The 144,179-nt window shown below is 39.8% G+C and overlaps 2 protein-coding genes and 2 non-coding genes across 5 annotated transcripts; 1 reads left to right on the top strand and 3 right to left on the bottom strand.

The window, feature by feature from the left end:
• Positions 1 to 7,178: 7,178 nt before the first annotated feature.
• TRNAE-UUC (transfer RNA glutamic acid (anticodon UUC)) lies at positions 7,179 to 7,250 on the bottom strand. Its single transcript has one exon. It is a non-coding gene; the product is annotated as a tRNA-Glu (tRNA).
• Positions 7,251 to 8,334: 1,084 nt separating this feature from the next.
• Positions 8,335 to 8,406, bottom strand: TRNAE-UUC (transfer RNA glutamic acid (anticodon UUC)). The gene has a single exon. It is a non-coding gene; the product is annotated as a tRNA-Glu (tRNA).
• Positions 8,407 to 27,996: 19,590 nt separating this feature from the next.
• NUFIP1 (nuclear FMR1 interacting protein 1) lies at positions 27,997 to 75,211 on the bottom strand. The gene is made up of 10 exons (XM_049853132.1): positions 74,776 to 75,211; positions 71,151 to 71,233; positions 69,653 to 69,751; positions 68,714 to 68,776; positions 67,957 to 68,033; positions 54,864 to 54,956; positions 51,245 to 51,438; positions 40,333 to 40,449; positions 32,196 to 32,425; positions 27,997 to 30,713 (listed from the first exon to the last, which is right to left on the bottom strand). Exons 1-10 carry the CDS (start codon positions 75,185 to 75,187, stop codon positions 30,576 to 30,578), a joined length of 1,506 nt encoding a protein of 501 aa, XP_049709089.1. The 5' UTR covers positions 75,188 to 75,211; the 3' UTR covers positions 27,997 to 30,575.
• A 96-nt stretch (positions 75,212 to 75,307) lies between these two features.
• GPALPP1 (GPALPP motifs containing 1) lies at positions 75,308 to 112,180 on the top strand. Of its 2 annotated transcripts, none has more exons than XM_049853099.1 (9): positions 75,308 to 75,496; positions 80,006 to 80,138; positions 83,229 to 83,330; positions 85,013 to 85,097; positions 92,806 to 92,940; positions 94,235 to 94,399; positions 98,598 to 98,696; positions 108,157 to 108,375; positions 109,101 to 112,180. In XM_049853099.1, the coding sequence occupies exons 1-8, from the start codon at positions 75,409 to 75,411 to the stop codon at positions 108,373 to 108,375; spliced, it is 1,026 nt and encodes a 341-aa protein (XP_049709056.1). In that variant the 5' UTR covers positions 75,308 to 75,408; the 3' UTR covers positions 109,101 to 112,180. The 2 variants fall into 2 exon arrangements, with proteins under 2 accessions (XP_049709056.1, XP_049709055.1); XM_049853098.1 differs by having other exon boundaries at positions 85,013 to 85,118.
• Positions 112,181 to 144,179: the final 31,999 nt, after the last annotated feature.

Raw genomic sequence — 144,179 nt, 5'->3', positions numbered from 1 at the left:
TATGCATACAAAGCCCAGACAATGAATAAAGAAGGCCAAAGAAGAATTGGTACATTTGAATTATGGTGTTGATGAAGAATAGTGAATATACCATAGACTGCCAGAAGAATGAACACATCTGTCTTGGAAGAAATCCAGCCAGAATGCTCCTTAGAAGCAAGGATGGCAGGATTTTGTCTCATGTATTCTGGACAAGTTATCAGGAGGGACCCGTTCCTGGAGAAGGACATCATGCTTGGCAAAGTAGAGGGTCAGCGAAAGAGAGGAAGACTTTCAAGGAGAGGGATTGATGCAGCGGCTGCAACGATGGGCTCAAGCATAGCAACGACTGTGGGGATGGCAAAGGACCGGGCAGTGTTTCATTCTGTTGTGCATAGGGTCACTGTGAGTCGGAGGCAACTTGACCACACTTAGCAACATCAATAACATAATTCACATACCATAAAATTAAGCATTTTACAATTTAGTACAATTCAGTGGTTTCTAGTATAACTAACGAGGTTGTGCAACATCACCACTATCTAATTTCTCCAACTTAATTTTATCCCCTTAGATGAATAGCATTCTTCAACAGTAAATATTTTGCCATGGGACTTTGAAACAAAACAAAGCCTCATGGTCATGTTTCAGTTTCAGAGAGAAAGCATGTCCTATCCAGGGCAATATGTAACTAAGGCTACAGATGAGGGTGCTGCCTATTAAAATCACGCCCCAGTTAGGTCCACGTTGAGTTTAGTGGCCATAGTTTCATAGTCAGAGGACTTGAAGGAAATTCCAGAACGTACCTAGTCTCTTCCCCAAACAAGATTGATATCATGCCCACCCAAGCCAACCTTATCACCAGCTCCGATCATCTAAGTATTGCAGACAGAGGAGGATGTTATTTGTATAATACGCAGAAAATTATAATGATGATGATAAAAAGGCTAGAAAGAAATATACCACAAAGACATGGGTAATTTTTCATTTCTTCTTTATATTTTTATATTTAGTGGACACTGTTGAGTTCCTAATGGATGCTTCCTAAGCATCCATTCACTTCCTTGTATATTCTGAAAAGAACCCTGATTTTGCTGACAAATCCATTCATCCCTTCTCTTCCCTCATGGTTCAGGAAATTGACCACAATTTCAGTCCTGGGGTGGACCCTCATTAGACTAAACCAGTCAGAATAATCCCATCCCCTTTCCCAGTGACTGTTTCAGGATTGAGGTAGTGGGTGCAAATGAGCCAACAGACAGGAGGGAAGTCTGGAAAGTTCCCTCTTTGCTATTTTGGGAGCACATTTCTCTCTCCTGCTCCTAGTGGTTACAGAACCAGAACAGCATTGCCATGATCATGGTGGAGGCCATCCTCCGCCCACAAGGAGACTGGCCCTAGGACAAAGTCGGCACTTAACAGAAGAGCAGAGAGATGGGCATTTCTCAGCCACTCGATCAACCAACTCTGAAGACACCTCACATCTGGACTTACCCTTACGTGAGCTAAATATCCTTACTTTTTTTACTCATTCGAGTCCAATTGCTACAATGAACTTTACAAATTTTCCACAATGGGCAAGTATTACTTTTTTTGATCAGGAAAACATAGTAACTTTTTAATAAATAAATCCATCCATTGCACGAAGAAGGAGTCACTCTTTTCCATATGGAATTGGGCATGAGACATTGGGGCAAGAAGAACTTCCAGAACTCATCCATTCCTCCTTCATCTACACCACCCAAGGCCTAGTCATCCGTGTCAGGAAAGGCCGCATGCTCCATGAGGGTTAATTTTAAAATGTCACAGTACTTACAGAAGTACTCTGAGCTGTGGTGTTCTCAGGTACCTATGTTTGCTTACCTATCATCCCTTAATCACCATTCACCACCCCAGGCTGTGATGATGAAATAACCTCTTTATTTTCCTTTCTGAGATAAATACAACCAAACCAATTCCTCTATCCCTGAGGATAGACCCTAAGGGCCTGACCTGGAGCTTTAGTATATCTGGTATCTCAGATGGCTCTTTAAAACTGTCTTCCTTTCCGCCTTCCTTTCCTCTCTGGGCTGGGGGCGCAGACTGGGTTTAAAATGGAAACCACACTCTGGGAGGGCAGAAAGCTCTCCATAATCATCTTTCATTTCCTGGACTCCCCGCACTTGGCATGGTGTCTGGTTCATAATGGACTCTCAATAAATATTTGTTGGAAAAATGCATGTTAACTTGTACTTTATTTACTGTTATGGAATGAATTGTGTCCCCCCAAAATATGTGTTGGGATCTTAAATCTTTATACCTATGGATGTAATCCTATGTGGGAACAGAGTTTTCTTTGTTATGTTAATGAGGCTGTATCCTATAGGGTGTGATTTAAGCTGGTGGTGCCCAGATCCACTGCCATGTGGAAGCAGCTGGTCCATAGTAAATGAGAAATAATCTGACAGAGAGGGAAGACTCTCTTAACTTCTGTTCATAACGCCGGGGAGGAATGCGACCTCACCTGAGCCCCATGCCCTTCCTGTGGCTGAAACATGCGGGGTATTTTGATGGGCAGCCTCCATTAGAGCCACATGGTTCACTACAGATTAGGAAGTAAGCACAAGTAAGCCTCTGCTTACTGCACTTACCTGAGGCTCTTGTGAGAAGTACCAAGAGAAATAGCCACTGAGGCTCTGAGCTACTATATGAGACCCTCAAGGAAATATTGACTTCAATGGTTTCCGTATAGTTCCTCCAGGGTCACCACCAAATAGGATAGATTTCATGGGCTAGACTGACAGAGACAGAGCTCCCTTGAGAACACTGATCTTGGAAAATCAGAAAGCCTTTTTTTAATCCAGATCAAAACGGTCTCTCTCAGGTCTGGTGCCCAGATCCACTGCCATGTGGAAGCAGCTGGTCCATAAAATAAAATAAAATAAAATAAAAAACAGGTGAGAAATAATCTGACAGAGAGAGAGCACGTGTGTGAGAATGCTGGTCTGGTTACCCCTAGGGCCAGCCACACCACTCCACTTCCCACAGTTTGATTGTATAAGCCAACAGTTCTCCCTCCGGCCTGAACTAGTTCCAATGGTTTTCTGTCACTTGGAACCGAAAGCGTTCCAATTAATACAGTCTTTGTCCTGCTCACATATTCCTTCAGCACATGTTTACTCTGTGCTGGGCACTGGCCTTGGAGCTCATGCTCTGGTGGGGCCATGGTAAGTGTGGTGAGCTCAATGAGAAGTGCACAGCAAGGCATTTCACCACCGTTAGGAGGTCAGGAGAGGCTTTTTGGAGGAAATGACTTCCAAGATAAGGATCCCTGGTGGCACATTTGTTAAGCACTCTGCTGCTAAGGGAAAGGTGGCAGTTGGTACCTACCAGCCTCTCGGCAGGAGAAAGATAGGGCTGTCTGCTTCCCTAACTATTACAGCCTTGGAAACCCTACGGGGCAGTTCTATTCTACCCCATAGGGTCGCTGTGAGTCGGAATCCACTCAACGGAAATGGTTTGGTTTGGGGTTTCACTTCTAAGACCTAAATTTAGAAAAGGGATAAATACCAGAAAAGTGGTACTCAAGATGCTAAGAGGAATGTTAAAAATCATATGAAGCCAGTAATAGAAACTGATTGAAGTTTATTTAGTATACAATTTACAATTCGGGGTGACATTTCCACTAGAGATAGAGAATCAAAAATGTTGTGAAGGTAAATAAGAGAGCCTCCAAAAATTCTTAAACTCCATCTTAATCGACATTGCCATGGACACAGGCCGGGGCGGGGGATAACAGTGTTTACATAAAAACAATTTACCCTAAAACACAGCATCCAGTCTGACCCTGAAGTTTCTGTTTCTCCGAACTAGCTGCACATAGATAATTCTTCAAAAAAGCCCAATGCCCAAGACAAAACGGTCTTCCTTAAGCTGCTTCCTAGGCTCTTGTTTGACTCAAAGGTGACTTTAGGAACCAGTTGGAGCCCTGGTGGTGCACACTGTCATGAACTCTGAGGGATTCTGCATGAAGATCACTCTATGTCACCCACGTTGGTATTTAGTCATATAGATTTTTATGTATGTTCTCTCAGAGACATATGCTGCATGCAAAAATATCCTAAATAATTGTAACATTAAAACTTCATATTAATTCAGGAAGGGGATGGCCGATAAGAGTTTTAAGTCACCCACATTGTAAAGCTGAGTAACTTGGAAAAACACTGAATACTTGGAAAATCACTGGAACAAATCATCAAAAAATCAATTTGCAAACACCTAGAAGACCACAGGGTACTGGGTAATCATCCCACATAGCTTTGTGAAAAACACATCTTATCAGATGAATCTAATTTCCTCTTGTCACAGAGTGAGAGGCATGGTGGATGGGGGAAGCAGTCAAGGTAATCTATCCTGCTTTAAGGTAGTTTTGGATTTGGCACCTTGTTATGTCCTCATTAAGAAAATGTCGGTAAGACTATTGCTGTCTGGCAGGGACACGTTCAGACAGAAGTTCGGGGCTCAGCTTCATGCAAATAGACAACTGAAACTCAGTATGTGCAAAAGTGACCTCATCCTCCTTCCCAAATCTCCTCTGCCTGCATTCTTTTGTTGTTGTTGCTGTTCTTTCAATATCATCCAGGTGCTCCTTTTGCAAGTTACTTCAGCTAAGCTAGAAAAGAATGTCAGCCTTGAGCATTGTGCTCTTTCAAGATCTATCTGTGTGAATTTATGTTAATGGAGGCATGTGATGGATTGAACTGTGTCCCTCAGAAATACGTGTTGTAAATCCTAACTACTATATCTCTGGTGGAAAGCATGGTGGTGTAGTTAGTGGTTAAGAGCTATGTCTGCTAACCAACAGGTCAGTAGTTCAAATCCACCAGTCATTCCTTGGAAGCCCTATGGGGCAGTTCTACTTTGTCCTATAGGGTTGCTATGAGTCAGAATTGCCTCAAAGGTAATAGGTTTGGTTTTTTTTTTTTTTTTTTTTTTGCTTGTGTTTTTGATATCTATGGTGGAGAATCCACTTGAGGGCAACGGGTTTGGGGTTTTTTTGTTTGTCTTTATACCTGTGGTTGGAACCCTGGTGGTGTAGTGGTTAAGAGCTCGGCTACTGACCAAAAGGTTGGCAGTTCAAATGCACCAGCCGCTCCTTGGAGACTCTATGGGGCAGTTCTACCCTGTCCTATAGGGTCACTATGAGTTGGAATCAACTGGAAGGCAATGGGTTTGGTTTTGGCTTTATACCTGTGGTTGTAATCTCATCTGGGAATGGGCTTTCTACTTTATGTTAATGAACAGAATTAGAGTAGGATGTGCCTTAAGTCTATCTCTTTAGAGATATTAAACAATTAAAAAGAAATTGTAATTGAGCAAGCATAGATGGGGAAGCTAGATGCCATGCCACATGAAGATCACCAAGGAGCAGAGGAATAGAAGTTAAAGAGACAAGGATCGTCCCCCAGAGCCGATAGAAAGAGAAAGACTTCGCCTATAGCAGGGGCTCTGAATTCTCCTAAACTGGGAGAAAACAAATTTCTGTTTGTTAAAGCCACCCATTTGTGGTATTTCTGTTCTAGCAGAGCTAGGTAGCTAAGACAGAGAGGAACAACAGATGGTGAGAATGGTTGTACAACTCAAAGAATGTAATCAATGTCACTGAATTGGACATATAGAAACTGTTGAATTGGTGTCTGTTTTGCTATGTATATTCTCAACAACGGTAACAAAATAAATGTTTTTTTAAAAAGTAGCGGGGCCTATTAGAGTATTTGAATCAAAATGCATTCGTAATTTGAAGAGAGAACGGTTTGAGATTCAATTTGCAGCAAAAAATCTATTTTATGAAAATAAGCCATGAATAATTACTAAGACAAGTAGATTTCCCACCTTCATGTCAATGGATCTCACCTGCCACATACAAGCAAGTTTTAAAACAAACAGAAAAGAAAGAGAGGAAAAAATGAAATAAATTTGTTTATGAAAGGCAGGACACATCTGGATTTCCCAAAATTTTTTTTCGATACAGCAGTGTAGTGATGAAGAGTAAGAACTCTCAAGTCAGGGCCAGGTTGAACTTCCAGCCATACCATCTGACCAGCTCTGACTTTAGGTTGCTGCTTCACCTCTCTCAAGCTCATCTGTAAAATGGAGATAGCACTGGATGTCTTCTGTTTGCCGGTCTAGACTCATTCTCACCCCCTCCTATTGTCCCCTGTGGTGCTGAACTTTATGGACTATGTCAGCAAGCTCCCTGTCTCCTGGCTTCCAGCTGGGTTTAGGCAACAAAAGGCACAGGAAATAGGCAGAAGGTAACAGTTCCCAGCTGAAGTCCACAGCTCCTGAGTAGCAGCTCTATCCATTCAATGCCCTCCCTCCCCTTGTCACTTTAGGCTCAGGAAAAAAAAAAAAAAAAGTGCATCATCTCTTGTAGATTTCCATAAATTCAAAATCAACCGTAAATAGCCTCTTTATTAAAACTCTCTGCTAAGAATATGTCACTTACCTTGAAAACATCATGCTGAGTGAAATAAGTCAGCCACAAAAGGACAAATATTGTATGATCCCACTTATATGAAATATCTAGAACAGACAAATGTATACAGACCTAAAGCTTATTCAAGGTTACCAGGGGCAGGCAGGAGGGAGGGAGAAACGGGGACCCACTTATTAGGAGACACTGAGCTTCTCTTAAGGGTGATGGAAAAAGTTGGAAACAGATAATGGTGAGTGATGGCTGCACAGCATGAAGAATACAACTAATATTACTAAATTGTACATGTGAAGAATGCTGAAATGCCAAATGTTTTGTTACACACATATTTTCCAGAATTAAAAAAAAAAAAAAAGAATATGTCACCCATTTTCTGTAGGCCCCTGAATGTTACAGAGATAATATTATGTAAAAATGACAAAATTGAAAAAATAAGTAAAGCATTTAGTATGGTTCATAATAGGTGCTCAATAAACATAACCTATATTATTCCTATTAGGATATTTATTTTTCTATGAATTCTGCTGCCCTTTGGTTCAATAAATACAAACTACCTACTGATTGATCAGCCTCTCCCTCAAACTCTTCGTTAATATTGAATAACCGTATCTTTAACTTCAGACTTTTCTCATGAAAGACGAGAAGTGGTTTTTTCTTGAACTGTTTTTTTCTTGTTAATGGAAGCCTAAATTAATCTTTCAAATTTATAAAACAACGGTGTTTTTTCCCACACCGGGAGTCGAACCCGGGCCGCCTGGGTGAAAACCAGGAATCCTAACCGCTAGACCATGTGGGACACGCGAAAACCGTGAGCAAGCTTTATTTTTTTGTCTCCAAAGAGAGCCCAAAGACTTAAAAAAAAAAAATTGAGTACATTTCAAACAGAAACCCTTGAAACAAAGTCATATGGAAGCCAAGTCATCTTCACAGTCACTCCTCAGTGTTAATAGCAGTCTGGGACCAAATTGGCGAAGCTTCAAAGACTTCAATGCTAGTGGAAAATAAGTGTCGCTTTTTTTTTCTAAACGCCTTGAGGATTTTCCTAATGGCAAATATTTGGAGAAGTAAACAGGTTTTAACAGATGATGCACTTATTTAGGTAACACTTGGAAGCTGTCCTGTCACACATCAATACTAAGATTTCTAATTCTATTTGAACATACCATCAATTCTTTAAGTTTTTTGTTTTGTTTTTTAACAGAATGTGTCCAATAATGTTAGGAAGTGAGAAGAAAAGTGTTGTATTTTGCCCTTGCTTTCCTCTTCATTATTTGTCACAACATAAATTTCTTCCTCCCCACCTCTTTCGCCCCTAGACAGCTGGTTTAGTGAGCTCTTCGAATAGCAAACGCACGGATTGTGCACTGAACTACACTGACTTTAATAACAAATCTTTTCTGGCAATCCTGCTGTCCTCAAGGACCCACAGGCTTTCAATCCTGCTGTCTTCTAGAAAGTGGCTTTAGACAGCTTAAAAACCCCTCTAAGGTCCTAAAATTCGTCTTTTCTTTCAAAGAAGAGCATTTTTTTAGTCATTTGGTTTACATTTACAGTAGGAGGAGAAAATACAGCAGAAAAACCAGCTGGAGCACGAATCTTAGCACAGGACGGGTTGGTTCCACGCTTTCCTTCATCTCAGATTTCTCACTTTATTTCAAATGGTCCCTCTACCTTACAGTTAACTTCTCTCTCCCTTTCGCGTTGCTCTACCGGAGGGACCGGGGTTTGGGTATACATTCTCCCTCACACTGTCTCTTGCGGTAGACCCTAATCCTCTTCAACCTCAGCGTTCCCTGTCTGCTTCTGAAATAAGATTATACTTTTTTCTAAACATAGTTTTTCCTTGTTAAAGGATGCCTAAATTATAAAATTTGGTGGCGTTCCCACACCGGGAGTCGAACCCGGGCCGCCTGGGTGAAAACCAGGAATCCTAACCGCTAGACCATGTGGGAGACGACGAACACCAGGGCGAGCTTGAGCAACTTAAGTCAGAACCGTCGACTTCCGCCCTCCTCGCTTCGTTGGTTCTTCGGTATCACAGCTGCTTCTGCGCCTGCGTAGATTTCGGACCGCGCTCTACTCTTTCTCTCCTAGAGGAGAGTCTTTGAATCTGTTTTCTTTCTACACTCGTTCTCTTTGCGACCTCATCTCGTCCCCTCGTTCTAGGTACCGTGTATACACTGATGAGTCGCAGATCGGATGATTCATTTTCCTAATTCCTCACGAGAAATCCTGCAGAGTACAAGAGAACTGGTGTTTGAGTTTTACAGGCTCTTTAATAAAAAATGACCACCTTGTGGAGTTAGAAAACCGCCACGGCAGAGGCCAAAATGGAATTGGAGCTCTTTTCCCCTAGTCTGCCGGCTGCCCAGACCGCCCCTGAGCACACCAGACAAGGCACCTTTCTAGCGTGTACACCACCGACTACACACACAGCAAAACCTGACGTGCGCCGCACACTTAGTTAACGTGCAACTGCCCTTGCCCTCTTGACCCAGTTTGTGCCACAAACCCGGCAGTGTTCGTAGCGGTGAGCCTGCCCCTCTCCTCCCTTGCCCGGTTCAAGGCTGGGCACAGGCACCATCCCTTCTCCGGAAAGGTCATCTTTTTCCTTTGAAGAAACAGGAATAGGACTGCCTGTGCCGCTGGAACATTCCAAGTTCTGTTGACTCAACGACTAAAGGCAGGATTTGTGTCACTGAAAGGAGGCAGTAGCGGTTAGTAAACGTAGCTTATAAAATTGGAAAAAGGCCCTTACTGCAAACATTCATTATTGATGGAAATTCCTCGTGGTTTCCAAAGCCGCCCTCGGTTTGAAGCGGCGTTTCACCGGGAGCAGGTTACGCCTCAGCCGCTACCGTGTGGACTAGCGAAGCACAAAGCGGCAGTATTCGCGGGAGCCGCGGGGGGAGAGCTAGGCTTCTGAGGCTTAAGCGACACAGAAGTTGTTTTTACCAACAGTGGACACTTTGGAGGCCATTTAAAAGCTAAGATTCTCCTTCTCTTTTTTTTTCCTTCTCACTCCCTGCGTGTACCAGGGACCCTCAAGCTCTCTTTCTCTGTCTCTCAGACTGACTGAGCTCCCTAAGGCTTCCGTGGCAGGCATAGAGCCAAAATACAGACTATTCTGCCTCGCATATATTAACACAGATGGAGGGAAAACAGGCAGTGAACATAATCCAGTATCATTGAAATCGAGTGTAGTTCTTAAGTAAAAACTACGAGCAGTAACTACAAAACTATTGTGTGTATTAGACACTTTCAAGGATGTTTGCTCATTTGTTGTTGTCGGGTATCCTTGAGTCAATTTCGACTCAAAGCAACCGCATGTGACAGAGTAGAACTGCTCCATCGGGTTTTCTAGGCTGTAATCGCTAAGGGAGCAGATCGCCAAGTCGTTCTCCTGCTTGCTCATTAAATACGCTTTGGTTAAGTGCTGGAAACCCTGGCGGCGCAGTGGTTGAGTGCTACGTTCGAATCCACCAGGCACTCTTTGGAAACTCTATGGGGCAGTTCTACCCCGTCCTACAGGGTGGCTGTGAGTCGGAATCGACTCTACTGCAACGGGTTTGGTTTGGTTTTCTGATACCTCTGAGGTAGGTCGTATACACATTTAGGTGGCTCTTGGTTAGTATCTTTGCATCTTGAGCAGAATTACGTTGGTTTGTTTTTTAATCAGTGAGACAGACACCTTCCGTCTGGGGATTTCTGCTTTGGAACATCAAAGAAAACTCTCCCAAACCAGCCGCATCAATTACAGAATACCTTACATGGTGGGTCTCGATTTGGGGGTCCAGAGAATTCACAGGCACTTTCCAGTTTCGTATTTTCATTTGATAATTAACTTTTTAAAAATATTTTACCAGTTTTAAAGATAAACTTTCCCATTGTAACCCACACATTGGGCGGGCGCCATACTTAGGTTAGGATGTAACTAAAACACGTCTTAGTTATTTAGTGCTGCTATACCACAAGTGGATGGCTTTAACAAACAGAAGTTTACAGTTTGGGAGGCTGAATTCAGGGTGCTGGCTTTAGACGAAGCCTTTCTCTACCTTTCATCTCTGGTGGAAGGTCCCTGTCTCTTTTGAGCGCTTCCCTCTGGGCAGTCTTCACGTGGCTTGGCATCTCTCTTCCCCCATTATCTGCTTCCCTTGCTTGTTTAATCTCTTTTATATCTCAAAAGAGATTGATTTAAAACACACCATAGGCTAATCCCTCCTCATTAACATAACAAAGAGAACCCATTTCCAAATGGGATTATAACCACAGATAAAGATGTACAGCACATATTTCGGAGGGACACAATCAATCCATAACAGCATAACTACTTTTGTCTCTCACTCTGCCCAAACTGAAACTTGTTGTTTTTTCCCTCACTGCATGAAAACCTGAGCAATAAGACACCACCTTCCAAATCACCCCACTTCTCTTTCCCACCTCTCCCTCCTGCCCTGCTCTTTGCACTCGTCTCTCTCTGCAAAGCCCTTCACAGGCTCCTGCCCACACCAGACCCAAGGCCACCTCGGTCCCAGGAAGCCGCTGCAGAGCCTCCTGTTCAGAGGACACTTGCATTTCCTCTGAATCCCAAGGCACAGGTCTTTTTAAAAAGATGTTGTAAATTACGCCTCACCTCCCTTATTGTTTAAGTTATTTAAAAGGAAAGTTCGTGAATGAAAATCAGACTCCATAATCCCCTGGGAACCCATTCCTGCACTCAATCATTCTGTCAAGTAGTTCTTCCTTTTATCTAACTTAAATACTTCCTGCTGTACCTCTATGTGAAAGCCGCCACCTTTTCAGCACCAACTTGAACAAAATGTTCCTGGGAGGAGGGGAAAAAAAAACACAGATTGTTGAAGCTTAGCCAGACCAGTCAGTGAGCTGCATTTCTTTGATTCCACACGCACAAAGCCTTCTTGTTGACACAAGGAACAGCTATGCCTGTTCCCATGCGTCTACAGCTGGCTCTCACTGGGCACTTCTCCCATTTTAGCCACCATTTGGTAGTGGAAAAAAAGCCCCAAACATATTGTACTTGCCAGGCATCTATATTAGCCAAAGTGAATGGGGTGTGATTCAGGTCCACGGGTGCCAGCCTCTGAGGAGTTAGCATGGTTTCCATTTCAGGAGGCCCAGGAGTCATCCTTTATAAGGGCATCCAGAATAGGCTCCAATCAAAACTCCACTCTCCCAAGGAGAGCTCTCGTCGCCACAGACCCAGCCTATGGCACAAAGTTAACCTCAGGCTTTTTTGGGTAACAGCACCTGCTCCTGCTGGTGGTCGGAGGAGTTGACTGGCGTGGCCTAACACTAGGTTCGCTTTCTAAAACTGAGTCTGTTCTCCGGAGGCCACCAGGATGGCAGAGCTTCCTCAACGGCGTGTTTAGATTGCGTAACTCTGCCCCTCACTTCTACCCCAAACCTGGCCAACTCCTATTCACCCTTAGGGCTCAAGGAAATATCCTGGGACTTCCGAAGCTGGGTTAGTGCCTGGTCTGTGGGCTCGCCTATGGGGTGTGGGCTGTGGGCTGTGGGCTGTGGGTCGTGGGCTGTGGGTCGTGGGCTGTGGGCTGGGCTAGTACTTTCCCGGTTCTCTCTCTCTGTAGACTCTAAGCTCGTTGACGGCAGAGTCTGGGTCTTTTTCTCTGTTGTATCCCAGCATCTAGCACAATGTTTGACACAGATAATTATTTCCTGAATAAATCAAAGTACTTTTGTTTCTTTAGGGACTGTCCTATAAAAAATCCATTTTTCCCTTAAATCAGCAAATAACAAAAGGGGAAAAAACAGTCGCTGTCGACTCTAACTCATGGCGCCCCCGTATGTGTCAGAGTAGAACTGCGATCCATAGGGTTTTCAATGGCTGATTTTTCAGAAGTAGATCTCCAGACCTTTCTTCCAAGGTGCCTCTGGGTGGAATTCGACCTTCAACCTTTTGATTAGCAGTTAACCGTTTACACCACCCACAGACTTCAGCAAATTAGGTAGAAATATCTCCAGAGCCTGTTAGCACTCATTAAATGTTTGCGTGATTTATTGTTTGGTTCAGTCATTCACTTAACTGTCATTCCAGAGGAATAGTCTTAGTTTTCACCTAGGACCTAAGTGACAAAGCAAACTAAGGGCCTCTTGAGGCTACAATTTCAATATCTGAGCAACTGCACATGGAAAGAGAAGTCACACTGCTGTCTCCTGATATCCCTTCCTGCCTCACATACATTTTTTATTTTTTATTTTTACATACCTCCTCTTTTTCTGATCTGATAGCACCAGACAGGGAGAGCTTCCCCAGATTACCACTACATCCTCCTTTATCTGTTTGTTTTTACCAGGGCTCATGCCTGGGGCAGGGTTATGCTTTTCTCGTTTTTCTGGAGGACTTGGGTTTAGGAGGCTAAAACTATTTGTCTCAGTATTTGTAGTTCATTTCTGGACACCCACCAGCAGTCCTGAGTTGAGTGAGTTTTCTAGGCTCATTTTCTTCTTTTCCTGTGAGATAGTCTATTTCAATTATAATCAGTAGCTCCATGGACAGGAATTATGTCAAGCTCGATGTTCGTCATGGCACCTAGTATATATTTGATAGTACGTGATATAAAAATAATAGCTGTCATGTGGAGAAATCAGAGCCCTCGTACATTGCTGGCAGGGATGTAAAATGGTACAGCTGCTGTGGAAAACAGCTTGAAGTTTCCTCAAAAAGTTAAACAAAGAAATACCACATGGCCTAACGATTCCACTCCTAGGTATACACCCAAAAGAATTGAAAGCAGGGATGCAAACAGACACATGTACACCAGTGTACATTATAGCATTATTCACAATAGCCAAAGAACCCAAGTGCACATGGAGAGGTGAATGGATAAACAAACTATGGTACATACGTGCCGCGGAATATTATTCTGTCATAAAGAGGAATGAAGTTCTGATACATGCTGCCACATTAATCAACCTGGAGAACATTATGCTGAGTGAGATGAGTCAGACACAAAAGGACAAGGTTGTGTGATCCCACTTCTATGAAATACCTGTTGTTGTTGTTAGGTGCCGTTGAATCGGTTCCGACTCATAGCAACCCTATGCACTGCCCAGTCCTGTGCCATTCTTGCAATTGTTGTTACGCTTGAGCTCATTTTTGTAGCCACTGTGTCAATCCACCTCGTTGAGGGTCTTCCTCTTTTCCGCTGATCCTGTACTTTGCCAAGCATGATGTCCTTCTCCAGGGACTGATCCCTGCTGACAACATGTCCAAAGTATGTAAGACGAAATATCTAGAATAGGTAAACTCATCAAAACAAAAGATTCACGGCCACCAGGGAGTAGGATGGGGGGTAAGTGAAACTAAAAAATAGTAGTAATAGCTATGACATATAGCATTCACTATGTGCTAGATGCAGTCTAAACTCTTTAATATATTAACTAATTTAGTTCTCATAAAGACCGAATGAGATAGGTACTAATATTATCTCCATTTTACATATTAGAAAACTGAAGCAGAGAGGTTAAGTAGTAAGTAGCTTGCTCAAAGTATTACAAGTTATAAATAGTAGAAGCAAGATTCAAATCCAGGCATTTTGACTCCAGAATCTGAGTTCTTCACATCTAGCTTCCTTTTCTATTATGGGCATGCTGCATAAAACAGGGTGCTGTCATCGACAGCAATAATGACAATGTCTTCAGCAACAATGACAATATCCAACTGGCATCTTCAGAGGAGAGTGAGGTAGATGTCTCATGCTCTTCTTAAACCAACAAATACAAACATTCCCTGATCTAGAGCTTCCTTAAGCTGACATTGGCAAAGTGATGTCCCTGGCCTCTTCTTCCTCATCAGCTCCCCACCTTCAGAAATACCACCTTCTTCACAATTGTTTAAAAATAAATTAAGGTTTTTCCTCTCTTAACCCAGCCCAGAGAAAGGAATCTCATAGTTTTTCCTACAACCTCTACTCAAAACTTCACTATTGTTCACTGATTGATTAATCGACTGATTCATGCAATCCATAACTTCTTTTTTTAATTTAGAAAAACAGTAAAGGCATTTCAGAAATGTGTGCATCCTCTATGTTTGAAAAAAGCTCCCCAGTTGAGCTATTACAAATGCTTAATCCAGAGACTGATTTAATTAAGCATTCATTTATGATTGCTATTAAACTAAAAGTCACATGGCAATAACAAGAATGAAATAGCCCTTCCACGTTCATAATCAGAATATAAAATATAGGGGATAAGTATAATAGAGGTTGATACAACAGCATCCCATTATGACAACACCCCTTGCCTAGATCCAAATCGACTCCTGAAATACCTCAGATCTTACAACTATCCACCATGATAGCCTGATGTGGCATAAGCTTTTGTCTAATACCCCAGAACCAGCATATAAATAAATCCATTCAATTAAAATAAATAGATGTTTTAAGTGTCAATTATAAAAGTTTCAAATATGTATATTGTCAAAGCCATTCACTGCTGTCAAAACAACAGCATATATGGATATTTATATGCTGTTGTTTTGACATAGCAGTGAATGGTTGTTGAGATATTTGTTCAATTTAGCCAGGTCAAAATTTCGGTATTCAAAAAGGACGGTAAAGATTTGTAAACACCAAATCTTAAGACTGTGAAAGTACTCCGTTAATTCGATAAATTCTGAGCTTTTGCTTTCTGTTCTCTGTATCGCCTTTGTGATCCTTTCTGGGGTACAGAAACCCAGCACTACCCTGGAACTCAGCCAAGGGCAGAAAGGATACATATAATAAATATCATTTCTCTTTTGCAGCTTTACAATCCACAAGTCAGCTCACATACAATGAAGTCATGTGGGCCACAAACTGTTGGTGAGATATAATCAAACATCTGTGAGGTTCTAGCTCTTCGAAGATATCAGTCATTATCAGGGTGTGGGACAGACACCAGAATTTGCACAAGCTCTTATGACAAGTCCATAAAATTGTATGCAATCTAGTAAAGTTGCCAATGAGCCACTCTTCTTGGGTCACATGAATATTCTTCTCCTGGCCCCCATTCAGAATACCCCACAAAATAGACAGTAATCTACTTCCATGCTGATTTCCAAGTCAGCTGTTCATGGTTGCTCTCTTTCCTGACCTAAAGAAACATATTAATTTCAAGTTAATGCTGGAGATTCCTCAGGCAACTGCCTCACCCAGCACCCCCATGTAATGAATCACGCCCTCCTCCTACTTTCTAACCTCTAGTCAAACAGGCTTTCTTGGGTCCTGTGCTATTTATTTCTATCCTCTCCTGTGATGCTGGGGCTGGATTGTTGTAGACCATGTCCCCTCTGCCAGCTGGCTCTGTTTGGCTCTGCCAATCCAAAACCTATTGCCATCAAGTCAATTCTGACTCATAGCAACCCTATAGGATGGAGTAGAACTGTCCCATAGTGTTTCCAAAGAGCGGCTGGTGGATTCAAACTGCCTGCTTTTGGTTAGCAGCCGTTTGGTTAGCAACCAAGCTCTTAACCACTGTGCCACCAGGGCTCTGTTGGGTCTGCCAATAGGGGCACTAAAGGGATAATGAAAGGCTGCTTCCTATCCTGCCAGTGTGACTATGACCACAACACTTTATATATAGCTGTGGCTGCTGGTTCCGGTTTTTCCAACACTTCCAGAACCCTCCTCATCACCACCCCCCTCTCCACTCAGAGATACCAGTGCTAGCTGGTCAATGTCCCCTCATCAGAGATCAGAGTTCCAGCACCATGGTCCCCTCTTTAAGTTCCCAAGGACCAGGGCCAGCCAAGCAGTGCCTCTCCCAGCCCAGAGGCCTGAGTCCCAGCTCTGCAGGGCCCTCCAAGCTTCACTCCATGATATTTCAGAGTCCCCTTTGCCTTTTCTCTTCCCTAAAACCTAGCTAACAACTCTTTATATTAAATTCTCTGTTAAAGTAACTGTGATGGTTTCTGCCTTCTGACTGGACTCTGGTACAGGTCCAATAAAGAAACACTTTCAGTCTGATTTCATATTAACAATTCTTTAAGAACACAAGTGTTGGCTGCTATCTTCCAATAGGTGATTAATCTTTATTAATTCATACTCCAGGACTGCTCCTCAATCTGGTAGGCTCGGAAATTGACCATGTCAGCAAACAACAAAAGCAATTCTGTCCTTCACGTCACTGTCATGAGGACAGAGACATCTGAATCAGTATGACTGCTACTCACTGCTTGTCCTATATGGTTGTGTTGTGTGCCGCCAAGTCGATTCCGATTCATAGTAACACTATAGGACAGAGAAGAGCTGCCTCAAAGGGTTTCCTAGACTGTAATCTTTATGGGAAAAGATTATCAGGTCTTTCTCCTGTGGAGCCAACTGGGTGAGTTCAAACTGCTGACCCTTCAGTTAGCAGATGAGCACTTAACCACTGCACTACCAGGGCTCCTCGCTTTTCTTACAGGCAGAGCTATATAAAATGCCAAGTACTCGTTGTTAAAAATTGTAAAGGATCTGAGGTTTTACCCTACTTGTTGTTAGGTGCTATCGATTTTCAGCTCATAGTGACCCCATGTGACAGAGTAGAACTGCCCCACAGAATTTTCTAGGCTGTGATCTTTACAGGTGCAGATCACCAAGTCTTTCTCCTGAGGAGCCACTGGGTGGGTTTGAACTCCCAACCTTTTGGTTAGCAGCTGAGGCCTTCAACACTTCACCACCAAAAAACAACTAAACTTAACCCTTTGTCATGGAATCGATTCTGATGCATAGAGATCCTATAGGACAGAGCAGAACTGCCCTGTCATGGATCGAATTATGTCCCCTCAAAAATGTGTGTATTAACTTGGTTAGGCCATAATTCCCAGTATTCTGTGGTTCTCCTCCATTCTGTGATTGTAATTTTACGTTAAAGAAGTTTAGGGTGGGATTGTAACACCCTTACCAGGTCACATCCTGATCCAATGTAAAGGGAGTTTCCCTGGAGTATGGCCTGCACCACCTTTTATCTCTCAAGATAAAAGGAAAGGGAAGCTAGCAGAGAGGAGGACCTCACACCACCAAGAAAGCAGCACCAGGAGCAGAGCACGTCCTTTGGACCTGAGGTCCCTGCGCTGAGATGCTCCCAGACCAGGGAAAGACTGACAACAAGGACCTTCCTCGAGAGCTAACGGAGAGAGAAAGCCTTCCGCTGTAGCTGGCACCCTAAATTCGGACTTCTAGCCTACTGGACTGTGAGAGAATAAACTTCTCTTTGTTAAAGCCATCCACTTATGCTATTTCTGATACAGCAGCACCAGATGACTAAGACATGCCTCATAGGATTTCCAAGGCACAGCCCCAAGCCCAGTGCTGTCGAGCACAGCTGGTGGATTCAAAAATGCCAGCCTTTTGGTTAGTAGCTGAGCTCTTAACCACTGTGCCACCAGGTTTGCACTGTACAACCAGGGCTCATTTTACCCTTCTTTCAAGCTAACAAGTTAGCCTACGACAGTTTCATGGATGCTGACAGAAGACATAAAACTCCTGGGTCAGAGGCAAAGGGCTTCACTACTAATGGCAACAGGAAGCAGTAGCCACAGTGTCAGCACTTGCACAGTTTCCTCAAGCCCGATTCCCACGTGACACTGTGAAGCAGGCTAGGTGACACTTGCACATGTAGTGTGTTGAGTTTCAGGAGAGGAACCCCGGTCTTAGGAAACCCAAATCTTTTACAACGGGCATTGAGCATGCCTCTATGCTCCGGAGGGAGACACTATCTCTCTCTTTCAAGGCTGTATTTTGGCAAATAAATCCTGCAAGAGCTGCTAACGTACACTCAGTGGTCTATATCAGTGGCTCCCCAACCCCTTTCATCATCCTAATCACCTGGAAAGTTTGTAAAATATTCCTGGGCCACAGCCCAATGACCTACAAAAGTTAGGACCCTAGGTAGGATTCAGGAGCCTATATTTTAAAATCGTGCTATTGGTGAGTCAGATGATCAGCCTTGTTTGTCAACCACTGGTCTACGTCAAAGCAATATAGTGTCTGACATGGTGAGCAATTAATTTTCAAATGCCATTTCTCCTTGCCAAGTAATTAAGGGTAATAAGTACCTCAGGCTCTGTAAGCCTGGCTCAGTACAGAATTTGAATGATACTTTTTTTTTATCTTCTCAGCTCTACAATTTAAAACAGTATCTTTCAAAGATTCCCTATTCTCACACTTATTAGTGAATGTCTCCTTGTCTCCCTGTCTCATATCACCATATCTACCAAAACCTGTAGGAGGTCTATTAAGTGCTTACCTAACCTAAGTCTTGTTATTTTAGCTGTGGCCTAAAAATTCCATTCTCGAAAACATCCCCAAGTCTCAAAACAACCAGAAGAAATAATGCCCAGCTCTGTAATGCAAATATGCCCCAAATTCAGAACTTTTTCTTTTTCTTCCTTACGAATCAGTGATTCAGCATTGTTTTAAATAAACATACAAATATGGAAATAGAGAATATTATGTTAAAAAAAAAAAAAAACTTCCAGAGCTGAAAGAAGAGCTATTTTCCCTGATTCACTTTTAAACACCAACATTTTCAAGAATTTCCCTTCTTAGAATTTTCCATTTTCTGAGATTTAAGCAGTTTATCTGCAAATAATATGACAGGTCTATCCAGGTCTACTGTAAGAGTCTCAGAAGCTCTTAAGCATGATAATGGTTTCTGACTTACTTCCCTGGAGGCATAAGAGGGCCATGTCCCTTGTGAGAGGAGATCATAAAAAAAAGAGGTCACTTTAACATACACAGGCCCCAATTTTTGGTTAGGATAACTTCAGACAGTTTAGTGGTAAAGACCGGCAATCTTTCACTATGTAAAATCACAGATTGTGAATTGGCTGCTGTTACCACTCTGAGTTGGAATAGACTCAATGGCAATGGATTTTTTTTTTTTTTTTTTTTACTACCCACAGTAAAATAAGGAAGCAATTTCAGTAGTTTTAAGAAAATGGAAAATGTTAAAAAAGTAAAACAAAACAAAAAACCAAACCAGTTGTCATGGAGTCAATCCCAACTCATGGCGACCCCATGTGTTTCAGAGTAGAACTGCTCTCCATAGGGTTTTCCTGGCTGTGACCTTTTGGAAGCAGATGGTCAAGCCTTTTTTTTAAGGCACCTCTGGGTGGATTAAACCACTAACCTTTTGGTTGTTTGCACCACCCAAGGATTCATTGGAAAATATCATAGGAAGGAAAAAGGTCGCCTGATTGAATAACTCTACTGCTAAAGATACTGAAAAGAAATTATTACCTGTAGTGGTTAACAACAGGAGAGGGAGGAAGGGGGAAAGAGGAAGTCATTGATTAGGGGGCATGAAGCACCTATTAAGGGTGATGGAAAAATGTGAAAATGAATAGTGGTGATGGTTGCACCCCATGATGAACGTAATTAATGTCACCAAATTGTATATGTAAAAAGGGTTGAAAGGGCAAATGTTTTGTTATATATATGTGTCTTAGTCTGGGTTCTCTAGAGAAGCAAAACCAGTAAAAAGTATAAACACGTAGATTTATATCAAAGAAATGGCTCATGAGATTGTAGAGGCTAGGATGTCCCAAGTCCATGGATTAGGATAGAGGCTTCTCTGGATTCACGTAGCCGCAGGGGCTGGTAAACCCAAGATCGGCAGGCTTCGCTCACAGGCTAGGAAGAACTACGAATCCCAAGATCAGCAGATAAGCTGATAGCTCAAGACCCAAGAATCGGAGGTCAGATGAACAGGAGGCAGCCGCAGGATTCAGCAAAAAGCCAGAACATCTGCTTATCTTGGATGCAGGCCACACCCCCAAGGAAACTCCCTTTCAACTGGCTATTCACAGCAGATCCCATCATGGGAGTGATCGCATAGAAACCTTGAGAATCATGCCCAGCCAGTTGACCCACAATCTTAACCATCACGGTATACTTACATTTTTTTTAAACTATTAGTAATTAAAATTACATAATAATAATAAAGGATTGTTTACTGCTGTATATTGTCAGCATCCTCAAAGAAAAAGAGAAATCCTTTTTATATATAGCACAAAATTCAGGAGGCAATATCAAAAAGTTAAACCATTTTACTCGTAAAAAATAAAGGCATTAGAGCAAGAAAATGTCCTCTTCTATATTTCTACAAAGGAGCCCTGGTGGTGCAATGGTTAATGCTCTCCTGCTAACCGCAAGGTTGGTGGCTAGAACCCACTGGCTGCTCTGCACGAGAAAGAGGTGGCAATCTGCTCCAGTGAAGATCACAGCCTTGAAAACCTTATGAGGCACTTCTACTCTGTCCTATAGGGTCACTGAGTTGGAATTGATTTAACAGCAATGGGTTTTATAGTTCTAGAGAATGGGCAATTAAAAAAAAAAAGTAACAGATACCTATTTCACACCATCTGCAAAATGGAATAAAGACTGAAATACAATATTGCAAATGTACTAGAAGAGAATATAAATCTTTTAATAATCTTGGGATGAAGAAAGCTTTCCATAAACATGACAAAAAGCTTCAAAGCCATGAAGGAAAAATAAATCCAACCTCCTCAAAATTTAAAATGCTAGTAAGAAATTGAAGTATTTAACAAAAGATTGAGATCCATGATAAAGTGTACAAATCAAAAAGACAAGCAACTTTCCTTAGTCTCCTAGGGCTGCCCTGACAAAGCACACAAATTGGGTGGCTTATAAGAACAGAAATTTATTGTCTCACATTTCTGGAGGCTAGAAGTCCGAAACCAGGGTGTCAGCCATGTTCTCTCTAAGGGCTCTTCTTATTGCCATTTTACTAGATAAAAACCATTTGTAGCTTACCAATCTTTTCTCTCAGCTTCTGGTAGTCCCATGCACTTTTTGGCATGTAGATGCTTCTCCACATGACCGCCTTCCCTCTGTGTGTCATGTCTGCTTTCTTTCATGAGGACAGCACTCAGACTGGGTTAGGATTCACCCTACTCCAGTATGACCTCATGTTAACTTAACTGATAGTATCTTCAAAGACCCTATTCTAAAACAAGTTGACATTCACAGGCTCTAGGACCAGGCCTTCAACACATCTTTATGGGGGACACAATTCAATCCGTAACACAATCTAACAGGATGATAGGGAAAGGATAAGAATAGGCAATTCATCAATGGATGAATGGATAAATAAATTATGGTATATTCACACAATGGAATACTATGCAACGATTAAGAACAACAATGAATCTGTGAAACATTTCAAAACATGGAGGAATATGGAAGGCATTATGCTGAGTGAAATTAGTCAATTGCAAAAGGACAAATATTGTATGAGACCACTATCATAAGAACTCTAGATAAAGTATAAACACAGAAGAAAATATTCTTTGATGGTTACGAGGGTGGGGAGGGAGGGAGAGGGATATTCACTAACCAGATAGTAGACAAAAATTTTTTTTAGGTGAAGGGAAGGGCAACAGATAACACAGGGATAGTCAATACAACTGGACTAAACCAAAGGCAAAGAACTTTCCTGAATATAACTAAATGCTTCAAAGGCCAGAGTAGCAGGGATGGGGGTCCGGGGACCATGGTTTCAGGGCACATCAGGCCAATTGGCATAAAAAAATGTATTAAGAGGCACCTGGGGTCTTAAACGCTAGTAAGTGGCCATCTAAGATGCGTAAATTGGTCTCAACTCACTGGAGCAAAGAAGAATGAAGAACACCAGAGACACAAGGTAAATAAGAGACAGAAAGGGCCACATAAACCGGAGACTCCATAGTCCGAGACCCGAAGAACTAGATGGTACCCGGCTACCACCAATCACTGCCCTGACAGGGAACACAAGAGAGAATCCAGATGGAGCAGAAGAACAATGGGATGCAGATCTTAAATTCTTGTAAAAAGACCAGGCTTAATGGTCTGACTGAGACCGGAGGGAACCTGATGGTCATGGTCCCCAGACCTTCTGATAGCCCAAAGTTGGAACCATTCTCAAAACCACTCTACAAACAGAGATTGGCCTGGACTGTAAGACAGACAATGATGCTGGTGATGACTGAACTAATTGGCTCAAGTAGACACATGAGACTATGTGGGTGACTCCTGTCTGGTAGCAAGATGAGAAAGAAGAGGCGGACAGGAGCTGGCTGAATGGACACGGGGAATACAGGGTGGAGAGGAGGAGTGTGCTGTCACTTTAAGGGGAGAGCAGCTGGGAGGGCACAGCATGGCGTTTATGGCTTTTTGTACTAGAGACTGACTTATTTGTAAACTTTCACCTAAAGCACAATAAATAAATTAAGGAAAAAAAAAAGAATAGGTAATTTATAAAATACAGGGGCCAAAAAAATATGAAAAAATGCTTAGCCTCATTAGGGTCAGGGATATGCAAAAAAAAAAAAAGATACCATTCTCTCACCTGACAGAGTAACAAAATGATAATACTTGCTGTTTTAGGATGTTCTCTCTCCTCAAAAAACCCCATACCTGTTACTGTCAAATCGATTCTGACTCAAGGCAACCCTACAGAACGGAGTAGAACTGCCCCAGAGGGTTTCCAAGGAGCAGCTGGTGGATTTGAACTGCCAACCTTTTGGTTAGCCGAATGCTTAACCACTGCGCCACAGGGTAATCTAACTGTAATCTGTGTTACTTTTAAAAGTTCTAACGCGGAGGACCCCATACTACTGCCCTGGATTGGGCGCTACTGACTGGGCCAGCTTTCGAGGTAAGGAGTATTCTGGAAGGAAAGGCAGTGCCTAGTGCCACGTGGGGGTTAGGCAAGGGAAGCCTGGGCACTATCTGGTTCTTTTGATAGTCTCACATCCTCCTTGAGGCACCTGAATTGTAATGTAAACCTGTACTGAACTCTGTGGAAATATTTTAAATATCCGTTTAAAATCAGGATGAGTCTTACACACTGGGACATCTCATGCATCAGCAAAATTAGTAAAAAGATTTGTCATACATTGGTAAGAGCATGAGTAAAAAGAACTCTCATATACTCATTATACTTTTCAAGAAGTTAAAAACAACTCTCATAGGAATAAATAGTAAGCATGGGTCAAAAGAGTTATTTCACTCGTCGCTAAAAGACCCAGCAGAATGACAAAAGAGGATACGAGAAGAGAATGCTGGAATAACACTACAAAGTTAGATATGAGAGTGGTTAATGTGCTACAAGGCTAAAAAACTGTACCCTCTTTTCTACTAAAAAAAAACATTTTATTAGAGAAAAGTCATTTGCAGCTTACCAATCTCCTACAACTTAATATATAACTTTACACAGTCTGGCTCTAACCAACAGTAAATCGCAGTCCAACCAAAAATATCAGATAACCCTTAAAAGAGCATGTAGTAATCTGTTTTCCTGATTTCAAGTGTCGATATGTTTTTAAAACATATTTTTAATGACAGTAGTTTGGTATAGCTTTTTAAAGTCATTTGACTTTTGATCCAGTGGTTCTACCCTTAAGACTCTTTCCTATAGAAATATTCAGATAGGTGCATGTGTGCACACACAGGCACACACGCTTTTTTATAGGTATAAATTCAGCAATGTTCACTGCAGCATTAACACTGGAGAAAAATTGCAAACAACTTAAATTTCACCTTTGGGGAATAGATTTTTAGGTGAAAGCATATGCATACATACAGACATTCATATGTTGTTAGCTGCCATGAAGTTGGTCCTCTACTCATGGCAACCCATACACAATGGTACAAAACACTGCTCGGTCCTTTGCCATCCCATTATCAATTGTGAATTAGACTATTATGATCCATAGGGTTTTCATTGGCTGATTTTTAGTCCTTTCTTCCTAGTCCGTCTTATTCTGGAAGTTCCACTGAAACCGGATCAGTATCATAGCAACACACAAGCCCCCAGTGACAGACATGTGGTGGCCACATATGAGAATCCTGGCCAGGAATCACATCCGGGTCTCCCCCATGAAAGGCAAGAATTCTACCGCGGAACCACCAATGCCCCCATATATTTAGACACATGCATAAGTATTCATAGCACTGTTAAGTAAAAAATTTTGCAAAAACAGTATCTGTGATTTTTAAATTTAAAAATGAAATTTATACAGGCATGTTTAGATACTTGTAAATATACGTATTTTTAAAAGTCTGGAATTAAACACTAAATTGTTAACAGTAGCATCTCTGGGGAATATGATGGAAGGGAATAAGGCAGAACAAATCTCACTTTTCATTTTATATTTTACTGTATTGATTGAATTTTTACAAGAAGTATAATTACTTTCATCATTAAAAAAACTAAAAAGGTAACAAAGGCATGAAGACTAAATGCCAATGAGGTATTCTGAATTGATTGAGTCATGGAACAGAAAAAGGATACTAGTGGAAAATTGGTGAAATCCGAATGTAGTTTAGTTAAAAAGAATAAAAATAATCAGAAAAATATACATGAACGACAAATACTTGACCCAGGAATATGGGAAATGGTGGCATTACCCTCTAATAACCAAAGGTGAGAATTGCCAGAAACCCGGAGGTGGAAACCGTCCGAAGTTCTGAAGCGAAGACATTACAGTTTTTCCTACTGTGTACAAAGACTGGGATTTAAGTCAGCTGGGCACAGATGGTCGATAGAAGACATATTTGTGGCTCTCTTTATGAGAAGACTCAGAAAATGTCCTCAACATTAGGGGCAATTGGTGCCTCAGAGGACGCACTGCACCCCGGGGTACAACCTGTGGAAAGAGCTATAAAGAGAATTTCGATGTCAGGTTTCTTTCTCAGGGGCCCACTGTACATTCTGAAAATCTATCTTCTTTATTAGGCCATCTACTTGTGTTCACCCATTTTCTCCTCTCCCAAGTTCGAGGAAGAAATAATCATTCCTTCCTATTCCAATCCCAAGGAGTCTCCATCTGTGCCAACGGGAGGCTGTCACTGAGCAACACTGTCCTCTGAAGCGATGGTTTTAGCCAGATTTAAATGGCTTGTGCTTTCTCAGGTTGACCCTTCAGTCCATTCCAGCCTTATTTATCAAGCGGAGTTATTGGACAAAAGAAGTGAACAGGGTAACTTCCAAACATTAATTCCACATCGTTGGCTGTGGAGACAAGAAAAACTGCCCCGGCCTGTTCCATTAGAACAGTTCCCCGTCACCTGCTTCCGCTCCCACCTCCCACCTTGAATTTGGTCACCTAGTTACAGCCTGCGAACTCTGCAGCGCTTGGCGTGACCATTTTCACATTTAAACAAAAAAAAGCTGTACAGCCTCTCAGACCCCATTTCAGAGTTTAAATGTCACTTTTTTTTTAATGGAAAAAAGGTGAAAAGGGTAAAATCAACAGATGTGTTGTGCTTTTAAATATGTCCAAAATATAACTTTCTGATATGGCACTTTTGATATACACGACAAGGCACAAAATGGAATATCCAGACAGATCTCAATTACGTTATGTTAAACTTGAACACTGCATAGTTGATGGTATTAAGAAATTATTAATTTTTAAAGATAAAGTGTTTTATCTAAAAGCCTACCTTTTAGAGATTTATACTGAAGTATATATATAAAAAAAAAAATACAATGCCTGGGCATTAGCTTAAAAATAATCTGCGGCAGGGTGGGACAGAGCAGGGAGGAGCAGGTGGAGGCGAAAACAAGGTCGGCTACAGGCCAACTGCTGAAATTGCATTATGGCTGGGAAGTGGGGTGTCATCCTGTTACTCCCTACACTTTTACCTGTTTGAAATTTTCCATAATAAAATGCTTTTTAAAAAAGTCACAAAAAGGAGGGAGAAATTTTACACAAAGATGCTTACTCAAAAAAATAGGAATATAACAAACGAAGAGATTCAGTTGGAAGTCTGGATTAAAGCAACTGAACACCTCTCCTTAGGCTCCAAATCCTGTGAAATATTTAAAAAGAACTGAAGAATCACAACAGTGAGGGAACACAAGAAATGGTGACCCCAGAGTATCAGTGGTTTTGAGAACCTCAAATGTTCCTCAGATTCTCCAGGCGAAGCTTGTTTGCGACGCTCAGGCCTCACCCCAGCCCTCCTGAATCAGTAACTCAGTGCGAGGTGCCAGGGGGTGGGGAGGCTAGGGGCCCTGCTACCTGGGTTTTAACTAGGGTGGGTAGTTGATTCTGATGTACAGAATCAAGTCTAAGAACCACAGAAGGCTCTTCAGGTTAACAGGAAGTAAGAGGAAAACCTCAGCCTAAACTAGCCCTGAAGAAAACAACCAGAAAGTTAAAAGCAGTTCCAGGGACAGAGTGACAGAAAGCTGGAGGCCTGCACTGGGCTGGTCAAGTCCTAACCTTCTCCACATCCAGATCTGAGTGGGAGCGGCAGAGGGCTCTGCCCAGGAGAGAGGAGCTCCGCCCTCGGAATAACACCCTCTGTTTTGGCAGAGACGGGAGTGGTCTGCCAGCTCCCCACGCACGTACTCTGAAATGAAGCCTGTCAGTGCACAAGCCCCTCTCACTCAGGGTAATGCCCTTTGGAGTAAAAGGGCTTACACGAATGCAGGAAAAATCTATACCAAACCCTCTTTCATATCTAAGAGTCAACATTAAAAGACAATCAAAAGCACTATAGATAAATAGCGAGTTGAACAAACAGAACAATTGACAATCAATGGGGGAAACAAAAAATTAAAGGAACAGAAAATGTTAAAAATTCTAATCAGTATCCTCAGAAATCTGAGGATACATCTATGAAAAAAGGCAATTAGAACAAGAACGCAATCTTGAATATTTAAAAAATAACTACTAAATTTAAAATGAAATGTTGTTGGTTGCTGAGGAGTCGGTCCTGACTCACGGCGACCCCACGTGGCACAGAGTAGTACTGCTCTTGGGGTTTTCTTGGCTGTAATCTTGACAGAAGCAGATCAGGCCTTTTACTCTGCGGAGCCACTGGGTGGATTTGAACCATCAACCTTTTGGTTAGCAGCCTACGGCAAACTGCTTGTGCTACCCAGGTTCCTTAAAATGAAATAGACAAACTGAATAATAATGTAATGGACATGCCTGAAGACTGAATTAGTGACACGAAAGGCAACATTTGAGAAATCTTTCAGAACACAGCAAAAGGACCAAGACAAAATACAAAATTAAATGACAGAGGAAAGAGTCAGGAAGTGTCACATTCATCTAATAAGAGTCCCAGAAAAATAAAGTAGAGAAAATAATCAAAGAAATAATTTTAAACATTTTCCCAAGTTCAAGAACAGTACAGTTCTTCAGAGTGAAAGAACCATGGGCTAAGTAGAATGAATGACAATGTTCCACACACCTAGACAAACACTGGTGACATTTTAGGACTCCAAGCATAAAAATGAAATCCTAAGTTTTTTAATGAGGGGAAAAAACAGGTTATTTACCAATTAAAAAAAAGAGAATCAGATTTGTATCTTTTAATAAGCAGTAACTATAGAGTAAAAATTTTAATAAGCAATACTATACAGTAAAAAACAATTATGTTACAGCTTCAAAGTTCTGAAGGGAAATGATTTTGAACCTAAAATCTTAAACTCAAAAAAAATTTCAAGTACAGAAAGTCAGCATTTAATTACTTGAAGATATGCTGCAACAAACAAAAAAAGAAAACAGCAACAACGAAACACTAATCCTGAGATGAAAGAAAAAGCAGTGAAAACAGTTAAAACTCACAGTTGTCTACATAACTATATACAATGTGAAACCAAAACCTCACACAGTTATACTATGAAAAGAGGTGCAGGTGGTGAAGTGAAGGAATGTTAAGGTTATGTCTCGTGGAAGATGGGTAGAATATACAGCTACTGATGAAATACAGAGCATGGGTAACAGCAATAGGTTTAATTATTTCTAAACCCTAGGAAAACAAGGGGGGAAACCACTCAATCGAGGCAATAAAATGCTGAAACAAAAAAGAAAACACAGTACATAGAAAATAGAAAATAAGATGGCAGGGGTAAGTCCAAACATTTCAGCAATTTCAATTAATATGAACGGATTAAAGTCCTCAGGGACTCTTAGACTGAACCCTCAAAAAGCTGTTTTGACAATGTTAACTGGAGAAAGTAGAAGTCATGCAGAAAGTATTAAGGAGGACAAAGAAGAGTATTTCATAGTGACAAAAGGCACAACTCACCAGCATTCATTTAATGTTTTCATATCTCAGAAATCAATTGATTAAATGGGCAGTAAGATAGGATACAAAAGGTTTGAACAATTAACAAGCAAAATCTAATATAAAAAACCTTGTATCCAAAAACCGTTGAAGCATCCCTCCTCCTCCAAAAACTCATGGAATATTTATAAATACTGATTCACATTTGTATATGTAGAAAATCATATAGGCTACATTCTATCCACTTGGAAAGTTTAAACATGTTGTAAAATAATTCTTGGATTAAATAATGGCAATCGAACCTGAAACTACCCATTAGAAATAACTGTCAGACACAGCCAAAGCAGTAGTCAGAGGAACATTTGCAGTCTTAAATTCATTTATTGGAAAACAAAGAAGACGGAAGATAAAACTGCCTTCCCGATACCCCTTAGAGCAGCGATCCCTGGAGGTATGGTGGTCCTTGAAAGTAGCTCAGAGGTCTGTGAATTTATGTATTTTAAGCCCATGGAATCTGTATACTATCTAGTGATAAAACTGCACACTGGCAAAGTCTTATTTTAGAATACCAACTTAGTAACATTTACTTCAGGAAAGAGATGAATTGAGTTGGGAGTTACATCTTTGATTAATATAAATATGAAAACTGAGTCCCTTGAAGTCAGGCGTGGCCTATTCGTTCACCACTGCAGTGGCACAGAAGTAAGTACTCAGCAATGCTATATGAGCTGAATTAATGAATGTAGTAGGCAGGCAATTTTCTAAAATATGGGGCTCATTGGAGGAGTAGGGAGGAAGAGAATTAAAAAAAAAAAAAAGGTCTGTATGCTGGTTACAAGGTAGGGAAAACACTGACCTAGATGTGAATTTTAATCTAAATTTGTGACATCACCAGTGCTTTGTGCCAGGGGTCCCAGGATTCTGGATCTTGCCAGCAGGGGAGTGAGAGGTCTTTCTTCATAGCTGCTAGCAGCTTCCTTGCCTTTCTTCTTGTAGGAAACATTCATCAACTTCATAGTCACAATGTCAGATAAAATTAATTTTTCAACTATAACAACAGATAACTTTTTAAAAACCTAGTCCCTTCTAGTTGTATGTCAGAAGGATAGATCTACAGCTCTAGCTGGCACAAGTGACTAGAACATGAAATCAGAATCCCTGGTATTATAGGAGACAAAAAAATGGAAGAAGCTTTTATTTACCTAAAATTTTAAAAAGGGTTCAGATACTACTCTGTCCTACACGGTTGCTGTGAGTTGGAGTCAACACAACAGCAATGGGTTCAGGTTTTTTCACTACCTTTTTTTTTTCAGAGGATGAATTTTTATTAAACCTTAAAACTGAGCTAACATTTCATAAACCACGGTTTCTGCTATAAGAAATGGGTTGACCCTTATTAAGTACTATACTTTATGTACTTTTTCATAGTGGGATAAAAGGTACAATTAAAAAAAGAAGCCCTTCAACTGAATCTAAATATACACAGAGGCCACATCTATATTAATATTTCAAATGTTCAATATTTGAACTACTTAAGTCATGCTAGTACATTTGTTTAAACGTATTCTTTGAAATAAACAGGGAAAATTTAAATTTCAAGACCTTTTAATAATATGAACTTGATGTGTTTTATTTTTATTTATTTTTAATATCCTTCCTTGCTACAGTTAAAGAACAACTCCTTTCTTTCCTGCATTAAAAACAAAATGGCTGTATTTCTCTACCCAGCCTCCAGCTTTGCTTAGCTGAATTAAACATTTTAAATGCTTTCCTCTTTCCTACTAAACCAGTACCTTCAAAATCTTTATTTGCCCAACAGCAGACTTCCTTACATAATAACAATACATACAGATACAAGTACAAAGTAAAATTCTGTCTGCAAATACTGTGTATGATCCCAACAGTAACGACACAGCCTTAAAAACTGATTATGTATTTATTAGCATAGGTTCAAAGAAATGACTTAAAAATCCAACATAGTATCTTATGGGGCTTACAATTACTAATGCAGGTTTTTTTCTTTTTTTAAAAAAAGGTTTTCCTCCACTAACTTGAGGATGACACTACTTTACATGCTTCAGTTACGCAGGAACATCAGAAACTAACACATCCTCAGTCTTCGCAGAATTAGCATTAAGTCCAAAAAAGTCCTTCTTGATGATGTACCGAACACACTGCAAAATCACATTTCTTTCATGTCTGATGTCCGGAGCCAAAAGCTAAGAAACAGTAATAAAAAGATCAGCTGGTAAATAAAATATATCTGAGAAAGACAACCTAAAATATTAAGTGTGCTTTTCCCACATAAGGAACATAAAAGAATAAGAGATGTATACTTACTAATTATTTTGCTAAAAAACAATGCAAGAACATTTCCTTTTAACTGACACAAAGATTATCTAGCTTTTTAAACAGTACACATGTTCATATTGGGGGTTCTTCTAAGGGTATCTAACAAATGGCAGAAAAAAAGGCAAAAATGTCTGCAATTCTTTAAAATCATGTCAAAAAGGACCTTTAAACCTAAATCTATAAACAGTCTAGAAATCAGTGAGTTAAACAATATATATTACATATAGTAATGATGAAATTAATAGCTAAAAAAAAAAAAAAACTCAACAGTCCTAGACTTTCCTAACTTCCCCTTTTTGTGCTTACTGAAATTGAAAGAAAGCTAAAAATCCCTGGAGTGCAGGAGTAAGTCCATGACCAGCGAATCATATATTTGCCTAAAAGGATAAAGCAACTACTCAATTTATTTTCTTATGTCATTAACGTAGTTCGAATACATAGCCTAAAAACTTTTAGTGAAAAGATGATTTAATTATGAAGTATGAGAAACATTTAAAAATGTATTTTGTACAGCACAGAAAATTAAAAACAGAGAGAGTACTTTGGCTCCATTTTAATAAGGATTGACCGTGTCTATACTTAATACCTCATAGAGCCATAAAACACTTTAGCTACACTGTAAGCACTTACTCGATGAGGCAAAAACAGACAGACCTTCACAGAATGTCAACAGATTATTTTTGCAACTTCATTAAAAGTTTTGGAATATTCCTATCACCCTTAGATATGAAAATCTTTGAAAAGCTTCATATCCATTACTTAAAATCTAAAAATGCACTGCTTCGTCTTTATTAGGAGGAAAGATACTACTTTTTTGAGTACATCATGCTGAGAATAAAGCCAACGATGCACACAAAAAACATAAATAAATAAATATTCTTATCGAATCCTTAATCACAGAGATTGGGGATAATAAAGGTATAGAATGAGAAAGAATGAAGACAGTCTCCAAAGAGAAGAAATGAGAATCATCAAGAAACCTCAGCCTCTTTCATTACTTTGTATTTCTAAACAGATATTTGTACTAAAAACCACTTTCTCCCTTTAGCCTACCATTTTATTTAACTGTGTTTTCAAGAAAAACTTAAAAATCTCAATATTTCCTTACCAATCAGTCAAATCCAGGCTCTTTTATTTTAAGCAGTTTTGAACAGAAGTGTAGTTATTCTACATTTACTGAACCCCAGCTACATGCTAAATGCAGCTTCAGAACACAGATACACAGATGAGTCTTCAAGGAACGTATGTCTCTAGTAACCTTAAAACAGACACACACGGAAAAAACCCAGTGGCTCCATCTTTATGATGTGAGAACACAAAGATTAGAATATAAAGAAAAAATCACTCACCATTTCCAGGAGATTTGGATGGTGTGTTCTTGGTTTAAATAATGTTTGATAGTTGTGATATTTTTTCTGCTTAGGATTTGTCTTTTTAAAATTTTTCCTTGGACTCTTAGGCTTGGCTTCTGAGAAATTTCTAACAGTTACTTGAACATGGTGACTTAGACTCTCATGAGTACTGTTAAGAAGAACCTGGTTTTCTGTCAGAACTTCTGCTTCAGTCTTGATGGGAGTTTCTAAGTGTGATGAAATATAAATACAAAAACAAAAAAACAAACAAAATAGGTGAAACTTCCAAAGACAACAAAAAATCCCATAATAATCCCCATGGCCATAATATTGGCTACTTTATAACTTAAAACTATGTATGACTTAACAGGCATTTACAATGTGCTCCAATGTTTTTCAGGTTGGGAGCTATTAACTGCCAATAATTGAGGAGACCACCACAAAGAGCTACAGAAAGTAATCCCTATGAAGGAAATACCATATAAAAACTTGGATCTACACAAAGGAACGAAGAGTGCTGAAATGGTAAATATGTAAATAAATACAAAAGGCATTTTTTCTCGTTTGAATTTTTAAAAAAAATTATTAACTATTTAAACCAAAAATAATAACTGTATGTGGGATTTATAACATCAGTTGAAATAAAATCTATGATATTAGTACAAAAAGAGAGAGAAAGAAAATATAAGTATGTTGCTATAAGATTCTTAAACTATATGTGAAGTGGTAAAATATCACGTGAAGTTAGGCTATAATAAGTTAAATTTACATATTATACATCATACAGCAACTCCTAAAAAATTAAACAAATGGTATAAAACAAATAAATCATACTTTCATTTTTCTAAGAACACAAGATTAATCTAAAACAAAGCAGAAAAGAAGAAAAATGCAATAGCCAAACAAAAGAAGTAGTAAGATGTTAAAATTAAACCCAATCGTATCAATAATTACGTTAAATGTAAATGGTCTAAACACCCCAATTAAAAGGTAGAGATGGTCAGAGGACTACTAAGAGCAAGGAGTCTACAAGAAACCAACTTTAAAATCACGTTAAAAGGATGAAAAAAGATACCACGCAAACACTAACCATAAGAAAGCTGGAATGGCTATATCAACATCAGGCAAAGTAAACATCAGAACAAGGAATACTACCAGGGACAAAAAGAGATAGTTCATAATGATAAAGGCATTAATTTATCGAGCAGACAAAAATAATAACACTTAATAACAGCTTCCATATATATGCCAATAAAAACTGACAAGAGGAATAAATAAGTTCACTATCACGGCTGTAAACTTGAACACTCCACTCTCAGTAGTTTAAGAACAATTAGAAAATGAGTAGGGATATACAGGACCTGGACAACACTACCAATCAACTCAAACCGAGAAAGAACACTCAACCCAATCCACATTCTTTTCAAATTCACGTACACACTCATGATGTGTTAGTCCATAAAACAAGTCTAAGTAAATTTTAAAAAACTAAAAACGTACACAGTATGTTCTCTAATCACAACAGAATTTTTAAAAAAACCCCAAATATTTGGAAACTAAATAACAGGCTTCTAAATAATTCATGGGTCAAAGAACAAATCACAAGAGAAATTAGAAAGTACTTTGAAATAAATAAAAATAAAAATACATCGAATTTATGGGGTGTAGCTAAAACAGCACACACAGGCAAATTTATAGGTCTAAATGCTTATATTGGAAATGAAAATACCAAGGAAAGTCATGGAAGCTTAACAGACATGTTCAAACTCCCTGCGGGACCGAGTTACTGGGCTGAGGGCTGGAGACCATGGTCTCAGGGGGCATCTAGCTCAACTGGCATAATATAGTTTATAAAGAAAATGTTCCACATCCTACTTTGGTGAGTAGCATCAGGATCTTAAAAGCTTGTGATATGTCTACTGATCCCACCCTATCTGGAGCAAGGGAGAATAAAGAAAATCAAAGACACAAGGGACAGATTAGTCCACAGGACTAATGGACCACAACTACCACCAGACTGAGCCCAGGACAACAAAATGGTGCCCAGCTACCACCACCAACAAACTGCTCTGACAGGGATTACAAGGGTCCTGGACAGAGCGGAAGAAAAAAGAAGCACAAAATTAAAATTCACACACACACACACACACACAAAAAAAGACCAGACTTGCTGGTCTGAAAGAGACTAGAGAAACTCCATCCAAGAGTGTGGCCTCTAGACATCCTTTTAACTCAGTACTGAAGTCACTCCTGAAGTTCACCCTTCAGCCAAAGATTAGACAGGCCTACAGGGCAAATAATAACACACGTGAGAAACGTGCTTTGCGGTTCAATCATGTATACGAGACTAAATGGGCACACCAGCCCAAAAGCAAAGACAAGAAGGGAGGAAGGGGCAGGAAAACTGGACCAATGGAAACGGGAAACCCGGGGTGGAAAAGGAGAGCGTTGACACATCATGAGGCTGGCAACCAATGTCATAAAACAATTTGTGTATTAATTGTTTAATAAGAAACTAATTTGCTCTAAAGTACAATAATAATAATAAAAAAGAAATGAAGAAAAGCCTAAAATCAATCATCTAAGCCATCACTGTAAGAAACTAGAGAATGGGAAGTCAGGAAATAATAAAGAGTGGATATCAATAAATTAGACAAATAATAGAAAAAAATAAACAAGGACAGAAGTTGATCCCTTAAAAAAGGATTATAAAACTAATAAGCAGGACTGGGCAAGAAAAAGTACCTATTAATAATATCAGGAATAAAATAGGGGATAAAACTACAGATATCACAAGGGAATATTCTGAATACCTTTAAGCCAATAAATTTGACAACTTAGATGACAAATTCTTTTGCAAGACACAAATGACCAAAACTGACCCAAGAAGGAACTAGAAAATTTGGACAGTCCTATAGCTATTAAAGAAAACTTGGTGGTGTAGTGGTTAAGTGCTACGGTTCCTAACCAAAATGTCTGCAGTTTAAATCTACCAGGTGCTCCTTGGAAACTCTATGGGCCAGTTATACCGTGTCCTATAGGGTTGCTATGAGTCAGAATTGACTCGATGGCAACCGGTTTGGTTTTTTTTTTTTTAACAGCTATTAAAAGGAGCCCTGGTGGCACAACAGTTAAGCACTTGGCTGCTAACCAAAAGGCTGGCGGTTTAAACCCACCCAGCTGCTTTGTGGGAGAAAGACCTGGTGATCTGCTTCCATAAAGATTACAGCCAAGGAAACCCTATGAAGCAGTTCTACTCTGTTACATGGGGTTGCTATGAGTCAGAACAGACTTGAATGGCACCCAACAACAATAACACAGCCACCAAGGAAATTTAAATAATTAAAAACCTTCCCCAAAAGAAAATGTCAGGTCTAGATGGCATCACTATTGAATTCTACAAACATATAAAGAAAAAAAATGGTAGCAATCCTAAACAAACCCTTAAAAAAAAAAGAGGAGGAAACAATACACTTTATACCAAATCCAGATAAAGCCATTATAAGAAAAGAAAATCACAGAATTTCCTTCATGAACAGAGATGCAAAAATCCTTAATAAAATATTGGCAAATCAAATCCAGCAATTTGAACTGTGTCCCCCAAAATGTTATGTTAAAGTCACAAACCCTGTACCCGGACTTATTTGGAAACAGAGGTTGTTATGTTAACACGGTCATATGGGAGTCTCTTCTGAGTGGTGCTGTCAAAAAAAGAGTAAACAGACACAGACAGACAGAGGGAGGCAGAGGCATCTCTAAGCCCAGAAATGCCAAGAATGGCCAGCAGCTACTAGAAGTTAAAAGAGACAAGGATCTTCCCCTAGACGTGACAGAGAGAGAGCCTACCCCTATCGATGCCCTGAATTCAAACTTCTAGTCTTCAGAATTGAGAGAAAATAAATTTCTGTTCTTTAAAGTCATCCATTTGTGGTATTTTTTCTGATGGAACCACTAGGTAAGTAAGTAAGACAACTGCCAAGTAGATTTTATCCCAGAAATATAAAGTTGGTTTGCCATTTAAAAATCAATGTATTTCACCATATTAACAGAATAAGACAAACCAAATGATCTGTTGAAAAGTCACGAGTTTTGAGATAGGAATCTCACCCCCTCCCCCAATGGTTATTATACATATTTGATTACCATAAATTACAGGCTGATGTGATATAAAGATGTATCGGGAGCCTCAAATTGTTGAGAGACCAGGTTCAATTACACAGACAGGACTGTGGCAGTTTAATCACAGCCCTCAAAACTTTCAACACTCACACTCAGGACTGAATGTAGAAATTACATTTGAAAGGGCATGGCGAAGTGGCTAAGGGCTGGGCTGCTAACCAAAGGGTCGGGAGTTAGAATGGACCAGCTACTCCTTGGAAGTCCTATGGTGCAGTTCTACTCTGTCCTATAGGATGGCTATGAGTCGGAATCAACTCGAGAGCAATGGGTTTTGTTTGGTTTTATAGGTAATGTTAGAAGCACAGACTCTGATGAAAGATTGTTAGGTTCAAGTCTCAGTCCCATCAATTACTAAGTGTGTGATCTTCAGGCAAGCTACTTGCGTCTGCCTAAATTTCTATAAAATGAGGATAAATACTGTATCTACTTCATGAGGCTGTTGTGATAATTAAAACAGTGCCTGCCACAAAGTGAGCACTATCTAAGCGCCTGCTATGATACAGTGATGATGTGCCCTCAAAACGACGGGGAAAAGAAAAAGAAGAAAGAGACAAGGACTGAAGCTAAGAATTCCCCAAGTGAACCGTAGAGTTCAAAACTATGGGGATAATAACTAAAGGCAAGAAGAAAAACCAGGGCACTAAAAACCAAAAAAACCCAGCCCACTGCTGTTGAGTCAATTCTGACTCATACCGACCCTATTATTCCCTTCCCCATCAAGTCCTGATTATCCACGTTCGATCCAGGCACACAGAAACCAAATGAATCAGAGCTTATGCTGTCAATTTTCTGATAAGGAATGAGGAACTGGGATGGCTTATATTTTTTTTTCTTGGGGTTTTACATTTCTCAGTTTACTACCATATTTTAATCTAATCTTCGTCAATTCAAATAAATTTTTAAATGTTCTCTTTTGGTTCATTCAAATCTTCATTACACTTGTGGTCTTTTGAAACAGTTTTCAATCTGGAAATCTCCCAGTTATAGCCAGACCAGTTTGTAAAGAAACATTTTAATAATTTTGGAGTTGTAAAACTGTACTCAAGTTCTAATGTTATAAAAATGCTAACATGCAAAATTCATGACATATCAAAGCAGCCCATGTGAAAATACTACTCATTAAATTTTTCTTTCCTATGTATGTGTCAATGATTCTTTCAGCTCCAGAACTAAGCAAAACCTCTGGCGGACCCTTTCCTTGTCTAAAACTTTCTCTGGAAAAGCACTATACCATTTTAAGACCCTCTTTATACATACTTTGGACATATTACCAGGAGGGATCAGCCCCTGGAGAAGGACATCACACGTGGTAAACACAGGTCAGTGAAAAAGAGGAAGACCCTCAATGAGACAGACTGACACAGTGGCTGCGACAATGGGCTCAAGCATAACGATTGTGAGGATAGTGTAGGACCGGCAGTGTTTTGTTCTGTTGTACAAAGGGTCGCTATGAGTTGGAACCAAAGGGATGGCCCCTAACAATAACAACAACAATACACTTTTAGGATACCTGGTGGTGCAGTGGTTAAGAGCTTGGCTGCTAACCAACAGGTCAGCAGTTCAAATCCATCAGTTGCTCTCTGGAAATCCTATGGAGCAGTTCTACCCTGCCCTATAGGGTCACTATGAGTTGGCATCAACTCGATGGCAATTTTTTTTTTTTTTTAAATATACTTTCATGTTGAGACAGAAATTAACTATGAAGACACAGTAGTTAAAATCTGTTAGAAAGAATCAGACTACTCATCTCCATTTAGGGTCTACTTAACCATGCAGTCTTCTAGGTGCTATTTCATGGATCAGAGAAGGCCCACTTTGTTTCCTTGGTTTCATTTCCAAGCTTCCATATGTCAATATTCCCTCCTATAGCCCAAAATTAACACTGAAAGCTAGAAATTTGCTACATAATTCTTAAGACTTATGAATGTGAAGCAAGGCCTTCCCTCCTTACAGCAAGGCATCTTGAGCAGTATGTCAAAAATATACAAAATCAAATATCTTCTTGTAGTTAATATTCTCTTATCTGTAAGAAAATATAAGACTATTCATTACTGTGCAGAAAGAATGAACATGCCACAGAGAAAGACTATAAAGGAAAGCAATGTACTTGGGTTCTTTAGACTTTTAAGTTCTTAAACCTAGGTTTTACATACGGTCTGCAACATACTAGCTTTGCAAACTTATCCTCTTTAAGCTTAAGGTTCCACAAAACAAAGGAGTGTGACCTCAAAGATCCTTTCCAGTTTTCTTTATACTTAAAAATGATGAGAGTCTCAAAATGAAGATGTAGGTATAAAAAGTTACTGAAGACTTCATTTTGAGAGAGAAGAAAATTTAGTACCACCTGCTTTTATGGGATTCAGTAGTCTAGCAATAGCTTTCTTTCTTATCAGCTGGTATAAGTACAGCTGATAAAAAGGGAATTTAATGTGTTTAAAGAATAAATTCACTTTCATATCAGTATATTAGAAACAAGAATGAGAAATAAATACTTTTTCTTAAAATAAAAAATAAATTTAAAACAGGGCAGGCAACCATCTGTTAAAGAACACTCTGATAAAGACAAAGTAGTTTATATTTCGAAATTCAAGTAGCTTTTAACAAGCTAGTAGTAAGCCGTGGCACATAAAAAAAAAAATCCCCGTGTTACCAAACCCCCAAAAAACCAACCCATTGCCATCAAGTCGAATTCTGACTCATGGCAACCCTACGTTGCTGATAGCTTTAAACATTTTTCACATTAAAGCCCAATTCTTCCTTAGTCAGCATGCCCCAATTGCACAAACATTATCTCTAGTCAACACTAAAAGTGCTGTCATTTTCATCCAATTACATTCAAATCTTCCCTTCACTCTATACAAATACTTTTAAACTCTGTATGTTTACTCTCTTTACAGCTCCTGGAAGCCCTGGTGGTGTAGTGGTTAAGAGCTAAGGCTGCTAATCAGAGGTTTGCAGTTCGAATCCACCAGGCACTCCTTGGAAACCCTATGGGGCAGTTCTACTCTGTCCTATAGGGTTGCTATGAGTTAGAATCAACTCAGTGGCAATGGGTTTCCTATTTTAATTATGCTTCTTGTCCTAAGATACAGACACATGAATTCTCCCACAGTTGGTCAAGCCTAAATAAAATTACCATGCAGAGCCAGATTTCTGCAACAGGGGGTTAAAGGCTTATTCGCTAAGCACATGCTGGATTACTAATAATGCATTCTAATGTCATTTACGCCATAAGAACCCTGGATTAAGAGCTGCCATGCTGCATCAGATCAGTAGCCTACTTAGGGTTCTTTCTGGTGTCCCTAAAAGAGATTAAGCTGCTTTATCCTAACAGCACATTTTAAAATAAAGCCCCACACATTATCATCTGTGACATTATCTTTAAAGGTTAAGACAGGTACACTGCGCATTGCTGAATTCTCAGAAAGACTCCTGAAAGGATTCCATTTTGTCCAATCTTTAAAACACACAGGCTAACACAACCACAAGAATAGGGCTGTATGTTCTCCAAATGAGATAATTTATGTAAATGTGTTCTATAAACAGCAATGCATGATATACATTTAAGAAACTCTATCATCATTTTTGTCATAAACAACCTTGCTTTATCTACCAAAGGCGCTAAACATGTCAAGACAAAGGTTTCTTAGAAGAAATTAACTTTCTTTGCTATATCTTTTAGTATTTTCTTTCTTTCAGCCCATTAGTGGATATTCTCAATTCTTCCTAGTCTTTTATGTATCTTGTAATTATTTTTGCCTTTTTCTCCCAGAGTAGCAACAAATTTCCAAATTTCTCCAGCTTTCCATTATCTCACATTAACTTTATTTCTGTACCAAATGAAAAAGGAATGTGAAAATCAAAGATTGTTCATCCTGGATGCTAATTATACATAGTATGCCACAAAGGTAAAAAGTAGCAAAACAAAACTATAACAGCCTAAGCCATGCCTTACCTTCAGGCTCACTCTCTGACCCTGATAGGCTACCATAGCTGTTCATTAGTGAGCACAGAGCTGGGGTCACTTCCTTGGGTATAACAGTACTGAGTGGTTTGTCTTCCTTATCAGACTCTGCAATAGATCAGAAAAACATCTAAGATGAAAGCAGTGTAACCAAAATGATCTATTACCATAAAAAGAAAGCTGACAGCCCCCACCCTACTTGTTACTTAGTGAAAAGAAAGTAATTTCTGCCCATTTCCTTAACGGTCCCAAAAAACTAATTCCAGGAGACCTAAAAAATTTACCCTTGGTCTAAATCTTCAAGATCAGAGAAACTATTGCCCCAAGAGGAGAGCAGGCAAATGGAAGCTATACACAGCTCAGTTACTTACCATGCTTCACAGGTTATGGAACCTGGGCCTTCTCTTAATTAACTTAATTACACAGTCTTTGCTACTCATTTACATGTAGCACGAAGGTCAGAAACTTACTTAACCTCATGGGATTAGGGTCACTGACTCGGAATAGACTTAACGATAAATATAAAAACCTCCAAACTTTTTGTTGTTTTTAAGACTGGTTTTAAAAACACAAAAAATATTTAAACCATACTGTAGATTTTTTTAGGCTTAGTCAAAGAGTTATACTGAAATGAGTCTGCTCAGCATTTTTATTATTGAGAACTTCTCAGAGCTTAAGTAAACAAGCCAAGCATGAGAATTTAGCAGGTAGTATTAAAGGGCCTGCCAAAGGTAAAGTGTCTGATCAGAGCCTAGCACGCCTCGCTGTAGCCCCAGGACACCACCTATTACATTTATTTTTGGCAGCTCTAAAAATGTATTAAATCTATCTAGACAACCAGTAAAACTGCCTGACTGAAGAATGAGAACAATAAGTAACTTGTCTATCATAATGAACCAACTCAACCCACAACCAATATGAAATGTTTCAAGACTAAGCACTTAATGCTCACCAAGTCAGTCTAGGGGAAACCAAAACACATCAGTGGAAAATCGCAGTATATTTTTATGTGAATGCTGAATTACTGCCTTCTGGTGGATAAAGTGGAAACCCTGGCGGCATAGTGGTTAAAAGCTATCTATGGCTGCTAACCAAAAGGCCAGCAGTTCGAATCCACCAGGTGCTCCTTGGAAACTTTATGGGGCACTTCTACTATGTCCTATAGGGTCGCTCTGAGTTGGAATCGACAGAGGCAGGTTTGGTTTTATAGTTATCTTACCTGAAGTAAAAGTTACTCAGATTTTCTGAAGCTTGGTTTCATTCTTGTAATTAATAGTGAAAATGGTATCTCATAAAGATTAAATGAGATCATGTTTCTAAAGAGCATGATATTCAGCTGTTACTTTACTTTTTGGTGTCATTCTCTTTGGGTCTTGGAAGGAATACAACAGTTTGGCCTATGATCCATTCTAACAGTGGGATGAATAATCTACATACTAATTTTATGGAAGATTCCTCTTCAAGGAGTGGCTGGTGGATTCGAACTGCCAACCTTTTGATGAGCAGCCATACCTTTTAATCACTGTGCCGCCAGAGCTCTGATTATAAAACAGGGGGGTCCAAATTTAAATCCTGGTATTATTCCACCATCCAATTCTTAAACAGTGGACTACAATGCCTCCTACATACATAAATTTCTCTTACTAAAATGATGCCACCCTATCAAAATGTCTCCACGGTCAATGCTAATATGCAAATAACATCTTCCTCCAGCTATAGCTCCGCTTCTGTTCCCTTTTACTGCAAAACTGGAAACAGCTATCTCTGCTGTCCGCCCCACTTCAGAATTTACTTCAGTTTTTCAGACCCATCACACCAGTAAAACTTTTTTTCCCAGGTTCACTTGAGTTTTCCATGTTGCCAAATCTGGAGATCATTTCTTGGTCCTCATCTTACTTAGTAACAGCATCTGGCAGCAATCATGTTCTACTTTTTGAAACAATTTCTTCACTTGGCTTCCAGAACCCCTTCACTTGGCTCTCCTTCTGCAGTCTTCCTATTGAATTCTCACTGACCAACTTCCAAAATGCTGGTGTGCCCCAGGGTCCAATTCTCAGAGACATCTTCTTGTTATACCTTCCCTTTCCTAGACGATCTCGTGTCATCTCAAATATTAGAATACTACTATATGCTGATGAATCACAAATTTTCATCTCCAGCCTTCAGTCTTCCCCTCAACTTCATAATACTCTACCCAACTGCCTGTTCAACATGTCTACTCAGATGCTAAACAGGCATTGCAAACACGTCATGTACAAAAACAAACACTTGACTTCTACTCCAAACATGCCCTCCAGTATTCTCTATCTCAATCAGTGGCAACTCTTTCTTCCTAATGGTTAGGCAAAAAACATAGCAATCCTTGACTCTTCTCTTCCTCTCACATATTCAACCTATAAACAAATGCTGTCAGGGCTATTTTGAAAATATATCTAGAATGGTATTACTTCTCATTACTCCCACTAGGAAAACCCTAGTATAATCCACCGACATCTCTTGCCTGGACAATTCCAAGAGCCTTCTAAAAGGTCTCCCTAATATGACCCTATCCACCCCTCCCTACTACCTAATCTCAACCTAAACACGTAAATCAGATCACATCAGCACTGTGCTCAACCTCAGAGTAAAATGCCAAGCACTTTCCTGACCTACAAGGCCGTTTCTGATCTGGCCCTCTGTTTATCTCATCTAAAATCCTACCACTTCTTTCTTGGTCACTCCACTACATCTCTGCTGTTTCCTGAATACATGTTTGCACCTGCTACTCCTTTTACCTGGAAGGCTGTCCCCTTGGGCATCAGCTCCCTCACTTCATTCCAATTTCGGCTTAAATGTCACCTTATCAGAAAGGCCTTCACTGATCACCCTATATAAAGTAGCACACCCCTTTCTCTGACCTTCATTCTCTACTCCTTTACCCAGCTTTACTCGTCTCCATTACACTTATATCAACCCAACATACTATGCATTTGTGTACTGTTTATCTCCCCCAGTCAGAATGTAAGCTACAGGAGAGAAGAGGGTTTGCTTTGTTCATTGCTGCATCCTCAGAGCCTAGAACATCACTTAGCACATCATACCCACATATCTGAAGAACAAAATGTTGCATGAATGAGTAAAGACAAGTTCAAAGAGGTTAACTGACACAGAGTCACTGAGCAAGTAAGAGAAAGAATCAGGATGGAAACCTAATTCTGTCTGGATCTAAAGGTCGTTCTTTCTCTTTTAAAAATGATTCCATTTCTACTAAAAAGTCATATATATGCATGTAAGAAAATACTGAAAAGATATATATACCATAATATGAGCAGTGGCTGTCTCTGTAAATTAAGAAAATAGGTTGTTTTTTATTTTATGCTTTTCAGTTTTCCTTCACATTTTCTGTATTGCTTTTATAATCAGAAAATAGTAGGGGGAAGAAAACAAACAAACAAAAATGTAGGGAAATCAATCCTGGAGGACACTGCTCCTCACAACTCAAAACTCGAACGGTGAGGCTTTAACAGGCTTACATGTTGGCCCTTTTCCTCTTGCTTTTTTTAAACTTTATATTTTGAACTAATTTTAGACTTGCAGAAGTGTTACAAAAATAGTACAAAGAATTTACATTTACCCTTCACCTAGCTCCCCCTAATGTCAAACTCTTATAATCATGGTGCATTTATCACAACTAAGCAACTAACACTGCCGTATGCACACCTATGTTCATCACAGCACTACTCACAATAGCAAAAAGATGGAAACCACCAAAGTGCCCCTCAACAGAAGAATGAGTAACGAAAACGTGGTACATATATAAAACGGACTACTACTCAGCAATAAGGAAAAATGAGTTCCCACAACATCGTGGAACACGGATGAACCTGGAAGACATTATGTTGAGTGAAATAACCAAAAAAAAAAAAAAACAGTAGCCATCGAGTTGATTCTGACTCATTGAAATAAGTCAATCACAAAAAAACAAATACTGTACGTTCTCACTTTTATGAAATGACATAAAAAAGTAAATATACAGAAACTAATGTTCATTGTGGTTACCAGGGAGCAGAATGTAGGTGGAGCAAGAGGGGTTCACTCTCTACAATAGTCAACACTTGTTACTTTTGGTAACGGGAAAGGTAATGAGGGTGAAGAGTACACAGCTTGATGAAGGTAAACAACATCAATAAAAAATACACAAGAAAAAAAGGATCTGTTGGTAACTGCTATGGCATATATAATTTTGAAACAACAGCAAAAACAACCAAAAAAATATATGCGCAGGTATATATGTTTGTGTGCAGGCATATATGAGTATAAAGGAACCCTGGTGGTACAGCGGTTAAGTGTTCACCTGTTAACTGAAAGGTTGGTGGTTCAAACCCACTAGCCGCTCCATGGCAGAAAGATGTGGCAGTCTGCTTCTGTAAAGATTACAGCCTTGGAAATCTTATGGGGCAGTTTTTCTCTGTCCTGTATGGTTGCTATGATTTGGCATCAACTTGACGGCAACTGGATGGTAGCACAACAGTTAAGCACTTGGCTGCTAACTGAAAGGCTGGCTGTTCGAACCCACTCAGAGGTTCCGTGGGAGAAAGATCTAGTGATCTGCTCCCATAAAGATTACAGCCTAGAAAACCCCATAGGGCAGTTCTACTTTGTCACATGGGGTTACTATAAGTCAAAAATCGCCTCGACGGCACTCAACAACAACATGGGTTTTGGAGAAGAATGCTACAGAGATGTGCCCTTCCCATCACATCATATCAGGGTGTCCATGAAATCAACATGACTTATTGCTAATGTTAACCTTGATCACGTGGGGTCTGCCTGGCTTCTCCACTATAGAGTTACTATCTTTCTCTTGCATCATTCCATTCCTTGAAATTAGGCCAGCCCAAACTCAAAAGGAGGGGAAGTAAGCTCTACCTTCTGTAGGAAGGGATATTAAAGAATTTTGGACATATGTTAAAACCACTACCCATAAACCCATTGCTGCCGAGTCAATTTTAACTCATAGCGACCCTACAGAACACAGTAGAACTGCTCTGTAAGGTTCCGAGGAGCACCTGGTGGCCTCGAACTGCTGAGCTTTTGGTCAGCAGCTGTAGCTCTTAACCGCTACGCCACCAGGGTTTCCAAAACCACTACAGTTATTAATAAGTATTTTGAAGTGATGCAAATGTCCTGTTTTACCCTAAAGTTTTGCCACTAATTTTAGCATTCATCAGCAAATCAGTGGATTTCGCCTGAAATAATGCAATGTTCTAGCAGTGATTTGCTATTTCCTTCATTTCTTCCACATTTATTCCTTGGAATTTTTCTGTAAGATTTGTCCTCCCTCAGATTTATTCATTCTTTTATATAAGTGTAAATCAAAACCAAACCAGTTGCTCTAAAGTCGATTCCGACTTACATCAACTCTGTAGGACAGAGTCATGCTGCCCCACAGGCTCTCCAAGGAGCAGCTGGTGGATTCACACTGCTGACCTTTTGGTTAGCAGCTGAGCTCTTAACCACTGTGTCACCACGGCTCTGTATCAGTAGAGACTCATAAATATTTATTTTGTTCTTTGGTTATAATTTATTATTCTTTATTTTGTTGCTCAAATTGTTCCAGCTTTGGCCATTGGTAGCTCTTTCAAGTTGGCCCCTATCAGAAGGATAATGTTCATGTATTTATGTTTTTTAGCATTTTCTTACTTTCTGGCACTATATGATGCTCTAGGCTCACCTTTTATTTTCCCACTCAGTCCTGGAATCAGCCATTTCTTCCAGAGGCCATAGTGCCTTTTATTGGAGAATGGTATTTAGAAACCAAGATCTGGGCACTAGATGTGCTCATTGTTTGGGGTGTCACAAAGCTCGTTTTTAAAATCACTACACTAGACTGAAAGAGCCCTGGTGGCACAGTGGTTAAACACTTGGTTGCTAACTGAAAGGTCGGCGATTTGAGCCCATCAGTCACTCCACGGGAGAAAGGTGTAGCAGTCTGCACCCATAAAGATTTAGGGAAGCCCTGGTGGTTCAGTGGTTAAGCACTCAGCTATTAACCAAAAGGTTGGCGGTTCAAACAACCAGCTGCTCTGTAGGAGAAAGATGTGGCAGTCTGCTTCTGTAAAGATTACAGCCTTGGAAACCCTATGGGATAGTTCTAGCCTGTCCTATAGGGCTGCTATGAGCTGAAACTGACTTGACGACAATGGGTATACTAGACTGCCTCCCCAAAAGGTGTAGTTGGGAGCTCACACAATGAACAATTCTTCCTTCCCTACCACATGTAATAACAATTTAAAGAGGGGTATCTTCCTTTTGGCACTGTCAAAACGTCCTCTTCAGTGACTTTTCATCTCAAGAGAGAGCTGTTCTCAAAGGCACTGGATCTATCCAGCAGTTCTAACACAGGCATTTGTAGCAGCTATCCTGGAAAGACTATGTATGCTAAAGGCACTGCACTGGCTGACAAAATAACACTCAGGAAATTTTACTTTTTTTTTTTTTTATTAAATAAAAGCAGCTAAACCATCTCTCTATACTAAAAATGCCAGTATAAAAATAGCAGCAATGAAGATGGTAAAACCAATCTTAAAATGATTATAAATAACTCCTCTTACTGTTAAAACATTGTTGACGCTGTCCCAGGGTAACTCTCAACCTCTCTGGTACATGCCCACCAAGTTCCCCAAAACAAAAAAATACAATATTCTAAAAATTATCACTAGATTGTGAGTTTCCTGAAGGCAGGGACAGGCTGTGTATCTACTCTGAATTCCCAACACTTCTCTGAATTATAGTGCTGGGGGAGGAAAATACAAAACCTCAATAAATTACTACTGAAATGAAAATAGCAAAAACAAAAACACCATCTGAATGTCTTGTCCAACTCTAGTCACCAGTGGTAAAAGCCTTCCATGGGCTTCTTTCTATAACTTATCTTTAGTTTCCCTGAAACACCCAGCATAACTATATCTAAATTACATCAAATGACTAACAGACTGAATTCTTTTTGTTTTGTGCGTGCTGAGACACCTCAGTCACAGATGTTCAAAGCCACATTACTGACCAGCCTAGAGCATCATATAATGCAAGAAAGTAAGCAGCTAGAAAGTTGCTTTCTTGCTAGCTCACACTCGTTTAAGACTACAACCTAGGAAAGCCATAATACATGTTGTATATTTATTTAAACAAAAGCAACAAAATATACTGGGTCCTAACTAATGAGATATCAAAGAGAGATGTGGGTCAGGGGAGATTTAAGTAGGTAACAGGTTAGCAGAATATATATACAAGGAAATAGAAAACAGGACCAGTACGGCAATCTACAAGTCATACTCAAACTGATAAACTGGAAGACTCTAAATTACAGGCTTCTCCTTTGAAACAGCATCAATTCCCAGTTCAAATCACCTGCACGATCATCAAGAGTGCACAAACCACATACTATAATAAGGAATGTGATCAAGCAAGCATGATCCAAAGTTATAAAGATTCTCCAGAACAGCTGTCTTGTCTAAAATGTGAGTGCTGATGTCTGGGTTATAATCTGTTCCGAGCCAGGAAAAAGCAAAAAATAGAAATAACTGGGAGATTTCCACTCTTAAAATGAATTTAATGCTGACAATTGTTAACTGCCAAGTGAATGCAGAGGGCAAGTCATCACGGCACTGCCCCACTACTAACCAGTATTTTGATACCAATAATAAGCAAAATAACTCCATCTTAAAGTCACTGACTCTGGCCCACGGTGAGGGAAGCTGCTTCAAATAAGCAGGAGACTGATATGCTGGGGAGTAGAGCTGCTGGGAATATTTGTGGGTGTATGAAAAATGGCACATATGTTTTCTGTACCTATATTTTGAGTAAAAAGGTGAAGAAACAATGCTTTAAAACACTGACTTGGAAAAGTCAAAGTCCAGTGAAAATCTTCGGAAAGGATAACGTGAATTTAAATAGCTTTCCTCTGAAATTAAGACACTATAATTTGATCACTGATTGGTATTTTGATTTCCTTGGAAAGCAATACTATAAAAATTTCCTTTATAAATTTATAGCTTACAAGTATGATTTTTTTTATTCAAGACCTATGCTACCATTTTGACCCTGACTACCGGTAAGGGTTTAAACATTTTAAACCAAAACAAAATTATTTGAGATCTCTCATTCAGTTGCTTCTGGGAATCTGACTGAATGCTTTCCACCAACGAGGATGAAAGACATCTACTACTGTTTCTCATGTCTTAAGTGTCTGTTGAGCTGTAGATACAGACACATATTGAAGCAAGATATAATTATCTTCTATTTGGTGTTTCACCCAATTGACACAGATACTAAAAATATTTCTTGAACAGGAGAAGACAGAATTAACCATGTACCAAAGCTAATTTAACAAAAAGAAAACAATAAAGACCACCCAACATTACAATGTCCTTCAAGTGTTCATTTACAGAACTGCATAAAGAACCATATAATCTTTAAACTAACAATTTACATAGATTATAACAGTAGTTTCTACATATGAGTTTCAAGTATTTTAATGAAATGGAAGTTTATATTTGGGTGTAAAAGGAATTTTATCACCATGGTCACATATTGTAAATCTCAACAAGTATATGGGCTCCCTCTAAAATTTCTTGGGAGAAAAAAAACAGTGTCTAACAGTAAAACTTGGCACTGACCCAAAATGTCATTTGCCTTTTCCTTGCCATATGCAAGGATAAGTAGCGGCCTTTTCTAAACTCTCTCCCACATCTCAACTATCCTAGGCTTTACATTTAGAGAAGGTACAAGTCGGAACTGACTTAGCAGCAATGGGTTTTGTTTTGGGGTTTTTTGGTAGGGATCTGTGGAGTCATACTCCTAAATTTAAATTCTGGCTCTGTCACTAACTAGCAGTATGATCCAGGTTTATTTCATCTCTGTGTTCCTCATTTCTAAAATGGGAATAGCAATAGTACTTACGAAAGGTTAGGAGAAAAAGAGGTCATATATCTATAAATCACTTGCTGTTGTCGTGTGCTACTGAATAGACTCTGAGTAAAAGTGTCCCACTGTGTTTTCTAGGCTGTAATCTTTACGGGAGCAGATCGCCAGGTGCTTTCTCCTGAGGAGCCACTGGGTGGGTTCGAACTGCCAACCTTTCGGTTAGTAGCCAAGTACGTAACCATTGTGGCACCAGGGCTCCTTATAAAGCATTTAGAGCACAGTAAGTACTGTATTTAATAAGCGTTAGTTGGTATTAAGATTATTTGTATTATTATTCCTACTAAATTTTATCTTATTATACTTAGTCCAACATTCCCTTATGCCAAGATCCTTTCCCATCTGAATTTGATCAATGAATTATTCCACACCCTCCCAACCCATTTCTTGCCATCCAGAAATTCAATAACTTGCCACGTGATTATCCCAGAAGCCACTGTCATTGAAGCTGAACGGAGCCTACTGACAAGCCCTAGAGACCTCGCTATGGTATATCATTAACATCTTTGGTTACTCCTTTGCAGGAGGAAGCACATACGATTGGCTAAAGTCTCCCAGTGTTACTGGAGGGAAAGGTGGTGCCAATATTTATACACGTTTTCATGTTTCAAGAGAGGAAATCAAGCCTCAGAGGCTGAATGACATCCATATGTAACAGCATTTGGTGCTTCAACTTTTCAATTTATAAACAAGAGTAAACATCCCTGTAAGTTCTAGCAATGAAGTTTATTGAAGTATAAAATATAAACATATATATAGTCTACACTCTCAGGAAGAACAGAATTACTCAAATACAATGAATTAATATTATTTTCTCAAAGAGACTGTGCTCAGTAGAATAAATAAGACTGGCTTCCATTGGAACTACTGCTTTGTAAGTGGGGGAAAAACCCCCACATAATTGGGCAAATTTGAATCTACAGTATCACTACATTTAAAACAATTATAAGGAAATTCCCAAGATTGCTTCGCACTATGAAAGTTACCCAATAAATATAATCTTTATCCTATACTCTGCCTGCCCCCACGTACCCACCCCCAAGACTCAGAAAAGACGTGCTGAAATTAGGTTTCCAACAAAACATTCCTATTAAAAACAAAAATATCATTCTACCTTTATGAGCAGGTAGTCCCTGACTTACGACATATTCAAGTGATGACGAACTGCACTTAAGACCATCCATTTTTTGCTTTCATACATCTTATTGTTAGTAACATGTACCACTTACTATGTTGCAGTGCATAGCCTGGTGATGTTATCATTCTCAGGTGTTCACGCATAGATTTTATGACTTACACTTCAAAACAGTGCTGTACAGATTTAGTTTTTCTAAACCAAATCAGGGACTCCAGCTGCTTGAAGACATGGACCTGCTGACTGCTTAAAGTCAATATGCAGACTTGGGAAGCAGTGAGATGTTATACCAAAATATACAAGGAAAAAAAGGAAAAGGACCATACAGATACAACTCTCACTAGTTTTCTGACTAGAAATGCCATCCACATTCCCAGGGATAATCCAGATGATCCAGAACTTTCCACAAGTGGAGTTATTATCGCAACTGACAAAACGCCAGTGTCGTCCAACTCTTCTTCATCATCAGAATAAATTTTTAAGATTTGTGTATTTTCTTATGAATGTATGTTTGTATTAAAATGTATCTGTAAATTTATATGTAATGTTTCCAACCCCCAAAGACAAAGGTCAGATTTGTAGATACTGATAATAAAAGGCAGTAACAATGAAAACAAAACAAAACAAAAAAACAAAGAGGTATTCAACTTATATCAGAATTGACTCACAACAGAGTCGTCTGAATGGTGCCCCATCGCAAGTCAGAGACTAGCTGTATTTGCCATTAAACTTTCTGCAAACAGTACTGTGAATAATCAACTTTGGCATTATTTTCCGCACACTCGTGAGTTATTTTTCTGTTTAGCTTACCAGAATCATTGTCTGCCAAAACACCAAGGGGATCTGCATTTGCTGCAGGTAGACCTTCAGGCTTCGACTCACGTGAAGAACTGCCTGATCCAATGGTTGCTCCATGTCCGCCCCTGTCATTTTTCCATCTGTGATGTGTGCCGGGACTTTTGATCTCTGCCATCTGTGAATGTCTGGACATCCCCTTCATCTTTCTAGAATAAGAAAAACACAGTTCTTAACATAAAAGACACTGCCCTTTCGAGAAAATTTGAAAAAGAAACCAGCTGTCAAATGAATCACCAGTGGCCTAGTACCTTAGCGTTAAAAGCAAAACCAAACCCATTGCTGTCGAGTCATTTCCGACTCATAAGGACCACACAGGACAGAGTAGAACTGCCCCATAGAGTTTCCAATGCTGTGATATTTATGGAAGCAGACTGGTACATCTTTCTTCCATGGAGCAGCTTGTGGGTTCGAACGACTGACCTTTTGACTAGCAGCCAAGCGCTTAACCACTATACCACCAGGGCTCCCAGGATAAAGTAAATCCAGTGGTTTCCAAACAGAGAACTCTACGGTAGAACCTTGAAAGGATAACACACCACAACATACCAGACATTATCAATTCTAAGATACACATTTCCCCCCGTAGGATACTGGGCTATGTTGTACAATCAATGGCAGGTTAATCTAACCGGCAGCATGCGGTAGCATGCTTTCGTTATACATAAAATAAAGGAGTTTCTTAGAGTTTACAAAATACATTAACTCTTGTCTACTCGTTTTTAGGAGCCTTACAGGGTGTGTAGCATTTACAAATATACTGCCTTGTTTGACTGTACTGATAACCTTTTGAAATAGACCCAAACAGATACCATTCTCTTCATTTTGGAAGAGGACAAACCTAGACCTCACACAGTAACAGCTCAAATGATGTGTCCTTTCAACCATTACAACTACTTCTCTTAGAAATAAGACATGTACTTACATAAACATCTAATCTAAACTAGGTATAGGAAAAAAAGAAAGACCATTAAAAAAAAGTTCATTATATGCACCCTCAGTAAACAATAATACAAGGTGTCCTTTGGTGGAGCACAGATTTCACAAAGATACACAGCTTTTCTAATTTGCTATTTATCAGGTGTTATGAACTGAACTGTGTGTCCCCAAAATATGTGTTATTAATCGTAACCCTTATACCTGGGGTTATAATCTTATTTTGGAATGGGTTTTCTTTATGTTAATAAGGCAGCATTAGTATGTGTTTTAGGCCAAATCCTTTTTGAGATATAAAAAGAGCAGATTTGGCACACAAGAAGCAAGCAGAGATAGAGGAAGGTAGGTGTCACACCACATAAAGACTGCCAACTAACCAAGGAACAAGGACCTTCCCCCAGAGCCGACAGAAAGAGAGACTCCCCCTAGAGCCAATGCCTTAAACTTGGATGTCTAGCTTCCTAAACTGTGAGAAAATAAATTTGTTTGTTAAAGCCATCCACTTGTGGTATTTCTATTATGAGAACACTCGAGAACTAAGATATCAGGCAAAATACATTTTTTCATTAATAATGGGGGCTGCAGTTAGGAGTATAAAGTTTAGAGATCTGGGTTCAAATCCAAATTTTGCCACTTACTATCTACCCCAGGAGCCCTGGTGGTGCAGCGGTTAAGAGCGCATCTGCTAACCAAAAGGTTGGCAGTTTGAATCTACCAGCTGCTCCTTGGAAACCCTATGGGCAGTTCTACTGTTTGAATTGACTCGATGACAACAGGTTTGGTTTGGTTTTATCTGTACCCCTTGGACAATATCTTAGTCTATTTCCTCCTTCATCTGTAGAATGGGAATCACTGAAATACAGAGAGAAGTAAATAAAATAATATACATAAAGTGTTTTGCACTTAGAGCAAGATTAATACGGGGACACTGAGCCCCCAATAAATGGCAGTTGTTATAATAATAACATTTTCTAAATAACTTGCCAATTCAACATATTCAGTTACCATCTCTGCAATCCAGAGGTTCTTAATCCTTTTTTGGGGTAACCATGACCCTTAGAAAATCTCATTCCAAAGTATCATATATATACTCCAAATTTTGCAGAAGAACGTGGATCAATCTCTAATGCCCATCCATAGGTGTCAGGCTAAGAACTCAACATTGCCATAGCAGGACACTGGGAGACACCACTTTCCTTGGCTTTCCACTCACAGGTGTCTCCCCCGTGTCCTGCTCCTCCTGTATCTGACCATGGCTGGCTTTTGAACGATCTTTAAGGCATTCACTAATGAGTTAGGATGATCCTCAGCTGATGAGATCAATAAAACCTCACTGAGGAAGTGGTATCTGGTATTACACTCCACCCCGTCTTTGAGGGAGTCGTTCTGTTACACCACTGTCTGACAATCAGTTGAAAGGAAAAAGTTTATTTAATCAACATTTTAAATATTTACAAAAAGTATAAGTAAAAACCATGGATGTTTATAAACTGGGGAGATTACAAATAATTATAACTAAAAAACTAATAGAGAAAAAAATAGAATTTTTTCAAATGCACAACAAATCTAAAAGAAGGCAAGAAAGGAAACAGAACAAATGGGACAAATAAAACAAAGAGGATGTTGGATGACTAAAACCTAACTATAATACTAATTACATTAAATATAAATGGACTAAACACTAGTTAAGAAAAGATATTTAGCCTGGGTCGTAAAAAAATGACCAAATTATACACACTATAAAAAATATACTTTAAATGTACAAACACAAAAATTTTAAGAGTAAAATGCTGGAAAACAATACACCATGCAAACACTAACCAAAAGTAATCTGGGATAACAATACAATATAAGCCAGAGTAGACACCACAGCAAGAGGTATTATACCAGAGATAAGGAGGTTTCATAACGTCAAAAGGGTCAATGCAACGAGACAGAACACTTCTACATCTGCACGTACCTAACACTGTACCTTCAAAATATCTAAAGCGAAAGCTGACTATCTCAAGGAGAACGAGATAAATTCACAGGTGAAGATTTTTAACACGCCTCTCTCAGTAATTACTAGAACAAGCGAAGAAAATAATTTGTAAAATTACCTAAGATTAAAACACAGCTAACTAATCTAATATAAAATAGTACTACACCCAATGACTAAAGAATAGACATTTTACCAGAAAGATCATAAAACAAGTATCCTACACATCCGTAAAGAATGAAGAAGTTTATGACATATTAATGAGACAATCTCCAAGTACAGCATTCAGCTAAAAAAGCATAGTGCAGAAATAGTGTTTCAAAAAAGGAAAAAAAAAAAGGCTGTTCTCTCTGCACTATATACACATACCCGGGAAGGATAAAATGGGTTGCCTCTGAAGAAGAGACCTGTTTAGCTAAGAGACAATGATAGAAAGGACTTTGTTTTTACTATATACCTTTTGAAAACCATATGAATACAGGTGTTACTTATTTAAAATAGAGTCAACAGGAAAACACAAGTGAAAAAGTTGCAGAGGCAAAGATTTCAGAATTGGAGTGTAGAGATCTTAATATTTTAGTGTATGCTCTTTTCTATTATTTAGACGTATACTGGTTAAAGTCAGCATCACGAAAATGTAAGCAACTTTAAAGGACTCACCCATACTGTGTTGTTGTTAACACTGCGCCTCTCTTCTCCTTTTCCAGCTTTAACTTTTTCTTTCTTTCAATATTGGCCAGAGTTGGGTAGTTTCTATGAAATAACAAACATTATTTACAAAAAGGCTTTTAGAGTTACAATGTACTAGTTAAACAATCAAGAACTGCTATATTTGTCAATTTTTGTTTAACAACTCATATGTGGCCTTGGGAGTTCAGCGGAAAATTCTCGCCTTCCCGGCGAGAGACCATTCCCGGTCAACGCACCTCATGTGCAGGCTGGAGTGCTGCCATGATGCTGAACAGGTGTCAGCAGAGCTTCCAGACTATGAGGGACTAGGAGGAACGCCCTGGCGACCTGCTTCCAGAAATCAGCCAGTGAAAACCCTGTGGATCTTAATGGTCTGATCCACAATCCATAAAGGGGATGGTGCAGGACTGGGCGTCATTTCATCTCATTGTACGTGAGCTTGCCACAAGTCAGGAGGGCGACTGGACAGCAGCAAGTAACAACAACTAATACAGTAAATCATGATAAAACTTTAATTCCTTCTAGAATTTTATTTAAAGGAGAAAAACATAGACTGTAACAATGCTACTGGAAGCACAGACCAGCTGCACAGCACAAACCTTGTTACAGTCAATAACTAAGTACTGAGCTTACGCTAGAATTTAAACTAAATATATCACTAATCACACTTTAGTTCAAGTTATCATTATTTTGGTAGCAAGACTTTCTCAATGAAGGAAGCAATGTTATTTACTTTCTGGCACAAACTCCTTATCTCATTACAGAGTAGGCCTTGGAGTAGCACTGGATTAGAAAATGCTATCCATGTATCACTTTCACTTTTTAATACATAAATCGTCTAAAAAAGTATGCTAAAAGGTAGCAGGGGAGTTAAACTAGAAACATACGTCAGCTTCTCTTACATCCCAGGAAAAAATAAACTCCAAAAATGATTCATAGATACCTTGTATCTCTGGTAAAGGAAAAACAAAAAAACCCATGAGATTAATCTCACTTTGTTCTACCATAGGTAAAAACTGGAAGACTGACAAAGTATTTGATGCAATTTCTTGATTTTAGCAAGGCAGTTGATTTCATCACAATTTATCTCTTTGGTGTGTGCCCATAAATACTGTATGAAAAAAACGTAAGTCTATTCAGTTACTTATGCAAACACACTCGAGGTACTTTCGAAGTTACGAAGATGAGGAAGAGACAGTTCTCAAAGAATAATCAACCAGGAAGGATGTAAGAAAAGCACACGAATAGATTTAACACATGGCAAAACGCAGTAAGTGCCTAAAAACGTATAAAGATCGAGGTGACGATGGGGTAAGATCATATCTGGCTGGAGAAATCCAGAAAAAAGGGAACATTAAGGAAACTGATCTTAGAAAGTGGGTATGGTGTTAACAGAAATCAGACGGAAAAGCTTCAGAGAGTGTTCTAGGCAAAGCAAACAACGCAAACTAACCAAGCCCCCAAAAAGCGTGAGACACATTCAGGGAACAGCAAGTATGAACACAATAAAGTTACTGGCAAGAAAAGGAGGCTGAAGCCAAAATGTGCTTTGAATGACAAATGAGAAAGTTTGTAATTTAATTCAGCAGCCAAAAGAGAGAGCCACTTAGAGTTATAAACAGAGATAAGCACAAGGCAGTGATTAAGATGAAATCTGACACAGTATGCAAGCTGGATTACTTTGACAAAGCGTTCTTTGCTGTCTAACACAATGGTGTGGGGGTGCAGGCGCCAAACTCCGGTGATGCAGGCAGCAGATCCTAGGAGTATGAAATACATGGCAGGAGAGGAACACAGACGGAGGCTCTCTACTGCTCAGCCTGGCTGCTCATCAGAGTCAATTTTAAGAGACATCAACCAATGGTATCCTGCCACTGTTTCTGAGACCCTGCCCCACAACCCCTTTTTTAATATTTGCATCATTGACTTGATGGTATGGACAATACGAAGTTACATTGGAAGAAAAGAAAGGCAATGACAAGAAAGGTGAAGTGATCAGAAAAAAAGGCAATGAATTTCAAAAAAGATATTACAAAGCAATATATGTATATCCACCCAAGAAAAATAAACCCTGCAAAGAAAAGATGATGAACGTGCAAGCTATAAATAAACATAAGAGGAAAAGGCCAAGGCCACAGGAGATAAAAATCTGACAACCAGTCAGCAGTCTACACCTACACTTTTGGAAAGCAAACATCTGCGGTTACATGAAATGGACTCTGGCACATGTCTGAGTATGAAGTCTTCCTTTTATGATACTCCATTGCTTTTTTTTCATTGCTGTCAGGTTTTGTACTTCTAAGCAGACAAGGAATGTTGAAGAAAAAGAAAACTTAGAAGGGATTCAGGAGAGATTCAAGTGAAATCTTGAATGATGAAAAATAAAACCTATGAAGAAAGGTTAAAGGAGCTGAAACGGTTGAGAGGCTCTGAAAGAAGATGAGAAGTGACAAACAGTCTTAGAGAGGATGGCAGCCAGCTATTTTCAATCTAGAGACAGAATATACAGAAGCAGATGACTTTCACAGGACTCACAGTGTCTAGACATATCACTCACAGCTCCTCAACATCTGTCCCAACTCCCCAATTCACTTATTCTCACTACTTGTGTTTCTTCAACCATTTTGTTCAGAGTACTGCAGACCCTTACAATGTTGGGTCACCTGCCAAAGGGTGAAGATTGTCAATACCACAGAGCACTATGTACAAGCAGATGCTAAGTAAGTGCTTTTCAATGGTAAAGAATGGAAATTCCTTAGAGCAAGAGGATTTTAGGTAAGCTAGAAGGGAGAAGACCCTAAATGAGACAGCAAGGGTGTTGTGAAAACTCCTTCCACAGAAGCCTTTTAAAACAGCTTTCTCTTTTTGGCAGCCCAAAGTTATCCACTTTCCTAATGGTAAAGAATCTTTTAATATCCCTCCCAAAGCTACAGGCTCTATTATTCAAAATTAATAAAACATCCTTTTCCCGAATTTGTACTACTCTTATTTGTACACAGAGACTAAGAACTACAGAAAGCAAGGGTACTAGAAAGCAATTCCAAAATAGGGTAACCAGAAAGCCAAGGCCTAGTTATACATACTAACAATCAGGAAGCCCCCTCCACCAACCTAGAACAATCAGTGCTTTTAACACCACTATCTATGAAGTCTGATGTACAAGAGTAAGAAAAAGCAAAGAGCTTTGATAAAGGATACAGCTGAGTTTCTAAAAGTACGCATAAATGACAAACCTGTTACATGGCACAATTATGTACAGATAAAACTTAGACCAATGTCTCCTGTTAGAGAAAATGGACGTTATAAAGTTATAAACACTGTGACAGGGATGTTTTCACAGCTGGTTTCTCTGTATTTTTATCTGCTAAAATCATTTCTTCCTGAACTTTCATCTGTCCCCAATACCCCAACAGGAACTGGTCCTGAAACCATATGCTCGTTTTTCTTCCTCTCTTTTCTTACCTCCTCCTTGCCTATGCCTTAAGCCTCTAACGACAACGCCTAAGCAGCAGGGAGCCAATGTATGAGCAAAACTGCGCCAGCAACCGAGGGCTAGGGACCATGGTCTCGGGGGACATCCAGCTCAAATGGCATAATATAGTTTACAAAGAAAATTTTCTACATCCTACTTGTGAGTAGTGTCTGGGGTCTTAAAAGCTTGTGGCACTTCACTGGTACCACTCTGTCTGGAGCAAGAGAGAATGAGGAAAACCAAAGACACAAGGGAAAGATTAGTCCAAGGGACAAATGGACTACCACACTACCAACTACCACAGCCTCCACCAGACTGAGTCCAGCACAACTAGATGGTGCCCGGCTACCACCACTGACTGTTCTGATAGGGATCACAACAGAGGGTCCCGGACAGAGCTTGAGAGAAATATTAAGTCACTCCCAAAGTTTGCCCTACTGCCAAAGATTAGACAGGCCCATAAAACAAAATGAGACTAATGGGCACACAAGCCCATGGGCAAGGATGAGAAGGCAGGAGAAGACAGGAAAGCTGGTAACAGGGAGCCCAAGGTTGAGAAGGGGAGAGTGCTGACGTGTTGTGGGGTTGGTAACCGATGTCATAAAACAATATGTCTATGAATTGTTTAATGAGAAACTAATTTGCTCCGTAAAGCTTCATCTAAAGTACAAAAAACAAAACTGTGCCGACCATTACCTTAGCACATAGCAGTCTACTTAAGCTGTTCTCTCCAGTGCTTTCCTTACCCTCACACCACTGCCTATTTGCTGACTTCTCCCCTAAGCCCATGCTCTGTGAAAACACAACCCCTCTTTGCTCTCATTGAACCACAACTGCTGCAACAGGAGCTATACTACCGTATTTTTATTTCAAAGTTTTTTCTCAACTTTAGACAGACGCAGCCTCCTTTGGAGCAGACCCCTTCTGCTGGAATTCTAAATGAATTAGAGATACAACTTAGAGCCACAGTATCGATTAAAATAGAATCACAAAACTACTCCACCTAGTGGACTCCCAACCTGCAGTGAAGTAGGTTTCTAAAATCAAGGCTTTAGAAACAAACCTCTACCAACAGTTTTCCCTAATGCCAAATCATATAGCATTTGTACCAGATAGATCAGGAATTAAGAATCCCTCTGAGAAGTAATTCAGGAGAGAAAAGTTACTGGTTAGCACTAAAAAAGGCAGTGGGCATTTAACACTTGTGCGTTCTCAGGGATAACCCTCAAAGCTTCTAATTAAGCACAGCAAGCACCTCTGATTTTGGGTCATCGGAAAAAAAAAAAAAAAGATGACGGCATAAAGATTTGGTTTCTTTAAAGATAAAGAAGCAGGACACCAAGGCAATCTTCGGAGATTCTTCCAGCTCTAAAATTCTTATTCTATGAAATCCTTTACATGGTTTTCTAAATTAGTAACTACACAAAGACTTTATCTTTCCTTCAAGTCAAAAGAATATCTGTTGTTAGGTGCCGATTCATAGCGACCCTACGTACAACAGAAGGAAACACTGCCCAGGCCTGCGTATTACAGGTAGCATTACAGGTACAAATACACTCCATCCAAACTGTCATCTTCATCCATTTCCTCAGCACCTCTAAATTTCACAAAGGAGCCCTGGCGGTGCAACAGCTAAGTGCTCAACTGCTAACTGAAAGGTCGGCGGTTCAAATCCACCTGCAGCTCCATGGGAGAAAAGACCTAGTGATCTGCTCCCATGACTACAGCGAGGGAAACGCTATGAGGCAGTTCTACTCTGCTCTGTAGAGTCACTAAGAGTTGGAACGGACTCAAGGGCAGCTAACAACAACCAACAACAAATTTCACAGATCTGTAACCTCACTTATTCACTCTATAAATTTCATTCATTCCTCTTCCAAGGCATTTCCACCCACTGTCTTAGCCATAAAGTTGGCCGGTACTCTAGAAACTAAAGCTAGACTTGTCCCTTCCACCCTTACCTGTACTACACAAGAAGAATCACCAATGAGCACATTTAATACCTGCTCAAGTCAATCCTTCATTCAGAATTGATTCCAAGCATCACCTACAGTTTTGAAATATGACAAGCTTCAAACCTGGCCACCAAGCACTGAGGCAAACACTGCTCTCTATTCTCCCCTTCTGGAACAATTCTGTTTGGGGAGGCGCCATAGACTCCTCTGCAGGAAAAGGTGGCAGGCAGTGCAACCCGCCTCTGGGCAGTGAGATCTATAAGGATGTCTATTGGTTGAGGCTAAAAAACAACGCTTTTGCTTTCCCAAAGAGGCACATGCCTTTTCCTCTTCTCCCTTATTAGAACGTGGGCTTCATATTTAGAGATGCAGGAACTATCTGGCCAACATGAAGACAAAAACTACCTATTAAAGGAGCAACAAGAAAGAGACGGTGGCTGATGGCATTACTGAGCAGCAATAGCAGCCCTGGACTTTTTCTACATTGGAAAAAACTCGGCCTCTTTACGCAAAGCCATGGTGGTAAGGCTGCTATCACCTGCACTGGAGCAGAATCCGAACTGATGCAAACACCACAGCACCCTAACCACCACCTTGAATCTGAAGGTTTTCACGCCCAACTATGGCATACTTTGATTTAAAAAACTTGCTTCTTAAAAAGCTTGGCAATTTCTTATGAGGTTAAAACATACTTACCACATGATCCACCAGTCCTACTCCTAGTACTTAAGTCAAATAAAAACCTGTGTTCAAAACGAAGACCTGGATGTAAATGTTTATGGAGGTTCTACCTGTAATCGCACATGCTGGAAACAACCCAAATTACCTTAACTGGGAAATGGATAAACAAACCACGGTCCAGCCGTACAATGGAATATAACACCACTCAGCAATAAAAAGGAACAAACTACTACTATATGCAACAACATGGATGAATCTCAAATGTAATACGCTAAGTGAGAGAGCCAGGCTCAAAAGGTCATGCTGCGTGATCGCATTTACATGCTGTTCTGCAAAGGCATAAATTCTAGAAGAGAAAGCAGGGGCTGGAGGGAGGGGAGAAGAGGCTGATCAAAAAGCGCATGAGAGAATTTTGGAGACGATGGAACTGTTCTATATCTTGATTGTGTTGGTGGTTACACAACTGTATATGTTTGTCAGAACTAGCCATTAAACAGGGTGAATTTGACTGTACGTAAAAACAAACAAACCCAGTGCCATCAAGTCGATTTCGACCCATAGCAACCCTACAGGACAGAGTAGAACTGCCCTACAGGGTGGTTTCCTAGGTTGTAATCTTTATCCAGACAGACTGCCACATCTTTCTCCAGCAGAGTAGTTGGTGGGCTTGAAACATCGATTTTTTGGTTAGCAGCCAAATGCTTAACCATTGAGCCACTAGGCCTCCCGGTATGTACCTTTGGGGATAAAAGAAAAACCAAACCAGTTGCTGTGTAGCCGATGCCAACTCATGGCAACCCTATGTGTGTATTTACACTTCTTAAAACAAACAGGAGCCAGAAGCGGGTACTTCAGGACTTTACCTCTTACAGCAAGACTTGCAAGATGTACTGATGGCCCTGCCTTCCAAAGACTCTAAGCACCTCTTAACCAGGTATTACTGTCCCTACATGGCTACAATTAATGTTTCAGTTGCCTGTGACCTTATGGACATCTCATGTCTATTCACCCTACATCTCACATTACAGTGAGAATCTTAAAAGTCTACTCCTGCCTCTTTTTGTTGACCTCAGCAATGTACAGAAAAACCTTGTCTTTTCAAATGCTGAATGTTTACCTCTTAATTTTCAAGCTAAGCTATTGTCAAGGAGTTATTCAAACATACAACGCTTATTAACATAAATTCAAGGCTTGCTAACATTTCTAGCTAACAAAAGATAATTAAACTAGTCTTCTTTCAGAGACTTTATATAAACATATACTAGCTAGTTTTAATCTTCAAATGTTAATATTCCTTAAGATTCTCTAGCCAGTGGAGTTTCTTTATAGCACTTGGTGCACAAAATCACAAAGGGGCATTGTTCACATTAGTAGAGAGAAAACTACTTTAAAGAGTAATGCTTTCGCAACTCAGACACATCTCAGTCAATGTTTCTTGCAGCATTAGTCACAATGGCCAAAAGGTGGAAACAATCCAAGTGCCTATCAACATATGAATGGATAAATAAAATGTGATATATACATACAACAGAATATTATTTACCATAAAGAGAAATGAAGCTCTAATACATACTACGACATGGATGAACCTTGAGAAGATTATGCTAAGTGAAATAAGCCAGGCACAAAAGGACAAATGTCGCATGATCCCACTTGCATGAAATATCTAGAATAGGTAAATCCATCGAGACGAGATTAGTGGTTACCAGGGGATGGGGAGAGGGGAAAATGGGAAAAAATGTACACGTTCTGCGACCAGCCCACCTGGCTTTGAATCTTCAGCCTGCCATGTTAGCTCTATGATCTTGGGAAAGTTATACAACCTCTTTTGCCCGTTTCCCCAACTGAAAAATGGTGAGGACCAAATGGATAATTCAGGAAAAAGGCAGAGCACAAGCGTTGCCTCTTAGTAGTTCAGTAATTATTAGTCTGAAATAATAGCAGCAGCTACAGCAGTAGGAGATGGGGAGGGGGGAAGGAATGTTTTCAAATATAGATTCATTTGGTCTGTCTCTGTGATGATGGTCTGTTCCACTTAGTGAGAATTTAAGGTTCAAAATCTCAGCAGTTTAAGCACAAATGGGGGAAACATAGATGTCACCTGGAGATCTCCAAGAAATGTGAAGAAGTTGAGGCTTCTTCCCCCAGAATGGACAGGGAGCCTTCCCTTACAGCTGGTGCCCTGAATTTGACTTCTAGCCTCCTTCACTGTGAGAAAATAAACTTCTGTTCATTAAACCACCCACCTGTGGCATTTCGAATATAGCTGCACTCAGAGACTAAGACAGACATCTATGCTAAAGCGGCAGAAAGAGGACACCCTATTCAAAGAAGGACAAGACATTTCTCTAAGGGGATGAGGATAAGTATTCCCAAAGGAGGTTGGATTTCAGCTGGACTAAGAGCAATGAGAAGAACTTCAAAAATGAAGGTGAAATTTTCTAGATGCAGCAGCGTGACCAAAACTAAGGGTCAAAAAGGTCAAAAGGCCTGTTTGGGCCATATATAGAAACAAATCTGACTAGAACAGAGAACTTTTATAAGCCAGTAATGTGGCAATAACCAGAAAATATAAAGCAAGCCCCACATCACAGAATCCTGACCAGGAGTTCTAAAGAACTTTGTTTTCACTGACACTTTGCTGGCCAAAATAAAATCACTTTAACAAATTCATTTTTTTATTTTACACTAATTATCTACATAACTAAGAAATATATGTATATTTAACACCTGATTTTGCACAACAGAAAAAAAAAAAAAAAAACCTTCATGGATTGAATTGTGTCCCCAAAAAATGGGTGTTGTAAATTCTAGCCTCTACGCTTGTGCGAATGGGTTCCTTGGTTACGTGCACTGAAGAGACAGGATTAGTATAGGGTGTATCTTGAATCAATCTCTTTTGAGATATAAAAGAGATTAAACCCAAGCTAGCAAACTGAGACGGGGGAAGAGAGATGCCAAGCCACATGAAGACTGCCCAGGAGCAGACACTCAGAAGAGACAAGTACCTTCCTCCAGAGTTGACAGAGAGAGAAAACCTTTGCCTAGAGCCAGCACCCTGAATTCGGATTTCTAGCCTCCTAATCAGTGAGAAAATAAACTTTTGTTTGTTGAAGCCACCCACTTGTGGCATCTCTGTCATAGCAGCACTACGGAACTAAGACAACATCTTAGACTTTTCATTAATCAAGTCAGTTCCTTAAGTCAGGTCGCATTGCTGAGTCACTTGAGGAATACATTTCAATTGTGTGATTTTCTTGAACAGCACTCAGCACTCTAGGTGCATCTTGGAACAGGTGAATAAGTGAATTGTGCCAGGCATGAGTTCTTGCCAAGTGGGTGCAATGGAAGGACAATGGAATAAGGAACCAAGATGGTGACAAGAATGGGTGAGGTGATCTAAGCTGGGTAGGAAAGTGAAAACAGAAATGGGAGAGGGGGAGTCTGACAAAAAACAGATGACTAATTTTAAGACCTCCAGGGAAGAAAGTTCCAGAAGATAATACCCAGGCCATGGAAATAAGTGGTTGAAACTGAATAGAGGTGAAAGGACACCAAAAATTTAAAGGTAAAAAGGTGTCTAATAAACTATTGTTATAAGCCACGAGTCTTACTGGGGAGTCATTAGGGAGGGTGTTGGAATTGAAGAGAGCTGTAAAGACAGATGGCAGAAAATTCAAAAGAGAAAGGCAAAGGAGAAGTCATCTGGAATCTGCACCAAGGAGGCCTCCGTGTCACAAAATCAAATGGTCACTTTTTGGTTCTTAATTTATTTGACCTATCCACAGCAATCTGCATTGCTATCCACATCTTCCTTCTTGAAATTCTCCTCCCTGTTGGCTTCCATTAACACCCCATACTCCTAGTTTTCTGCTACCTCTGTTTCCCTCTCATCAGTCTTATTGTTTTTTTCTCATTGCAAAGGTTCAGGGGACAGTGTTAGGCTACCTTCTCTTCTCACTCTACCATCTGCCCTTGGAGAATCTCTGCCACATTCATGTTCTCATGATCCAAAAATATGTATCTCCAGCCTAGACTGGTCTGAGTCCCAATGCCTACTCAAAAAACCTTTAAATAGACATCTCAAAGTCTTCTCACACTCAACAGTGCCCAAAATCAATGCCTCCAAACGCAGACTCCCCTTCCAGTGTCTTCCTATCTCAGTGAGAGGCACCACCTTCCACTGAGGTGCTCAGGCCAGAATCCTGGGTCTCCTGAAAACCTCCTTCCCTCTCTACCTCATAACCATTCAATTGCCAAATACTGCCAATTTTTATATCCTAAATGTTCTATATCCACCTAGTTCTCTCTGTCCCAACTACCATCTTTTTAAAGCTTCTGTCGTCTCTTACCTAAACTCAATTCCTTGGACACAACAATGTCTCTCTGGAACACCAGTCCCTCCTGCCTCTGACTCCCGCTCCATCTTGTCCTAAAAAAACCCACTGCTGTTGAGTCGATTCCCGCTCATAACAACCCTATAGGACAGAGTAGAACTGCCCCACTGGGTTTCCAAGGAGCTCCTGGTGGATTTGAAATGCCAACTTTCTGGTTAGCAGCAGTGCTCTTAACCACTACACTGCCAGGGTTTCCCATCTTGTCCTAGTTAGGTTCAAATTCAGCTCAGCCTCCCTTTGTCAAGGAATAGCCTTATCTTCCAGGCTGGGTGAGGTCCTCTTCCTCTTGCATGCTGAGAGTGAAGGAGAAACAGTTGACTATGGAAGACTGAAATAGGTATAGGCAGTAGAAGAGAGCCACTGAAGTTGGTTACCATTACTTTAATAGTGGTTCCAATTTTCCCTGAGTTTGTATGATTGAACTTATATAACCACTAGAAGTTGAAAATGGTTACCATTACTTTAATAGTGGTTCCAATTTTCTCAGAGTTTATTTGATTGAATTTATGTAACCACTAGAGGTAGCAGAACCAAACTATGCAAATCAGGAACTAATTTTAGAACTTCCCTACTGCCTTAAGTGAACTTAAAACTTGAGTCAACAAGTTTAGTTTACTTAGTTAACTTCTTGGTTGGTTTCTAATCAGTGCTGACTAGTAACCATCATCATTTCCCTCAAGAGAATTAAAACTGAGTCTTTCCATACTATACCATTTAATAGTAATTCAGTCAATAGATATTTATTCTTCACATACTAATTTTGAGGCACTGTGCGAAGTACAGCAGTATCATAAATGACCAAGAGTAGGGCCAACTATGATTTCGTAAGTGCTGGTGTGGGTGCATTAAATAAATATGTATTTGTAAAGGCAGGAGTGTTCAGTTAGGGTAGTTTGGTCCATGGACTGGCATACAATCCGCACACACCATACACCAGAACACAAATCAAATTATGCCACAAAGTCCAATATTTACTTTGGTTTACTTTTTTTAGCAAGACTTTCTTGACGAAGGAAGTAATGCACAGATTTATATTCTGGTACAAGCTCCTTACGGTGTTCTGAGTAGAACTATGATAGCACTGGACAGAGGAAATGAAGGGTAAGGAAAGGGTGACAAATCAGGTGACATTTAAGACAGGCCTTATGAGATAAGATATGCTAAGGAGATAAAAAGGCATGCTAGTACATCCTACTCCAGGTGACCTAGATTCCTTCATTTGTTAGCCAAAGATGCTCTTAAAATCTATTATACCCATCAAGTCCATGTTGAATGGCTGGACCCTACTTATTTAAAAATTAAATTCTTTTGAATTGTCCCTTCATCCTCATCCAACTCCTTCCTCTGCACACGGATTTGTGTGTGTGTGTGTGTGTGTGTGTGTGTGTGTGTGTGTGTGTGTACGTGTACGTGTGTGTACATATTTTTTTCCAAACTGCATTTGCTCATTGTTGGTTCTAAATCTTTATGTTTATGCTGGTTTCCCTCAAAATTATCTCTAAAGCCTTAAAGAACAGTAACTTTTTCACAGAACAGTACCAATCTGGCACATCACCACATATCAAAGTGGACTTAAACTGAAAACCTAAACTAAGTTGAGCAAAACACAAATTCAACCTGCTGGTCTAAAGTTTTAAGTATCTTTCTTGATCTTTGGGGATAATGTTTCCTTTTTTTCAAAAATCTCAGGCTTATCTTCATTTTTAATTCCAGAAAAACAACATCTGAATTTAAAATGCACCTGATCGTTATAATAGTTCCATCTTACTCTTCCACTTTGGGATGAAGTTCTTTCTAAAAAACAGTAAGAGTGCTCTAATGGGATTTTTCAGAAGTATATTCTAGGCAGACCTCGACTAATCTTCTACCCTAACGGTGTAAAATCAATCATATGGCAAGGCTCAGATTGCCTGGCTATGATTTCAGGAATGAATTCCTCATCTCTATAATCAAGGACGAGCACTTGTGTATCTTGTTCACTGCTATATCCCCTCTGCCTAGCATTCTGCAGTCATTCAACAAATTCTTGCTGAAAAGAAAAATCAAAAGAATGAACATAGCAAAGTATCATACTTTCTTTTTTTTAAACAAGAGCACCCACCCATTATTGCCTCTGCCACTGAACATCTACTAGGTGGCATACAGCAGCTCCCCTCAAAGAGCAGAGTACACTACCGTTATGACACATTTGCTATTTAAATGAATCTTGATATCCAGAATTCCTATTAGGTCTCCCCAGAACTACATTCAATAACAGTCTCATATAATACAGCTTACAGTCCTGTTCCCTAGTACCAACTATTGTAAGGGAATTTAATGAATCAAAACTAGATAAATAAAAATTACATTCCTAAACCACCAAGGGGTAATATTTTCAGTCGTTATATACCAATTCTAAAAACAAGTTTAGGATTAGTCATATTCATCTGAATATTTGGAAAGTTATAAAAGACCAAATTTCCTGTTCAGTTATTCATTAGGGCCAGAAAGATAATCAGTTGGAAGCAGCCAGCCTTGCCACAGTAAAAGAGAGTTATTTTACTGAACTCTTTACTCACTTTCTTCTTTCTTCCCGCCATCTTGCAATCTCTTCTGGAGTGTCTAACTTGATTTTCTTCATACCAGGGGCATGCATCTAGAGGAAAAAAGCCTGTTGAATATCAGGAAGCATACAGTATTATGCTTATTAAATCTTAAGTATTACGGGAGATAATGGAGACTTTGTGTCCATCATTAAATTTAGGAACAGAGACAATTTTTAAGCCAAGTAAGCAGGTTTTACCCATTCTTACTATGACTTTCTTTAAAGAACAATTTCTCGTATGTTTAGGCTAGAGCTACTCAGTTGGAAAAAAGGAGTAAGATAATTTTGGTTACAAAGTAGGTAAGTCATCCATTTTCTCAAATGACATTAAATACCCGAATGAATGACCTACCAACAAAACTAAGGGTGGGAGCTAAAGCAATAATGATTACACTTAACTATCTGAAGCAGCATGGTGTCGTAAATTGAGTGTACAATTTGGCATCAAGAAAATCATGCTCAAGGTTCAGTTCTGAAGCCCTGGGCAGATCTTTTTTTTTTGTCTGTGTTTTTCTTTTATATGAGGGCAATAACTACTTCGCACAGCTGTTTGTGAGAATAAAATTAAGTAAGAGATACAAAAATGCCTTAAAATGTACAAAGCATTCCACATACGTTATTTACTATTATGCTATATAAATAAAGAGATGTGAAGCTAACAGATCAATGGAATAAAAAGAGCATGCATCAAAAAAAAAAGACGGTAAAAAGAGACGAACACAAGAACTTACATTTTTCCAATGGAAGTGGACAATCTTCTCATGTGCAGTAAAAGAACAATCAACTTCAGGACACTAAAAGGGTTTTTAAAAAAATCAACATTCAATACTAATTTTCTCATATTTTCCATATTAGATATACCCTACTACTATACACACAGAGATACTTTGGCCATACCTACACAGTTAGTATGTCTACATGGTACAATCACTGAATGCTTAAGTTAATGAAAAACAAAGATCACTCCAAAACAACACTGCATTTAAAAAGGAATAGTATTCTCAAAGTATATAGTGTAGTAATACACATCATTTATCTCTCCACTTAAGTAAGCGATGTGGTAAAATACGAAAGTTTAATTCACTGCCATCCAGTTGATTCTGACTTATGGCGACCCCATGTGTTACACACTAGAACTACTCTATAGAGTTTTCTGAACTATAATCTTCACGGAAACAGATTGCTAGGCCTTTGTCTGTGGTGCTGCTGAGTAGCTCTGAACCTCCAACCTTAGGTTAGTAGTCAAGTGCAAACCCTCTGCATCACCCAGGGACCATCCTTAGGTGGTGGCTGGCCCATGCCAAGTTACAGTGATATCTGGTGAAATGGTCAAGGGCAGTCTTAAAGAGGAAAGAACTTACAAAGGTGCAAAGAGCAACTAGAGGGGAATCCCAGCCCTCTTAAAAAAGCAGGATAGGCACACAAATACAAACAACTGCCAGACCTTTCTTCTTTGCTGCCATCTCACCTATTCCTGAAGCAATGGGTTCCCGACCCTCAAGCTGCAAAGCTCATGGTCACTGTCTCGAATTGTCAAGTCATCGAACATTTGTATGAAAAATACAGTCTTTTATGGAAATAAAAAAAAGCTTAAAATTTCTACCAAACATATAACTAGAAGGCCATCTTCCTAAATAAATTCCAGGACAACCAAGAAAAAGATAACCTACTTTTGTATGTTCAGACATGTGTTTATCATACTTTTCTTGGTTTTTAAAACCACGATCACAGGTGTCACAAAAAAAGTGAAAAACTGGTTCCTTTCTTTTCTGCAAACAAAAACGAAAAGATGTTAATTAGGCTTTTCTTTAATCAATGATAAAACCCTAACTATCCATCTAGTAATGACGTAATTTGATTTTTTCGTACAGCCCTTACATGTGGGAGAAGCTTCTGAATACACTTCTAAGGAAGGGCTGTTTCTGTTTCTTTCTTTTCTTTTCAGCAAACGTGTTAGGGAAAAGCCAGACGTGAGAAAAAATTTTACATGTGAGCAGCTCTAATATAAACTCTGAGTAGGTTTCAAATTGGTGATCTAATGAAGATTTAGTACCACATATATCCAAATGATCTAAAAAGAAATATTCAGGGTAAAAAGAGCACTTTGTCTTTTAGGTAAAATAACTATATCACGCATTTTTTCAAAGCAACAAAAGGGAAGAAATAACCACTTAGGTAAAGATTAGTTATTGTTTGATTCTCCAATTTCCTATCTGTATGCTTTAATATAAAACGAAAAAGATTATTACTATCATAGACTATGTAGGAAATGATCTCCAATTGCTTAATATTGCAATGATGTTAATAAATACATTGCACTGGTATAACGTTTTGTTAATATTAACTACAGAGTTTTCACACCAAAGTGACAGTGCTCCATGAATTCTAAATTAATAGCATCATTTATTCACCTTAAAATTCAAAGATCAGATTTATAAGTTACAACAGAATAAAAGAAGCTTACTTTAAGATTCAGTTTCTAAAGTATGACCAACAGTTTTCATTATTTAAAATAAACAATGAATAACAAAAATAACACAAAAAAATCCTGGCACTCAGAAATAACTTCAGATATTACTTTATGCATAGAGGATGACTATATATAAACTATTTCAAATTTAAAACATTAAATTTAGTTTTACTTGAATTTACAGGAAACTAAAGGAAGTATTTTTTTAAACACAGAACATAATTTCCTAAATGACCTATGTTAAAAAGAAAAATTATGAAAAAACAAAAGGTTTGTGTCATTATAGTTTATTCTTAATTTCATGCTTCCAATTTCATAAAATAAAAAACTTACAGTTCTATCCTCCTTAAATTTCCTCCTTCCTCTCCTAATCTACTAGTAATATTATTGCTTACTTTGTCAAGGTTTAACAATATTTGCCTCATTCTATAATCGTAACTCGTAGTTATTTTTACTCTTGATTGTATAACGAAATGGATTCATGCTTTCTATCAGTCCTTTCTGCACAATTTCTCCCTTTTTTTTCCTCACACAGATTTTGTTTAAAGCTTTTACCTACAGATAAGATCCTATTAGAGCAAAGCTCTGCTGCATCAATAATGGATGCAAAACACTGAGATAGTTATGAGAGAAATGCACGACATGAAAAAGTGACAAAGGGACTAAGGTGTCACATTCAAGAACATCTTAAAAAATACCTTTTTTTTCTGTTTTCTACTGGGAGGGAAGTTGAAATCATTGCCATTTGCATCATATTTTCGTGGAAAAAAGGAATGTTCAACTGAAAAAAACAAAGAGATCTATCAATGTTTGGAACCACACAATCGTTTAAAATTTTATTTGCTAAAAAAGTTACAAATATCTAAAGAAAAGCTCTGCTAAACTAGTCCTTCTAGGAAGAATAGCAGTCCAAATTCAAATAAATTAACAAAAATAAGACAAGTCTACCAAATAAACATTTTTCAAATGAATAAAAACTGATGAGATTACATGCCCCTATTTAGGCATCTGGAGCCCTGGTGGCACACTGGTTAAGAGCTATGGCTGCTAATCAAAAGGTCGGCAGTTCGAATCCACATGCTGCTCCTTGGAAGACCTACAGGGCAGTTCTACTCTGTCCTACAGGCTCGCTATGAGTTGGAATCAACTCGATGGCAACGGGTTTAGGGGGCCCTGGTGGCATAGTGGTCAAAGCAATCAACTGCTAACAGAAAGGTGGACGGTTCGAAACAATCAGCGGCTTTTTTTTTTTTTTAATTTTTATTGGCTTTAAGTGGAAGTTTACAAACCAAGTCAGTCTCTCATACAAAAACTTAAATACACTTTGTTATACGCTCCTAATTGCTCTCCCTCACTAATGAGACAGCACACTCCGTCCCTCCACTCTCTATTTTCGTGTCCATTTTGCCAGCTTCTGACCCCCTCTGCCCTCTCATCTCTTCTCCAGACAGGAGCTGCCCACAGAGTCTCATGTGTCTACTTGATCCAAGAAGCCCACTCTTTATCAGTATCATTTTCTATCCCATAGTCCAGTCCAATCCCTGTCTGAAGAGTTAGCTTTGGGAATGGTTCCTGTCTTGGGCTAACACAAGATCTGGGGACCATGACTTCTGGGGCCTTCTAGTCTCAATCAGACCATTAAGTCTGCCCTTTTTATCAGAATTTGAGGTCTGTATCCCACTGCTGTCCTGCTCCCTCAGGGGTTCTCTGTTGTGTTCCCTGTCAAGGCAGTCATTGGTTGTAGCCGGGCACCACCTAGTTCTTCTGGTCTCAGGCTCCATCAGCAGCTTTTCAGGAGAAAGTTGTGGCAGTCTGCTTCCACAGATTTACAGCCTTGGGAACACTATGGGGTCACTATGAGTCGGAATCAACTCAACAGCAGTGGAATGGATTTAGGTATCTCTAAGTACAGAAATGGATAATCTTACCAAATGAAATTCCTTGCAGTTATTTCAAATATTAAAATGAAATCCCTGATACAGTTATTCCAGCATCAATCTAATATCAAGAAAACACAGCCTTGTAAAACACATCTTCTCTCAAATCCCACTGCCTCTTTCCATTATCACTGCCATCATCCAACTCAGAAACTCTGATCTTTCACCTAGATTACTATTATAACTTCCTAGACTGTCTTCCAGTTCTTAAGCCTTTCCTCTTCAACTGACCCTGTAGACCAACACCACAAAAATAGTCTCCAATCATGTCACTGCCCTGTTCAAAAATCTGCAAATAGCTTCCTTGAGTCCTTCATTGAGATTCCAGTTCATTTTCTCACCCTCCCTTACACATCCCCGCCCCCGCACCCCACCACTACATAATCCGATGCAATCACACTCGTTAGCTGCCTTTGAGTTGTCCCCACCCCTCGTTCACGGCAACCCCGTACACAACAGAACAAAACGCTGTCCAGTCCTACACCACCCCCACAATGGGTTGCAGATTCGGCAGGCCACTGTGATCCATAGGGTTTTCACTGGCTGAGTTTTGAATGTAGATGGCCAGGCCTTTCTTCCTAATCTGTCTTAGTCTGGAAGCTCAGCTGAAACCTGATCGGCATCACAGCAACACACAAACCTCCACTGACAGACAAGTGGTTGCTTGCACTTGAGGTTCATTGGCTGGGCATCAAACCCAGGTCCCCTGCATGGGAGGTAAGACTTCTAGCATGACCACTGGCATCACTGCCATCTCAGTCACACTAGAACACTGCAATCTACAGAGCCCACCTTGTACTGACAACTGTTTGCCTCCGCAGAGAAAGTACATCCTCCAGATCCTACACAGCTCCTAAGACACTTCCTGCAAAAGCTTTCCCCAATTTCCTCTGCACTCTGAAATCATCTTTTACGTGCCTCTGTCACCAGTCAGGAGCCCTGGTGGCACAGTGGTTAACGGCTTGGCTGCTAACCAAAAGGTCGGCAGTTCGAATCCACCAGCCACTCCCTGGAAACCCTATGGGGCAGCTCTATTCCGCCCTATAGGGTCACTGTGCGTCGGAATCAACTCGACAACAATGGGTTTGGTTTGGTATCACCAGTCGCACTGCATTGTGATTTGTATTTATGAAACTTTATCACCTGTCTTTGGACTGTCTTAGTCCCACTCATATCTCCACCATTTGGCATACAGTATGATATCAATTAAGTACACATTTGAATTCCACTTAGCCTAAATTGAACCTCATGCAGAATTAACTAGCACATGGCTTTAAATATCATCTATATGCTGATGATGCCCAAATTTATAGTGCCACACACATCTCCATTGAAAGTACGGACTCATAGCTAACAGTCTACATGTAGCTCTTCTTGGCGCTAACATATTCCAAACTCAACTCCTGGCCTACCCTTCCAAATCTGTTCCATCCATATCCTTCCCCATCTCAGTTCCTTTTTTGTCTGGCAAAATACCTTAAGTCATCCTTGCCTCTTCTTTATCTCACACTCCTCATTTAATCCTTTAGCAAATCATGTTGGCCCTACCTTCCAAATATATCTGCAATCTGACTACTTCTCATTACCTCCAGAGCTCTATCCTGGTCCTATCTCTCGCTTGGGTAATTTTAACGATCTTGCCAATCTCCCTTACACTCAGTTCCTATCACACCAGCCAGATTAATCCTTCTACTACATAAATCAAATCATGTCACTCTTTTCCACAAAACCTATCAATGGCTACCCATCTCACAAGAGTATAAGTCAAAGTTCCATTAATGGTCTACAAGGCCCTTCAAGGTCAGCCCTCTTTCTTCATCTTCTACAATTCTACCACGAATTCTGTTCTTTCTAGTCAGATTGATCTTATCCATTCTGTTTTACAGCATTTGCCCCAAGGCTTCTGCACTTGCCTATATGCCTCCCCCCCCCCCCCCATATATCTGTGGCTCTGATCCCTGAAGTCTTTGCTCAAATGTTGCCTTCCTTATGAGGCCTTCTATGACCAGCCTATTTAAATTCGCTCTACCTATCATTCTTTACTGCTTCACCTCTTTCCAAAAAAAGAACACTTTTCATCTTCTAATACACAACGTAAATATTTTGATTATTGTCTGTCTTCCCACACTAGGGAGCTGTTACGCTCCACAAACAAGGATTTTTGTATGTTCTGTCCACTGCTGTTTCCAGTTACTGGTACATAGTGAGAACTCAATACAAATCTGCTACAGTAAATGAACAAGCGGGAAAAACATACCAGTCGTACACGGTATGGGACACTAATGACCAGACTCCAAGAGTGCAGAGAAGAACCAGATGTAGAGAGAGAAAATGGAGAAATGGGAGAGAGAAGAAAGGGGTGATACCACAAGGAAAAACAGCCTACCAGAAGAGTTGTGGGACTTCTGATGCTTAGGAAAAGTATCATCAGGAGGCTGTCTCCAGTACCACGATGTCGAAGCCTGGTAATTCCAGAAAGGCTGGACGTTGAGTTGAGGCTGAGAATCAAGAGGGGACTGGGCGTCGAAGGGGGGCTGCGCCCCGGGAAGAAGCTGGGCGTCGAAGGGGGGCGGCACCCCGGGGAGCGCCTGGACCTCCCGGGAGGGCTGTGACTCCGAGGAAAGCCCTGATCCGGGTGTAGGATGAGACGACGGAGGTGGCGGCGGCGGCATCATTGCCCAGAGCATCCAGTTGTCCCGCATCGGGGTAGTGTTATTCAGAGGCCCCAACGTGGGAGTCAACTCGGGGGGTGGAATCCATCCCGACGGAGTCACGAAACCGCTCGCGGATTCAGCCATGCGACCCACCAGGTGGAAACTCTTGCAGGCGAATGCGGAACAAGCTTTTAGCGTCACTTCCGTTATCTTGTATTATACGGCACAGCCAACCACAAATCGAAACGTCATTTGTCAGCGCCGGAAAAACTTCCGGCATCGGTGACGGATCGCGGGCTGCCTTTTGGGTGGGTTTCATTCCGCGCGAACAGATTTGTGTGCGTGATTAGCTCCTGCCACCGCGGATGGCGAGAGACCTGATCGGGCCGGCGCTCCCGCCCGGCTTCAACGCCCGCGGGACAGCGGAGGACGAGGAGAGGGACCCGAGCCCGGGTAAGCGGCGGCGTGTCCCCTGCCCGCCAGGCCTGTCCACCACCTCTCTGGCCGGGGCTGGCTCTCTGAGGAGAGGCCTGAGTGGGAGGACGGAGCCGCTGGGAGTGAGCGCAGCCAACTTTCCCTCCCAAGCCCTAGCAGTAGGGAGGTGGTCGTGGGGGCCTCCTCAGAAAGTAGGGTGCGTTGCGCGAGCTTTGGCCTGGTAATCATAACGATGATGTATTTTCATTTAGCGCTTAATATGAGCCGGACGCTGTACTGAACGGTCGACACATGTTCAATAATTTAATACTTTCGGGAACTAGGTAAAAATTATTGTCATTCCCATGTTACAAACAGAGAAACCAAGGATCCAACGGGTGCCCAGATCACACAGCTAGTAAGTGGTGGAGCCCGAATTGGAACAGTGGAGCCTGTGCTCCTAACCTCTGTGCCGTATTTATTGCCTTCTGAGGACGAGACTCTTGGCTTTCCCAGAAGACTCTTGGCTCTCTAGCCCCAACCCCGTTTTCCTAACCTCTCATTTTGTTTTTATGTCACACACGCGTGCGCGCTCAGTGTTCAAGCCAGACCACGTTTCTGTACAGTTCCTCAGTGCTCTAGGCTCCTTCTGCCCTTATTCTCCTGCACTTCGTTACACACCTGACAAATTCCTACTCATCCTTCAAGACCTCCAACTTGGGTGTCATCTTAATGAAGCCTTTCCAAACCCTCCCAAGCATTGTCACACCTTCCTCTTTGCCCATAGGTTTTCCCTACTTAATTCCATCACATATTTAATGCATTGTATTTGAATTATTTGTTAGCATATCTGTCTCCACCACTGCACTGTGGAATTCCAACCTAAACACATAGTAGGCATTTGGTACTTGCCAAAGAAATGCTTCTTAGACTCCTCCAAGTATATCTATGTTTGTTCTAAATAGTAGATTGAGATTGGCACTATAGTTGGAGAAAAGTAAACTGAAAGAGTCATCTTTCTGTTTCTGGATCTAATGTTTGTGCTTTGATTACCCCTAGGCCATGTTTTACCTAGAGGTTTTCCTTCCAGGTCTCATTTCTGTTATAGCCATTGAAATGCCATGCCCTGTCGCATAGTGGTTAAAGAGCTTGGCTGCTAATGGAAAGGTCAGTGGTTCAAAGCCACCAGCCACTTTGCGGGAGAACGATGTGACAGCCTGCTTCTGTAAAGATTACAGCCTTGGATACTCTATGGAGCAGCTCTACTCTGTCCTGTAGGGTTTCTGTGAGTCGGAATCAACTCCAGGGCGATAGATTTTTCTTTTAGCAAGGAAGGTTCCATTCAACTAAGGCTGAAGAAAAATGTAGTTAACCAAGTTTTGTGGCTGGGTTCCTATGTGTATGTTGTTTCTGGTTCACCGTATTTTCTGATTTTAAACGAACCACCATCTCCCAAATAGATACTTCTATTATGACTCACTTTTATCAGTTTACTTTTTTTTATTTTTTTTAATTCTTTAAGCACTTAACACATTGTGCCTGTAGACATATGTGTATCTCCTTCTACCTGAAAGGAGTGTTTACTTCAACTCAGGTCAGTGCCTAGCACATAAAAGCTCTTTGGTAGATATTTGTTGAAAGACTTCCCTGTTTCACCAAGCACAATATCTTGCACAAAGTTGGCCATTTTTAGCACATAATCCTCTATGCTATAATTCCATTCACATTATAACCTCCCAGATGTTTCATCTAAAACAGATCCCTAAAATTCTGCAGATATCATTTTTTTCCACATTATTCTTTTATTCACATTAGTGTATTCTGGGCTTTTAAGAAGTTTATTGGTAACAATATTCTCCATTTTTTTTTTTTTTTTAACTTTTGTGGCTTCTGGTGAAATTGCATTTTTTAAACCTTTTTATGAAGTACAGTAAACATACAAAAAAGTATACATATAAAAAATTTAAAGATTGATAAAATTTCATCAAATGAAGATACCTGTGATACCAGCATCAGGATCAAGAAATAGAACATTAGCAGCCATAGAGGCTCCCCTTGGACCACTATCCGGTTACTGTTTGCCTCTCCACCCACCCCTGCAACCAAAGGGTAACCATTGTCCTGACTTAATAGCAGCACAGATTCGATTTTGTGTGCTTTTGTACTTAAGATGTGAAAACAAAGCTCTTGACTTCCCCCCAAATCTTCTCCCACTCCTAGCCTTCACCATATTAGAGAATGGTGTTACCATCCCTCTGGCTTGCCAATCATGCCAGGAACCTAAGAGTCTTCCTTAGCTCCTCTTTTTGTCTCATCGCTCCCATCCAGATGACTAGCAGGTACTATTTGCTCTTCCTTCAAAATTTGTTGCAAATTTAACCACTTTATATTAGCTTCTAACTCAGCTCCCCTACTCCTGACCCCTATGTCTATTGTCCACAAGCATTTCTTTTTAAAGGTAATTCAGATCATGTCTCTCCCTACTTAAAACCTCCAATGACTGCCTGTTGTAATTAAATAATATCCAAACTGTTCTAGCCTGTTACAGCATTTCTTGAGTGCATAGTGTATGCCAGATACTGTGCTAAATGCATGTCTTAGCTTATGTAATCTTCACAACAACTATATAAGGTTGGAATTATTATCAACCTCATTTTAGAGAGGAAGAAAATAGCACAGGTTAAATAACTTATCCAAATCACACAGCTAATACATGGCTGAGCTGGAATTCAAAGCCAAGGAATCTGACTCCGAAGTGTACATGCTAGCCCCTTTGTACCAGGCACCTTCATCTTCTTTGCTTACTTTGCTTCAGCCACACTGGCATTTTTGTCCCTCAAGCACATCAAGCTTGTTCCCCCATAGGACTTTTACACTGGCCGTTCCTCTCTCTAGGTGCAGTGGTTAAGCCCTTGGCTGCTAACCAAAAGCTCAGCTCTTCAAACCCTCCAGCCACTAGGCAGGAGAAAGATGTAGCAGTCTGCTTCTGTAAAGATTATGCCTTGGAAACCCTATAGGGCAGTCCTCCTCTGTCCTTTAGGGTCGCTATGAGTCAGAATTGACTCGACGGCAGTGGGTTTTGGTTCCTTTCTCTGGAATGTTCTTTCCTCAGACTGTCGCATGGCCACTGTCATCTCATCATGCGCGTCACCATTCAAATGCCATCTTCTCAGAGACTCCTTCCCTGACTGCTGTTTTTAAAGCTACCCTCCCACATATCTACAGTTACCTTATCCCTGTTTTCTGGAATTGATCTTATTTGCTTCTTTTTATGTTTGTTTCTCAAGAAGCGTTTAGTCCATAAATGTTTGTTGGAGGATGGGTGTGAACTGTTTGTTGAATGTTGAGTAGTTTAACAGTTAAGGGTAAAAGCTCAGATACCAAACTATCTCAGCTTCACTATTTAGTGTGTGAAGATGGACAACTTAGTTATCCTTTCTGTGCCTCAGTTTCTTCATCCGTAAAATGCAAATAATAACATCTCCTTAATAAAGTTGGTGTGAGGAGTAAGTAGATTAATGCACCTAAATTTCTTAAAGAGTACATAGCACATAGGAACTCAAAACGTGTTATTTTTCTTATATTTACTATTTTTAAATTTTCATTATTACTATTGAATGAGTGGCATACCTGGGAAAATCGTATATCCAGGTCCCACTCGAGACCAGTTGAATCGGAATCTGGGGAAAGGGCCCAGGGATCCTTTTTTTTTTTTTTAAGAAATATTTTGGAGATCCTGAAAAATATTCAGGCTTAGGAGCTATGGCAAGCTATGGTAATAGACTTGAAGCATCACTTGTCAGGATCAACATAGACAGTCGTGTCTATGTGACACCATCCATCATGCAGTTATTTGTCATTTTGTTGAGATGTAAAGTGAGACTAAGTCACTCTGGGAGGGGGCCCGAGACCCTTACCACTTTCCCGGCATCCCCTTCCTGGTGTGACTCTTTCTCTTCTGTGTCTCTCTGTTGGTGAACAGTAAAACCTAGCATCACTGTAATTTTGTTTCTGCTTGCAGAGTCATCTTGAAAAGAAAATGGTGATGCCAGTAAGGATACTTTTTTAAGTAGTAGTTCTTAGTCAGAAACCAGAATAGATCATTTCGATTCTTGATATATTCAGGTACAGAATAGTACATTTATTATCAGGTTAACTCTTTGACATAAATATGTCTACCATATGCTGTCTATAAAAAAAAAAAAAAAACCATGAGACTTTTGGCAAGTGCACCAACGAATACAAAAATTGTATGTTGTCAGGGAAATTACATGCTGTTGCTAAATTTATAAATTTGAATATTAGCAAAGCTCTTGTGACTATGTCCTAGTTATACTATGTAAGACATGATTTCTGCCTTCCTGGAATAACAATGTAATTGGGAGGCAAAACCACCGTACATAAAACATTAGCAAATGATAGTAAAGTTCATAGCAAATGATAGACAGCCAGTGCTATAAATTGCAGAAAGGGAGTGAGAAGTGCCAGCTAGAGGGTTCATGGGAGCAGTCGTGGTTAGTTATGACGTACGCAATAAATCCTCTTCAGTTGCAGGACCAGCTTTGCCCCCTAATTATAAAAGCAGTAGTTCGGATTCATCAGACAGCGATGAGGACAGTAGTTCTTTGTACGAAGAAGGAAATCAGGAGTCTGAAGAAGATGACACTGGTCCAACTGCAAGGTCAGTCACTTACTTAAATGATAAACCAACCTGCAAACCTAGTGTAAGTTGGCTGCAACAGATAGCCAGTAAAGGAATATCAGATCTGTATTTATAGAGCACAGGAAGATAACTTTTCACGTGGCATCTTATCACGAACTTCACTTTTTACAGAGAAATTTATTCTAGTAATGTATAGCTGTGAAGGTATCTGGAATTTCAGTTAGTTTTTATCTAAAGAATTTTCTTTAAGATATTATCGAAGTGGCTAAACAAACTATAAAATTTCCTTTTAAAAAGAAATTTTTATGTAACATCAGAATTGGAGGAAGACTAATTAACAACCTGCGATATACAGATAATACAACCTTGCTTGCTGAAAACAAAGGGGACTTGAAGCACTTACTAATGAAGATCAAAGCCTACAGCCTTCAGTATGAATTATACCTCAACATGAAGAAAACAAAAATCCTTAGAACTGAACCAATAAGCAATATCATGATAAATGGAGAAAATACATTAAATTGTCAAGAATTTCATTGTACTTGGAGTCACAATCAATGCCCATGGAAGCAACAGTCAAGAAATCAGACAACATATTGCATTAGGCAAATCTGTGTTACTGTAAATTGTGGGTTCGGCCCCCCTGCGGCAAAGTCAATAATGAGACAGGAGGAGGTAAGCAGTAAGAGGGCTTTATTGAATACCGGTATTCAAGAGACAGAGTGGGTTAAATTTCTCTCAAATTCTGTCTACCCTAAAACGTTGATGGGAGGGTTTTATATGGGCAAGATCAGGGTTACCTAATGTTTTGAGCACGTAGTCCACAGATGGTCTTATATGTCACAAAACAACTACAAAAAATTTTTTATTCAACTAAAGGTATGCATATCAGGCATCTGGACTCTAATCAGTATATTTGTAACAGGCTGAAAAACTTACCTAAGAATCTCTCAGCTAGTAGAACTGTTTTGTCAAGTCCACTGTGGCTGAGATAGGGAGCAAGAAAGAGAATTGGAGATTAAAAATGCCAGAAAGCTTTCCTGTCGGTTTGCAGGCTGGAGGCCATTTCTCAAGAGAACAAAAGAAGAAGAGAGACCAAGGCCACAGGAGCTGAGATAGCTCCACACCCCTTTGGAAGAGACCGGTGCAGCTGGTGTAATAAAAAAATGTTTAGTGATTACTTAGAGCATCATTATGGTGTTAGTCACGTCAAGCTCTCAATCACCTATTTTAGATAGAGGAAAACATGTTGTGAGGTATTAGGGTGTTTGTTATGTTTTAAGAGTGGAACAGGCTGCTCAGCTGTATTTTTAACAGATTCCGCACCAGTTTCCAAGGAATAGAAATTAATCACAGCTTATACAGCTATACTAAAAAGAATGAGAAAATACATTCTCTCTAATATTAAAACACTAAAGAAAATGCGTTTTTGCTACTTCATCTGCTGCAGGACACTTTCTTAAAGTGTTAAAAGGCTAGGGGGTCACTTTGAGGACTAAGGTATACCTGACCCAAGCCGTGGTACTTTCAATCACCTCATGCATGTGCAAGCTGCACAATGAGTAAGGAAGACTGAAGAATTGATGCCTTTGAATTATGGTGTTGGAGAAGAATATCGAATATGCCTTGGACTGCCAGAAGAACAAATGGGTATGTCTTGAAGGAAGTACAGCTAGAATGCTCCTTGGAAGCCAGGATGGTGAGACTTTGTCTCACATACTTTGGACATGTTCTCAGGAGGGACCAGTCCCTGGAGAAGGACATTATGCTTGGTAAGGTAGAGAATCAGTGAAAAAGAGGAATATCCTCAATAAGATGGATTGACACAGTGGTGCAACAGTGGGTTCAAACATAGCAACAATTGTGAGGACCAGGCAGTGTTTCATCTTGTTCTACATAAGGTCACTATGAGTTGGAACCGACTGAACAGCACCTAATAACAACATGTTTTTTGGTTAAGTAAATGAAAGATTTTCTTCTAAGACTGAATTTGTTTTTATTTATTTATTTAATTTGTTGTTGTTGAGAATATACACAGCAGAACATACACCAGTTCAACCGTTCCTACATGTACAATTAATGACACTGATTATCCTCTTCAAGTTGTGCAACCATTCTTACCCTCCTTTCCTGAGTTGTTCTTCTCCCATTAACATACACTCATTGCCCCCGCATTTCCTATCTAATCTTTTGAGTTGCTACTGTCGGTTTGATTCATATAAATAGATCTTAAAAGAGCACAGTGCTCAAGGGAAACATTCTTTACTAGCTAAGCTAATCTATCATTTGGTTTGAAGAAAATTGCTGGGGGTATTTTTGATTTAAAGTTTAAAGACCATCTCAAGGCAGTAGTTTTGGAGGTTTATCCAGCCTCCATGGCTCCAGAAAGGCTAGCTTCCGTGAAAATTTTAAATTCTGTTTTGCAAAGGAGGCAGTTTTTCATGGAGGCAGTTAGCTACACATTCCATTTCCTCCTCCTGTTCCTGACTCTCCTTCCTCCTCTTTTGCAGATTGGATTTCTTTTCTAATCTAGCCTGGTGGTGCAGTATTTAAGAGCTTGACTATTAACCAAAAGGTCAGCAGTTGAAATCCACCAGCCACACCTCGGAAACCCTATGAGTCGGAATTGACTCGACAGCAAGGTTTTTTTTTTTCCCCTCCCCATAGACCAATGTGAAGAAGAAGTCAAGTGTGTGTTTCTTACTGGGTAGCTAGGTTTTTGATGCATTTTAAAGCTTTTGAGGCAGAAATAGCAACTTAAAATGCCTCCTTAAATTAATCTAAAAGTCAAAGTCATAAACTTTTACTCAAAAATATCTAGCAAGTAGACTATTCAGAACTTCATTGAGCAGAATTTTTAATACCACTGAAAGTATAGGAAATTGACTTATTAGTAACCACTATATCGTTAGGCCAAAAATAAATTCTAGGAAAATGCTATTGTAGGAACCATTGTGGTGTTCACTTTTCTTATTTGGCAAGATTAGTTTATTTGTTTCAAGTGTTTATCCAACTGGTTGAGGTTAATACTCCCTTTAAAAATTAAAATTTCTCTTTGCGCAAAATGTTTTGCCATAGCTGCCTAAAGTTACACTACTGTGTTTCTAGAAAACAGAGGAGAAATCAGGATGATGACGATGATGACGATGATGGATTTTTTGGACCAGCTCTTCCTCCTGGATTTAAAAAGCAGGATGAGTCTCCTCCAAGGTAGTAAATGTGTAATATTTCAGGCTACTCTTCTCTAAATATTTCCACTAATGTCTGTTAATCTATTAAAAAGTTATCTGAAGCTTTTTTAATTAATATATTTATATAACATTTGAAATAGGTCATTTATAGTAAAACTAATTATTTACATAGTTTACCATAAAACTTCCACATGTCTTACTTGATACTCAAGAAAGTGTTTGGTGGTAGACTAGGCAGAACACTATCCCTCTCCCCGCTTTTTAAAAACAGATAAGGAAACAAGCCCAGAGACTTACTGGAGATTGTATACATAGTGGTAGAGCTGGGGCCAGAATCCTGATATTCGCACTTCTAATTCACAGACTTCCTTAATTTTTTATTGATAAACAAAACAAATCTGCTAAATTAGACAAATTTGACTAACTTCTCTGAACCTCAAATTCATCATCTGTGAAATAGGATAACGAAGAGCCCTGGTGGTGCACTGGTTAAGCACTTGGCTGCTAACCGAAAGGCTGAACCCACCAGCCACTCTGTGGGAGGAAGATGTGGCAGCCTGCTTCTGTAAAGATTACAGCCTAGAAAACCATATGGAGGCAGTTCTACTCTGTCCTGTAGGGTCACTGTGGTCGAAATTGACTTGACAGCAATGGGTTAAAATAGGATAACAATACCTGCCTTACAGAATTTTTGTGATTCTTGAGGTTTCATGTTTATATATGTGCATACGAGCATGGGTGTGTCTTCATATGGTATCTGGCACAGAATAAACATATACTAAATGTCGATTCTTCTCTGATTTAAAATACTTTGAAGTATGGAATATGAAATTCCACACCAAATTGTTTGTAGTTCATAACGCTATAGACCAATATGCAAGAACAAGTGGAAAAGCTTGTTATTCATTTTATGTCAAAGTTAATAATCACATGTCGCATCTCCTAAGCTTCATGTCACTTTGTCCCTTTTAGATATAACAGGGATCAGCAGTCCACTGCTTTCTTGTGGCCCCCAGCTAAGAATGATTTTTACATTTTTAAAATGTCGTTTGAAAAAACAAAGTCAGATATGCCACAGAGCCCCATATATGACCCTCAAAGCCTAAGATTTACTTTTTGGCTTTTTACCGAAAGCTTTCTGATCTCTGGGATATAACATTACTTTTAAGAAAACACATTAGTTATATGTATAGCAGTTTCTTTCTTGAGAATTATATTTTGTCAACGATAGACTATATATGTGTGAAATAAACAGCTGGTAACACATATTGGGGTCAGAAGCCTTTCATATAGTCATAGCATGGCATGGTTGCATTACTATACTTTAAGACTTTATGTGCAAATAACTTTAACCCCAGAACCCTTGTGGCCCAGTGGTTAAGAGCTCAGCTGCCCACCAAAAGTTCAGCAGTTCGAATTCACCAGCTGCTCCTTGGAAACCCTGTGGGGCAGTTCTACTCTGTCCTATAGGGTTGCTATGAGTTGAAATCGACTCAATGGCAACAGGTTTGGTTTTTGGTTTTAGGGGAAAAATACAGGTAATACTAGTAAAAAATGCTCGGTAATACTAATAAAATGATGTACTAAATAAAAGTCTCATTTTCAACATTTATTACTATCTGGCTTTTATTTTTGTGAGCTTTTATTCAGAAAACTGTTTTTAAGTCAGGGAGAATGATAAAGGTAAATTTTCTTTTTTAGACCAATAATAGGTCCTGCATTACCACCTGGTTTTATTAAATCTACACAGAAAAGTGACAAAGGCAGAGATGCTCCAGGACAACAGGTATCATATTTCAACTCTAAGGTTTGTGAACTTTAGTTTAAAGAATAAGATGTAACAAACTTAAGACTTTATGTGGTAATAACTACAATCATTTGACTGAACTGTAATGGAAAACATTGTATTCAGATTAATTTAAGATCGTAGCATAAGTAGATGAAATCGAACACTGTCACAAACTTAAGATCCGTTAGAAAAATAACAAGGCAGTTACGTTTTGACAGGGTGTTATCTATCTACATATGCTTCTCGTTTTTGAAGAAAGATTTCAAAGCATTAGAAAATAAAATATGAGAGAAAGTTTAAGGAGTTTTTGCGATTTGACCTGGAGGAGAGAGAGCTGAAGAACCTTTTAATAATAGTGTTTACACCTAAATTAACTACTCTCTGGACCAGCTGGGCCCATAACCCAGAGGTTGTTGGATCGAAACCATCCTCTGCTGTAGACTTTGGAGCCCTGGTGACACAGTGGTTGAGAGCTCTGGCTGCTAATCAAAAGGTCAGCAGTTCGAATCCACCAGTCACTCCTAGAAACCCTGTGAGGCAGTTCTTTGTCCCATAGGGCTGCTATGAGTAGGCATCAACTCGACAGCAGCGGATTTGGTTTTATGCTTCTTGTTTTGTTTTTTATTGTACTTCAGATGAAGGTTTACGAACCAAACTAGTTTCTCATCAAATGGTATATACATTGTTCTATGACATTGGTTAACAACCCCACGACATGTCAGCACTCTCCCTTCTCAACCCTGGGTTCCCTATTACCAGCTTTCCTGTTCCCTCCTGTCTTCCAGTCCGTGCCCAGGGCTGGTACACCACTTTAGTCCTTTAGGCCCTTTGTTCCATGGGCCTGTTCAATCTTTGGCTGAGGGGTGAACCTCAGGAGTGACTTCTTTACTGAGCTGAAAGGGGGCCATACTCTCAGGGTTTCTCGAGTCTCTGTCAGGCCAGCAAGTCTGTTCTTACTTTTTCAGTTAGAGTTTTGTTCTACGTTTTCCTCTAGCTCTGTCCGGGACCCTCTGTTGTGATCGCTGTCGGAGCAGTCAGTGGTAGCCAGGTACCATCTAGCCGTACTGGACTCAGTCTGGTGGAGGCCATGGTAGATGTGGTCCATTAGTCCTTTGGACTAATCTTTCCCTTGTGTCTTTAGTTTTCTTCATTCTTTCTTACTCTCGAAGGGATGAGACCAGTGGAGTATCCTAGATGGCTGCTTACAGGCTTTTAAGACCCCAAATGCTACTCAACCAACAAAGAATGTAGAACATATTCTTTAAAAACTGTGTTAACGCCAATTGAGCTAGATATTCCCTGAGATCATGCCCTCTCAGCCCAGTAATTCAGTCCCTTAGGGAGTTTGGATGCATCTATGGAGCTACCATGACCTTTCCATATACAGGTTATACTGGCTCCCTCAGTATTGTGTACTGTCTTACCCTTCACCAAAGTTTCCACTTATCTATTGTCTATTAAGTGTTTTTCCTTCCCCAGCCCTCCCCTCCCTCGTAACCATCAAAGATTGTTTCTTTTTATATATAAACCTTTTCATGAGTTTTTATAGTAGTGGTCTCATGCAATATTTGTCCTTTTGTGATTAACTTATTTCACTCAGTGTAATGCCCTCCAGGTTCATCCATGTTATAAGATGCTTCACAGATTCATTGTTCATTATCGTTGTGTAATACTCCGTTGTATGTATGTATCACAGTTTATCCATTCATCTGTTGATGGGCATCTAGGTTGTTTCTGTCTTTTTGCTATTGTGAACAATGCTGCAGTGAACATGGGTGTGCATATGTCTGTCCATGTGACGACTCATTTCTCTAGAATATATTCCTAGGAGTGGGATTGCTGGATCATATGGTATTTCTATTTCTAGCTTTCGAGAATATGCTTCTTGTTTTTGAAGGAAGACTTTAAAGCGTTAGAAAATAAAACATGAGAAAAAGTTTAAAGAATTTTTGTGATTTGACCTGGAGGAAAGAGAGCTGAAGAGCTTTTTAGTAGTGGTCTTTATCCTGAAATTAACTACTCTCCTACCCAGCTCTGGTAACTGTACGTAACTCATACACAGGTGGATAAGTGATTTTATGGAAGAGTAGGCCAGGCGATTTTGGAGCTAAGTCTGAAGGCTATATTTCTTATTAGAAGCCTGGTATGAGCTGAGATTCGTAGAATACTTTGTAATTTGTAATGCATTTCCACATGCATGGATTTTATTTTTATCTTATTCACAGTGTCATGAAATAGATATCTGCATCTCACAGATGCTAAAGACTAGAGAAATTGGGTAATTTACCCCAGATCACACAGCTTGTACTTACCCAAACCGAGGATCAAAGCTAGTTCTTGGGACTTTAAATCACCTGTGCATTCTGTCAGCATCTTCTCGTGTATGAATTCATATAGTGAAAAGACTCCGGAATTCTCCACTGAGAATTCGGCAGATACACTGAGGCTGATATTGAAAGGAAACATAATGCAGTGGTTAAGGTAGTGAACTTCAGCATTATTTATTCATTCTTGCAGCAAATTTTTATAGAGGACCTACTGTGTGTAGGTACATAGTCACAGAAATGAATGTGTCAACAAATCCTACTTCAAAAGACACCCAGAATCCAGCCACTTCTGTTACTACACTGGTCATAACAACAGCAGCAACAACAAGTTGCCATCAAGTCTATTCTGACGGATAGCAACTCTAGAGGATAGTGTAGAACTGCCCCATAGGGCTTCCAAGGAGCAGCTGGCGGATTCAAACTGCTGACCTTTTTGTTAGCAGTTGAGCTCTTAACCACTATGCTACCAGGGCTCCACCCATAAAACAAGTATGCTCACTCTCATATTTCACTTGTTTTATTGGTCTCCATGCTTCAGTCCTTGCTGCTCTACTGCATGTTGCTAACATAGCGGCTAGTAAGACTAAGTTAGGTCACGCTACCCTAACACTCAAAATCGTCACATCGCTGCTCCTCTTTGTGAGCAAAAGCCAAACAAGACCCTGTACGAGCTGGCCTCGGTTAGCACTTGGATTTACCTCTGACTTTTTGACCTAACCCCACTGACCTTCTTCTCATATACTGGGCAGTCTCCTACCACTGAGCATGCTCCCCCTGCTGGTCATTCTGTTTCAGCTGCTGTTCCCCAAATAGCTAAATGGCTTGCTTCCCAGACCACCTCTCGTTTTTTGCTGGAACTTTACCTTCTTCCTGAGGCCATCTCTGACTTCCTGATCTAAAATTGCTGGCTTCTCTTCCCTTTACTCCTATCCCCTTTTGTCTTTTAATTTTTTCCTTACCATTTATCACCCTCTAACTCTGGTGGCTTAGTGGTTAAGAGTTACAGCTGCCAACCAAAAGGTTGCCAGTTGGAATCCACCAGGGGCTCCTTGGAAGCGCCATGGGGCAGTTCTACTTTGTCCTATAGGGTTACTATAATTCAGAATCAACCCAACAGTGACAGGTTTGGTTTTTGGTTTTTAACATACTACTTATTTTACGCTTTTTGTTTATTGTTGACCTCTCCCCACTAGCATGTGACTACATGGGATCAGAGATTTTTGTCTGCTATGTCCCCAGTGCCTTGTACATAGTGGACATTCAAAAGTGTTTGTTGAATGAATGAATGAGTCAGACACCATCCCTGCCCTTATCATACTTACAACATAGTGAATACAGATATTAAATAATTTCTAATGTGATCAGTGATACAAAAGGGGAGACAAAGTATAATGGAACCATGACAGGGGAATCTAAACTGAAAAAAAATAAGAAAAAGTCTTTACCTCTGAGAAAATGATGTCTGCATGGAAGATTGATGCATTGGAGATAGTTCAGTAAGGAGAGCAGGGAAGATTATTCCAAAGAGTGCAAAGAGCTTATTTGAAGGCAAAGTTAAGATTATTTGAAGAAACTTAGAGTTAAAGAAGTCCAGTGTGGTACAACAGATAGAACAAGGAGGAGAATTATGAGAGATAAGGCCCAAGAGATAGGCAAGAGCCACACCAAGCTTTGAGTCCTGGGCAAGTCACCTTATATTAAGAGCTTAGTTTCATTACTGGTAATGTGCAGGTGGGTTATACTTGCCTCATAAGATTGTTTTAAGGATTAAATCAGAATAGTAGGTGTTCAACTTATAGTAAACTATGAAAGTAACTGAAGAATTTTGGCAGAATATGAGAAATCCTTTTTAACAACATTGTTAAAATATTAAAATTGATTACCGAAAGGAGGATTTCTAGCCATATGGAAGACAGTGTCAGGCTAGGCTTTCTCTGCCACGTAACACAAAGGAGTAGTGCTGGGGGAAAATAAAATAGCAACAAAGTTAGTACACAGCTAAGCTCAGAAGAAAGAAAGAGATATCTACAGGTACTTATAACAGTGAGAGAATTCAAAGCCAGAGCAGTAAGACAAGTTGACATAGCAGGGGACCATGGTAGTTTTAGAGAACCCAGCTGTAAGCCCTAGAGGGTTGGGACTAGGGACAGGAGCTATAACTTCAGGCTTGCTCACAGCAGAAGAGATTGAATTGAGCCCCCTGCATGAAACCAACAGCCTCAGAATACTGCTGTGTCTGTAAAAGGAGTAGTCAAAAATGTTGGCCCACTGTCCTGGAAAAATGGCAAGGAAGCTTGCGTCAGCCTAGGGCCTCGTCATGCTATCTGCAGCCCAGTTTCAAAAGGAGAAACAGAGAGAAGGAATGGAAATGTGGTAAAAAAATTTTTTTTTGGTAAAAGTACATGGGTATTCATTGTACTGGTCTTAGTGCTTTTCTAGAGGTTTTGAATTTTTCAAAATAAAAAGTTGAGAAAAAATTTAAAAGATGTAGCAAAATTCAACTTTATTCATGCTGGGAACTTTGTCTTAATCTACTTAGTTAGTAAATAGGTTGTTTGTATAATTCTCTGGGTAGTACATTTTCTGTATTCTCTAGCTTCTCTCAACTAAAGGTTGGGGGTGAGGATGGGACAGGGGTTACACCGTGGTATGTCTGTTTGAGGTGCTCTTGGTTCTGAATTGGTTGCTTCATGTTTTCCCTTTTGACTAATCCTTTTCAAAAGACACTTCTATTTTTGTTTTCATACTTTTCTTTCTCAAAGAGGGGTTTCTCTTAATCTCATTCACAACATATACCCACAAATTAAAACATGCACAATAATACTAATGGCTAACATTTGTTGAGCACTTACCACAAGCTAGACACTGCAAAGTACCTTACCTGCATAAACTAATCCACATGGTTCTAGGAGGTGGTTTATCAGCTAGGATGCTTTCAGCTGCAAATAATGGAGGATCCAGCTCAAAGGAGAACTTTGTCTTAACCTACTTAGTTAGCAAATGGGTTGTTTATGTAGTACCCTTAGTGACACATACTCTTTATTCTCAAATAAGGGAGCTATTTTTAATACACATAACAAGAGGTTTGGAGGTGTGGTCATTTCAGGGTTGGTTAATTCAGCAGCCTAGTGACATCACCAAGGGCTCAGGTTCTTCTCACCTTTCTGCTCTGTCACCTACTGCATGTTCATTTGTCCTCTTAGACTGGCTCCCTTCATTACACCAAGAAGGCTGCCACATTTCTCAGATACGGGAAGGAGAACGGTCCCTATCCTGTGCCCCTTTTGTAGAGCAAAGAGAACCTTTCTGGCAGATTTCCTGTAGACCACCCTTCATGTCTCTTTGACCAAAATTGCATCACATGGCCACATCTAAGCCACCAGTTGGGCAAGAAGAATGAGATCAAAGTGATTGGTTTAGAATTACCAACATTCTTTCCCAGGAGTTAGTTACAGTCCGCAGTGTCCTTAGAAGGGCATGGCTTCAAAGAGGGTGAACAAATTGTAGGGTTCTCTTAGTAATACAGGAATTATTGGTTGGAGCTGTAATAATTCCCAGTTAAAAGACAAGGGAAACCAAGGCTGAGAATCATGCCTGTGGACACAGTGGTAATACAGTGGCAAATGGAAGGCTTGAAACTAGTTCTAACTCTGCAGCCCAAACTGTAAACTAGTAGGGTACTTAATTTCCATTGTATATGGGATGGGGGGGGGGGATTTTTTTTTTTTTTAAAGAAATATCTAGGACACTAAAATGATTTAAAACCTAGAATTTGATACCTATATTCTAGCTTGTCATTTTCAGTTTGGTTTGTTGGGCCTAGTTTTCTGTTTGCTTTTCCATTTCCCTATTTAGTTTCTGTCTCCCAACATCTTAAGTCATCCTTATTTATAAAAATTTCAGACATCATCCTACCAAGGTGTGCTGAAATTTTACCTTCATAAAACCATCTGTTATTAGATGAAAGTAAAAATACCATTAGCTTATTTCATCCTCTTAAACCCTAATATTAATATATTTCTTATACTTTTAAGTTTATTATATCTTTCATATCTGATCAGTTTATTTCACCGACTATTTGTGTCTATTTGTTGTTCTTAGTTGTTGTCCAGTTAATTGTGACATGTGGCAACTCCATGTGTGCACAGTAGAATTGCTCCATAGAGTTTTCAGGGCTGTGACCTTTCAGAAGCAGATTGCCAGGTCTGTCTGCTGAGGTGCCTCTGGGTGAGTCTGAACCACCGACCTTTCAGGTAGTTGCTCAGTCTTTCTAAGTATACTTTTCTAAGTCTAGGTTTCCTCCAAAGGAAAACAGGAATAATAATGTCCAATTCACAGGTTTGTTATAAGGATCAAATAAGGCATTGTATGCCAAAGTCCATCATGTGTATGTGGTTTCGAGTAAGCCAGAAGACAACTTAGAACTGTCACATTATTTATGCAAGTGGCAGTTGCTGTGAGGGTTCAGAGAAGATACTACAGAAAGTTATAGAATGGCAGGAAAATGAAAGCAATACAAATGAACTCCTGATCCTGGTAGTATGAGAACCAATAGGAAGAAGCTGCCAATCAGAGCTGGAAGACAAATATGTCACTGTTATTAATGTGTCTTCTCCTTGAGGATAAGAACTGCCTTTAAATTTAGTGTATATAGCATTGCACACAGAATCATACACAAAAACCCTTTATCAGAATGATTTAATAGGAACAAATTAAATTTGCTTATAACAATACTGTTACATTTTTGGGGTGGTAGGTGAGGACTCACTTGGGTCAGGATTTCATGATTTCTTGCACATTTCTATTTCAGTAGACGATACTGAATCACGAAGGCTGATACAGCTTCCAAGAATGCCTTACTGTGTACATCTTATTCCTGAGAGCTTTGTATGTGCCAGGAATAAAAACAGTTTTTAACTCGTGTCAACTCTGACAAATTGGTGGTAGATACCTGGACTATTACGTTGAGGAGAATTCTGAGTGCACACCTATGTCCATCAGGAAGAGAACTAAGATAATTTGATGAGATCTACTGGGATTGCCATGAGGCTGGGGCTGACTTGACGGCAGCTAACGTAACAACTGTGGACACAGAGGAGATGTGACAGTCGCACACTATGTATTTGTCATCTCTGTACTATGTATGCACTTGAGTTATTGGGTGCAAGTCATTTCTCAAGTTGGTTTTGCCTTTCTCGGCGTGCTTTGGAAGGCAAGGCAAAGGTTTTGTGTCAGTGATTAACCAGCAATGCGTTGTTTGCTTTTTTGTTTTATTACCTATTGGTAATCAATTTAAGTTAAATTTTGAGTAATTTAGGATCATATTCTATAACTTGTAACTCTGCTTTTAATTTAAAGGTAATATCTTGTTTTAAAAGGAAACAAGTAGCAGTGAAGATGATGAGGACATTGTTGGACCAATGCCTGCAAAAGGACCAGTTAACTATAGTGTAACGACAGAGTTTGAAAAAAGGGCCCAGAGAATGAAAGAAAAACTGACCAGAGGAGATGATGTAAGTTTTGAATGTACTTTACTCGATGAGACAGACTACATGGATTAAAAATCTGAATTTTAAGAATAAATTTTAAAATATATATACATGTTGAAAGAAAATTACCAGGAACTGTTGCCCTGAGATAATCTTTTACCTTAAACCAAAAATATCCCCTGAAGTCTTCTTAAAACCAAACAATAGTTCAGTTTAACTAGTAAAAAATGTCTGCCTTAAACATTGTGCTCTTTTGAGAACTGTCTACATGGAATCTAAGTGACAACAGCAGCTGGATTAGGTAGGAGCCTTAGGGGGCAGTGCGTTCATGTTAATGAGGGAGGAACAACTCAGAAAAGGAGGATGAGAATCCTTGCACAACTTGCCGAATGTAATCAGTGTCATTGAATTGTACGTGTAGAAGCTGTTGATTTAATGTATGTTATTCTGTGTATATTCTCAGCAACAGCAACAGTAGAATGAATAATTTTTTTAAACCAACTAAAAAAAAAAAAAAACCAATATATGTTAAACCTTAAACCAAAATTATCGCTTGAGGTCACCTTTTAGCAAAATAACAGATTGGCTAATAAAGAATATTACCCGTGAGTAATGAGCTCCTTTTAAAAAGCATCTATAAAGGATCAAATGGTCAAAAATTGTTCTAAAGCAAAGATGAGAAGATAAGGGGGCAGGGAGACTAGAGTACTGGTAATGGTACAACCAGAATGATGGCACATTGTGAAAATGTAACCAATATCACTAAGTAATTTGTATATGGGAATCAAATTTGCTGTGTAAACTTTCCCCTTAAACACAGTAGAATGTTATCGAAAGAAAATTACAGCCCAGAAGCTATAAAGAAAAAGATGGGCAAGTTTGTGTATGTAAAAATTTCTATATGGCAGAGGATAGCATGAAGTCAAAAGAATTATAGATTAGATGAAAGTATTTGTAACGTATATGACAAAGGACTGATAACCACCAAAGCAAAGAGTCCCTGCAGATGGGTAAGAAAAAACCAACCCAGTAGAAAAATGTGCAGGGGTCATAAGGGCTGTACAGAAGAGGAAGTGCAAAGGGCTAAAAAGCATCTGAAAAGATGTCAACATCAGTAGAATGAAGAATTCTGCTTAAAAATATGAAATGTTATTTTTCAGATTAGCACAGTATTAAAAAGATAACATTGATTGTTGCCAAGGCTGTAAGAACATTAGTCCTTTCTATAATTGTTACCTTTAAAATCCTAACCCAATACAGTATTAATGGATATACTTTCTATGCTACCTTTTTTTTTAACTTCTTATGTTTCTTAAAGGATTCACCTAAACCTATTACAAGGGAGTCATGGATGACTGAGCTTCCTCCAGAAATGAAAGACTTTGGTCTTGGGCCAAGAACGTTTAAGAGAAGAGCTGATGACAAGTCCGGAGATCGATCGATTTGGACAGATACTCCAGCTGACAGAGAAAGGAAAGCTAAAGTGAGACGTTTAGTTTGTTCATTTATTTCTGTCCATGCTTACTCTGTTTTGAAAAGATAAGAGGTAAAAGTATTTAAGGGTACCAAAAACGAAAAAACCAAACCCAGTGCTGTCGAGTCAATTCTGACTCATAGTACTGTTTTAAAACAGAGGAGCCCTGATGGCGCAGTGGTCAAGCGCTTGGCTGCTTAACTGAAAGGCGGGTGGTTTGAACCTGCCAGTCGCTGTGCGGGAGAAAGGTGTGGCAGTCTGCTTCTGTAAAGATTTACAGCCTTGGAAACTCTATGGGGCAGTTCTACTCTGTCCTATAGGGTCTCTCTGAATTTGTGTCAACTCAGTAGCAGTGGGTATTTTTAAAAATTTATGATTCTGAAGGAAAGTTATGAGGAAGGAAAGTGACATTAATTGCTTGCTATTAGCCAGTAAATTGTCTCATTTAAATCTCAAGAATACCCTGGGATGTAGGTTTATTGACTCCATTTTGTAGATGGAGAAACTAATCTCTATGAGGTCAACTTTTTAGGTTCACAACTGGTAAACGATGGACAAATATTTCATTCTAGACCTTTATAACTGCATGTTCTCTTGTCTTTACACTGTCTCCATGAATCATCTTTTAAAATGGCTCATGATATTTTAAAATCACAAGATTTCTTCTTGGGAAGAACCAAAGCTACAGATTAACCCAGCAAGTTCAGTGATACATTGAAACTCTCAAAATAATAAGAAGCACCTTCACTAATACATTAAACTTGGGAATCTGCACATCAACCAGATGTCAGTAGGCAGGGAAGGACATCCTCTTATTATTTTTAGATTTTCTCCTCTTGAGTCTTTCTGTTCATTATGAAATATTCCATTGTATTTTAGGAGTTGAACCAGTGCTCCTAGCACTACTCCTTAAACTTATTCCAAAGATTTTTATTCCCTTAAGATGTCCTGTTCATGTCTTAAAGGCTTGACAAATTGTCACCTTATGATTATAGCTTCATCAGCACTGATCTAAACAGTTGTGTACTTAATTCACCACCCCCAGCTCTGTTTATCCTGTCCGTCAGCACCTGGAATGTATCAGGATTTCTATTCTGATTCTATAACCATAAGTTAAATACCTACTCAGCCAGACATGGTTGCAGGTTATAGAAAAATGAAAGGGCTCTTTAAGGACTTCTCATTTTAGTGGAGAATTGATTCTGAAATACACAGTTATTCTTAAAATGTAGATGGTATGTTGAAGTCTCCACGTTTTAGGACCATGCCTTGCGTATGTGGCAACATCATAAGTTGTCTTTTGATCTGAAGTTTAAAGAAAATCTGAGAACTGTAATAAATAGAAGGGTGAGGTGAACCAACATCCACAGGGTAGAAGAGGCAATAAAGACGTGGTGTAGAAATGAGCCATACACCTTGAAAGGCTGACGTTGGGATGCCTGTCAACTCTCTCCTAGCTCGTGTTTTATAAAGATAACGTATTGCAGTTTTTGTAACAGCCTTTAAGATTATTTGTACAGACTTAATATTTATGTCGCAAACTATATAATATCACAGAGCTGTCTGTTTTTCTGGGTCTTTACTCTTTGTTCCAGCTTAAAGTTTGACTAATTTTTGTAAAAGATCTTAGCTAGATTTCCTTCTTGATAGGTTTTCTCTACTCCTTTCTTTTTTATATTCAAGTAGTCAGCATACATCTCCCATACCACTTACAGCCTCATGGCCTGAGAGAAGTGTGATTGCTCTTTAGAAAAGGAAATGTTATGCACAAATGCAGGACCTGTTAGTCTTCACCTCTCAGCCTTGTCCAGATCTACTATGTCTTAACATTAAATGTTCTGGTTTTTAATCTCCATTCTTAATACAAGTAAAAGCATCTGCTTTCTGGAAAAATTTGTATGGAAAATAAGAAATGACCTATTCCTATGTGTGTATATATATATATATATTTTCCCCCAATCGTTATCACTGTTTCCAGATGTTCTTCATCATCCCAAGCAGAAGCTCTATACCTATTAGGCAGTTATTCCCTACTCCCACTCCCCTGCTCCCAGTCCCTAGTAACCACTTTCAGCCTCTATGCATTTGCCTAGTCTAGATATTTCATGTAAGTGGGATCATGCAATATTTGTCCTTTTGTGTCTTAGTTCACTTAGCATATGAGTTCAGGGTTTATCCAATGTCATAGCATATATCGGAACTTCCTTTCTCTTTATGGCTGAATAATATTCCACTGTATATATGTACTGCATTTTGCCTTTTTCTTATCTTTTTTATTATTATTATACTTTAGATGAAGGTTTACAGAACAAACTAGCTTCTTATTATTGTTTTGTGACATTGGTTAACAACCCCACGATATGTCAACACTCTCTCTTCTCAACCTTGGGTTCCCTATTACCAGCTTTCCTGTCCCCTCCTGCCTTCCAGTCCTTGCCCCTGGGTTGCTGTGCCCCTTTAGTCTCATTTTGTTTTATGGGACTGTCTAATCTTGGCTGAAGAGTGAACCTCAGGAGTGACTTCATTACTGAGCTAAAACGGTGTCCGGGGTCCATACTCTCGGAGTTTCTCCAGTCTCTGTCAGGCCAGTAAGTCTGGTCTTTTTTGTGAGTTAGAATTTCATTCTGTACTTTTCTCCAGCTCTGTCCAGGATCCTCTATTATGATCCCTATCAGAACAGTCAGGGGTAGTAGGGCACCATCTCGTTGTGCTGGACTCAGTGTAGTGGAGGCTGTGGTAGTTGTGGTCCATTAGTCATTTGGACTAATCTCTCCCTTGTGTCTTCAGTTTTCTTCATTCTCCCTTTGTCCGAGTAGGGTGAGCCCAGTGGGGTATCTTAGGTGGGCTGCTCATACACAAGCTTTTAAGACCCCAGATGCTGCTCAGCAAAGCAGAATGTAGAACATTTTCTTTATAAACTATTTTATGCCAGTTGAGTGAACTGTTCCCCCGAGACCATGTTTCCCACAGCCCTCAGTCCAGTAATTCGGTCCCTAAGGGTATGTACTGCATTTTGGTTATCCACCTGTTAATGGACATGTGGATTGTTTCTATCTTTTGGCTATTGTGAATAATGCTGCAATGAAATATTCCTCTATTTTTTATGTACTTTATTAAATACAATAAATAAATTTTAGTCAAGATAAAAATTGTATAAGGGCCTCCTTGGTTTTCTTAAGCATATAATAACCAAAAACCAAACCAAACCAGCTGCCGTCAAGTCGATTCTGACTCATAGCGATCCTATAGGACGAGTAGAACTGCCCCATAGAGTTTCCAGGGAGTGCCTGGTAAATTCAAACTGCTGACCTTTTGGTTAGCAGCTGTAGCGCTTAACCACTATGCCACCAGAGGTTCCATAAGCAAACAGTAGTATAAAAATATGCTTTAAAAACAATGGTTTTCAACCATTTTTATGTGGGCCATGCGCATCCTTGGTTGGGACTAAATTCTCTAGAATATTTCACGATCTTTCTAATTAACATTTGTTGAATTTATATTTAAGAACTTCATTTTTATGTGTGTGCTGATATAAATGGTATTGTTTTTTAAATTTCAGTTGTTCATTGTTGGTATGTAGGAAAGCAGTTTTGTGTATTGACCTGATATCCTACAACTGTTGTACTCACTAGTTGCAGGAATTTTTTTTGTAGATACTTGGGGGCTTTCTGCCTGTACTTTATTCTGTGAATAAAAAAGACAGTTTTATTTCTTCATTTCCAACCTATATACCTTTTATTTCTTGTTTCTAATTAAAATCTGTTTTCCCCTCCAGAGTGATTTTACTATGGAATGAATTTTACTATTTTGACAATAGATAATATAGGATTTCTTTTTAAGCCTTATTTTTTCTCCTACATTTTTTTCAGTGTGTGTCAAACTCATCTCTGAGTCCCAGAAATAGGTATTTCTTTTTAGTTTGTTGGTTAGATGGGGTTTTTATTTGTCATGAAAATCATACAGCAGAACACTAACTGATCCCTTATCAAAAAAAAAAAGATCCCTTATCAAGTATATTAATATTTCTAATGGGAGAAGATTCAAGCAGCTTCGTTTAACTTAGTCTCTAGTTACTCTAGCTAAATAAAAATAATATGTGTTCCTTTTTTATTTCCTTTAACTTCATGGTTCAATCAACACCCAAAAACCCAGTGCCATAAAGTCAATTCTGACTCGTAAGTACATGTTATCTGTGTTCATTCCTCAGGAAACACAAGAAGCAAGAAAGTCATTCAGTAAGAAGGATGAAGAACATATATTGTCTGGAAGGGATAAGAGATTGGCTGAGCAGGTATCCTCATACAATGTAAGTAAGGAAGTAAAATCTATAACCCTTTAATTTTTGTATCTTTTAATTCTTCTCTCATTTTTGTTTTTCTTTTGTTTTATATCTGTCTCTATACCTTGGTCTTTTTCTGTACCTCTGTCCTGAAAAATACTCCACTCTGCTGGGTAGGATTTTTTTAAATGCATTTCACATAATGTTTTCGATTTTTATTTTATGTCATATATCAGGAGTTTAATTACTAGATATAGGTAGTGTTTGACCAGAAAGCCAGGGCCCTGACAACTCAGAGAGATCCTCAGTTCATGAGTTCTTAATTACAAGCAGATTCAGTATGTTTAATGTAAAGATTTAAATACGGGAGAAATCTAAGATTTAAATACAGGAGAAAAAAATGGTTTTAAGTCTAAGTTCATAAACTAAGTAGGTCCATGTTCATTTGGCATGTTATTATTCTGTTATATTCTGTCTTACTTTTAGAAAAAACTGGAGAATGTTCTAACTGAAAAAATAAATCACAGCCCACTGGTCACTGAGAGGTGTTTAGTTTTTCAGGAAAATTATCTTTTGTTCACCATGTAATAGGTAGTGAAAAGTTCCCATAAACATTAAGGATACAGTTAGCTTGGTTTATTGGATATAATAACACCAGGAATACTGAAACATATATGAAACGTTTTTAGACACTGAAAACTAGACCCAGGTGGAACATTTATGAAAACTGGTGAGTTCAAAAGTCACATCTCAACAAAAATAAAAAAATCACTGTCATTCAGCACATATTCTCTCATCACAAGGAATTTCAGTTAAAATTCACATATTTTGTCATCACAAGGAATTTCAGTTAAAATTCAGAGTCAATATAACTTAAAAGCCCTGTGCAAATGGAAATTTTTTTAATTTAAATTTTGTGCCAAAAAATAAATGATAATGGAAGTTAGAAAACACGTAGACCTGAATGATAGTAAAAAGCATAACACATCAAAATGTGTGGATGCAGTATGAAGTGCTACTTAGAGGCAGGTTCATAGCCGTGAAGACTTAACGTTAGAAAAGAAGAATGGCTGAAAATTAGTAAGCTAGACCATTTCCCAAACTGACAATTTCTTTTTCTGGTCAACAGAGATTATATTGTACATTTGAATTGTGCTTTGAATTTACAAAACAGAAATAGTAGGTGATGTATATCATGTACTTACTATGTTCCAGGCACTACCCTGAGCTGTTTACATGTACTAACTCATTTAATCCTAGCAACAATTCTAAGTATTTTTATTCACATTTTTTTATTAAGGTAAAATACATAAAACATTGGCCATTTCAACCACTTTTACATATACAATTCAGTGACATTATTTATGTTCACCACATTGTGCCACTCTTCTTTTCCAAATGTTTTCATCGCCCTTAACAGAAACTCTGCACCCCTTAAGCAATGCTTTCCCACCCCCATCCACCTGACCCTGGTAACCACTAATCTTCTTTTGTCTCAATGGATTTGCCTATTCTAGATATTTCATATAAGAGGAATCATATAATATTTGTGGTTTTGTGTCTGACTTACTTTATTCAGTGTAAAGGGTTTCAAGTTGCCTCCGTGTCCTAGCATGTATCAGAACTTCATTCCTCTTGATGACTGAATAATATTCCATTGTATAGATATACCACATTTTATTTATCCATTCATCTGTTGATGGACAATTGGTCTTTTCCACCTTTTGGCTATTGTGAATAGTGCTGCAGTGAACATCAGTGTACAAGTATCTGTTTGCTTCCTTGCTTTCAGCTCTTTTAGGTATATACATAGGAGTAGAATTTTAGAGTCATGGTAATTCTGTGTTCAAACTGGCATTGCTTTTAAAATAAAACATACACCTACACTATGACCCTACAGTTCCACTCTTAGGTATTTACCTAAGACAAGTGAAAACATAAAACGTATTTCCACATAAAGACTTGAACGTGACTTTAACAGCTTTAGTCATAATTGCCCCAAAAAGATTTATACAAGAGTGTTCATAAAAACTGTATTCATAATAACTAAATACCATAAACAACCCAAGTATTCTTCAGTAGGAGAATGAAAAACCAATATGTGGTATGTAACGAAATGTTATTCAGCAGTAAAAAGGAACAAATTAACAAATACAACAACATAGATGAATCTCAGAGTCATTATGCTTGCCTATGGAAGCAGGTACATACTGTATGATTCCATTTACATGAAGATCTAAGACAGGCAAATGAATCTATGATGGAAAAAAAAATCAGAATGGTGGTTGCTGAAGTGCGAATGCGAAGATTGCCCGGGAACGGGCCTGCAGAGCTTTCTGAGGTGATGAAAATGTTCCCGATCCTGATAGGAGTTTGGATTACAAAATTCAGTGAATGTACACTTGAGATTTATGTATTTCATTGTATGTAAACTTTCCTGAAAAGAAAAACATTGTAATCAAATATTGAACCCTAGTTCATGAAATGCATGTTGAAGTATTTAAGGGGACCTGTATTGATATCTGTAATTTACTTTAATATGCATCAAAAATATTAGGGTTCTGATCTTATGCTGAAATTTTGTTTATGATGAGATTTACTTTTCAAAGTATTATTATAGTCTTAAGAGTAAGCTACTCTATGACCTTTAGCTTTTGATGAATTGAACACTTTAAAATACTTTTGTATGAAGACAAAAATAAAAACTAGTCAACTAGAAACTTAGCATGAATTTTCAAAAGTTGTTAAAACCATCCCATTCAAGATGAATAACTCTAAGTTTTATAAAATCTTTAAAAAAAAAAAAAAAAAGGGGACACATTTTTACTAAATGATTAAATTTGGTAAATCAGCACATGGCTATTTTGCAAGTTGATCTGTACATGAAATGGTTTTCAGTTTACTGATTTTTAGTGAATTGACTGCTCCCAGATGTTTGTAGTAATATTTTCTAGAGTTCTAGAACTTGTTTGGTCACATGTCTGTCAGTGTGCAAATTATACTGAACCAGACCAAAAGTAATACACCTGAAACAACTGATAGAAATGTTTATTTCTTTAGTCCTGGTAAATTGAAGCGCTTGGATTATTTCAATTGACTATATAACAGCCTTGTGGTTTAATATGTTCTTCTGTCTATATTGATATTTAATTTACTAAGATAGGAGATCAATAAATTGAAACCTGCCACCTTTTTTTTTTTTTCTCTGTTTTCATTTCCTTTGTTACATTTGGTGTTCGTACAGTTTTACTCATCAATATAAATCATTTTTCTCAGTAGTGGCTTTAAGTAACATGGGGCCTCTGCAACCCCATTCTTTCTCACACCTCCACTCGCCTCCTCCAAACTTTGTTCTTTGTTTTCTCCAGCCCTTCCTTAAACCTTTCAGCCTTCCCCTGCCAACTCTTGTAGCCTGTCAGCCTTCATTATCATTATCTCATTAATGAGTTATTATTAATCTCATTAGCAGGGAAAGATATTGAAGCAGAGAGAAATGTGGGGAAATGATGCTAAAAGATCGTGTTTTTATAACTTTTTTACATTCGTACGTTTATATATAATTATATTCATATGACATTGTTAGTTCCCCATCCTAAATTACAGTAACCCTAATCCAGCTCTTGTTTGTGTTATCACCCTCTCTTCTCTTACTGGCAAACTACTAGAAATGTGACGTACACAGTGGGGCTCACATTCGTTGGATCGCCTGCTGAGAACCTGGGTGACTTTCAAAAGCACAGTTTCTGAGACCCACAGTTGGCTAATTTAATTCATTAAATCTGCAATGGGGCTCAGGAATCTCTATTTCTCTTCAGTGAGTCAGGATTGGAGGCCAGTGGTCTTCAAGTGTTTTTGTTTGACATCCCCTAAAAGAAATTTGAAAAATGATGCCCATTTTTAACTTAACATCCAAAATTTTCATAAGCTTTTAGTAGTTACCAAGATGAAAAGTTATAGCATATTACATAACTCTATTACATGTTTCGGAAACCCTGGTGGCATAGTGGTTAAGTGCTACAGCTGCTAACCAAGAGGACGGCAGTTCAGATCCACCAGGCACTCCTTGGAAACTCTATGGGGGCAGTTCTATTCTGTCCTATATGGTCGCTATGAGTCGAAATCAACTTGATGGCAGTAGGTTTTTTGGTTTTATTACATGTTTCAAATGGAACCCAAATTCCATCACAATTTGGTATCTACAGTTATCTATTAAGGAGCCCTGGTGGCACAGTGGTTAAGAGCTCAGCTGCTAACCAAAAGGTTGGCAGTTCAAACTCACCATCTGCAACTTGGAAACCCTATGGGGCAGGTCTTCTCTGTCCTATAGGGTCGCCATGAGTCAGGATCAACTCAATGGCAATGAGGTGGGTTTTTTTGTTTTTTATTATCCATTAAAGGAGCCCTGGTGGCGCAGTGGTTAAACTGCTCAACTGTTAACTGAAAGGTCGTTGCTTTGTACCCACCAGTTGTTCTGTGGGAGAAAAATGCGGCAATCTGCTCCAGAAGAGATTTACAGCTTTAGAGACCCTATGGGGCATTTCTCCTCTGTCCTTGTAGAGTCACTCTGAGTGGAAATCGACTCAGCAGCAGTGGGTTGGGTTCTTTCTTTTCTTAGATTATGCCTTAAAGAATGTACAGGAGGAAGCTCTTCTTTAACAGCTGAAACTTTATTTCATCCATTTTTCCCCTTGAATTCAGATTTTCATTTCCTTTCTGCTACAGATTTTTTATCCTAATGGAATTTACTTTTATGCTTGAGAGTCTTTTTTGATTATATCGAACAAAAATACGCCTGTACATTGACGTTTTTTATTTCTTGTGTCTGAGTCTTTCAATGTTAACATGCTTTTTGTTCTGAATTGAGTTGTGATTTCACTTGATCGAAACAATATAAATATATTGCAAGTTTTGATAAATGATTATTAAGCATAACAAGTAAATTTAACTCCTAACGACAGACATTTTCCCCAACTAGTTCCTGCGCTTTGGATGAGTGTTATTGCTAGAATGAGGCAGGGTTTCAGCATCAATTGTACTCTCTTTGTTTGTTTTTATGGTTGTAAGAGTTAAGAAATGTTACTTATATAAATAAATGGATGGGATTGGAACACATTTTGTTATAGTAATGGCATTCAGTTCTTTAAACAATTTCTGGATTATTTTCCTAAACTTCATAGTGATCTATTAAGAAAGATTATTGCCGGTGATCTCTCTGCTGTTAACCCATTCAGGACCTCCTTTGATTTTTTTTTTTTTCCACATTGGTCACATCAGTTTATTGTCTTTCTTTCTCTTCCTCTCTCTCTCTCTCTTTCAAAATCTGTAAAATAGGGATAATAACATTTAACTTAGAGATATTGTGAGGATTATAATATAATAAACACTCAGTAAATCTAACACAACATTTATTGAGTAATGCTAAATACTTTTGTTTATTATATTGTTTCACTCCTTCTCCACCCAAATATTTTGAAATTATTACTGTTATTACCACTATTTCACAGCTGGGAAAATGAGGCATAAATTACTTGCCCAAGGTTACTGGTCTTGAAAGAAGCAGGACCATCGTTGCAGCCCAGTTTTGTCTGAATTTGGAACTTAATCATGGTGACCCCATGGGTGCAGGTTGGAACCACTTCCTAAGGTTTTCAAGGGCGCGACCTTTTGGAAGCAGATCACCAGGCCTGTCTCCCGGGGCGTTTCTGGATGGGTTTGAACCACCAGCCTTACAGTTAGTAGTCGAACACTTAACCGTTTGCGCCATCCACGGACTATATTCATTACTAAATGTATTTATATATGTGTTGAAGCCAATTTTTTCTTGGCAGTATTTGGTGATTTTTTTTTTTTTAATCTCTTTAAATTTTGTTGAAAATAAAGAATAAGAAAGAACTTAACTTGCAAATTAATTTACTTCTAAAAGACTGTATCAAGATTTATGAAATGACTATGTACTTTATTATATATTGAGCAGGGATTAGGGAAGTTGAAATAGCGCTAATTTAAATCCATATTCACGAATATAATGTCTTCTGTAGATTCTGTTAAAACTTCGGAGTTCCAGACTGAGCACATTCAATTTATGGAAGATGTCTGCTAATTGACAAAACCAGTTGTCATTTTCAAATCAGCCACCGTACTTAGGTTCTGTCAGAAAGTCTGACTTCATTTTTCTGTTAAAAAAAAAATGTGCTAATGATCATTCGTTTGATGCTTCTGAATTCTAATGTAAGGAGGGGGACGGGAGGTGCCCTGAGTTTGTCTTCTGGATGAAATAAGATGCGGCCACCTTCAACGTTCTTACCAGTGTCTTGTTATTTTGCTTTCACTGAGCTCTCTTCACTTCTTTACCCTTAAGTAAAGTCTTTGACACAGTAAGCAGGGTCTGGAAAAGATGTGGTTGTTAAGCAAAAATTATCCTTTCTTCTATTGTCCTACTCTTGGACATTCCAACAGGAGCCAACAAACTCATTTGTCAAGGGCACCACACTCTTAAGATCAATAAGTTTAAGACTCAGAAAGGCACAGCCTTCCTGGGTTTTAGTTTCTTGACTAAAGTTTCACTCATAGGGCAGTTCTGCCCTGTCCCGTAGGGCCACTATGTTGATATCAACTCTGCAGCAACGAGTAACAGTTTAATATTTTAGGTTATTCCTTTGTTTGTTGCCCTGGAGGCTTTAACTCCCCTAGCCCATATTCTATAGTGGAGGAGTAGTATACGTCTCCTTTGCCAAGAAGTGGGATAGGGGCTGGAATGAAAGGGAAAGCACCTTCAGGAGACACTTTGTCCAGCAAATCAATTTTAAGAAAGGCTGCATAAAGGATGTTGAGAACTTGGGCTGAATGCCTTAAAATTATCCATGCCTTCATACCCCATGAAATTTTCTCCATATAACCTCCAGGGATACACATACCCTCCTTTTTTTCATAGTATGTTAGATGAGTGTTTACAGAGCAAATTAGTTTTTCATTGCACAATTAATACAAATACAGATATTGGTTGCCAACTCCACAATGTGTCAGCACCCTTTCCTTCTCAACCTTGGGTTCTCCATTATCCAGGGGCCCCCATTTACAGCTTTCCTCTCCCTTCCTGCCTTCTTGTCCTTGCCCCTGGGCTGGCGTGCCCATTTAGTCTCATTTTGTTTTATGGGTCTGTTTAATCTTTGGCTGAAGGGTGAACCTCAGGAGTGACTTCATTACTGAGCTAAAAGGGTGTCCGGGGTCCATACTCTCGGGGCTTCTCCAGTCTCTGCCCTACCAGTAAGTCTCATCTTTTTTTGTAAGTTAGAATTTTGTTCTATATTTTTCTCCCACTCTGTCAAGTACCCTGTATCGTGATCCCAGTCAGAGCAGTCAGTGGTGGTAGCCAGGCACCGTCTAGTTCCACTGAACTCAGTCTAGTGGAAGTTGTGGTAGTTGTGGTCTGTTAGTACTTTGGACTAATCTTTCTCTTGTGTCTTTGGTTTTCTTCATTTTCACTTGCTACATATGGGATGGGACCAGTGGAGTATCTTAGATGGCTGCTCACAAGCTTTTAAGACCCCAGATGGTACTCGGCAAAAAGTAGGATATTTTCTTTATAAACTATGTTAAGCTAGTTGAGTTAGGTGTTCCCTAAGACCATGGTCCCCACAGCCCTCAGCCCAGTAATTTAGTCCCTCAGGGAATTTGGATGTGTCTATGAAGCTTCCATGACCTTGCCTTGGACAAATTGTGCTCACTTCCCAGTATTGTGTACTGTCTTTGTCCTTCACCAAAGTTACCACTTATCTATCGTCTGGTTAGTGTTTTTCCTTTCCCAACCCTCCCCTCCCTCGTAACCATCAAAGATTGTTTCTTCTGTGTGAAAACCTTTTCATGAATTTTTTTTTATTAACTTTTATTAAGCTTCAAGTGAACGCTTACAAATCCAATCAGTCTGTCACATATAAGTTTACATACATCTTACTCCGTACTCCCACTTGCTCTCCCCCATTGAGTCAGCCCTTTCAGTCTCTCCTTTCGTGACATTTTGCATCATGAATTTTTATAATAGTGGTCTCATACAGCATTTGTCCTTTTGTGATTGACTTATTTCACTCAGTGTAATGTCCTCCAGATTCATCCATATTGTGAGATGTTTTGCAGACTCATCATTGTTCTTTCTCATTGCAGAGTATTCCATTGTACGTATGTACCATAGTTTGTTTATCCACTCATCTGTTGATGGGCAGTTAGGTTGTTTTCATCTTTTTGCTTTGTGAATAATGCTGCAGTGAACATTATTCACATGTATGTGCATATGTCTATTCATGTGATGGCTCTTATTTTTGTAGGATATATTCCTAGGAGTGGGATTGCTGGATCATATAGTATTTTCTATTTCTAGCTTTTTCAGGAAGCACCATATTGTTTTCCAAAATGGTTGTACCATTTTACATCCCACCAACAGTACGTAAGAGTTTCAGTCTCCCCACAGCCTCCCCAACATTTGTTATTTTTCTGTTTTTTGATTTGTGCCAGTAATGTTGGGACATATCCCTCATTTTGAAGACTGGTGGTCTATACTACCTACATCGACTTCTCCATCTCCTTCACTGCTTCTTTAATTCAGTGCCATCCTATTAAGGTAAAACTTAATACTGAAAGTTCTACAGTGAATCCCTGATTCATTAATCCAATTGCCTTTGCGCAGATCTCATCGTGTATATATATATCTGAAAATGTGAACACTTGCCCCCAATTAAGAAGAAAGAAAAGGAGGGAAATGAGGGAAAAGAGAAAACTGAAAGAACAGAAATTTCCCAGTGACATAGTGGTTAAGTGCTACGGCTGCTAACCAAAGGGTCGGCAGTTCAGATCCACCAGGCTCTCCTTGGAAACTCTGTGGGGCATTTCTACTCCATCCTAAAGGGTCGCTGTGAGTTGGAATCTACTCGACGGCACTGGGTTTGGTTTTGTTTTTTTTTTATAAAACACACCAACATACCTTGCCCAGGTCTTGAATACTGCGACTTCTGTGCACTTATTTCTCTGTTTTGCCCTGGTTTTGCATCAGCCCAGCAGAGTCCTTCCCTTTCCATCCAGTTGTTAAAATCTAGTTCAGGCTTCAAGGACCAGCGCGTCCAGGAAGCTTTAACCAGGTTCCTAAGTGCAAATGTAATTGCTCTTCCTTTCACATTCGTGTCCTTTGTTCATACATTAACTTTGACACTTCACATGATGCGTTTCTTTCTGGTTATTTAAATGTTTGTGTCCTCTGTCTTGCACTTTTTTTATTGCTTATCGTATAGTTAGTAGACGTCTTCATTGTGGTTGAATTGAACTTGCTTCTGATAACATTTTCTTCATAGATGCTGTCTTGGATTTGCAAAAGCCTGTTGGGTTTGTAAATAGCCCTCCTTGATGTTCACCATTACTACCTAATTATTTTGTTTTGCGATCATATTCTGTGAATAGTGTGTACCAACTAAGATTTTTATTTCTGCTGTCTTGCTCTCCCCAGGATTCAAAAAGATCAGAATCTCTTATGGACATACACCATAAAAAATTAAAGAATAAAGCCGCTGAAGACAAAAATAAGCCCCAAGAGAGAATACCATTTGACCGTGATAAGGATCTCAAGGTTAATCGGTTTGATGAAGCTCAGAAAAAAGCTCTAATAAAGAAATCCAGAGACTTGAACACCAGATTTTCACATGGCAAAGGCAATATGTTTTTATAAGTAAGTATATTACAGTGGGGTGTATTTTGATAACTGATCAGTTTGAATTTTTCTAAATACTCTTATTTATAAATAATTTTGTTAACTTTTTTTTTTTAATAATAAAATAGATTATAAACCTACAAATCTTTCTAAGTAAACCATGATTTCTGGTAATTTCAGCATTATAGGGTAGAAAAAAATGTGGCTTACTGGAAAAGCAGCTTTGCCTTCATAGTAACATAACAGTGAATTGCTATTAAAAATACAAAAATGAAAGTTCAGTTTATGAGAAATGGCAAAGGAATGTGGTTTGAAGCTTGGGTAAATATGTATGCTTTATTAAAGAATGAAGAAAGGCAGCTTCTGGTAGTCTTTTTTGTTGTTATTGTTGTAAAAAATACAGGTAATACAACATTTGCCAATTCAGCATTTGTCACTTGTACAGTTCAGGGAAACCAAATACATCAATCACATTACACAACCATCAGCTGGTAGGCTTTTTATGTTAAACAAGATCACAGAAAATGTTCATTGCTTTGAAAGACTATATAAGATTGAAAATCATTGTATCATTCATCTACAACCCAGTCTGACAAGTTGTAGTAATAGTGACAGCTTCTTAAAATATATATGATTTTTAATTGTATGAAACCTACATTAATACTCAAATGTGAGTTGACGAAAATACAGTTTAAAGTTAGAGATATTTTCCAACTTATTCAATTTTCTTATTCTTACTTCAGGGGGATTTCCCTGTGCAATGAAGAGAAGTTTGAAGAATACTCTTTTATCTGTCTGTCCGTCCACCTTTATTCCTTTGTTCCAGCTTCTCACTATTAGAGATTGGTTTTTATAAACCAAACATGCTTAACTTTGTTCGTTGTGTCCTTCAAGGTCAAGTGGAAACATGCAGTCAGTGTTTCTTATGTGGAATAGAATATATATCTTTGGCTTCTGAAGAAGCCTGGCCTTTTCTTCAAATAATTACTTGGGTTTTGTTTTTTGTTTGTTTTCTGATTTTTGTGGTGTCTCTTGAGTACCCGCTAAGATCTGGTCAGTCCTGTCCGCTCAGTCTCTACCACAGCCTGGAGCTTCCTTGTCAGATACTGCTAACCTGTCCTGGAATCAGTGGCTCAGATGCTTACAGAAAATCCATGAATTTCAAATTGGTCAGTTTTTCCTTCTAAGTTACAGCTGGTGAATACACATCTACTTGAAAATAGAGGGTCTGGCGATTTTGTCTGTTTTGTTTTGTTATTTGTTTTGACACTCAGGGCTTTTTATTTGTTTGGTTTTTTGATTTGTTGGTTTATAAGTCAGAATGAGGGATCTCTGTGTTATCTCACATGCTAAGGACAAAATATTTTAATTTTTCCTACTTTAATAGGTATTTCTAGGGGAGGCAGTCTAAGGAGCAATCTGTATGCCATCAACCATTGGCGTGTTGTAGTCTGTTAGATTCAGTCTCTGACTATATGCCATCAACCATTGGTGTGTTGTAGTCTATTAGACTCAGCCTCGGTGGTCTGTATGCCATCAACCATTGGCAGTGTGAAGTCTGCCAGACTCGGCCACTCTGATCCCACCCAAAGATTTCTGAATCTTTGAACTTTACTTTGGGATATTGTTCCTTTACCCATTTATATTTAACAATTTTTAGCTAATTTATTGGGGACAGATCTTTTATATCAGTCATAAACAGTCTTTTTAAAAAATCAAACTGTAATAACCCCTTGAATGCAAAAATGTAGATGGGAAATCAGTAATTATAACCACCCTATTATCCGTAAGTTGTATTTCCTTGTAGATTAGTCCCAGTTGTTCTGCTAGTTCTGTCTTTAGTTTTGATGAAACAAAAGGCTTTAATGGAAATAGATTCTGATTCTTAGTTCAGGTAAGCTTTATGAAAATTGAGTACATTGTTAAGTGAAATTATGGTACAAGTTTTTCTCCTAAAAATCACAGTCCAGTGGTGTTTTCTACAACATCAGTGTGAATAGTAGCCCACTAAAGGAGTATAGCTGTTAAGAAGATGAATTATTCCCCAAACAAGTTGTCTTGTCCAAGCAGAATTGAACAGAGTAACCTTTTGACTAAATATGTGATAATTCATGGGCAATATTTTCTGAACATGAAATTTTTATACAAGAGCAGCCATTGCTTTCATTTAATTGTTATAAATGTTTTTCCCAATGAAAGGAAGATATATTTTCTAGTTTCCTCATCCTTATGTAAATTTGTAACTTAGAGTTTTGTGAAATTTGTATTATTTAATGTAGAAATGTCATATTTGGATACTTATTTTTGCTCTGCTTTCCTTATCATGGGGGGCTAGGTAACATTCCTGTGTCAGGTACTTGTTAGTTCCTCCCTCACCCTTGGCATGTCCATGACCCTGAACAAAAGGCAGAGAAGCCTCTTTTTTCTGACTAGTACTTTCCATGAGTTACTCCCATACTGGCCCCTTGGAGCTAATGCTCTTTTGTGCCACCTGAAGAAGTTTTAACAAAATGTAAGACAAGTCTCAGAGGTTTTTTCCCTTGTGGAAAGACTAATCCCAATAAACAACACTGACAAAAAGAAGAACAAAGGGTTTGGAAATTGAAAGAATGGAAAGGTGTTCTTCACTTCTCTCCCCTTCCAAAGCAGCAGAAGGCCACGTTAAACCAAGTCTCTGCTCCGTCTGGCAGAAAACTGGATTATTGTCATTTTCTGATGAGAGCTTGTAATTTCCTGGCCAAGTTTTATAGACTGAACTCTTTCAAAATTAAAAATGAAGAAGAAAAAGAAGGCAACACTAAGTTCATAAAGTAGAGACGATACTTTAACATTCTTTCATTGTTGAAGGTAGCATTTAAGTTCATTGTACCTGAAAATACTTGACTTTGTTCAGTTCTCTAAATTGCCATCCCAGATAGATTTAGATGCTTCAAATTGTAACCACGTTATAGGTAAGCAAATGGTGGCTTTGGCAGGTGAGTTTCTGTTTGTTTGTGGGGGTGTTATTCATTTTTTTAATTTTGTTTTAGGCAAAAGGTGGAAGATGTGCTCATAATAAGGCTCTTATTAGATAAATCCTTTTTGTATCTGGTAAAACAGACTAAATTAAGGACCATCCTTAAGAAAAAAAAAGGCCATGGTCTTACTAAGAGTTTTTAATTTTGTTTGGCTGTAGTAAACACTTCACCATAAAATAACATTTAATGGTTCTTTGACTTAATGATCTATTTTTAAATGAGGTTGAGCTTTACAGCGTACTAAGGCTTACATGCTCCAGGATAGATTAGCAGTTCTTATATGAATTATTTCACCCCAAAACATTATGGCACTTCTTAGAATTTCTTATTTAGGGTAGATTATATTTTTATTTAAAAATGTAGGATCAAGGGAAATAATTTTTAAACTAGCTAAAAATGACCCTTATTCTCTTTTTTACTTTTTCCATGGTAATGATAGGTGTGGTTGGGGGGGGAAATTCTCTGCTGAATTACATCCAAGGAGATACCCTTGGTACCCGTGTAATGTCAACAGCTGAGTCTTCTACTTTAAATATTTATTTTGCTTTGGTTTTTGAAGCCATTGTGAGACATAAGTCTGCATTTGCAAAGGATCATGTGTTTCCTACTGTAGGAGAAGTATATTTTTTTGCAACTTAAAAAATTGTTTAACTGTGATGGTGACATGTACAAAATTGAAAAGGTATACACTGCCGCTTCAGTCTTTTTATTTTGAACTTGACAATTAAAAGACTTTCTAGAAAAGAAGAATTCCTGATATGATTTTTTTTTATTATTATTATTGTTTGAATAAAGTTTTATCTGTATCTGAGAGGTTGTGGTCTTTTATTTTTTGGTGTTTGGTTTCTGTATTAGCTCTTCTGAAGCAGGTGTTATTGGTAAAGAGAATATTCTGTAAGGGTTTATTCTGGCCAGCCATAATCATTATGGGCTTTCATGGGAAAAAAAAAAAAAAACTTTCACCCCAGCTCACTTAGCAGATTTTCAGTGTCTCAATGTAACTACGAATGTTAACTATTTGTTTAGTTACAATAGGAGCACAAGGCAAATTGAAAATGCTCCTAAAAGCACGATGGCACGGAGAGCTGACACAGGGTTATAACCAACGCCCCTCCTCCCACTGTTCTGCGTATCACAGGGCTGTGCAGCTGGGTTTTTGGTGGATTGTATGATTATAAGCATTTTTTTCCGTTTTCCAATTTTTTTTTTTAAGTAAGCATATATTCTTAAATAATGGGAGGGCAGGGAAGACCTCTTTTTCTAAGGTCCTAATTTATGAGTCAGAATCAACTCACGGCAACGGGTTTGGTTTTTTTTTCTCTTATATAGTGTCAGGTCTACAGATTGAACTACCAGGCAGAGAGGACTGGAGACTTCCCTCCTCCTCTGTAACTGGGCAAGTGAGCAAAAGAGATGCTTTGTAATACAAAATCTAAGCACTAAATGATAGGAATCTGGAAACAGTCAAGGAAAGAGGGCAAACAAATCAAAGCTTTCAACTTAACGTCGCAGACCAAGAGTGAATGCATTTGGTTTCTTTGCTCTGCTCTTGGATTGCAAATTGGTCCAGTCAGGATCCTTGGTTGCAGACAATAGAAATGGGCTCTGGATGACTTAAGCAGAAAAAGAATTTGTTGAAGGATATTGAATAGCACAAAATCAGTAAGAAAATTGAAGAAGCAAGCTCAAACAGCAGGCAGGGACAAGGAGAACAGCTGGAAGCACAGCCAGAGTCCCATCACAGGAGCATCCCAGCTGCTAACACTGTGGCCATTGGACATTGGACACCACCACTGGTACTGTCGCCACTGACATCGGATGCCACTATAACGATTTTAAACTGTTTCTGCTGCTTTGCGTCTCCAGATTCGGAGTCCTAGCAGGAGCATTGACCTCGTCAAGCTTAGGTCACGCACTTGGGCGCTACACTGCAGGATATGCTGAGAGGGTCAATGTGCCCCTTTTGGCTTTGCTAACAAGCAGCTTCCACCGAGCCTTAACACGTTCACAGATGCCCAGACACAGGAAAAGCAAAAACAAAAAGCTCCCTGCTAAATGGTGCAACTATCCTCTTTATAACTGAAACCCACCATCTACTCCCCAGAGGTGGACAACCTAAAATTTCATTGGTTGCTGCATCCAGTCCCAAGTCAGTTATCTCTGGGTGATACATATTCTTCCCCCAGTTCTGCCCCAATCCTGTTTCAATATTTGACACCCATGGAGTTACATTTTAATACAATAACACACCCTAAATGTTATATTAGGGTAAAGGGAGAAGAAAGGAGAGAAATGAAATATGTACATGACACAATAAAGAAGAAAGAGTCATAGGCTACAGTCGTTATGTCTGCATCTGGTCAGCATTTCTGGTATTCCATATTCCCTTTGACGTCAGTAAGGACCTTAGCTGATCAGAGTTCTTGGCCTAGTGAAGTGATGCATTCATTAGCGAAGGACCTGATCCCTTGCTGGTCTTGCCTATGAATGACACAATTTAGGAATGCTGGGGTATTTGATGAGCTATTATTAAAAAAAAAAAAAAATTTTTTTTTTTTTTTTTTATTATCAGTGGACCTATGAAGACTAAGGAGCCTCCACTAAGAAATCGTCTGGATTCTATCACCCGCCCTCTCACACGGCTGATGTGAGCAGCAACTCTCCTTTGACAGGATTAGCCTGCCAACACTAAAATCCGCATTTTTTAATCCATTTGTTGAGTGGCACGAAGAGCCTGAAACGGCCACGTTTCAGCTATCAATTTATTGAAATCGTATTCTCTGTGGGAGCATTTCATCGTAAAATACCAAAATCTCTAAACCAATTCCAGTGTTAAAAGCTTGGAAAGCAAAAAAAAAAAAAAAAAAGTGGATAGGGCATTAGATGAAATAATAAGGAGCATCACATCCACTTCTTGGATTTATGGCTTAAGAGAAAATATTTTATATTGAGATGACATATTTAAGCAATTTGCACAATATCCAGCAATATATGTAATTGTAGACTCTCAATGATAGACTCACTCAGACAGACAACATTTGTAGATAGGCCCACTCATTTATCATGACCTAAGAAAATCCTGTACTTATCAGAACTCATTTGGTGGCAAGTGATGGAACCCCACCTCAAACTGGCTTAAGCAAAAAAGAGTTTATTGGCTCATGTAATGAATAGTTCCGAGGGTAGTCTTGGCTTCATGTACAACCGGACCTAGGTGCCCAAATTATGTCATCAGGATTCTGTCCATCCCTCAGCCTTGGTTTCCTGTGTGGGCTTCATCCTTAGGTGGGCTTGCCAGGTGGTGATGAATGTGGCCAGCAGCACCTCTTAAGTGACATCCTACCAGCTTAGCAACTCCATGAAAAGAAAACTCCATCACAAAAATTATAGCCAAAGTCTAAGGAATGATGCTAATTGACTGTGAGGACCAGCTTTGATCACTTGTTCACTCCTGAATCAACCGTGAGATCACAAGATGAAGCACAGATTAGCTCAGCCTGGGTCACATTGCCATCTATGGAGCCAAAGGATGGGTTAAGTCCCATCTAAACCACATTTTTTTTTTTTTAAACCACATAGCCACCATACATCTGTTGGTTTGTCATACTATGGTAGCTTGCATGGTACTATGATGCTAGAACCTATGCCACCAGTATTTCAAATACTAATAGGATCACCCATGGTAGACAGGTTTCAGCAGAGCTCCCAGACTAAGACAGACTAGAAAAGAAAATCCTGGTGATCTACTTCCAAAATTAGCCAGTTGAAACTCTGGATCACAACAGAATGTTGCCCAATATAGTGCTAGAAATTGTGCCCATTGATTGAAAGGCACTCAAAATACATGGTGGCTACAACGGTGGACCCAAGCATACCAACGATGGTCAGGATGACGCAGGAACAGGCAATGTTTTATTCTGTTGTACATGGAGTCACCATGAGTTGGAGCCGACTCAACGGCAACTAACAACAAACCACATACACTGAGACCTTGGGAGGATAGTTCCCTGAAGGGAATTACAAAGCTATAATGAGAAGCAAGGGCGCTACGTACTACAAAGGCAAGCGCACCTCGCCTCTGGTTCCCACCGATTTTCTGAAAATGCCAGTTTTCTGTTTACAAAATGGGATATCACCACCTACTTGTCAGTTCATCTCGAGTTTATTGATGGTAGTGTTTAGCCAGTGTGAATCTCCTTTTCATTAGGTGTCTTCTAATACAACGCTTATGGTCATGAATCTTTAAAGTTCTAAAAAGCAAAAATATCACTTTGCTGACTGAGGTGCCCCTGACCGAAGCAAAGGTCTTTTCAGTCACTTCAGATGCATGTGAAAGCCGGACGGTGAATAAAGAAGACAGAAGAAGAGTTGATGTGTTTGAATTGTGTTGGTAAAGAATTCTGAGCAGTGGGGTCACTAGGAGCATATGGGGGAGCAGACCACACTGGGTGGCCTGTCAAAGGGGGTGACACCCAAGTGACTGTCTATAAAACTTCTGTGCAGTGTTTCAGCAGAAATTTATTTTTATAAAAATATCCCTGTAGTTAAACAACAAAAACATTTTTCATAAGCCCAGCTTACATGTTACCAAGACACCTAAGAGGTTAAAAGCTTATGCTAACTTACTTTTTGAACCTTCTGATGCGATTTGGTTAGCGCTGTCTTTACTATCGTATTACAGTGACACTTCAAATCACGTGGTTTTAGCTGCACGTGCTACGAGCATGCGCTGTTGTTTTCTTGTTGCCAGTGTTTTTATAGTCGCTGATTTTGTCAAATTTTCCGGTGTTTTAGCTACAATATTGTAGTAATTAGTATTTGTAAACCTATATCAACAACTTTCGTGAGAATGGAGTAGTAATTGAAGGAAAAGTAGGAGAAAAATCAAAAAAGTTTTCCGTTACTAATAATGTAACTAATAATGTTGTAATTCAATGTAGAAAGATTTTACAAGACGGTTCTGTTGTTAGTGTTCATATAATCTACAAAATATCACATTTAAGTAATTTACAACTATATATGTGATTAAAATGGATAATAAAGATTACTAAGGATTCTGTATGGCCTGGTACAGGAGAAGGCCCATGACGGGGGAGGCGACACCATGAGTTACTGCACTGTATCAGTGACACCACTGATACTGGACTTCCAGGAAAATGAACAATTCAGTCTTAGAAGAAATAAAGTTGGAATGCTCCTTAGAAGTGAGGATGCTGAAACTTCACCTTGCATACTGTGTATCCGTCGTCAAGAAACACCGATTCCTAGAAAAGGACAACATTTTCCGTAGACTGTTAGTGAAAATGAGGGAAACCGTCAATGAGAGATGAATTGACACAACAGCCCCAACAGCGGGCTCACACATGTAAAAGATCGTGAATGAGATGGTGCAGGACTGGGCAACTTTTTTCTGTTACACGTAAGGTCGCCATGAGACCTAGCCAACTAGGTGGCAACTAAAAACAGTCTAATTCTTATGGTCATGAATCCTTGTGTGTGTGTGTGTGTGTGTGTGTGTGTGTGGTGGGGGGTGGGAAGAGGGACAGGGACATGCGCACCGTGTCGTACTTTAGAGATAACCAGGGCAGGTTCTGCCCAATAGGATGACTCTTATTAAAAATCACTCTTCTATGCCAAGAAATTTGGAACACAGCTACCTGGCCAACCGACTAGAAGAGAACCATACTTGTGCCCATTCCAAAGAAAGGTGATCCAACAGAATGTGGAAGTTATCTAACGATATCATTAATTTCACACACAAGTAAAATTTTACTGAAGATAATTAAAAAGCGATTGTTGCAGTACATTGAAAGGTACAGACTCAGTACACATTCAGAAGAGCATGTGGAACGAGGGATATCACTGCTCATGTCAGATGGATCCTGGCTGAAAGCAGAGAATACCAGAAAGATGTTTACTTATTTTATTGTCTGTGCAAAGGCATTCAACTGTGTGGATCATAACAAATTATGGATAACATTGCGAAGAATGGGAATTCCAGAACACTTAATTGTGCTCACGAGGAACCTTTATATAGATCAAGAGGCAGTTGTTCAGACAGAACAAGGGGATGCTGATTGGTTTAAAGTCAAGAAAGGTGTGCATCAGGGTTGTATTCTTTCACCGTACCTATTCAATCTGTATGCTGAACAAATAAACCGAGAAGCTGGACTATATGAAGAAGAACGGGACATCCGGATTGGAGGAAGACTCATTAACAACCTATGTTATGCAGATGACACAACCTTGCCTGCTGAAAGCAAAGAGGACTTGAAGCACTTACTGTTGAAGCTCAAAGGCTACATCCTTCAGTATGAATTACACCTCAACATAAGAAAACAAAAGGCCTCACAACTGGACCAATGAGCAATATCATGATAAACGGAGAGAAGATTGAAGTTGTCAAGAATTTCATTTTACTTGGATCCATAATCAATGCCCATGGAAACAGGAGTCAAGAAATCAAATGACACATTGCATTGGGAAAGTCTGCTGCAAAAGTGAAAAGCAAAGATGTCACTGTCACGGATTGAATAACGTTCCCCAAAAACTGTGTGTATCAGTTTGGCTGGGCCACGATTCCCCGTATTGTGTGATTTTCTATATGTTGCAAATCCTGCCTCTGTGGTTTAATGAGGAAGGCTAGGTGGCAGTTGTGTTAGTGAGGCAGGGCTCAAATCTACAAGACTGGATTGTGCCTTGAGGCAATCTCTTGAGGTGTAAAAGAAAGAAGCGAGCAGAGAGACGGGGGACCTCACACCACCAAAAAAGCAGGGCCAGGAGCAGAGCGCGTCCTTTGTACCCGGGGTCCCCGCACAGAGAAGCTCCTAGTCTGGCAGAAGATAGATGAGAAGACTGACAGAGACAGAAAGCCTTCCCCTGGAGCTGATGCCCTGAATTTGGACTTTTAACCTACTTTACTGTGAAGAAATAAATTTCTTTGTTAAAGACAACCACTTGTGGTATTTCTGTTATGGAAGCACTAGATAACTAAGACAGTCACTTTGAAGACTAAGGTGCACCTGACCTATGCCATGGCATTTTCAATCACCTCATATGCATGGGAAAGCTAGACAATGAATAAGGAAGACTGAAGAAGAATTGATGCCTTTGAATTATTCTGTTGGCAAAGAATATTGAATATACCACGGACTGCCAGAGGAGCAAACAAATCTGTCTTGGAAGAAGTACAGCCAGAATGCTTCTTAGAAGCACGGATGGAGAGACTCCATCTCATATACCAAGGGGGTCAGTGAAAGAAAGGAAAACCCTGAACAAGATGGAGTGACAAATGGCTGCAACGATGGGCTCAAGCATAGCAACGGTTGTGGCTCCGGACTGGCAGTGTTTCATTGTGTTGTACGTAGGGTCATTATGAGTCAGAACCGACCTAACAGCAACAAGAACATAATGTGCAAACCGTAGTGCTACTGGCAATTACATAATTTGTAAATGTATCATTCTAAAGAGAATAAAAAGTGTTTTTCCCCCCTTATATGGGTAATTATTCCTAAATGAGCTTTGTTTATACTGCCTATGTATAACAGAACATTTCCTGGTCCTGTGCCATCTTTATGATCATTAGTGTGTTTGAGTCCAATGTTGGGGCTATTAAATTTTTAGGTAGCATCAGAAAGTTAAAGGTGATTATATCTGGCACACTCCATTTGCTGGAGCAGAGGGTTTTTAACCTTTTGGGGTGTCAAGAATCTGATGAAAACTGTGGATGTTTTACCTCAAAAAATGCACAATACCAAACTTTTTACATATAATTTTAGTTTCCCAGCCTCCTGAATCCCAACCATGAACTTCAGGTTAAAAACCTGCATTCTACGGAGATGAGACCGGTCATTTGCTCAGAGTGAGCAAACAGGGCCTTTGAAGGTTTGCAATAAACACCACAGGACAAGTGAGAAGGAGCTAAACAAAGACAAGCCAAAGGTAAGGCCAAGGGTCCCCACTTGCATCAGAATCTCTGTTGTTGAATGTTAGTTGGCACAATGTGTGAAGGTGAGTTGTAGCATCGATGAGGTTGGAGTGTTGAGTCAAGAGAAGTAGAATGCCCAGAAGAAGCAGTGAAGTGATTAAGGCAAATCCTAGACTGGCTAGGGAAGAAGAGAGATCAAGAGGGGACTGACAAATTGGGAAGAAGGACTTTAGGATCTAGAAGGGAAGCTACCTCATATTGTGCAATGTCTGCTTGAAAAATTCAAAGCACATACTCATTGGTGGAGGTGGCCATACCAGTTAGCTCCTTGGTTGTTGTTAGCTGCTGTTGAGTGAAGCCCGAAATGCTGCCCCGTCCTACTCCGTTCCCATGATGGGCCATGTGGATCAGACTGCTGTGTATCCATAGCATTTTCATGGGCTGGTTTTTGGAAGTAGATCACCAGGCCTTTCTTCCTAGTCCATCTCACCCTGAACGCCCTGCTGAAATCTGTTCAGCATCATAGCTACACACAAGCTTCCACTGACAGATGGTATGGCTGGGAATCAAACCTCGGTCTCCCTCATGGAAGCCGGGAATTCTACCACTGTGCCATCAGTGCTTTATTAGCTCTTTGGACCTGCCATAAATTATCATACCCTTGTTTCCCTCATGGCCCCATTTGTGCCTCCTCTGCCCCCTCCTTTGCCTCTTGCACTTCTCCCTCCACACATAACTGTTCAAGTCTCTCCCATATTTAAAAACAAAATCACAATAACAATGAACCTTCCTTCAAAGACAAGGTTAAGCATGTAATTAAAACTCATCTGTTACAGGAAGTTCTAAAACAAACACAAATACAAAGATGACATTTCAAACCAGTTGGTGGAGGGGGGATACGTTATTCAAAAACCGATGTTTAGGCTACTGGGTAGACATGTGGGCAAAAAAATAGGCTGCATCTCTGTCTCATATTGTGGATCAAAATAAATTCCAGACAGATTAAATATTTTTTAAAGTACAAAAGAAAAGTACTGGGAGAATTTATTTTTATAATCTCAAAATAGGCAAGGATTTGGAGCGCTGGTGGCACAGTGGTTAAGAACTCGGCTGCTAACCAAAAGGTCAGCAGCAGTTCAAATCCTCCAAACACTCCTTGGAAACCCTATGGGGCAGTTCTACTCCATCCTACAGGGTTGCTATCAGTTGGAATCGACTCGATGGCAACAGGTTTGGTACGGGTCTAAGGATAACATAACTGCCAGAAGCCCTAAAATAAAACATGGATAAATTGGGCTATATTAAAGAAAAATTGTGCATAGAAAGCACAGTCAAAAGACAAATGAATATTTGCAATTCACATCACAGACACAAGTCTGATTTCCTTAGCATTTGAAGAGAATTTGACTTTGCTAAAAGTCAATAAAAAAACTCAACATCCCAATAGATAAATGAGCAAAAGATATGAACACACAATTCATAGAAAATAATATCCAACTGGTTCTTAAATATATGAAAACATACTCAACTTTACTCACAAGAAAGAAATGCAAATTAAAACTACAAAATAAGTTTTCACCTAAAAGATTAACAAGTAAAAAAAAAAAGTTAAGACACTGTGTTGGTAAGGGTGGCAGGAGATGCTTTTGTTCTCTCATACAATACTGGTAGGCATGTAACTGGTGTGGCCTCTATTGAAGGGTAAAGTGTGATAGAGAAATTACATCCAACAGAATGGAAATTCCACTGCTAGGAAGTCACTCTACGAATATACTCACACATGTGTACAATGACATGTTACACAAGTTTATTTACTGAGCGTTGTTTGTAATAGCAAGACATTGGGAATAACCTCCATGCCCATCAGTAGGGAACTTGTATAAATTGTTACCTCCATTCTATGAAATACAGCTCCACTGCTAAAAAGAATGAGTTGGTCAAAAGGACTAATGGACCACAATGACCACAGCCTCCACCAGCCTGAGTCCCCCACAACTAGATGATGCCCGGCTACAACCACTGACTGCCCTGACAGGGTCCCAGACAGAGCTGGAGAAAAATGTAGAGCAACATTCTAACTCACAAAAATAGACCAGACTTACTAGTCTGACAGAGACTGGAGAAACCCTGAGAGTATGACCCCCATACACCCTTGTAGCTCAGTAATAAAGTCACTCCTGAGGTTCACCCTTCAGCCAAAGATTAGACAGGCCCAAAAACAAAACAAGACTAAAGGGGCACACCAGCTCAGGGGCAAGGACTGGAGGGCAGGAGGGGACAGGAAAGCTGGTAATAGCGAACCCAAGGTCGAGAAGGGAGAGTGTTGTTAACAAATGTCATGAAGCAATATGTGTACTACCTGTTTAATGAGAAGCCAGTTCTGTAAATTTTCATCTAAAGTACAATTAAAAAAAAAAAAACACTATGTGATATGAATAAGTAGAAGAAAAAATGAGTTGGTTTTAAGTGTCCTGATTTGGAACCATCTCCAAGATATATTAAATGAAAATACTGAAGTGCAGAATAGTGTGTTACCAAAAACAGGAAAGAAAAAAGAAAGGAAGAGAGAAGAATATTCATGTGTGTGTGTATGTGTGTGTGACTTAGACAATCTCTCTAAGAACACTCAAGAAATCCGCAAGAGTGATTGCCGCTGCGCCCCAAGGGAGGAAAACTGAGTAACGGGGGTATAGAAATGATATCGAGATTTATTTCTTACTACATACTTTTTTGTACCTTTTCCATTTTTTAATCTTTATTTATTTTTTAAAAATAATTTGTTTTGTTTTTATGGAGGGAAAATTGGTGATATACAAATTACATACAACAGAAGTGAAATTCTGCTGGTAGGAATTCATTCTACACACCTACTTATGTATGCATACGATGACATCTCAAACAAGCTTATTAACTGAGCATTGTTCATAATAGCAAGAGATTGGGAATAACATTTTTCAATTTTTGTGTTGAGAATATAGACAGCAAAACATACACCAACTCAGGTTTCTACATGTACAATTCGGTGATGTTGATTACAGTCTTCAAGTTGGGCTGCCATTCTCACCCTCCTTTTCTAAGTTGTTCCTCCTTCATCAACATAAACTCACTGCCTCCTAAGGTTCCTATCAAATCTTTCCAGTTGGTGTTGTCAATTTGATCCCATATAGATAGATCTTAAAAAAGCATAATGCTCAAGGCAGACATTCTTTACTAGTTAAACTAAATTATTATTTGGTTTTAAGAGGACTTAAGGGTATATTTTTGGTTTAAGGTTTAAAGATTATCTTAGGGCAATAGTTTCAGAGGTTCATCCATTCTTCATGACTCTAAAAAATATGGATTCTGTGAGACTTTAAAATTCTGTTCTGCCTTTGCCCCTTTTGATCAGGATTCTTCTACAAAATCTTTGATCAAAGTGTCCGTAATGGTAGTCAGGCACCATCCAGTTCTTCTGCTCTCATGGTAAAGAAGGCAGTTGTTCATGGACGCAATTAGCCTCACATTTTATTTTCTCCTCCTATTCCTGACTCTCCTTTTTCTGTTGCTCCAGGCAAATAAAGACCAATTGTTGGGTCTTGGATGGCAGGCACTATGCGGTAAACTAGGAGGTAGAGCAGAAGCACAAAACACATTATTAGGCCAATTAACTGGAGTGTCCCGTGAAACTGTGACCCTAAACCTCCAAACCAAGAAACTAAATCCCACGAGGTGTTTGGTTGTACATAGCAGCCTCGGCAGCTTCTTTTTTTGGTCATTGTTGTAAATATACAACTTTTGCCAATTCAATTTTGTAATTCTTAAATTATAATTTCTAAAACTCATCTTCTCAGTGGATAAACACTCTACTCTCATAAAACTTTAATAATATTACAATAAAGAACAAACCTGCTGCAATTTGGCATCCCTATTTTATAGAGTCACTAGGAGTTGGAGTTAACTCCATGGCAACGAGTAATCAGTCCATAGGAGCCGTGGTGGTGCAGATGGTTAAGTGCTTAGCTGCTGACCGAGAGGTTGGTGGTTTGAACTCACCCAGCAGCTCCATGAGAGGAAGACTGGTGATCTACTGCCGTGAAGATTACAGTGTAGAAAAACCCAGGTGGCAGCTCTACTCCAGCACATGCATGGTTCACTGTGAATTCAAATCGACTCAGAAGCAGATCATCAGGACTTTGTTCTGTGGTACTTCTGGGTAGGTTCAGACCACCAACCTTTAGGGTAGCAGTCCTGAGCAAACTGTTCGCACCACCCAGGCTCGTACCAGTCCTCCTTTATTCCCTCTTTTTGTGAATGGGCATCACCATTGAGTCACCCAATCCAGAGCCTGGAGTCACTCCTGAACTTGGCTGTGAACATAACGCCACAAAAATCACCCTCAAATGCAAATTGGATCATGTCACTCCCTTACTTAGAATCTCCCATAGCCTGCTCTTTGGGGAACGGGAAGGACTCTGCCTCCCTCCCAGCCTTTACTTGGAGTGCTCTAGTCTCACATCTCCCCTCCCTCTGCCCAGTGAACTGCCTGTTCCTTCCGGGGGGTGTCTATCATCTCTGCTCCTTCTGTCCATAACTGTCAGCCAGTGATGCTATGTCGTGGTTAGTGTAACACTGACAGTTTCTTCTCAGTTTTCCATCGGTGCTAACTCTCTGTGCTTGCTTCTGGATGCACAGTTGTTCTGAAGGTAGCAAGCTCATGATCCTAAGTAACCATAGTGACCCTATAGGTCAGAGTAGAACCACCCCATAGGATTTCCAAGGAGCAGCTGATGGTTTTGAACTGCTGACCTTTTGATTAGCAGCCAAGGTCTTAACTACTGAGCCACAAAGGCTCCAATTCTAAGTAAGGAGGGGGTGTTAAGAACCACAACAACAAAAATTAAACTAAACCGGTTGCCATCGGGTCAACTCCAACTCATGCAACCCCATGTGTGTCAGAGTAGAGCTGAGCTCCATCGGGATTTCAATGGCTGATCTTCTGTAAGTAGATTGCCAGGCTTTTCTTCCGAGGTGCCTCTGGGTGGATTTGAATTGCCCACTTTTCAGTTAGTAGCCAGCTTTTCTGTTAGTGGCCAAGCACTTAACCATTTGTGCCGCCTAGGGTTGATTTCAATGACAGCACCCCCTTATTGATGACATATTGTCATTTTTCATCTTTCAACCTCGAGAGACAGAATCTTTGAATCCATCTCAGAAGCATCTTCTAGTCCGATAACTTCCCCAGCTTCCCCAGCCAGTGGGCCACTACCCTGTCGTTCTCCTGTTAGCTGTCTGCGCTGCTAAGAGCCACTTACTTGTTTTGCCTCCTTCCTCCCATCCAGATTGGCAGTTCCATGAGGGCAATACCCTGCCTTTATTACTAATATTATTTCTAAGGCCTAGCTTAAATATAACAGATACTTAGTAAAATTTGTGGGAAGGATGAATGGATACATACATTAATGAATGCAGAAAGACTGTTTTTGCTTCCGGCCAACTAGCAGTAAAAACTTCAGCTTGTTTTTTTGAAAGATGAGGTAGAACTGAGCTCCCTGGATGGCACAAGCAGTTCACAGTCAACTACTAACCTAAAGGTTGACAGTTCGAACCCACCCAGCGGCACTATGAAAGAAAGACCTAGTGAAGAGAGGCCAAGAAAACTCTGTGGAGCAGTTTTACTTTGTAACACATGAGGTCACCATGAGTTGGAAATTGACTTGATGGCTGCAGGAGTTTTTTTGTCCTTTTGGTTTTGAGGTTAGATACACCACGAGGAGGCGCTAGAGCTCCACATGGGTTCACTCTGCCAAGAAAACGTCAGCTCTGATTATCTTGACCTGGGCTGGCACTTTGCGATGGAAGCTGACTGGATGAGCCAAAATGGGCCAGGAGAGATGATTTGAAATGAGGACTGTGGGGAAAATTAATGAAAGGAGGCTACAGCCCTGCTGTGACAAAGAGATAAATTATCACTTTAAAGGGACTCTAATATAGAAGAATTCCCCCAACCTCTGGGCACCATCCCACCGCACCCCCACCCAGAAACTTACCTCCAAACAGTACATATTATTCCCTCACTCCAGTTTTCCTCCTCCTCTAATGAAGCATGGAACTCAGGCTCCTAACGTTGGTACATCATTTCATCACCACGGTTTTTCCCCATTGAGTCCTCTCTTCTGCATTCAATGACATTACAACTGTCACAAATACTGTGACCTCCCAAGAGGTCACTAAAACTTTCATCTGGGACCTTTAATCCTAGATATTCCGTGTAGGCAGGCGCGAAAGAAAAAATCCTTTGAAATTTCAAATCTATATCTAACTCCCGTGAGGGACTGGGAGTGTAACCATGGAAACTAGAGCATGCCTGCAACCATGGAGACCCATTTAAACGGGCTAGGCCATTACCACCTAGAAGCTGGTGGGCTATGGCTGTTGTTAACCCTGGTTAAATGGTCAAGTGAGATAAATTGTTTAGGTGAGGGTTTACAATAATTTCTGGGTTCTGTTGATACTTTAAAATGTAAAGGAGAATGCCTTTTGATAAGACTTCCTCTTTTAGACTAATTTCTAAAAGGACCCCCCAAATCTTCCTCCCTCACCCTCTTACGAGACCCTCATTCATTTATTTAGCAAACACATGTTCATCACCCGTGTGTGTGCCAGGCACTCAGCTGGATCCCAGGTGACAAAGATGGAAAGATACATTACCTGTCTCACCAGCTTTAATGCTGAGGTAAGTCCTTGGAAAAAGGGTCTATTTATCAAAAGACTTCTTTACCAGAATTTGGGTTTGTGCTTCTGGTAACTAAGATGTGAATTAGCCATTTTTTTATTTTGAAAGAAACTTTTGCTATCCCTATGGCATAAAAAAGGAGCTCTGGTGCTGCAGTGGTTAAGCGCTCGGCTGCTAACTGAAAGGTCAGAGGCTTGAACCTTCCGGTGGCTCCACAAGAGAAGAAACCTGATGATCTGCTCCTGTAAAGACTACAGCATAGAAAACCCTATGGCACAGCTCTGCTCTGTCCTGGTGTGTTGCTATGAGTTGGACTCGACATGATGGCACGCGACAGCATAGCATAGGAAGTGCTCTGCTAAGTCAGGTCCTTCTGTTTATCCCATTTCTTTTGTTCTTTCGCTGGGTGCATTACACCCCCGTCATCACCCCCACAACCACCACCTCAAAGTCCTTGATCATAGTTTGGTTTGTCAGCTGCTCCGTGGCATGTTTTGTACACGGGCAAGGGTAAAAGGCAGAGCGCTGGAGCCAAATCATTTGTACCTGCTACTTACCAGCTGTGTGACTCTAGGCAAGTCGCTGAACCTCAATAGACCACAAGTTTCCTCATCTACAAGTGGGAGATAAAACCTCTTTAGGTTATTCAGCAATTAAATGAGATAACGTCACAAAACTGTGAACATTTACACTGATACAAAGTTTTATCTTCTGATTTTATCTGGACCCCTGTTGTGGATTGAGTTGTGTCCCCCCAAAGTATCTGTCAACTTGGCTAGATTATGATTTCCAGTATTGTGTGATTGTCTACCATTTTGTCATCTGATGTGATTTCCCTATGTGTTGTAAATCCTGTCACTATGATGTAATGAGATGGATTAGTGGCAGTTATATTGATGAGACCTTTAAGATTAGATGGTGTCTTCAGCCAATTCCCTTTGAGATATAAAAGAGAGAAGCAAGCAGAGAGACGGGGGGACCTCAAGAATGAAGAGTGGGAGCACGCATTCCTTGGACCCGTGGTCCCTGCACTGAGAAGCTCCTTGACCAGGGGAAGACTGATGATGAAGACCTTCCTCCAGAGCTGACAAGAGAAAGCTTTCCCCTGGAGCTGATGTCCTGAATTTGGACTTGCAGCCTACTAGACTGTGAGAAAATAAATTTCTCTCTGTTGAAGCTGTCCACTTGTGGTATTTCTGCTATAGCAGCACTAGATGTCTAAGACAACCCCCAATGTTACTCAGCAATCATGTCTCATGTTCTTAGCTCCTACTCCTACTGGACCAATTTCATATTTTATTATAATTTAATTCTTGCAGTAATCCATGCCACAAAACCTGAAGTCATCTTCCAGTCCTTATTTTTCCCTACCTGCATGCACACACATCTACAGACCTTAAATGTCTCTTTTTGTTTCCCTTTGGCCTGTCCCTTCCACCACCACCTTAGTCCAGGCCCTCATCCTTTCTCACCTAAATTATCAAAAGCTCCCCCTTACCAGCCTCCTGCTACCTTAATCCTACAAAAAAAAAAAAAAAAAAGGTGGGGTTTTTCTAATGTACAGGTGAATCCACTGCTCAAAGTTCTCCAAAGATCCCCAGTGCTGACATAACGGAAATGAATTTTTTTGTAGGACAAATAAGGTTCTTCGTGATCTGACTGCCTTTCTTTCCTGTGCCAAAGTTGCCTCTCTACCCCTCTGACCATGCCTTTCTTGTTCTATGGCTAGAATACAGGACCAGATATAGTGCTTCAAGCATTTCTTTCACACTTCCCTACTTGGCACATTCCCTCCTTTCTTTCTGGAATTGCTCCCCCAGTTTGTTCACCAGGTGAACTCCTCCCCCTGTATTTTCTAGTCCTCTTTGCTACCACCCATCCCCCACCCCATCTTCTCCCAGGCCTGACTTGCCTTGGGCTTTCTACATACTCCATTCAACAATTATGTCATTGTACTGTAATTGTTGGGGGCAATGGTGGTTCAGTGCTAGACTTCTTGCCTTCTCTGTGGAAGACCAGAGTTCAATTCCCGGCCAACACTGCTTCTGAAAATCAGACGGTGAAAACTCTGTGGATCACAATGGTCTGATCTGCACCCGATCATGGGGATAGCACGGGACTTGGGGATGGCACAGAACTGGGCAGGCTTTGTTCTATTGCGCATGGGGTTGCCATGAGTTGGGGACTGACTTGATGACAGCTAACGACAACAATAACAACACTGTAATTGTTTAACTGGTACCTCACTTACTCTTAAGGTAAGTTCCTTAAGGGCAAGGACTGTGTATTTTTCTCCTTGCATCTCTCTAGGGCCCAACAAAATGTCATGACCATAGTAGACATCTACTCAATATGAGGTAGTAACATTGCTATCAAGGGAACGGCAGAGCGATTGCCGTGGCAGCTAACACTTCCCATCATCACCACCACCATCACTAACAACTGCTGTTCCTGTAGTAGCTGAGAGCCAGAGGGTTGTATTTATATGGATATCCCCACATGTGACATAAACCCATGGGCATACAGACATCACCAATGCACGCGCCTGGTGAAGGGTTGCACTACATGACTTCTAAGGTCTCTTCAAACTCTGATACTCTGTGAATGAACCCATTAAACCAAGGCATCTAATCCAATCAACAAATATATGCCAGTTGCAGTCCAATTGATTCCGACTCATAGCGACCCTCTAGTACAGAGTAGAACTGCCCCCATAGGTTTCCAAGACTGTAATCTTTACATATCTTTCTCCTGGGAAGCAGCTGGTGGGTTTGACCTGCTGACCTTTTGGTTAGCAGCCGAGCACTTAACCGCTGCAACACCAGGGCTCCTTAACCAACATATGAATACCTATTTTTGTACTAACTGCTGAAATCAATGGATTGTAATGAGTACTTACCACTATTTAGATTAAAGATAAACATAATTAAAGGCAATTTAGACATGGGATTGTAAACGGGGAGTCAAGGGAGAGTAGTCATTCCATTTGTTCAGCTAACATTTGTTAAGTCCCAGCTCCTCGCCAAGCTTGGTGTCTGTAGCAGGGGTAGAGCAACGAAAACCAAGTGGTCTCTGCCTTCCTACACTCCTGGCCCAGCAAGGCAGACAGACACACACCAACAAACGCAAAGGTCACGGGGCAAGTGCTGAGATTAATTCTGCCAACAGATGGAGCACAGAATGGAGCGCGCCTTCTCAAGAAATTCCCCAGTCGTGACATTTGGTCTGGCTCTTGAGAGACTAATGGGATTTTTCAAGTGGAGAAGGGAGAGCTCCCCAGCAAGTGAACAGAATGGACAGAGCACAAAGGGTTCAATGCTGAGGCACCATGGATTTTTTTCCAGGCCGCGTATGGCAATGGCTGGGCTAAGACTTGGAACTCCACACGGGAAATTGGAGTCCCCAAGCCTAAGGAGTGATGTGTGCGAGGCATTGGGGGGTGATGGGCAATCCTGTGTGCCTGGACCAGATGATTTTTTTTTTTTAATTTTTATAAATTTTATTGTGCTTTAAGTGAAAGTTTACAAATCAAGTCAGTCTCTCACACAAAAACGCACATACACCTTGCTAAAAAAAAAAAAAAAACACCTTGCTACACACTCCCAATTACTCTCCCCCTAATGAGACAGCCTACTGTCTCCCTCCACTCTCTCTTTTTGTGACCATTTCGCCAGCTACTAACCCCCTCCACCCTTTCATCTCCCCTCCAGGCAGGAGATGCCAACATAGTCTCAAGTGTCCACCTGATCCAACAATCTCACTCCTCACCAGCACCCCTCTCTAACCCATTGTCCAGTCCAATCCATGTCTGAAGAGTTGGTTTCGGGAATGGTTCCTGTCCTGGGCCAACAGAAGGTCTGGGGGCCATGACCACCGGGGTCCTTCTAGTCTCAGTCAGATCATTAAGTCTGGTCTTTTTATGAGAATTTGGGGTCTGCATCCCACTGCTCTCCTGCTCCCTCAGGGGTTCTCTGTTGTGTTCCCTGTCAGGGCAGTCGTTTGTTGTAGCCAGGCACCATCTAGTTCTTCTGGTCTCAGGATGATGTAGTCTCTGGTTCATATGGCCCTTTCTGTCTCTTGGGCTCGTAATGACCTTGTGTCCTTGGTGTTCTTCATTCTCCTTTGCTCCAGGTGGGTTGAGACCAATTGATGCACCTTAGATGGCCACTTGCTACCGTTTAAGACCCCAGACTCCACTCTTCAAAGTGGGAGGCAGAATGTTTTCTTAATAGATTTTATTATGCCAATTGACTTAGATGTCCCCTGAAACCATGGTCTGCATTCAGTTCACTCAGGAAACTGCTTTAGTCCAGTTGTGCTGACCTCCCCTGTATTGTGTGCTCTTTCCCTTCACCTAAAGTAGTTCCTATCTACTATCTAATTAGTGAATGCCCCTCCTCTCCCACCCTCCCTCCGTCCCCCCTCTTGTAACCACAAAAGAATGTTTTCTTCTCAGTTTAAACTATTTCTCAAGTTCTTATAATAGTGGTCTTATACAATATTTGTCCTTTTGCAACTGACTGATTTCACTCAGCATAATGCCTTCCAGTTTCCTCCATGTTATGAAATGTTTCACAGATACCTCACTGTTCTTTATCGATGCATGGTATTCCATTGTGTGAATATACCATAATTTATTTATCCATTCATCCATTGATGGGCACCTTGGTTGCTTCCATCTTTTTGGTATTGTAAACAGTGCTGCAATAAACATGGGTGTGCATATATCTGTTCGTGTAAAGGTTCTTATTTCTCTAGGATATATTCCAAGGAGTGGAATTGCTGGATCCTATGGTAGTTCTATTTCTAGCTTTTTAAGGAAGTGCCAAATCGATTTCCAAAGTGGTTGTACCATTTGACATTCCCACCAGCAGTGTAGAAGTGTTCCAATCTCTCCACAGCCTCTCCACATTTATTATTTTGTGTTTTGGGGGTTAATGCCAGCCTTGTTGGAGTGAGATGAAATCTCATTGCAGTTTTGATCTGCATTTCTTTAATGGCTAATGATCGTGAGCACTTCCCTTTATATCTGTTAGCTACCTGAATGTCTTCTTTAGTGAAGTGTCTATTCATATCTTTTGCCCATTTTTTAATTGGGTTATTTGTCTTTTTGTAGTTGAGTTTTTGCAGTATCATGTAGACTTTAGAGATCAGGCGCTGATCAGAAATGTCATAGCTAAAAACTTTTTCCCAGTCTGTAGCTAGTCTTTTTACTCTTTTGGTGAAGTCTTTGGATGAGCATAAGTGTTTGATTTTTAGGAGCTCCCAGTTATCTAGTTTTTCTTCTGCATTCTTAATAATGTTTTGTATACTGTTTATGCCATGTATTAGGGCTCCTAACGTTGTCCCTATTTTTTCTTCCATGATCTTTATCATTTTAGTTTTATATTTAGGTCTTTGATCCATTTTGAGCTAGTTTTTGTGCACGGAGTGAGGTATGGGTCTTGTTTCATTTTCTTGCAGATGGATATCCAGTTATGCCAGCACCATTTGTTAAAAAGACAGTCTTTTCCCCATTTAACTGTTTTGGGGCCTTTGTCAAATATCAACTGCTCATATGTGGATTGATTTAAGTCTGGATTCTCAATTCTGTCCCATTGGTCCATGTATCTGTTTTTGTACCAGTATCAGGCTGTTTTGACTACTGTGGTGGTATAATAGGTTCTAAAATCAGGTAAAGTAAGGCCTCCCACTTTGTTCTTCTTTTTCAGTAATGCCTTATTTATCCGGGGCCTCTTTTGCTTCCATCTGGACCAGATGATTTAAATTGGGAAGTGAGGGAATGTAACAGGGTCACCAAATTTAACTCACATCATTACTCAAATGTGCAGAGAGAAAAATAAAATTTTTGTTAGTTTGTAACTTGTGGTAAATACATAGGTAACAAAACATTTGCCATTTCAACAATCTTCACATGTACACTTCAATAACTTGAAGATGTTCCTCATGTTGCCCACCCATCACCCTTATTATAATTAGCAAATTATACCATCCACCTTAGGAGAAGCTCAGTGTCCAGAGGATGAGTCCCCCTTTCTCCTTCCCTCCCTCCTTCCCACTGCCCCTGGTAACTGCTAGTCTGCTTTGGTTTCTCTTTGTTGCTGTTAGGTGCTCTTGAGTAGATTTCAACTCATAGCCACCTCATGTGACAGAATAGAACTGCCCCATTGGGTTTTCCAGGCTGTACTCTTTATGGGAGAAGATCCCCAGGTCTTTCTCCTGAGGAACTGCGGGATAGGTTTGAACCACCAACCTTTCAGTTGGCAGCTGAGTGCTTAACTGTTGCACCACCAGAGCTCCTTTGGTCTCTCCACATCAACCTATTTCATGTAAGTGAGATAGTAGGATATTTGTCCTTTCTCGAAGGATTCATTCCACTCAGCATTATGTTTTCCAGGTTCATCCCTATTGTAGCCCACGTGAGGGCCTCATTTCTCCTGATGGCCAGGTCATAATTTCATTGTATGTCTACCTCACATTTTGTTTACCTGTTGTTCATCTGTCGATGGACAGTCCACCTTTTGGTTGTTGTCAGTGGTGCTGTGATGAACACTGGTGTGCAGGTGTCTATAAAAACATAATTTTTTTGATTTGTCTTATCTCTACCCTAGCTTTCCTTCCCTGGGCCATACCCATACCTTTGCCAGGAACAGAAGTAACTAAATATCTAACACAGTAATTTGACAATCATTTAGGTATGGTTGTGTCTCTCAGATAACCCTTTTTGCCCTCTGCTTCTCTTTTTAAGGGAATGTTCAGTATTGTGGGGCAACCTCATTATGGCCAGGAAGTGTTGAGGACTTCAAGTTCCTGGAATAGCATTTCTTCCCCCAGAATGCTGCCTGTCAGGCTGATACTTGTGACTGAAAAGGCATGGCCACCCCAGAGGCGTGGCAGGGAGGTGTGTAGGGGGGGCACTTGCCCCTGGGAGCAAGCCTGAAGGGCCGCTAGACGAGTCATGGCGTGACATTCCAAGGTGCCACAAATATGAACGGTGCCTGACTAAGGCAGCTGAATAGGAGGCGGGAAGGTGTTTCTGCTGATAAGTTGCAGCTATGAATCTCTATTAATCTTGAAATCGGGGTGTAGGAGCAACTTTGAGATTGCCGCCAGGTGCTATGGCTACCCTGGTCTAACTTGACTTAGCCCAGCCCAGTGCCATCCCCTGGACTATGAAATCTCATTGACCGCCCTGACACTATGAACCGCTCTGAGGTCTGTCTGTGAATCCCAGTCAACCCTGGCTCGAGTGCTTTCCCCTACGCAGGTCTTTGTCGTGGAACTACTTCTTCTGCACCAAGACAAGCTTCTCTGCTGAACTCTAGAGTCTATCAATGGTGTCCTGAAGTCAAGGAGATTTTGGACTGTCTTAGTTTCATAGTGTTGCTGTAACAGAAGTACCACAAGCAGGAGGTGTAAAGAACAGAAATCTATTTTCTCACAGTCCAGTTAAACCAGTTGCCATGGAGTTGATTCCAACTCATAGAGACCCCACGTGTTTCAGAGTAGAACTGTGCTTCATAGCATTTTCAATGGCTGTGATCTTTCAGAAGTTGATTGCCAAGCCATTCTTCCAAGGTACCTCTGGGTGAATTTGAACCACCAAGTATTCAATTAGAAGCTGAGCACTTCATTGTTTTTGCCAAGCAGGGACTCCTCATAGTCCAGGAGGCTGAAAGTCTGACTTCAGGGCATGGTTCTGGGGGAGGTCCTCCTCTGTCTATTCCAGCTTCCAGTTGTCAGCAATCGTTGGGATTCCTGGGCTTGTAGATGCATCTGCTGGGTGTGTGTGTCTTCATATGGCTTCTTCCCCTGCGGTCTTGTTACCCGATTGGGATCTATGCCCTGGAGCAGCTGAGCCAATGAAACATACCGCAAGTCAGAAAGAGAGAGAAAATTTACTAGGAGGTGACACCAATGGAAGGCCCAACAGCAATGCAGGCTGTCTTTACGGAGTCCTGAAAAGCAATTTCTACATTAGAACTTATATATATAATTTTTGTAAGGATTATATAATGTTTTCAAGCACGTAGCCCGCAGATGGTTGGATGGGTATATATTACAACTGCAAGAAAGTCTTTATTAAACTAAAGATATGTGTGTTGGACATCTGGACTCTTATCTGTATGTTTGTAACAGGCAAAAAAAAAAAAATTTATATAAAAATTTCTTGGCTAGTGGAGCTGGTCTGCCAATTTATTCTGACCAAGATAAGGAGCAAGAAAGAAAGTTACAGACCAAAAGAGTCAGGCAGCCTTCCTTGCAGGCTGAAGGCCATCTCCCAAGAGAACAAAGAAGAGGAAGGAGACCAAGGCCACAAGAGCCCAGAAGGCCCTGCACGCCTTTGGAAAGAGACCAGTGCAGTTGGTGCAATAAAAAAATAACTTATAGTTACTTAGAGCATGATTATGGCATTTGCCCATTTTGAAAAGAAGAAAACATGTTGTGAGGTATAAGGGTTACAGTCTCTGTGTCAGTCCTGCTCTTTTTATAACTCAGAAACAATTAGGTTTAGGACATACTCTACACTGACATGACCTCCTTGACTTAATAAAACTCCTATTTCCAGACTGTGTCATATTTACAGGTACAGGAGTTAGGATTTCAATACATATTTTGAGGGAACACAATTCAATCCACATCAGACAGCTAAAACTCAGAGACTCTCTCTTCCCAACCAAGATGAAATAGCTGCAGCCAGAGGTGATTCAAAATATTCAAAAGTCAGGAGGGCACAAGCACCATGCAATTAGAATGGAAACTGGTCCTTAAGAACCCCCACCCATCAATCAGAGCTGGCTGCCAATACCCAGAATGGCTGTGTGAGTGCAGGCTGGAACAGGAGTGTTCCCAAAGGAGGCCTCCATTATCCCCTGACTTACCAGCATGTCACCCCCACCCCCAGGCACATTTCTGCCCACTCTGTTCTCCTATTTCTCTCTCCACTTATTCCTCTTTCCACAATTCTTCAGGCCTGGAGGGGCTTTTACTTCATTGATTACTCGTAGTTCTTAGGAGCAAGGAACAAAACCAACTCTTAAGGAGTTAAGGAGAAAAGGAAATTACCAGAGGGACATTGGGTTGCTTGAAGGTCCCTGGAGGGTCAAAACCAGGCATAGAGCCTCTAGCCAGGAGCAATGCCTGAGTAAGGCCTTGGAACCATGGCTGCTGCTATGGGGCACTGGACCCCACAGGTTTATCACACCAGACACTGAATGCTGCCACCGTCACTGCTGCTACCCAACACCAGAATGGGTTCCACACTACACCTGCCTGTCTGCAGTACCAGCTGGCTTAGTCTCCTGCGGCTACTGTAACAAAATACCACAAAGTGGGCAGCTATAAAGAACAGAAATTCATTGCCTGATGGTTCTGTAGGCTAGAAGTCCATATTAGGGTGTTAGCAGGGCTATGCTTCCTCTCTGTGGGTCGTAGGGGAAGATCCTTCCTTGTCTCTTTCAGCTTCTAGTAGCTCTGGGCATTTCTTTTTTCTTTTCTTTTTAATTGAACTTTACAGAACAAACTAGTTTCTCCTCAAACAGTTAGTACACACATTGTTGTATGACACTGGTTAACAACGACATGTCACGACATGTCAGCACTCTCCCTTCTCAACCCTGGGTTACCTATTACCAGCTTTCCGGTTCCCTCCTGTCTTCCAGTCCCTGCCCCAGGGCTGGTGCGCCCCTTTAGTCTTGTTTTGTTCCATGGGCCTGTTCAATCTTTGGCTGAAAGGTGAACCTTAGGAGCGACCTCATTACTGAGCTGAACGGGTGTGTCTGGGTGCCGTACTCTCAGGGTTTCTCCAGTATCTATCAGACCAGCAAGTCTGGTCTTTCTTTTTGAGTTAGAATTTTGTTCTACATTTTTCTCCAGCTCTGTCTGGGACCCTCTATCGTGATCCCTGTCAGAGCAGCCAGTGGCGGTAGCCAGGCATCATCTAATTGTACTGGACTTTGCCTGGTGGAGGCCGTGGTAGATGTGCTCCATTAGTCCTTTGTACTAATCTTTCCGTTGTGTCTTTAGCTTTCTTCACTCTTCCTTGCTCCCGAAGGGGTAAGACCAGCGGAGTATCCTAGATGGCTGCTTCCAGGCTTTTAAGACCGCAGATGCTACTCACCAAAGTAGAATGTAGAACGTTTTCTTTATAAACTCTGTTATGCCAATTGAGCTAGATGTTCCCTGAGACCATGGTCTCCACAGAGCTCTGGGCATTTTTTGATGTACCTTGGTGTTTTCCCTTTGTGTGTGACTCTGTCTCCCTGTCTGTTTTATAAAACACTACTCAGAAGGGATTAGGACCTACCCTACTCTGGGCTGAGCTAGTTAACTTACCTGATAACATCTGCAAAGAAAAACCCTATTTCCAAATCAGGTCACATTCACAGGTTACATGGGTTAGGACTTCAACGTTTCTTTGGGGAACACAATTCAATCCATAACACCACCTTTCTAATCAAAATCAAGGTCAGTGTATCTGATGGGCATGTACTCTCATCTTTGTTGTAACAGAAGCTTAGAAAGCAAGTATCTGGTACTTTCTGATTCTATAGTGGGAGTAGGCTCTTCCTAATAAGGTAGAATGTTGCCCAAATCTAGAAAGGCGGCTCAGAGGTTGAATGACCAATATGACTAACATGCTGTACACTTCCCTCACAGCTTATTTTCCTACTATATAGTAGGAACTGTCCAGCCGTCCTAAGCCCAAAGTTAGGGTTGCCATATTTAGCAAATAATAATGCAGGACACGATAGTTGAACATGATGAATGTAATTAATGTCAATGAACTATACACTGAAGATTGTAGACTTGGCAAATGTTCTGTTACCTATAAGTTTACCACACACACAAAAATTACAGAACACCCATTAAATTTAAATGTCAAATAAACAATAAATAATGTTTTAGTGTAAGTATGTCCCCATGTAGTATTTGGAACATACTTATACTAAAAAATTATTTGTTTTTTATCTGAAATTCAATTTTAACTGAGAGTCCTGTATTTTTTTCTGGCTACCCTACTTAGGAGTATCTTTTCTCCACTAAACTATGCTTTTCTACACTACACCAGGGCCTGGTACCTTGGTATGCTAGAGATGTTAAGGTGCAAAATCCTCATTCAAGACCATAGACTGGCTGTCTAGTCCTGGTTTTGAATGCCACAAATTGGAAATTGCCCAGTCTTCCTACCAGCTTTCCTTCCATAACAGATTTCCTTTCCTCCGAATCAGTCATATGCCTAGAGCTGAGTGAGGTGAAGGTTGTGTCTTTTGGAAAGCAAAGGAGAGATGCACATTAAAATTTAAAAACCGATTACCCTATTGCAATAAGAAAAAATAGAGTAAGCAATGCAGAAAGATTTCATGGATTTTTTTATACTGGGCTGTCTCAAAATTCTAGGACCTCAGGTTTACTGTGACTCACACTTAACAGGGCTGTGAAACTATAATGAAACAGTTTTCATGTTCTGTGTATGGAAATGAGTCTCGATGAGTCAACAATTACCGCTGCTCTCTCCTCCTCCATACAGGGTGAATCCATTACCCAATTGCCGATTTGTTCTTTCAATGCAAAAAGGCTAATGTTTTTCAGTCACCACATTTCAATATATTGGAGACAAAAATAGGGAACTATTTCCTAATGTTACTGAAAATGGTGATTAACACAAACGAGGCACACAACTTTACCAAATTTTTTCAAGGCAAATACACAAAGACTTTACCCATGTACCCAGGTCTTACAGGAGGAATAGTGAGACATTCCCAAATCAATGTCAGCTTTCTCTGGGCTGCCAGACAAACCACAGCTGGATATTTCCAAGCCACAGAAAAGAAATGGTGTCTTTTAGAGTTGGTGTACATGTGGAAAATTATTTCACTAGCCAGCCTCAGGTTCTTGGGAAGAGAACTGATTTATGTATTTACTTAAATTCAACCTTTTTTTAATTCCTCAAATATGCCTTGTTTCTCTTATTTGAGGCCTTCGTGCATGTTGTTTCCTCCTCCTAGAACCCTCTCCTTTGCTTCATCTAGTTAATACCTTCAGATCTATGCTCAAAATAGTTTCCTCAGGAAAAAATCAATTCCTTGACACCCCTCACCCCAGATCAGAGCCCCTGTGGTATGCTTTCATTCATTTGTAGGTTTTATTACAATTTGTGATGATATAGTTGTTTGATTTAAAGGTGAATGTCTGCCTCTCTTTCTTCTGTAGTAATAGATGTTTTAGCTGGGCACATACCAGCCAAAAATCACATTTCTCCTAGCCTCCCTTGCAGCTAAGTGGAGCCATATGATTAGAGTCAGGCCAATGGGATGTGCTCAGTTTCTGACTGTAGATTCAGAAGGAAAGGAGCACATCCTGACCTGTTCTTTTTCTTCCTTCCAACAGCCTGGAGGCAAATGTCATGGTGAACCATCTTTGCCCGTGCAGATACGGGCAACACCCTAGGATGGTAGAGCAGCGAGATGGAAGGAGCCTGGATCTCCAACACCATTTATCCACCACACCAGCCCTGAACTGGACTAAGGGGATTGTTACTTGGGAAAGAATCAAACTACTTTCTTGTTCAAGTGATGCATTGGGTCTCATATTAAAGCAGCCTAGCCTACATCCGGAGTCCCTGAGTGTGCAAATGGTTAATGTGTTAACCAAAAAGTTTGAGTCCACTCAGAGGCACGTTGGAATAAAAGGCCTGGCCATCTTCTTTAGAAAAATCAGCGATTAAAAACCTTATGGAGCACAGCTCTACTCTGGCACACATGGGGTTGTCATGAGCTGGAGCTGATTCAGGAGCAACTCTTGTTTTAGCCTATATCCAATGAATGCAGATTTGAGCCCAGGGCTGCTTGAGCCCAGAGCCCAAGATCTGAACCACAACAGCATGGTGCTTTCCAATACAATCTGCCTCTTCTCTACCACACACTGTGTATCATATACCACAGATCATATAGTAGGCTACATTGACAAAGATCACTTCCTAGATCTATGTCAGATCCAGAGGGAATAAAAGATGGCACCCCCTCCCTGAGGTTGTTTCAGACTTCTTCCTTCTTATCAGTTTTCATGTGTTTTTACCTCTGATGACCTCTTGGAAGGTCCTCAGGACTATCTTCATTTCTATTATCATAAATATGTGATTTGGCTCCCCACATGCCAGTCAGTAGGCCTTTCCCCTGGCACAGTCAGAAGAAGGGGAAGCCAACCATGATCAAGGGTCTTGATCCCTCTTGGAGGCCAATATCGCTTAAGGTTGTCCCACCTCTCTGCCATTAACACAAAAGTTTCAGAGAGGGTGGAATCAAAGCTAAAGAGCAGCTCCTTGACCCGAGGATCAAGTAGTTAACTTTTTCTGTGTAATTTTTTAGTTAAACATTTTTCTATACATCATTTTATGTAAATGAGTGAGTATAATCATATCATCATTGTTATTGTTGTTAGGTGCCATCCAGCCGATTCTGACTCATAGCGACCGCATGTGACAGAGTAAAACTGCCCTGTAGGGTTTCCTAGGCTGTAATCTTTACAAGAGCAGATTGCCAGGTCTTTCTCCTGGGGAGTAGCTTGGGGGGTTTGAACAGATAACCTTTCAGTTAGCAGCGGAGCATTTAACCAGTTGTGCTCTTTAAATCAAATCATATATAATTTTATTATTCTCATGGAATCCTTTTTCTTTTCTGCTTGGTTTTGCCTCTCTTTCCTCTTCTCCCTCACCTCCAACACCAACCATTCCACCACCAACATACATACGGTACCCAGATCACCAACCATGAGTCCATTCGCCCATATTTTCCTCCATGCACACATAACCATGTAGAAAGGTTTGTTGTTGTTGTCACTTTTGCTGTACAAAGGTGAGATCCTATATAAACGCTTTTCTGCATCTCTCTTTTCTCACGCGACAGCAGTCTCTCCTAGTCAATTGGTTTAGATTTCACTCATTCTTTTCTGTGGCTGAGTAATCATTCGTGCATGGTGTTGCTATACCGTAAATTATTCAGTCATGGGCTTTGTTTCCAGCTTTTTGTGACAAGAAATAATGCTGCGTTAGCACCCACGCATGGATCTTTATGAACTAGTGGTATTATCTCTATGGCATGGATTCCCAGGAATGGGCTTGCTGGATCAAAGAGCATGTGAATTTTTTATTTTAATAAACATGATCATCAGTTTCAATTTCTTGCTTCCCTGGCACGATCCTCTTTTTCCTAGCTCCCTACTATTCTCCTCTTTCCCCACAACCCTGCTGCAGCCTTTCTCTTCTACTTTCTATAATTAAGCAGCTGAAATATTTATTTTAGGCCTAATCTTATAGGCTAAAATGTAAGTTATTTGTGGTAATCTATGAAAATGCAACAAATATTATATAATAAAGAAATTCTTGTTGTTTTAAAAGGCTCAGCAGGAAGAAGCCCTTTTCTGTAGCGGACTGAGTGATTAAGAATGTGGCTATAGGTGTTTAACAGGATACCTGTTTTTCCTCTGTTTCTATATTTAATCAAGATATATGTTCACAAACTCCCAAGCACTATGGCAACTGAATATTATCAGTGACAAATTGTGTTGTCCCCCTGCCAGTGTTTCCTAGGCAATTTGTTATAGGGCACACTGGTTTCCTGAGGCATGCTCTGCTCCCAAATCCCACTCCTGAGACGATTAATTCATTTGACAAAGATTTGTAGAGTTACTGTTACATGCTAGGCATTGTAATAGAGGGTGGGGATATATCAGTGAACAAGGTGGACAAGGCCCACTCTCATCGAGCTTATCTTCAAGCTAAAGGGAAAGATATCAAACCACTAATTACACATCTGTTTGGATAATATATTTTTTAACTTTTTTTTTTTTCTTGTTCCTTTTCTTTTAAAGAGGTTTAGGCTTCCACACTTGATTTTTAATTTATTTTATTTTTTTCTTGTTGCCAAGAATACACACAGCAGAGCATATACCAATTCAACAATTTCCACGCGTACAATTCAGTGACAGTGATTATATTCTTCAAGTTGTGCAACCATTCTCACCCTCTTTTCTGAGTTGTTCCTTCCCTATTAACATAAACTCACTGCCCCCTAAGGTTCCTATCTTATCTTTCTAGTGCTTCCGCACTAGATTTTTATAGCTGGTAAAGACTGGCAAATTATTTCGCCCACGTAACTCCAACTACACATTTACAGACAGAGTTAATACGTGTTTGAACTATTATTTAAAATATATTAACCAATGTTTTTTCTCTAGCGATTTTCTTTCCTCTCTTTGCCTTCTTCCCCTTGAAATAGTGAGGCTGCGTTCATTGTCCCAGCTGAGGTGTGGCAGGGCAAACACTTCGCCAAGGGTCTTTCTGGCTGTTGTTTTCCAGTAGTCTAGGTGCTTAAGGAAATGTCAAGAACCAGATAGGACTTTGGATATCTTAGCAGACAGATAACATTTCTATATATATGTGGTACCCCCAACACCTTGGAACTATAGAACCCTCTGCGACCCCACATTGACTGGGATTATGGTTCTGCCACCCTGGCAGGACGGGATGTTGAAGAATAAATTGTTATATTTCTGTTCACCTGACTCGTGTCTTAGTCAAGTTTTTCTAGAGGAAAAGAACCAGTTGTACACACACACACACACACACACACACACACAGTATATGTATATATGTGTATATACGGTATACTTTTTTTTTTTTTTATGTCTATAGTATATGTGTTGTTGTTAGATGCCGTTGAGTTGGTTCCGACTCAGCAACCCTATGTACAACAGAACATAACACTGCCTGGTACTGCGGCATCCTCACAACTGTTGTGCTTAAGCCCATTGTGTGTACATGGAGTATACATATATGTCTATATATGTGTGTGTCTGTAGGTCAGGTAATAGAAGGGTGATTAAGGGCCATAATTTCAGTGGTTCCTCCAGTCTCTATCAGATCAGTAAGTCTGGTCTTTTTTATGAATTTGAATTTTGTTCTACATTTTTCTCCCTCTCTGTCTAGGACCCTCTATTGTGTCCATCAGGGTAGTCAGTAGTGGTAACCAGGTACCATCTAGTTCTTTTGGTCTTAGGCTAATGGAGGTTGTGGTTCATGTTGGACATTAGTTCTTTGGACTAATCGCTTCCTCGAATCTTTAGTTTTCTTTACTCTCCTTTGCTTCTGACAGGAAGAGACCAATAGTTGTATCTTAGATGGCCGCTCTCAAGCTTTTAAGACCCCAGATGCTAAGCACCAAAGTAGGATGTAGAACATTGACTTTATGAGCTAAGTTACACCAAATGACCTAGATGTCCCCTGAGACTATGGTCCCCAGCCCTCAAGTCCGGTAACTCAGTCCCACCATGTGTTTAGTTATGTCTAAGTTTCCCTGGCTATGTTCCCTGTGTGCTCCATTGTACATATGACTATACATGCAGCACATACAAATATGCGTGTAGAAATCTCCGTAACTTAGTCCATATATGCATGTGGGTGTACTCCCATATGCCTTCCCATATTTATTTAGCATACATATCTACCTATGTAGCCACTTATAAGTTATTGTTTGTTATTACTGTTGTTGCAGGGTTGTATGTGTTTTAGTATTTAGCATAGTTGTCTTTTATTTTTGTGTACCTCTCAGTGTCTTTCTTTGCCTTGGTCATGTGCTGACTTCCCTCATATTGTATGTTGCCTTTCCCGACACCAAAGATAGCACATGTCTACTATCTAGTTAGTGGTTTTCCCTCCCTGCTTCTCCCATCCTTGGTCACCATTGAAGAATGTTACTTTCTGTGTGCAAACCTTTTTAACTGTCATAATGTCATCCAGATTCATCCATGTTGAGAGATGTTTCACCAATTCATCATTATTCTTTATCATTCCATGGTATTCCATTGTGTGTATGTTCCACAGTTTGTTTATCCATTCATCTGTTGAAGGCCGTTTAGGTTGTTTCCATCTTTTTGCTATTGTGAGTAATGCTGCAATGAACATGGGTGTGAATATGTCTATTCTTGTCACGGCTCTTATTTCTCTAAGATATATACCTAGGAGTGGGATTAGTAGACCATATGGTATTTCTATTTCTAGCTTTTTAAGAAAGCACCAAGCTGTTTTTCATAGTGGTTGTACAATTTTGCATTCCCACTAGCAATGTATAAGAGTTCCAATCTCTCCACAACCTCACCTAGCATTTGTCGATTTGTGCTCTTTTTTTTTTTTAGATCAGTATCATTCTTGCTGGAGTGAGATGTTATCTCATTGTAGTTTTGATTTGCATCTCTCTAGCGGCTAACGATCACAAGCATCTCTTCATGTGTTTGTTAGCCCACCTGAGTGTCTTCTTTGTTGAAATGTCTATTCATGTCCTTTGCCCATTTTTTTAACTCGACTGTTCTTTTGTTGTGAAGGTGGTGAAATTTTCTGTAAATTTGAGAGATTAGACCTTTGCTGGATATGTCATAGCCAAAAAAATTTCCCCAGACCATAGGTTCTCTTTTTATTCTTTTAGAGACATCCCTTGATGAGCACAAGTGTTTAATTTCTGGAGGCCCCATTTATTTAGTTTATCTTCTGCTTTTTGTGCATTTTTAATTATGTTTGGTATTCTATTTTTGCCATATATTAAAGCCCCTAGCATTGTCCCAATTTTTTCTTCCACAATCTGTATAGTTTTAGGTTTTATATTTAGATCTTTGATCTGTTTTGAGTTAGTGTTTATGTATCGTGTGAGGTATGGATCCTGCTTCATTTTTCCGTAGATGAATATGCCATTTTGCCAGCAACATTTGTTAAGGAGACTTTCTCTTGCCCCATTTAATGGACTTAGGCTTCTGTTGAAGATCGGCTGTCCATAGGTGGATGGTTGACTTCCGGGTTCTCAACTCTGTTCCATTGGTTATGTTTCTGTCTTTGTAGCACTACCAGGCTGTTTTGACTACAGTGGCTATATAGTAGATTCTGAGATCAGGGAATGAGAGGCCTCCTACTTTGTTTTTCTTTTTCAATAATGCTTTATTTATTCGGGGCCTCTTCCCTTTCCATATAAATTTGCTGATTAGTTTTTCGATCTCATTAAAGAATGTTGTTGTAATTTGGATTGGGATTGCATTTTTTATAGATCGCTTTAGGTAGTATTGACATTTTCACAATGTTAAGTCTTCCTATTCATGAGCGTGGTATGTATTTCCATTTATCTAG

Source organism: Elephas maximus, chromosome 14, assembly GCF_024166365.1.
Source record: "Elephas maximus indicus isolate mEleMax1 chromosome 14, mEleMax1 primary haplotype, whole genome shotgun sequence".
Taxonomy (NCBI): Eukaryota; Metazoa; Chordata; class Mammalia; order Proboscidea; family Elephantidae; genus Elephas; species Elephas maximus.
This window is presented reverse-complemented; position numbering and strand designations above follow the sequence as displayed.

Bases quoted from the DNA above. Each gene is read 5' to 3' on its own strand.
- NUFIP1 (XM_049853132.1), bottom strand. From the start codon at position 75,187: ATGGCTGAATCCGCGAGCGGTTTCGTGACTCCGTCGGGATGGATTCCA. The intron at 71,234-74,775 runs GTAGGCTGTTTT...TGTTTTTTTCAG, and splicing joins GAAGTCCCACAACTCTTCTG to TTGAACATTCCTTTTTTCCA. The intron at 32,426-40,332 runs GTAAGGCATGGC...CATCACACTTAG, and splicing joins GTCAGAGAGTGAGCCTGAAG to AAACTCCCATCAAGACTGAA.
- GPALPP1 (XM_049853098.1), top strand. From the start codon at position 75,409: ATGGCGAGAGACCTGATCGGGCCGGCGCTCCCGCCCGGCTTCAACGCC. The intron at 75,497-80,005 runs GTAAGCGGCGGC...AATCCTCTTCAG, and splicing joins GGAGAGGGACCCGAGCCCGG to TTGCAGGACCAGCTTTGCCC. The intron at 85,119-92,805 runs GTTTGTGAACTT...TTGTTTTAAAAG, and splicing joins TATCATATTTCAACTCTAAG to GAAACAAGTAGCAGTGAAGA.